The 144,179-nt window shown below is 34.8% G+C and overlaps 5 protein-coding genes and 2 non-coding genes across 8 annotated transcripts; 4 read left to right on the forward strand and 3 right to left on the reverse strand.

Annotated features, from left to right (window-relative positions):
- Positions 1-302: 302 nt before the first annotated feature.
- Positions 303-38,706, forward strand: LOC123534416 (carbonic anhydrase-like). Its single transcript, XM_053519964.1, has 8 exons — positions 303-962; positions 26,730-26,759; positions 27,038-27,211; positions 28,095-28,243; positions 28,828-28,920; positions 29,673-29,736; positions 32,765-32,922; positions 34,041-38,706. Exons 1-8 carry the CDS (start codon positions 893-895, stop codon positions 34,302-34,304), a joined length of 1,002 nt encoding a protein of 333 aa, XP_053375939.1. The 5' UTR covers positions 303-892; the 3' UTR covers positions 34,305-38,706.
- A 10,206-nt stretch (positions 38,707-48,912) lies between these two features.
- Positions 48,913-62,231, forward strand: LOC123533327 (carbonic anhydrase 2-like). Its single transcript, XM_053520560.1, has 8 exons — positions 48,913-48,982; positions 54,915-54,944; positions 55,715-55,888; positions 56,421-56,569; positions 57,076-57,168; positions 58,329-58,392; positions 59,999-60,156; positions 61,284-62,231. Exons 1-8 carry the CDS (start codon positions 48,913-48,915, stop codon positions 61,533-61,535), a joined length of 990 nt encoding a protein of 329 aa, XP_053376535.1. The 3' UTR covers positions 61,536-62,231.
- A 3,494-nt stretch (positions 62,232-65,725) lies between these two features.
- On the forward strand, positions 65,726-99,678 carry LOC123533577 (carbonic anhydrase-like). Its single transcript, XM_045315276.2, has 8 exons — positions 65,726-66,253; positions 86,824-86,853; positions 87,219-87,392; positions 91,986-92,134; positions 92,922-93,014; positions 95,033-95,096; positions 98,039-98,196; positions 99,251-99,678. The coding sequence occupies exons 1-8, from the start codon at positions 66,184-66,186 to the stop codon at positions 99,509-99,511; spliced, it is 999 nt and encodes a 332-aa protein (XP_045171211.2). The 5' UTR covers positions 65,726-66,183; the 3' UTR covers positions 99,512-99,678.
- On the reverse strand, positions 74,129-74,210 carry Trnas-gcu (transfer RNA serine (anticodon GCU)). The gene has a single exon. It is a non-coding gene; the product is annotated as a tRNA-Ser (tRNA).
- Positions 78,913-78,994, reverse strand: Trnas-gcu (transfer RNA serine (anticodon GCU)). Its single transcript has one exon. It is a non-coding gene; the product is annotated as a tRNA-Ser (tRNA).
- Positions 87,716-90,709, reverse strand: LOC123533578 (uncharacterized). Its single transcript, XM_045315277.2, has 4 exons — positions 90,567-90,709; positions 89,264-89,435; positions 88,471-88,632; positions 87,716-88,227 (listed from the first exon to the last, which is right to left on the reverse strand). Exons 2-4 carry the CDS (start codon positions 89,433-89,435, stop codon positions 88,034-88,036), a joined length of 528 nt encoding a protein of 175 aa, XP_045171212.1. The 5' UTR covers positions 90,567-90,709; the 3' UTR covers positions 87,716-88,033.
- A 9,747-nt stretch (positions 99,679-109,425) lies between the features above and the next one.
- LOC123534711 (uncharacterized) lies at positions 109,426-123,060 on the forward strand. Of its 2 annotated transcripts, XM_045317071.2 has the most exons (5): positions 109,426-109,605; positions 109,914-110,109; positions 111,480-111,626; positions 112,330-112,537; positions 121,266-123,060. In XM_045317071.2, the coding sequence occupies exons 2-4, from the start codon at positions 109,932-109,934 to the stop codon at positions 112,521-112,523; spliced, it is 519 nt and encodes a 172-aa protein (XP_045173006.2). In that variant the 5' UTR covers positions 109,426-109,605; positions 109,914-109,931; the 3' UTR covers positions 112,524-112,537; positions 121,266-123,060. The 2 variants fall into 2 exon arrangements, with proteins under 2 accessions (XP_045173006.2, XP_045173005.2); XM_045317070.2 differs by lacking the exon at positions 121,266-123,060 and having other exon boundaries at positions 112,330-113,362.
- The last annotated feature ends 21,119 nt before the right edge of the window (positions 123,061-144,179 follow it).

A 144,179-nucleotide genomic window follows, 5' to 3' on the forward strand; every position in this document is an offset into this window, starting at 1 on the left:
GGGAGGTAATGAAAACCAATAGATTCAATAATACATGTACTTTCTTTTAATTGAACTTTGACAAATATTTGAGAAAATACAATTATCGTGGATACGGTTTAACAAAAAATGTATTTCATGGTCGTAAGAAAATGCGACAGCCACATTATAAACAATATAAACAAAGGAACTACATCACTTTCTCAGTAATTGTTTAAGTTTTTTGAAGCACGCTCACGCGAGTCTGCTACGAAATATTATCTATCCAGACCCTATCAGAACTGGTACTTGTGATCTTGGAAATGAGAGGTCTCAGTTTCTATGTATACATCGCCGAACGCTTAATATTAGCTGCTTTAACCGCATGCGTAGTTACACACATTAAATATCTTCAAACGCTAAAGAAAAAAGTGCAGAAGTAAAGATCATTTGATCACGCGAATTCCCTGCTACAGGACTGCGCTTCATGTCGTTCGGGGACAAGATTCTACCGCTATTTACGTTTGCCTATATCACTCCATTTGTAATTCATTTTAACAATATAGGATCAGCAGCTGTACGCACTTCTCATTCTACTGGATATTTATCAACCACAACGATCGAGTAGTGTCACAGTGTGACATTGGACAGTTTTTAGTCTCTTTTTTTTTGCCTGAAATAAAAAGAAATAATAATAACAAAAAAAAAAAACAAAAAAAAAACGAAATAATTAGAGATAGGGAATACAATAAAACAAACCAACAATATTTCATTTAAAAAAAAAATACTGGAACTGTAAAATCAATAGAGAGAAAAGTGATTTTTAATGATCATTTAGTTATAAAACTATTTATATTTGAAGACTTTAAATAAAAATTTATTGACGTCTGCAAGCACGTTAAATTGACAGAAATCCTTTTTGAAAAAAGAAGAAATGGAACGCTTGGTTGCTGTCGTCTGTGTTTTGTTGGCTGCGTTTGTTTCAGAAGTATTCTCCAGTGCAGGTAAGAATTTTATGTGTGGTTTTAGGATATTATACAATTGTATATGAATATCATTGCACTGACACAATAATTGCTTCGCCTTATTATTTTTTTTCGCGAAAAAAAATCGAATGATCTTTTAGAACTTTAATAACCAGTTTGAAGGTGTGCACCCCGGAAGATCACCGGCGACTGTCTTTGTTTACATATCACTGGAAGTTTCTTTCAACGTTTAAAAGCCCGGGTTGTATGCTTATTTTAGGAAGGAATAACGCGGAGGGAAGGGGTATAGCTCGTTTTCACCTACTTTTTCACTGCGGATTTACATTTATCCACGACTAATTATATATTAAGTCGTTAATATACGTTTGTACATTTAACGCAACATACCTGACGATATATTGCAAAAAATTGGATGATAATATTTAACTTACTGTGCAGATACATCTTTTATTTCAAAATAAATGGGATTGATGTGCAGCGCAGATAAAATATACAATGTGTGTTAAGAATGGCGTTTAATTTCGCTTCGTTTACTGTATAAAAACACCTTAATTTCGTCATGAAATATGTATAATAAGACAGCAGACGTAGAGAGTTTATCTTGTCTGCTTTTTAAAGTTTTGCATTTCTGTGTGAAAGTTAAGTACATAATATATGAGCCGCGCCATGAGAAAACCAACATAGTGGCTTTGCGACCAGCATGGATCCAGACCAGCCTGCGCATCCCCGCAGTCTGGTCAGGATCCATGCTGTTCGCTTTCAAAGTCTTTTGTAATCAGAGAAACCGTTAGCGAACAGGATGGATCCTAACCAGACTGCGCGGATGCGCAGGCTGGTCTGGATCCATGCTGGTCGCTAAGCCGCTATGTAGGACCACATTTGTAATAGATCGCATTTGTAACAGGTGTTACAAATGCGATCGCATATGTAACAGGTGTTACAAATGAGATCGCATATGTAACAGAAATCAAGCACATTTGTAACAATTTTTGAGACAAATGTGATCGATGCCGATTTTTGATGTGACATCTGATAACATTTGTCACATGTCATTTTCAATCGGAAAAATGAACAAAAAAGTGCATTTTAACATCTGAAACTCATTTGTAACATGTTTTAGCTCACTTGTACGAAGTGACAAAGTGAGCAATTGTGATCATTCTTTGTACGTCGTCCGTCGTACGACCGTCCGTCCGTTCACATTTTTCTTGTGAATACGATAGAGACAACATTTATTATTTGATTTTGACAAAACTTGCACAGAACGTGTTTAGATCTATGATATCTCGATTCATTTCAAAAACCAGCCATATCACCTTATTCATCTTGCAGTTATTGCCCCAGAGATGGCAATAATTAGTGATTTTAGCCTTGTGAACGCGATAGAGACCACATTTTTTATTTATTTTTACTAAACTTGCACACAACTTATATATCTATAAGATCTCGGTTCCTTTCAAAAACAACCGTATTGCACCATTTTACCTGGAGTTACGGCCCCTGAATTGGCCAAAAAATGCTGATTTTATCATTGTCAACACAGTGGAGATTACATTTATTATTTGATTTTTATTAAACTTATAAAGGATCTCACTTCCTTTAAAAATAACCATATCGCGCCATTTGTCTCGGAGTAATGGCTGAAATGGCAAAATTTGCTTATTTTAGTCTTGTAGTCTTGTGAACACAATAGAGACAATATCTATTATTTCATTTTGACCAAACTTGTCTAGAAGTTATATATCTATAACATCTCGATCCCTTGCGAAAACCAGCTATATAGCACCATTTGTCCTGGAGTTATGGCCCCTAAAATGACAAAATTTGCTGACTTTAGCATTGTAAACATGACATAGATCACATTTATTATTTGATTTTGACCAAACTTGCATAGAAATTATATATCATTAAGATCTTGCTTTTTTCCTCGAAGAGTAGCCACATCACGCTATTTGTCTTAGAGTTATGGCCCTTGAAATGGCAACAATCACAGATTTAATAACATGTATAGTGTAGTATTACTCATGTTAGCGATAGTGGGCCATGACGACCATCTTGTTGATTAGAGGGATATTTCCGGTCAGGTTAATATCTTGGCACTGGTTTGTTATCTGGCAATTAAATTTGGAAAGAATACCGTTATCATGAATGGTCTGTTCATAGTAGCGTGGTACATGCGCGGATCCAGCCAAATTTGTCAGAGGGGGTCCGATCGAACTTTGAAAAAACATGTGTCTTTTTACACTAAATAATTTAATGTTCTCTGTGGATGCTAGCCATTTACAAGTACAGGGTTGTCAATAAGTTTTTGTTGAACAGGCTGAAATTGAAAATAAGCCGCCCTGGTAGGGAGGTCCGGGGGCATGCCCCCTGAAAAATTTTGAAATTCAGCGCTTAATTTCCTGCATTCTTGGCCATTTTTTTTTCCACTGCAATTTTACATACATTTTATACCCTTTATTTTCACATTTTTTTTAGCTTAGCTCTTAAATTTGGGGGAAAAAAAATGATAAAATTAAGTTTTCTTACAGGTAAAAATCTTAGTTTCTTTGAGATAATTAACACAAATATGGATTATGTCGGGGTCGTATGTATCAGCAGCCACATACACTTTCCTATAATGTTGCCTTTTCGAAAAAAACATTTTCTTTCATTTTTCTCTTCTTTGCTTTCTTTAGGATTTTCCAGAGGGTGTCTGGACCCCCGGACCCCCCTCTGGATCCGCGCATGTGGTACAACATGTACATGTCACTTATAAATTTCTCATATTATATCGGTTTTGGTTTGTAAGATTTCAATTTTACTGAATGCATGAATATATGAATATATATGATTAAAGGGGAAGATGTACACCACATGCAATCCCTTTCAATTTTTATAGGTTGTATCGCTTCAACACCAAATAAAATGCACTAAAAACAAGATCAATGCAGTCTCAACATAGAAAGTCTTGTAAAAGCTTGTTTTCTTAGAACACCGGGTATATATTCATTTATGTATACTTTTAAATAGTGACTAGCTTGACTATTCGAAGACTGCTCATGGCTATTGTTCTAATCCTAATGTGGTCGGCGTGCGCGGGTTCGCTGCAAGATAGGTTTTTCGTTTTCGTTTAGTTTATCTTTGGCAATTCGCATTGCTTTGAATTTAAACAAAAAAAAAAAAAAAAAAAAAAAAAAAAAATAAACAAAAAAAAAAAAAAAAAAAAAAAACAAAAAAAAACAAACTTATACTGACGTTTTGATATCCTATTCAAAACCCCGACGTGAACTTTATTGGGTTATATTTACTAAGAAAGTTTTCTTGCCTGGCCTGGTGTCTGCATTCGTATGGAAACACTTATTTTGTATCTCTATAGGAGCGGCACAAGTAACTCCATCGGTGAGGGTGGTGCAGTGGATAGTTTTGCAGATTACGAAACCGGCGGAGCCTGTTGAATTCCCAGTCAGGGCCGGAATTTCCAGAGATATTGTGTCTCTCATCCACCCAGTTAAGACTTTACGTGTATCGGTGCGTTTTACCAGACCCGTAAACGATTGAATGAGTGTAAACTCGTATATGAGCCAGGGTATAATTTCAATTAATATTTATGGGAGGAAATAACCATCGACTAGAGTGTCGAGGGATACACGTTCGAGACCGGGTGATAACTACTCGTATCTGTTGCGATTTTCGCCTATCGGTGCTATTTCAAGCTGGGAAGTTGTCAGTTACTTACATAAAGATATTGTTGTACTGATTTTTATATTTTTGACATTTTTATCATCATCATCATAATCATTATAATCTTGGGATGGTCCGTTGTAGGATCAATGGTACGATTAACTGCCCTAAACTGTATTACCTAAATACTGTTGAAAACAGGCGCTCTAAATCCAACAAACAAACATAATATTCATCAAAACCATTCTACAGAGTGCCAAAATTTGAGTCATTTGCAGTAATAGGTGTAATATGATCGATTGTCAATAAATGGTGGTTATTTGTACCAAGCTATTTGGATATCTCACTAAAGCGTGTTATGATCCGGACACAAACGTATATATTACAGCAAAATAACAAAACAAATCTAAGTTCAAAGCTGTGACCATGATCTTGGATATAGCAACATGGATCATAATCGAAACAAACTTTCTATCCGTGCTGATCATTTGTACCAAATAATTTGAAAATCTGACAATGCATGGGCACGTTATACCAAGGATAACTGACGCCGCTATTTCACGGCGGGATTATTATAAACGAAGGCCTATTTCCTTAGAAGCGAGTTCAGTGTGGTGACGGTAATTAAAAACTATGGTGTATTTTCTTAAAATCTCATAGACATTAGTTCGCAGCATGCACAAGGTCGGGCCTTCCTAGACTTAAGGCTAACGACTCCGTCCATGACAAATTGTATATAATTTGTCCCAGGACATAGCAACTTCCTGTTTGTCACCCAACTTGAGACAGCTCTGGATAACGAAAGAAGATATCTACAAACGTATGCCACCACCGGGTTCGAACTAGTGGCCTGAGCATGTGGGTCTACATTTCAGCTATTCGAGGTAACAGTAGAAGTAGCTGAAGTTGTAATCATATTATAGTGGTAGCGGCAGTGGATGCAGAAATGATAATAAAAATTGAGCCAAGTCACGGGAAAATTGGCATTCGGACATTTTTGTGAATTTCCGGAAACTCTATATTAAGGCTGACCTGGCATTTATGCATCTGATTTAGGTAGAATAAGTCTTCTTTGAAATAACAGAGAGCGGCGTGGGCTATGGTCTGACTGCGCGGATGCACAGGCTGATCTGGGCCCACACTGGTTGCAAAGGCTCGAAGATTCCCGAAGGCCCATTTTCTCGTGATGCGGCTCAAATAATTTTATGATGTTTTTGACGTCGACGACGGGGATGCTAACTTGTGATGGTGCTTATGGCAGTCATTTAATGATGTTGCGATGACAACCAACTGATTAAACATTTGCAGTATAAAACTCAACATGATACATATGTGCTTCTCATGTCAACCCCCATGTTGGACAAACACATTCGTAACACATTTTACCTGTTACGAATGCGATCGCATACGTACGAAATCTGTTACAAATGCGATCTGTTACGAATGTGGTCCTACACGCTATGTTGGTTTTCTCATGGCGTGGCTCATATATTGAAGTTAAGAATATTTTTTCTAAATGTAAATCAAACTTCATATCCTGTGTACGTAATTTCTCTCTTGAATTTAAAATTCTTTTATATTTTGAAGCTTTTATGATATCAATATGTTTTAGGTTCTATAATACGATACCCTATTATTCATACCTGTAAAATTTTAAAGGTAAGAAAATATTCTTTACAAATACAGATCCGTGTTTAAGACGCGCGTGACCGTCCATTCATTGTGCCCATAATGATAATAATAATAACAATAATAATAATAAAACAAGTAAAAAGGCTATTAACAACAAATATGAGTTCATAAATGAGTGCCCTTAAATAAAAAAAACACAAAAACACACTTCGAGGGGCTGAATGATTTTGATATAACAAGTGGGTGCATACACAGTGAACAATTTAGAGTTGAAAATACACCAAAACTACTTTTGGATCAACATTCTCATATTCTAATGGGGAAAAAAATTGAAAAGAACGTTTTTTCTTCTACATAAAATTGCAAATTTATCATTGCACATCAGTATATTCAGGGATCAGTTTCTTTTGCATTTGTTAGCACATATACTAGTATGTATATATATATGTTTCAGTACGAAACCAGTAAGTCGTGTAAGTTTAAATACATAAAAATATTTGATATATGTGAAAATTCGTCTTTATCGCCAGTTGCCTGCAACAGTACAAATGCTTACGTTAGAAGTACTCTTAAATGCCAAGATTTATTTGCTGTATGTATCTAATCTTACACAATATTTCATTTGAATGTGAATGTAAACTCTGGCAGTGCAATCTGTTCTGCAGTTTTAATAGCGTATCTGCATTTCAACAAGGTAACAGTAAATGAATGTTGACGCGAACAAAATTCTTGCATAAAAACTAATTTTTTTCTAACTGGAACCTCCCATGTTGATGAAACTGCTTCTCTGAGATAAGAATATTGAAGGAATGTGACAGTTACAGAACGGAAGATAATTTTTTTTTCTGGTCTGGTGCCATTGGCACAAACAAGGCATTTCACGTACTGTTAACACGAGATTTTCATTTTTGAAAAATGCTTTTTCCAGGGACGGACAAATATCCTTCTGCGGATGGTAATCTAATATCTGTGTCTTGTCTTTTTCTTTCATAATGTCTCTGTTTAAACCCTTTTAGCTCACTTGTCACGTAGTGACAAGGTGAGCTTTTGTGATTGTCCGTCGTCCGTTCACAATTTTTGTGAACACGATAGAGACCACATTTTGCAATCAATTTTAATCATACTTGCACACAACTTGTATTGGCATAAGAACTCGTTTCCTTTAGAAAACTGGACAGATTTCATCATGGGTTCCAGAGTTATGGCTCCTCAAAGGGTTAAAATTAAATATTTTGGCTTACGAACACGATAGAGACCACATTTTACACTCAAATTTAAGGTAACTTGCACATAACTTGTACTGGTTAAATATCTCGGTTCATCTTGAAAACTGGCCAGATCCATGATCAACAATTCGGTAAAATTTGCCAATCACGGGTTGTAGAGTTAGAGCCTCTTAAAGGGCCAAAAATTGCTACTTTGTCTTTTGCAGCCACGTAGAGACTTCGTTTATGGTTTGATTTGATACAAACTTGAAATATATCTTTATCAACAATAGTTCTTGGATTCCATGATGAATAGGTGAGCATGATCCAATCATAGGTTCCGTAATTACGGCCCCTGATTGACGTCAGAAAGAGTCAAAATTTGTTAATTTTGTTAGATATCCATAACCGGGGACCAGAAATCAACAACACAACCAAAAGCATGTGATGCAGATTTTTTAAACATCGGTTTTATTTCTCGTTAGTTTAAACATTACATTATACATAATTCTGCACATAACTTAAAAAATTGGTAAACAAGAACACAATTACCGCTGTTGTATAACGCAAGTCTACCACAGATACCTAAAACGTACCAAGAAAATGAGGGTCCTGATACTGCAGCATCGTACGCGCAGGACTACCAGGACTTGTTAAATTTTCTTGAATCTATAGTTTTTTAGCCCACCATCATCAGATGGTGGGCTATTCAAATCACTCTGCGTCCGTGGTCCGTCGTCCTTCCGTCCGTTAACAATTTCTCGTTATCGCATCTCCTCAGAAACTGCCAGGGGGATTTTGACCAAACTTTGTCAGAATGATGTATTGGTACCCTAGTTGTGTCCCCCTGAAAATCAGACTGGTTCAACAATTTTTTAGTGAGTTATGGCCCTTTGTTTATTTCTATAATTTACATAGATTTATATAGGGAAAAACTTTGAAAATCTTCTTGTCCAAAACCACAGAGCCTAGGGCTTTGATATTTGGTATGAAGCATCATCTAGTGGTCCTCTAGCAAGATGATTCAAATTATTTCCCTGGGGTCTAATATGGCCCCGCCCCGGGGGTCACATGGTTTATATAGACTTATATAGGGAAAAGCTTTGAAAAACTCCTTGTTCAAAACCACAGGGCCTAGCTAGGACTTTGATATTTAGTATGTGACATCATCTAGTGGTCTTCTACTAAGATTGTTCAAATTATCCCCCTAGGGTCAAATATGGCCCCGCCCCGGGGGTCACATGGTTTACATAGACTTATATAGGGAAAAACTTTGAAAATCTTCTTGTCCAAACCACAAAGCCTAGGGCTTTGGCATTTGTAATGTAGCATCATCTAGTGGTTCTTTACCAAGTTTGTTCAAATTATCCCCCTAGGGTCAAATATGGTCCCTCCCTGGGGGTCACATGGTTCATATAGACTTATATAGGGAAAAGCTTTTAAAATCTTCTTGTCAATAACCTACAACATTCAAATTTGGACCACATGTATGGTTTTGAGTGGCAAGATGAACCTTGACATGAGTTGGCCTTGATTTTGACCTAGTGACCTACTTTCACATTTTTGAAGGTACAGGCTTCAAATTTGGACCACATGCATAGTTCTGTGTTCCGAAATAAAATTTGACCTTGATTTTGACCTAGTGACCTACTTTCACATTTCTCGAGCTACAGCTTTCAAATTTGGACCACTTGCATAGTTTGTATACCGAAATGAACTTTGACCTTAAGATTGACCTAGTGACCTACTTTCACATTTCTGTAGCTACAGGCTTCAAATTTAGACCACATGCATAGGATTGTGTAGCGAAACAAACTTTGACCTTGACATTGATCTAGTGACCTACTTTCACAATTTTGAAGGTACAGGCTTTAAATTTGGACCACATGCATAGGATTGTGTACCGAAACAAACTTTGACCTTGACATTGACCTAGTGACCAACTTTCACATTTTTGAAGGTACAGGCTTTAAATTTGGACCACATGCATAGATTTGTGTTCTGAAGTGTAATTTGACCTTGATTTTGACCTAGTGACCTACTTTCACATTTCTCAAGCTGCAGTCTTCAAATTTGGACCACTTGCATAGTTCTGTGTACCGAAATAAACTTTGACCTTAAGATTGACCTAGTGACCTACTTTCAAATTTCTCAAACTACAGCCTTCAAACTTGATGCACATGCATAGTTTTATATACAAAGAACTTTGTCCTTGAAATTGATCTAGTGACCTACTTTCACATTTCTCAAGCTACAGCTTTCGAATTTGGACCACATGCACAGTGTTGTGTACGGAAATGAAATTTGACCTTGAGCTAGTCAATAAGTCTTGAAATTTGGAACACTCAAAAATGGCACATTGGTGGGCGCCAAGATCACTCTGTGATCTCTTGTTTTCTTAGTTTTTTTTTACAGGATTTAAACACATCAGGACCATTGAATTGATTTAAAATAAAGACAATTTTGTTTTTACATCCATAGCTACACGATCAAATAAGGACAAAAGAGTGTTACATTGTTTAATATGCAAGTATTTGCTGCCAAACTCTGTAGTGTGAATGGCTATTTGATAAAATGATGCTTACTAGATAAAGCTTTAAAACCAGTACAATTCAGAAAAAATCCCCCAAAAATGACAAGCATTTTTCATTCTCTCCGGTTGTCTTCATATGGATACTTTAAAGACATTGAACAAAATGCTTAAATTCAAAATACGTTGAAAAGATGAAAGTTGAAACTTTGATGCAGTTTCTTACCATTTGAAACGTTTTTATAGTATACATATATTATGCAACGATATAACAAATGCCTTTTTTATTTTTTCTGTCATGTAAGCAAAAAACAAAAAAAAAACAGAAACAAAAAAAAAAACCAGAAAAAAGAAGGTATTTTCCTAGAATATTTGCAGTGAACTGGAATTCGGTCTGTAAAAAACACCAGACAGCTTGTTACAGTTGGTTGCAGATGAATTATGTAATTACGATAAGATGAGGCTTGGAAGCATACGAAACGCGATAACAGCAGACCCTGTTTATGAGATGTAATGAAATGCGAAAAGCACCCGAGCAGGTGTTTTTTTTCGATTTTTTTGTTAGGTCATGACTTATATATTCGTTTCACTGGAGGAATTGAATGTAAACATTCCTTTATTATTTATAATTTTCCCCCATTCTTCCAACTTCCTATATGCTGTTAATATACCACAGTCACATATACGGCGCGGATAGCTACGTTTAGCTACGGATAGAAACGTAGTAATTCGTACCGATCCGTACCTGAGCCGTACGAATTGGTACGGATTGATACGGGTTACTACTTTGAGGTACGGCTCAGGTACGGATCGATACGGATCAGTACGGATTACTACGTTTCTATCCGTGGCTAGATGTATCTCTCCGCGCCGTATGTGTGACTGGGGTATATACCAAGTTGCATCAACTTATTATCATATCTTAATGCATGATCCATTATTATATTTTACATATTCTTTATACCGTAACAGCAGCCAGGCAAACGGATGACTGACAACACAAGATCCCCGCGCGTGCGTGAATGAGTATATGAGCCGTGCCATGAGAAAACCAACATAGTGGCTTTGCGACCGGCATGGATCCAGACCAGACTGTGCGGATGCGCAGGCTGGTATGGATCCATGCTGGTCGCAAACCCACTAAGTTGGTTTTCTCATGGCACGGCTCATATCTAGGTTTATTCACTGTCGCCACTTGTAACAATATTGACGACTACTCTTGAGAATTGTTTTTAATTATATAAGTTGGAGGACGGTACAAGATTCGAAAGGGGCACCAATTAACCCAACACTCTCCCTCTAACCCTCTACACACCACACACGAGACTCATCCGAAATTTTATTTCGTGGAGCGGGGACGATAACTCACGACACATGACTTCTTAGTCCGTCGTAAAGCGCCTGCTCTTCGAGCTAAACAGGTGTCTCAATGCTGGTGCAGAGGATAGAATGAAAAATGTCGAGGCAGTTATCCCCATTTAGTCATTTTCCCGCGCTCTTTGAGCGTCGACCACACATAAACGTTATTCAGCTTGAATTAGATTTGTTTCAATTTTGCTGGTCACGCCGACTAGTTCGTTATCTAATGTTATATAATGTAATTAATTGTGTTTGTTTTATAAAATGCACTAATAAGTTGCTAACGTAATAGAAACGCCGTTGAAACCTTCTTCCACTTTGTTGTAATATAAACAAGTATAGAAAGTGGCTCGCTTAGCTCTTGTTATGAGAGGGCAGGGATGGAGCTCAAAGTGATGCCGTTGAAAAAGAGTCTATGAACGTTTATTGTACTACCTCAATATTAGAGAAGCGTCCACATAGTCCCGATAAATTCTGTGGTCTGAATCATATTGGTCCCCCGTAATATTTCCAGTGTTAAAGTTTTAAGGCAGTGAATTACCGGCCGGCAGGCAATTAAGCATTTTAGGTATTAGGGGAGGAGCTTTACTACCTATGAGAGAATCAGCAGACGACTGTTATGTTTTCAGCTTTGTTTTTTTCTTGTACCAGAATGAAAATGCATTTTTTCTAAATAATGTTTTCTACATGTATAGTGTAGTTATTGCCTCATATTCTTTTGTTTCCTTGCTGTCACAAGTCCCATTTACATCATCAAGATACTGCAAAAACATTGCATTGTGTTATTTACCTAAGTGAATGTAAACTCCCCGTCTACAGAACTATGATAGACAGCAGAAAAGAATGTCCCTTAATTTTGAAAAAAATACCATTCAGCTGACAAATGGAGGGTAAGCAAAATGCTGTGCAAGTGATGGTGGAATAGGCTAAATTTATTAATTGTTTTCATGTTTAAATGTTTAAATTTATCTACAAAATAAAAATGACAAGTGCATTGTTGTTATGTGTATTGATATCAATAAATGAGAAAACAGCTGTTCAATTTAGTTCCATTTGTCAATTGAATGGCATTTATCAAAATTAAGGGACATTCTTTTCTGCAGTGTATCAGATTTAGAGTTACATTTACTTGAGTAAAGAACACAATGCAAGGTTTTGCAGTTACTTGGTAATGTAGGTGGGACTTATGACTGCAAGGAATGAAAGGAATATGAAGCAATAGCTACATTATACATGTAGAAAACCTTATTTGGAAAAAGACATATATTACATAAATCCAGTGTTTTATTCTGGTACAAGAAAAAACAAAACTGAAAATGTGAATGAATAAATGCTTTTAGATAATATCAAGCGGAGAAATTCAGATAACAGTCGTCTGCTTACTCTCTCATAGGTAGTAAAGCTCCCCCCTAATACCTAATATGTTTAATTGCCTGACTGAATCAACCCCCTGTTTACACTATCAGCGCTTGTTGATAGTGTTATATAAATACTCAAGTGCAGAAAGTTTATCAATCCGAAGCCAATGTCTGGGATATAGAGGCTTTAAAGATTTTACCCGGAATGTAAACATTCTAGATAAAATAATTTTTTTCGCCTTTGTGCTGATTATACATATCTTATATGTAGGATATAAAAACACCAGATGGTCTGACACAAATTGTTCAGTCTAGTGCAAAAAGGCGAACTGTTCTTATTTTATTCACATTGTTGACTTTTGTGAATTCTGTATGAAGTCATAACGAAAATGCAGTTGAAAAAGAAACAACAACGTTTTGCCATGTGGTAGTCGTGAAATGATATCTAAGCCTTAAAAGTTAATACCCGTAATGGCAATGTAATGACAATCGGCTATTTACGTTATTTTACGGAAGTGGCACTCGGAGAATACGGAATCCTACGGAAATTGCCGACTATCATTACAGGTACACTGCCTTAACAAAGCAAGACATTTCCCGATTCTGTATACCGTGCACGAGAGTTTTGGGGCGGTATTGGTATCATCTGATTCCATCTGCTTTTTTCTTCTCATATTACATAGAACTTAAACCGATCATTATTATGAGTTTTCAAAAGGAACTTCTCATGCCGCTTTAGATACATCACGCTACTCCACATGAATCACTCATGCCACTTTAGAATAAATATATCAAAGTTTTGATACTAGCTAGATCAATGTAATTTTATATGTGAATAGATGGCAATATTGAAATTATGCACAACACTTTGTTAAAATTCATGTTGTTATGGCATCAGAAATAGTCAAAATATAGTTTTCCCATATGGATCCTTTGACAAAAATTTATAGTGGCTAGATTAATGTAATTTGGTATGTGAATACATGGAAATATGGAGATTACTATAGGTTTACCCTCCATCTGTCTGTCTGTCCATCCGTCCGTGAGTCAGTTCTTCCGCATCTCCTCTGAAACTACTGAATGAATTTTGATGAAATTTTGCCACAACGATCTCCCAGTGCCTTAGTTGGCCCTAACTGAGAATGAGTTCACTAGGTCAAATGTCATGGTCACGGTGACCTTCAACTTAAATTTTTCTCACAATGTTTTTCTCGAAAATCACGATGTATATTTTTTTCAATTAAATATTTGTCGAAAATAGAAAAACATCGAGCATATTGAGAAAAGTTAAGTCGAAAAGTGAAAAACATCGAGCATATCGAGAAAAGTTAAGTTGAAAAGAGAAAAACATAGAGCATATCGAGAAAGGTTAAGTTGCATTACCTCAATACTTTAAATCTTTGTCAATAAATTTTATTGACATGTGTAAAACATCTTATCTAGGCGAGTAAAGACAAGTCGACTTAGCACAAAACATCTCACCAACTGTAGGCCCTAATAAGCTTCCGTAGTACACTATTCAAAATGAGTTGCTAAGGCGACGTTATATCTTTAGGTAAAGTACACTATATAAAATGAACTGCTAATGCAACATCTGATAAAGTAAATTTTCATTATTCACATTAGATAAAGTAGATTTACAGGTATACTATTCAAAATAAATTGCTCATGCCACGTTAGATTAAGTACGTGTGCACCGTTTTCAAAATGAATTGCTATTGCCACTTTAGATAAAGTACAATGTGCAGAACTAAAGTAAATGAAATTTAGAAAGGAGATCTGAGGTTACGGAGCCCGCATATCACAGAAACTGCCAAAAGACAAAATGAAATAGCAGGCACCATATCCACGGGGTAATTATACAGTACACAATGCTATGAAAGCAGGAGTATTGGAACCACCCATACCGAAAAGTTCAAGCTAAACTAAACTGTAGTCAATACCAGAAACACAACATAAAGTCGTGCTGAATGATCTGAAAAGAGCTTACCCTTACGCCACCGTGCCATTGTTCTTATATAGTACATGTAGATATTGTCAGGATACGGAAACGTCCGGAAATGTTGGCGAATATTGGTGACTGCAAGGTCAAAACTTACGGACAGTCTCGCATAAAAACTACTTTTTTTTTGCTGGATCTGCCTATGTATGAACGTAAGAACAATCTTTTGCAAACAAGATTCACGTGTTGTTATTACATGATTTTTATTTTGAAATGCTTTGCCAGGGATGTCTATGTATTTCTACCCATATGAACATCTGGTATCTGCATCTTGTATTTTTTCCATTATATAGCCTCTTTTTGTAGCTCAAAAGATGCAATCTAATCCATGGTAAGTTTTTCTGTATCCGCTACAAACCTTAAGCTGCCATTTCCCCTACAGTTAAAAATGTTTGTGAATAAACCTTATAAATCTATCAACAAACAATTATAAAATAGTCTGTAAAAGAAAATTGGCCATAAAACCAAACCGCCATATTTTATCTTTCCTATGTACTTCTTTGAATGTTGATAAAAAAAGTGAACTTGAAAAAATAGATAAATAAATACGCATGCAAAAAAGCAAATCGTGAAAAAGTTAGATAAGGAGAACAGATGTCATGATAATGGATTTCGAAGAATAGGTAAACATCATAAGAAATGGAATGATTTCTCTTATTTTCCGAAGGTAGATCTAAGGAGTAAAATGAGCTGCGCCATGAGAAAACCAACATATTGGCTTTGCGACCAGCATGGATCCGGACCAGCCTACGCATCCGCGCAGTCTGGTCAGGATCCATGCTGTTCGCTAACAGTTTCTCTAATTCCAATAGGCTTTGAAAGCGAACAGCATGGATCCTGACCAGACTGCTCGGATGCAGAGGCTGGTCTGGATCCATGCTGGTCGCAAAGCCACTGTGTTTGTTTTCTCATGACGCGGCTCAAATGTTATCCGACGAGGTATGGGATTCGAACCCTTGCGGGCAGAGCCCAATGGATTCACTCGGCCACCTCGTCTTAATTTTCTTCAGTTTCCTTATTTACTTATTTGAGCCGTGCCATGGGAAAACCAACATAGTGGCTTTGCGACCAGCATGGATCCAGACCAGCCTCTGCATCCGAGCAGTCTGGTCAGGATCCATGCTGTTCGCTTTCAAAGCCTATTGGAATTAGAGAAACTGTTAGCGAACAGCATGGATCCTGACCAGACTGCGCGGATGCAGTCCACTAACAGTTTCTCCAATTCCAATAGGCTTTAAAAGCGAACAGCATGGAGCCTGACCAGACTGCGCGGATGCGCAGGCTGGTCTGGATCCATGCTGGTCGCAAACCCACTATGTTGGTTTTCCCATGGCACGGCTCATTTATTTTCTAACACAATTTTCTTTAATAAAACAGGTGCACCACTTGTGCTTTATTCTGCAATATTCAAATGGCAATAATGTACACTTCAAAATGACACAAATTTAGATCTTTGTGATAACCTCCAGAAAAAATAGGCAATTAAACCTACACCCATCCCTCTTAAAATTAAGGGGATTTTGACAATATTTCCTTATATCAAACACATGCAATTGTGTACTTTAATTTATATAATTTGACCATGTTTCTATACAGATCTACCGTCGGGTGCAATGCCTTGTTTAGCAAATTGTTTTTCAAGAAATGAGCTTTAGGAGAAAAAACAGACCAAAGACGCTTACTTTCGTTTTGCTACACACTTGAACGACTAATTAATACGTATCAAACCTTGCTGCTACACACAACTGCTTCCTTTCCTCAAAATATGTCTTCTCACAAAATTTATGGATCTAGGTGCATCTGCTATTTATAGCTACATACTTATACACATTGACTTCTTTGTAATTAAAACCTTAATATTAATACACCTTGAACGAAGGTAACCCGACAATTAAAACAAAAGCCAACAACTGCTACCCCTGGCATTTTGCACAAACTATGATGCACTCCATATACATGTATATATTAAGATAATAATTGTCCATTTTAAGCCTACAACGCTTGTCGCCTTTGCATTGGTTGATAGTCAGGGGTCATGCGCAGGGGTCCTCCCATCAAAATGTATGCGGGTGGACTTTTTCTCTTTTTTTTTTTGCTAATGGGGAGTCATTTTTCAGCATTTTCTAACGATTTGAAAATACCGTGGCTTTAGCAAGGCATGTCAGCTTTTCATCAACGAAAACATAATTGAACTCGAAATGACACACCGTATTACCGGCGCCAGTGGTGGCAGATCATTGCCTTGATGACAGACATTAACTTCTGCGAGCGAGAAAAATTGCATATTTTATATTTTTTTTCTCTCAGGACAAGATATAGATTACCTATGCGAGCGTAGCGAGCGAGGAAAAAATGCATCTGGTATTATTGGATCTAACTCATTTTTTTCACAAAATTTTTAATATCGGACCAGAAAACAGATGATGAACATTCTACTTTTCTTTGCAACAACTTGACCTGCATTGCGACAAGATTTTCCTTTGAACAAACGATAACCAACCTCACAGAATCTTTTCGTTTCGGGTCTTTCGAAAAACACATTTCTGAAATGGTTGAATTTGAAAATTATCCAACTTTATCTAGGTAAAGAAAAAATGATTTAGTGTTTATTGGATATTTTCTACTATCAGGTTACCCTATTTCTGATGTATCTAAATCTAAATGACTACATTCCTTGATATGTGCTAAAAATGTGGATTTTTTTTCCAACAGATCAGTCGTCATTGCTTTCAACACTATCTTCACTATCTGTTACTGATAGAATGGTTCCAATATTTATATCCAATAACAGAGTAGAGAGATCATTACTTTAGATTGCGCATTCACCTATGTCTAATTCATAAGTATTTTCGGTTACACGTCATTCTTTTAATGGTGTGTCACATTTTCTTTGTTTGTTTGTTGTTGTATTATGGCCTGGTCATCACGATGTAATGCCCATTTGATCATCGGCAGTAACAAACACGTCGCCGTTCACAGGAACAATTTCGCATGCCTTTGTACGATATCCATGTCGCCCCATTTCCTCCCCTACATTTAAGATTGAATGTATTATGGCAGTCTGATAGGTGGTCAACAACATCTTTATTCAGATCGATGGCAGACTCAAAATAATAATAATAATAATAATAATAATAATAATAATAATAATAATAATAATACATATGTTCAGATATAGAGCATGCAATATTTGGAACAACGCTTGGGAATTAAAAAGCTGTTACTTCTAAATAGGAACCTCTAAGCTTTGAGGTCCTTGAATTAGAATTTACAACATATACCTTAAATATGTTGTTGTATGAACAAATGTCAAAGAAACACGTGTTCGGTTTGATACTTGTCTTTGTTTTTTTTAGGTGTAAATCATGCAGAAATATACTTTCAATCCAGAGTAAATGTAACAAATTAAAGTGACTACAAATCCATATAACAAGAATGTAGAAACAGAGAAATCAATGAAACAGCGATTTCGTATTTCTGTCAAATTGTTAGCCGTTCTGTAAGCGATTTTGTCATATAAGCACATTTCTGCCAATCAAGGCAGCAATTTGTATTTACCCGGACTAGTTTGGAAGCCAGGAACTTTTCAAAAAAAAAAAAAAAAAAAAAGACTTCTATAGTTTATATTTGGTGTTCATGCTCCTGAGGGATGAAAGTGTTCGTGTATAATCTAAACTTACTGGAGTTCGTTCACTCAAAAGATATTTTAAAGCGAAAACAAACATATTCATCTTCTGGATCAAAATTGTGTTATTTAACTCCTCATAATTATCTTAATAATTGGAAAATCGAGCCCAATACTACCTTATGATATTTCCAGTCAATGTACAACAGACTCATGAATACCAAAATGCCCTTGCATTTATTATACCATTATCACAACCAAATAACTAATCTACGTATTATTTTTCTATAAATTTTGGGGTCTATCACCCAGGCAGTGATCTGTCATCACTGGCGCCGGTAATACGGTGTGAATAAACACAAACCCCATAGGGGTCCGTAACGGAGCAAGGTACATAGAGATTTTCGGAACTTCATCAAGTCGCTCAAAAGGTCCTTTTTGATGTTGTCTTAAAGTGTCAGTATATGCCTCGGATGTAAGATATTTCCGTATTTGAGAGCTGCAGATCGTCTAATAAATGTTGATTCTACGGAAGCATGAAAAGGCCATCAGACGCTAATACGTTTTATTACGTTACAGGTGCGGAAAGGATATAGAACATATTGTAATTTATTTTTACCACTGTATACCCTTTATCAATACATGCTCATAAATAGTTAAGTTGTAACGCTAGATAAGTGTTTAGAAAATCGGGGTGGCGGAATGGATGGAGGCTAGCAGTTTATAAAATATCTAGACTAGCTGTATATTTATTTCGTAAGAAATTTTATATTCAGAAAAAATTCAAAACTCTTTTTTTTTGTTGCATTACTCATAAATAGCCAACGTCCGCGTGATGCAACGGATTATATGCAAATAATCTTGTGGTCAATACTGTAAATATGACTTAGAACAGCACAGACTATAGCATATACACAATTTCAAGACGTAGAAAATGATGAAGCTATTACATCAGATTCTCATTATCAAGTAAGAAGTAATAATAAAGCAAAGAATCATTCGAATATAAGTATTTACTACTTATATGAAGCAAAGTCTGACTGTTTTTATTGTAAATTCTTTCTTTTGAAAAACAAAACAAAAAAAAACAAACAAACAAAACAAAAAAAACAACAAAAAAAAACAAAAACAAAAAAAAAAAAACCAACAGAATTTACAGTCAAATGATTTAAACATTGTTTTGATTGCTTAAAGTTATTGTCTGCTATGTGCTTCATATTTGTACCTACGCAACCGTCTTTGACATTAACATTGCAACTTCCGTGAAATGTATGTTTACTAAATCATTTTTTCTTTATCTAGGTAAAGTTGGATAATTTTCACATTCAGCAATTTCAGAAATGTGTTTTTAGGAAACAATCGAGTTGATTATGATACACACACGCAGGTCTTGTGACAAATGTTTAGATTGAAATACAAATCTACTGATCTTTGTGAAGAATTGTTCATAATATATTTAACATAGAAAATGCATTAACAATGTAAATGACAATGCAGAAAACAAATCCGAAATGCTAATTTACGAACTTGTTCTTCTTTCTTCCCTCGATTTACTTTGATTCTGGGGGAAATAATTTATTTACGTTTCAGTATAGCGAACTAGGAAATGTAGCTCTATTGTTATAGAAATAATTGTTTATTCTTTCAAATTTTACTAGTTAAGGACTTTTCCCATAAAGTATTTTTGCAAAAAAAAAAAAAAAAACAGTATCAGCAATAGTGTACGTGTTTTTTAGAATTAGAGTAAAAATTAGGCCTATTATAATAGAAATTCAGCACTAGAATTATTACAAAGTGAAGAATGTACTAGGAAAATAGCATACTCATTTGGTATTGTCGCTACCCCCGTGCACATCAGTCTTTAATTGCTTCTCTCGACTCAACTTCTTTCAGGTTTGAAACAGCTGAATAATTGAGTATGCCACGCTAAGCGCCTGCGCACAATTATTTTCAACTTCCATTTTGTCCGTTTCAATTTACATGTTACATATATTGTCTTTTAATTGATGTTTCTTCCCTTCACCCATCCTTTCTATGCCTTTAATGTTTCCCGTGTTTACTTGCCATTCTTCCTTCCGCTCCATCTTGTATCCTAATATACCATTGTCCCGTCCCGAAAATACGTGCCTAAAATATCATTTCAAGTCAATCATTTATCTAAAAGTAAAACCCTGGATCTCTTGGAATTCGGGATTCCGAGTTTGTTTCAACTGTATATGAGCCGTGCCATGAGAAAACCAACATAGTGGGTTTGCGACCAGCATGGATCCAGACCAGCCTGCGCATCCGCGCAGTCTGGTCAGGATCCATGCTGTTCGCTAACGGTTTCTCTAATTGCTATAGGCTTTGAAAGCGGACAACATGGATCCTGACCAGGCTGCGCGGATGCGCAGGCTTGTCTGGATCCATGCTGGTCGCAAACCCACTATGTTGGTTTTCCCATGGCGCGGCTCATATCTTAATGGTTAGATAAAATAATTTCAAGTTAATGAATTTATAGTTGAAGGCGTGTACATATACATACAATAAAATTATCTTTATTGTACACCAGATGCACAAGCAGCATAGCGTTGCTGCTAGTATAGGGTAGGTGACTGAGAGAGAGAGAGAGAGAGACAGAGAGAGAGAGAGAGTTTCTGTCTTCCGACAGGTTTGGATTATGTAAAAGTATTCTAGTTTTTCTTGCTATCGTTTATGAAAGCATCGTTAATGTTTAATTTGAATGCATGACTTCCGCATCCGCATTTTGTCAGGTTTTTGCTAAATGCGTCTACCCACAATGTGCGAATGTGTCAGGTTTTATTAAATAATCACGAAAATAAACATTTTCCAGACAATATAAGCAACATATTATTTTAGCAGACGAAAATTCAAATTGCGTAAATTGCTTAAGTGTGTCGGTATCTGGATCTTGATACAGATTAAATTACACATCGGTATTCACGTTTAATGTACTATCAAGCGCAACATTTTTTTTACTCTGGATCCACCCAGGGAGAAAATCCGTGTGCAGATAAGGCAATTCACATGCTGTAAATACATGATTTTTATTTTTGAAATGCTTTCGCAGGGACGCATATGTATTTCTACGCAGATTGACATCTGGTATGTACGTCTTTTTTCTTCCAAAATAACATCTTCTTGTAGCATAAAAGATGCATATGTTTTGATGTATCAGTTACCAACGCAAAACGCACTGCCTCCACAATGTTCGTACTCGTTTCTTCCCTTGTTAGCTCACCTGAGCATGCTCAAGTGAGTTATTGTGATCATTCGATGTTCGGCGTCCGTCGTCTGTCGTCTGTGAACATTTAGCGTTTTTATGCGATACAGGCTGTATTTTTCAGCTGATCTTCATGAAATTTGGTCAGAATGATAACCTTGATAAAATCTAGGCCAAGTTCGAAAATGGGTCATCTGGGGTCAAAAACTAGGTCACTAGGTTAAATCAAAGAAAAACCTTGTGTATGCGATAAAGGCTTATTTTTCAACTGATCTTCATGAAATTTGGTCAGAATGATGACCTTGATAAAATCTAAATCAAGTTTGAAAATGGGTCATTTGGTTTCAAAAACTAGGTTAAAAAGTCAAATCAAAGAAAACCCTTGTGTATGCGATAGAGGCTGTATTTTGCAACTGATCTTCATGAAAATTTGACATAATAATTACCTTGATAAAATCTAGGCCAAGTTAGAAAATGGGTCATCTAGGGTCAAAAGCTAGGTCACTAGGTCAAATCAAAGAAAAACCTTGTGTATGCAATAGGGGCTGCATTTTACACCGGATCTTCATGAGAATGTTTGTCTGGATAAAGTCTAGGTCAAGTTTGAATATTGGTCATCTGGGGTAAAAAACTGGGTCACCCGGTCAAATTAAAGAAAAACCTTGTGTACGCTATAGGGGCTGCATTTTATACTGGATATTCATTAAATTTTGTCAGAATGATTGCCTTGGTGAAATCTATGTCAAATTAGAATATGTGTCATCTGTGGTCAAAAAGTAGGTCACTAGATCAAATAAAAAAAAAACCCTTGTGTATGCGATAGAGACTGTATTTTTCAATTGCTCTTCATGAAATTTGGTTAGAATGATAGCCTTGATGAAATTAAGGTCAAGTTTGAATATTGGTCGTCAGGAGTCCAAAACTAGGTCGCTAGGGCAAATCAAAGGAAAACGTTTTGTATGCAATAAAGGCTGTATTTTTCAATTGAGGTTCATGAACTTTGGTCAGATTGATTGCCTTGATCATATCTAGGTCAAGTTCGAATGTAGGTCAACTTGGCTCAAAAACTAGGTCACTAGGTTGAAGAAAATACAATTAGTGTTAACACTTAAGAGACCACATTTTTGGTCCAATCTTAATGGAAATTGGTCAGAATATTTGTTTCTATGAAAGCACTAGGTCAAACATACTTACACAGTTATGGCGTGTTTCTCAGGTGAGCGAAAACCGTGAATGTGTAAGAATCGCGCGTAAATCAGCGGAGACCGAAAATATCCATGCGTTATAATAATATTGGATGCGTTTGAAATAGGTGAAGGTCGGTAATATCCATGTGTTATGACAGCATTGAATGCGTCTGATATCGGTGGACGTCGAAGATATCCATGATGTAGAAGATATTCATGTATTATGCTAGCATTGGGTGTGTTTGAAATAAGTGAAGGTTTAAGATATGCATGCCGTCGATTAAAAAAGCAGACCCTGGTATCTGTCATTTTTTTCAGAACTCGAACACATTTTCAAATGTTGCAAAATGCTTATTTATAAAAAAATCTCAGTAAAATGATACACCGATGTACAGTTAATTGGAAGTATAATGTGTTAATTATTTTTTCTTAAAATGAGGACAGATAAGCCCAATTTTGCTTTGGCAGGATAAATTTGGTCAAATATCAGTATTTAGGTCTTCCGATGATAGGTTCTGGCTTGGGCAAAATGAAAATTGTTCTTCATCCCAGCCAACTATATCCTGGTGCACCAGTATATAGATGAATGAAGAGGGAAAATGTCGTACATACCAAAACAATATTTTGGTTTTAACAAAAGCAAAAATTGAGTACATTCGTATTCATTTTTTGTTTTGCTATGTATGAGTAAACATGGATACAATGGTACGGCAAATTGGCAATGCAGTTTGTTTATACAAATATAATACGATAACGACATACCAATGTAATTTGCCAGATGTTATTTGTTTGTAACAGAAGTCTAAAATAATCTGAAGATTTTAGACCAAAACATGTTATCCATTATCAGTTTAAAGTGATTATTACACTCAACCGGATATTTTTTTTCAAAAATCTTTTCGAATGATAAACATGAATTACCATTATATCTCATTTTTTGTGTCTGTTTCAATCTGCAGTCATAACAAATTATTGCAATCGGTAGTCATTATTATCCCTTAGCCTGCTGGCGGCAAGTGATTCTGCCTTTCCGACTAGTGCAGTCAAAGGTCAGTCTGCACTATTCGCCATCCAGTCAGTATCGTTTAGGTAAGCAATCCTTTTAACAGTTAATGGTATTGCCCAAATTGAAAGATGGACAAGTTCATTATAGAAATTTAGCAGGGTAGTTAAGTATTTCATATCAAACCTATTGCAATCAATAGATCTCATAGTCTATCACAATTACTTTTTCCTATACAACTTGGTCATTTCTAACTCCGAACATTTCATACAGTAACTATGATCTTTGTCACTACAAAGACACTTAGCTTGTTAATTTTAAGTACATGCAAAATGCACACTCAATTGAACGTTTTCTTGAAAACAATCAATTCTTAAAATATAATCATTTTCAAATAACAGAAGCAAATGTAAGCACATCTACAATGCTATTATTCAAATCCTTCTTTACGTTTCACTAACTTGCCTGCTTCAGTTACGTACATGAAAATTTGCTGTTACAAAGCACATGTTCAAATTTATTCGTTGTTTCTATCATTGTCACTTTTATGGAAGAATCCTTTTACATTCTGATTTGCTAGCAAACCTTTATAGTACTCATGGAATTTGGCAGGTTCAACACCTTGCATGCACAAAGCAATCAAGTCCTTATTCTTGGCGCTTGATATTGGCAATTTTGCTTTGTAAAAATATGATAGTTGTTTGTTTGACCGTTTAAAACTCATCAGCTTCACCCTCTAAAATCCCCCCGATTCGTAAATGTCATATTTAAAGTAGCACATCTCTAGTTCATCTTTAATGAATCGCATCCAGTTCATTCTGGTCCATTTTTTAAAGTTCTATGTGTCTTTGATTTGACTCTCTTGGAGTCTTTGAAATAATAATGCTTGTGTGTCACTACGTGGTAAGGTCGTGCCGTCGATATTACAGAGTCCCATTGGATTGGCAAGAAGATTTTTGTTTCCGGTTTTGCGAATTCAATAGCTGCATGCATGGAATCACACTCCAAATGCAAGGAAATTATGGTCAATTATTTTAAGTTAGGTATTGCTCTGACAGAATAGAGGAATCTGATTTCTGTTTTGTCATGTGCACGCATCTGAGTAAAGGATAAAATGTTCTGAATTTGAAAGATATAAATTCAATTCAAACATGTTGAATGTTTATTTTATCCACTTTTGACGTTGATTTCTGACCAAAGATAACACGTTTGCTTTTTTGGTCACCTGCACTATATATAGACCAGTTGTAACAACAAAGATATTCTACCTTGTAATGTTATTATCTTTGTGTTTTTGTTCTCTGGCGACTACCGTTATTCTTTCATGCTTTCATGTCTTCCCTGGATATTTCATCAAGTGTCTCATCTGCCTTTGCATTGTCATATTCATTACAAAAAAAAATACATTTGTCTTTGTTTATCACAGTAGCACATAAAACATCAGGCTTTTCTCTCAATGCTTTCTTGTCATCACATTCAGTTTCTTCTATCACGGTAGCACTTTCATAATCAGTCTCAATCAATGAAGGTTTGTAAACAGACTCAGTCAAACCGAGTTTACTATTATTTGGCTTGGTTGCATTCTATGCTTCCAAAGGATCTTCGTATAGGTAGGAGTATATTTTGAATATTCTTCGTAAATAAGAAAGCTGAAAGGAGGGAGTGTAGCGACCGACTGAAGCTTTCTTATTTACGAAGAATATTCAATAAGCTCTAACCGACTTAGTGCAGGCTCCGCCCATTTACAGTGACATAATTTTGCCAATGTTTTCTCCTTTCCTGTGCTATAACGTGTAAATTTAAGCTTCATTAAAAATTGCTCCACCTAATTGTTACATCATCTATTTTTCTACCTTTTGTCGCGGCTGTTGCAATGTGTTATGTCCGTACAGGGTGACGAGAACTCAGTTTCAAATAACGCACCGTATACCGCTCTCAAAGCTTTTCTGCCTACGTGCATTAAGAAAGTATTTATTGTTAAAGACGCAAAATTGCTATGGATATCCAACAATAGCTTTTGAAAGTGCATAACTTTTTGTACGATTTATGCGCGAATTCATTCATGCTTTATAAGGTAAACCTTTTCAGTTTCAGTGCATTTGATTTCTAAACGTATTGTTTACACGCTAATGAAAACAAGACATGAATATTATTTATATGGGCGGAGCGTAATGCGCTTGCGCAATGCAGTCATAATTCCTTGCCTTGAACCACGCTCTTCGCACCTGAAGAGGCTAATTGATTGTCTATATAAAAAAGGCAGCTGATTGGATACAAAAGTGGGACATGCACTACATACAGAGCATAGATGTTTTTGTGCCAACGGCAATCCAATTGAGATCTGATATACTAGGTTATCAAAACAAATTAGAACTGTCCTTGGTCATTTACCTCATTTTCAGAAATTTTGGCAGATACCAGATTCTGTTTTTTTATGTGGCGATGTGTTATGATAGCACTGAATGCGTTTAAAATCGGTCGAGGTCGAATATTTCCATGCGTTTTAAGTCCGCTGTTGCATGTTTTCCTTGAGAAAGATTTTGTATTTTTGTTTTTGCATGATAAATACTAATAAACTTTGATAATGTGGCAGTTGACCTCAATACAATCGACACTGTTTATTTTCCAATACAGGTAAATCCAATGATTGCTTTACAATAGATCTGTGATGGGTTATCTTTGAACACCCCTGGACTTACTAGACTCAACTGCCACATTATCAAAGCTTATTAGTATGATGTTGATAGATTCTCTCTGTCTAATTTTATTTTTGTATTTGAAAGCCATCGCCATTTTATTTCATGTGCTACATTACTCCAATATACCTGCGGCCTTAAGGCCGAAAAAAAAAATAGAGTTTTGCTTAAAGAGGTGATGGTGATGGGAAAGGTGATAGGTGTTGCACAAATCCCGATAATCTCTCATGAATAGATTCAAGGAAGCATGTATGTTATCATTTTGATTTGATATGTTATATACATTTATTTTTTCTTTTCAGGAAATGTCTGGACGTATAGAGGATCTCTAGGTAAGAAAGTATTTTCATACAGTAACGTATTTTTTCAAAGATAAAAGAATTCGACTAAAGATTCTTTTTTCAAGATTTTCAAGATTTTTTTTTCTCCAGAGTTTTCTCTTTAGATCATTTCTTTAACAAAATGTGGCTTTTAACACCATTTATATTTTAAATACAATGTTTACTTCTATTGTGCTTTTATGTTTAAAATCATATTGCTGTGTTTGACCCAACATGAAATATACGTTGCAAACAAGTCAACATTAATAGCCAACATATGTTTGCAACAGGTCCGGATCACTGGCATTTAGACTATCCACATTGCGGAGGAGTGAAACAGTCTCCAATCAGTGTCGTTACCAATGACGTCATCATCGATACGGACAGGCTAACTCCCATTGTGTTACGTGGTTATGAAACGGTATCGAATGTAACCTATACCTTGGAAAATAATGGTCATACAGGTAAAAAATACATACACTGTGTTACATATTATTGGCTTAGTACTAGCCTTGGCTATACAAGTTTAATACTTTTTATTTTGTAAAATTAAGTGACGTATCTTGGCGTTCCGTATATAGTGGCCCTTTAACACGACATGGAATATGACAACTATAAACGATTTTATGACAAATATTAAAATAATGAATAGCACATGTTTCAGCAAAGTTCGTGTGCATGACAAGTCGTTTCATTCTGGGAAACGTGCTAAAAATATTGCAATCCCTTGATGGCATTTATTGGTTGCACAGGAAAAACCCTATTGAGATTTGGTTTCCAGTTATGACCTTGACCTTTGTGTTAGAGATATGGGTGTTGTGCATGACACAACATCTCATTATGGGGAACATTTGTGTCCAGTAATATTAAAATCCTATAATGAATGACAGAGGTATGGACCGGATAGAAAAGAAAGAAACACACACACTACTGATGTTTTACCTCCAAGTGTGACCTTTACCTAAAAGCTAGGGTCTGGTAGTTGTGTATGAAAAGCAGTCTCATAATGGGATACATTTTGTGCCAATTAATTATAAAATCACTTCTAAAATGACAGAGTTATGGAGGGGACAGGAAAAATAATACTATTCCGTTTGACCTCTGAGTGTGGCCTTGACTTTTGGGCTATGGGTTCGGGTGTTTTGCATGTCACGTCATCTCATTATGAGATACGTTTGTGCCAAAAAATATCAAAATCTCTTCAAGGATGACAGTGTTATGAACCAGACAGGAAAAACATTATTGGCCTTTAACCTCTGAGAGTGACATTGACCTCAGGAGTGTATTTTACTGTTGAGGTTGATCTTAATGACAAGAATTCTCCAATTATTTGTATGTGTTTTACAGTTCTTGTAGATCTAAATGACAAGCACTCTGAAATGAGTGGCGGCGGTCTACCAGGAACCTTTGTGGCACAACAGTTTCACTTTCATTGGGGAGCTACCGACGAAAGAGGCTCAGAACATGATGTAAACGGGATCCACTTTCCGATGGAGGTAAACTGTCGCGCTGTTCTACCTTACAGAAAGAAAAATATCCATTACAATTTCCCGATAATTATTTTTGTTGTGTCTTACGTCCCGTTTAAATGGTAATTCAGTATATATATGGTGGTCTATGAATCCTTTTGTTCTCAAGAGACTGGCAACTTCCCGACAGTAGCGGTGAGGGACAAATGGTATCTGTCAAATTATCTTCAGTCAATCATTCCGGAACCTAAACATCTCATTTTAGACATTAACCGACAATAGCAGCAAAGAATGCCTACGCTCTGCCACTTTTAAGAATATAGGAAGATCATTGAAGTCACATAACGCAGCCAAGCAAAATCATAGAAAACTTTTTTTTGAATTGTGTCTGTCCATGAGAGGTAATGATGTGGACAACACCACTAATGTTAAGCGACAGTCTGCTATTGTAAATTTGAACGGACTGCATGATTCCAAAAGACGAGACTGATGTGTCAACATATACCTCCAGCGGATGACAAAGACATGCTATATCTTCTTCTCCTTAGGAAACCAAACAACTATTGCTTTGTTTTGGTTTTATACTTCATGTGATTTTTTTTTATTTCCAGATGCATCTCGTTCACTTTAACAAGAAGTACGGCACAATATCTACCGCTGTGGACAAGGAGGATGGCCTAGCTGTCCTAGGCTTCTTCTTTAAGGTGATTCTAATTTAACCGAGTTGTTAAATATTAAACAGTCGTCCGATTACATTAAAATAGAAAAAGTGGAAACTTCACAGGTCGCTCAACACGACAAAAACGAAAATAATGCAGGCTCGGTTTGATTGAGCCTGTTCATGGACGGTAGTGGAAATGCATGCTACCGTCCGCGCCCTCTAGCCCCGGGTTGAGCTGAACGTAACATTTACACATGCTAAAAGTACAAAAAGCAATTTAGAGACATCCGCAGATGTTTTCAAACGGCGATAGCCTGATCTGATGATGTGAGTATAAGACAACCAGCTGGCCAAACAGTAATAAACAGTTAGATCAGTTAGTGTAAAAGCCATCCAGCTGACCATAGGAATGACGGTGATTCTAACCATCCTATAATTATGCTCAGAGAGGTATACATTGGGTCTTCCTCTATTATGAAAAGTTGGAAAAACGCTGTCTGACTTATATGATTTTGTCAGTATGACATTATATTAACAAAACTAAAAAGCAGCTGATCTGCCACAAAACAATTTTGTTTTAATTTCCGTTGAGGCAGATGCTTTTATTTATATTTCAAAAATGAATTTAATTTCAGCTTTTCCAAACAAAACCATCAGTTTTTATTCTATTGTTTGATACTTTTTAAACATAATATTGAAATGCTTTTGCAGGTTGATATTTTTAATAAGTTTTCATTTGCTTGTCATACGCATATATTGTTGAAACCAGCAGTACTTTTACTTTCATCTGTCTAGATTGGAAGACACAACCCATACTTTGAAGAGATAATAGATCACTTTAATCAAATCAAGTATAAAAGTAAGTATTACAATATCACGTGATACTTGTAAAACTAACAAACCTTATTGAAGGGAGTTAACTCTACATGTATAAGGGACAGTTTGCGGTAGTAACAAAGTTGTAATTGTTGACATTGTTGAAGGGAGTTAACTCTGAATATCTAGAAGGACAAAAACGCTAAAGTTAATAACGTTTATTGGATGATAAACAGTCTAACCTATGCTGAGCAGCAAGCCAAGGGTGTGACTAATACAATCAAAGCTAGGGTAGATTTATGATGTATCCAAGATAAACTACAAAGGGGGAGGGGTCAGGGGTCCCAGTTAGGTGTCTGCGCAAAATGTTTATTTTTAATTTTATTTATATTTTATGGCAATATACCTACATGTATTAGGTTTCATTAACAAATGTTACTGTTACAAGTTTTGACTTACTTTTATAGATATTCACATTTAAAGTGGGTGTGGTAATCTGACATGTGACCAGCCAGGAACACAATTTCCTTTTTTAAAAATGGTTCAAACTTTTTACCTGAAACTTTCATAATAAATGGACATTCACACAACATGTTGCATTTCAAATTGTATTGAATATTTTTTTCATCACAGAGCCACAAATTGGACTGATTAAATTTACTGATTTTCAATGGACAAACTTCACCAAAAAGCTAAAATATGTTTTATTAGTTGAGATATTCAGGTGTTATTTTCAGCAGATATTGTAAACTAAATAAACATTAAAATGACAGTATATCAGTACACTCTGATTAATATTGGAATAACGGTTCATTCTCAAACTGGGAAAAAGTTGGTGGGGTAGATATACATTCGAAGCAACACTAAAAAAATTTGGCAGTTGTTAAGAAATGGCCTCAAATTGTCTACTACTGTCATAATGTTATTAAATACAGCCTTGGGTGAAAAACTTTAACAAAAATGTGTCCACTATATACATGTGTGCCAAGGAAAAAGCATGGACCTTGAACATGACATGTAGACAAACAAAATTAACCATGAAAGCTCAAAGTATTTAACAAAAGGTTTTGCCTGAGGCAGTATATTTTGAGGAAAGCTATTGTTAAATTAAGATTAAATTTTCTGCATTTGCAATTTCAATTTAGTTTAGAATATACATAAAAATAGGTCTTTTAATTGGTAGCTTTGACAGTCTCTTTCAGGTAGCCTTAGTGCAGGTAGTTTTAATATTCTGTCTGATTTTTCAGTAGCTGCATAAATATACAGTACAGGCACTGCTGTCAGTGGTCATTTACCTGCATGTACATAACACATTGGTAATTAATTCCTAGGCAGAAACATAAATCTGCACCAAGCATCAAGTGCTTGAACAAATACTTATACATGTACTTGCATTAAATTTTGTACTTTGACACTCAGTCTGTTAGTTCCACGAAGGAGCATATTTGTTAAAGTTTTTCACCCAAGGCTGTATTTAATAAAAGTATGATAGTAGTAGACAATCTGAGGCCATTTCTTAACAACTGCCCATTGTTTTAGTGTTGCTTCGAATGGAATGTTTACTTACCCCACCAATTTTTTTCCCAGTTTGTGAGTTTACCGTTCTTCCACTATTAACCAGAGTGTATTGATATATCGTCATTTAAATGTTTATTTAGTTTACAATATCTGCTGAAAATAACACTTGAATATCTCAACTAATAAAAATATTTTAGCTTTTTGGAGAAGTTCGTCCATTGAAAATCAGTAAATTTAATCATGCCAATTTGTGGCTCTGTGATGAAAAAAGTATTCAATACAATTTGAAATGCAACATGTTGTGTGAATGTAGTTATAGTTATTTTATCATGAAAGTTTCAGGTGAAAAGTTTGAACCGTTTTTTAAAAAATAACGGAAACTATGTTCCTGGCTGGTCACATGTCAAATTACCCCACCCACTTTAAATGTGAATATCTATCAAAGTAAGTCAAAACTAGTAACACTAACACTTGTTAATGACACTTAATACATGTAGGTATATTGCCATAAAATATAAATGAAATAAAAAAAAAACATTTTGCGCAGACACCTAACTGGGACCCCTACTCCTTTCAAATTGGTTTCAGATTTAATAGTTATGGGGTAGTAAAAAATACATAAATTAATTATTTTGACGATGTGAATAGACTATTCTTCTCAAAGGAGTTTTCAAAAGTCCAACGGGTGTTTTTTTTCTATTTCTAAATAACTATTATTTGACTGCCGTTTACAAAAAACATACACGTTATTTAGGAAATAATAAATTGTTATAATGTGTTACAAAATCGTAAACAATGAAATTAATTGGTCTTAAACAGCCTTGAAAATGGTTAATATGACTACGATTTCGTGAGATCACCTTACATTTTATCAGAGCTTTGTGAGTCTCAAAGAAGCAACACTATGTTTCTACATGTGCCAGTAGTAAAACTTTCATGCCCTTGTGGTTTATTCTATGTGGTGACATTCATCCATGTCCTGGGACTGGACCCAGTGCCGCTACAGATACCAGTGTTTTATTTACACAGTCTAATGCATCTTGTATTTGTTTATCTGAAGCATGGCTTGACGATACTGTTTCCGATTTTACCTAATAATGTCTCATTTTCAATAGTGTTTAAAAATAAAGTTCTAAAATAATTGAACTGTCTGAGTGCTAATAAAACAACTGGCTTAGATGGCTATCCATCCAAGTTTGTAAGAAATGGTGCTTCCATTATAACGTGTCCTCAGTTATTCAAGGTTCTGTCCCAGATGATTTAAAGATAGCTCGAGTTATCCCTTTAGGAATATGGAATATAATGTAATATTAGAAAAGAGTTTTATATAGGTCTGTATAATTATGCCTTGCTGTAATCCATGGTTAGATATGACATTGACATATTAGGGAATGAAATTGTAATAAAGGGAACTTCTGGTGACTATTAATCCATCAACTGGTTAATTACACAATTATTTGCTTGCATGTGATTGGCTTTTAACGTACAGATAAATATGGAATCTAATTTTATTCGTATGTTTGGTTTGACTGAGTAGTACTTTTTAATTACAGACAGTGAGGTCGAGATTAAGTCTATACCTCTGGTTGAGTTGATGCCGGAAAAGTTGACCAAATTCTACAGATACGAAGGCAGTCTGACCACGCCCCCATGTTACGAGAGTGTCACGTGGACATTATTCAATGAGACCATCGAAATTGCTGAAGAACAGGTGTGAAAGCTTTATCATTTATGTTAGCAAGAAATGTGCATGGCGAGAATTTACTTTATATATTATGTAGGTCATTAAATTAAATGTAGGGTAAATGTAAGGCTGGAATACCACCGGCCGCGTTAAACGTGAGCTTGGCCGAATGCCATTACTGTGAGGTTGGAATGCCATCATCGGGGTACAGGCCATACATAGCCTGCATCCTTATTTTCAACTTGCACTCTGTGTGTGTTGTGTGTTTGTTTGTTCTACGTTTGTATTGATCTCTTTCATACTGCCTTTTAGTGAGTTTTTTTTTCCTGAAAAGAAAAAAACATATTCATGGAATTTTCTAGAAATAATGCCCCTTAAAACGTTAAGAGTACTCGTTATTTTCGTAGAAATAGTTATATCTATTACTTCTGACGTAATTGAAGATTTTATATGGATTTTATATGGGTAATTCATTACCTCATCGGGTAGTTAAAGATACTATTGCAAAGCGGGAATATGAGTAACTTTGTGTGACTTCCATTGGTAAATCATAATCAAAGATATATGAGTATGGTGTTGTTAAATACAGGCCTGCTCGCTCCTATTTATATTGACTCTTGTCATACATATATGTTTTCTTTAAATGGAACACACGTGTAATGTAGGACGAACCATCAACATCAAACTTATTAGGTTTGTTTTACAAATGACATTTCTCAGATTTTATTAACATCTCTAATTAAAAAGATATATTTTATTATTTTGTCGACATTGAGCACAATATTATTGACTTGGCTAACCTGACCTACGTATTCCAGGTTTAGATATTTTAATCTTACTTGATTGTAGACATGCAAACTTCCCATTAGTACAAATAGTCAAAAATACAAAAACATTGCGTTCACTTGCCCACTTTTAGACATAATTGGTTCTGCCTTTGCGTCCAGTGTAGACCAAGATCAGCCTGCACATCCGTTCAGTTTGGCATGGTCTGCACTGTTCGCTAATCAGTCAGTAAATTTTCAGTAAACACCCCTTCTAATAATAAATGGTACTGTCCAAATTGAAAGATGGACGCACCTGTTCATTATAGAAATTTAGCAGGGTAAGGTTTAAATATTTATGAGACAATTGTTTCCTTTCAGCTTCAAGATTTCCGAACAACCTTATATGAAAACGAAGAGAACGGATCCGATTTATCTTATGACATTTCCGACGACTACCGACCCGTTCAGTGCTTGTTTCGTCGCCGTGTCTATGCGAGTCATCCCGCTCTGAAATTTAGTGCGGAGAGCGATGAAAGGGTCGAGGGCGTTCAGGGCAATGCAGGAAGAAGTTCCCCTCAATCACTGACAACTTTACTTTTCACTTGCATCGCTTTTTACATATGTGTCTTTTCCGTTTATTAATTACTATTTTGCATTATTTCTTATTCTTGATACATATACTTACTCTTTCTGTACAACTTAGGCTTACCATATTTGAGAGTGTTTTTTATTAGAAACAAAACGTGTTTCTTTTTGGAAACGTACTTTTTTATAACATAAACTTTTAAATTACTTTTGTCACTATTTCCTTTGATTTTTCATGTCTTAAAATAATTACGTTTTGGTTGCCATTTACGGTGTAATTTGTTCAGTAAATAAATGCTTGTAATTATTTCTTCAAAAGCAACTGATATATGATATGTTTTTTCCAATTAAAAAAATGTTTAAGGCCCGGCGACCAAAATGGTATTATGTGCGATATAATCTATCTATGCTAGTATGTTTACTTATTGATTTTAATATATTTGCAAAGCAATTGGCCTAAGTCGAGGTTTATGCTATCAATTTCTCGAATGAAAGAGGTCTACCAAAAGTTATTTCACTGGTAGTCTGACATACATATCGAGGCTTTACCTTGTACATAGCTATATACAAGAACTCTTATAACAGAAAACCCTTTAACGCAGAATCTTTGAATAATTTAGACATCAACTTAATGTTTATACAAATGTATATTTGTCATCTTCTACGTATGTTGGCTGGTATATAGCTACAAAAATGTATATACAAGAACTCTTATAACAGGAAATCATTTAAACCAGAATCTCTGAATAATTTAGACATCAACCTAATGTTTATACAAATGTATATTTGTCATCTTCTACGTATGTTGGCTGGTATATAGCTACAAAAATGTATATACAAGAACTCTTATAACAGGAAATCATTTAAACCAGAATCTCTGAATAATTTAGACATCAAATTAATGTTTACATATTTGTCTTCTTTACGTATTAAATAAACACTTTAAGACTGTCGAGTAACTTTTATCGAGATAAGGAGGCACATTTTACCTATGGGTTCTCTGACATTGATTACTTTGCGAGGTTTTTTTAGCCTCTTTTTCTATATGTTTATGTAGGGATAACGTATGTTTTTGCGTGTTATAACATTTTCAGAGTCCGTAGGGATTGGTTGGTGCCCGAACCCAGTAGTAGGACGAGGAAACCAACGTATCCCCATGGATTCTGTAGCTGTTATAACACGAGAAGAACATGCGCTAACGCTATTTTAGCATAAAACCAGTCCTGAACGAACGAATGAATACCTTGTCACTCAACGTAATTAAATTTCCATGAAATGCACTGGAAGGTCTGCGTTGTTTTTTTACGTTCATGTACCTGAATGATTTTAGAAAGTTTGGTAGTTTACATTACGTTGAGAGTGTTTGGGTTCGTTTTTATTACGTTTTATACTGTTTATGACAGTGTTTGTGATAAGAACTCTAGGTAATGCTTCCAAACAACGATACGTCACTAAAGATAAATGTCACTTTGTACTAATATGAACAGTTTATTCAGAGTTAAGAAAAAGGTACAGGATACCACGTTACTAATACAACCATAGAACTTCCAACACATCTAATCTGAAAATTTTAAATAGGTTGGCTATTTTTTGTAATAAATCGTTTAAAGTGAGAAAAGATAATTTAAATTATTTGTATGATTAAAAAAAAACCGATTTGTATTTAAACATATTTCACTGTAATGTTTTGTCTATGAAATATTTAGTATGAATGCATAAATGTGATAGCTTAGTCCATGTATATTTTAAATACTTTTATCACTGATGTGTGTACACATTTCATTCTCACTGTACGTGTATATGTAAATAGTTTATTGCTGCATGCTGTATGACGGGGAACTTCTAATGTTCAAGTCATATTTTCATGTTTTAAGTTTATGTTCTGTTCTGTTCTGTTCTGTTGTAAACAAATATCCCGAACATTTTATTGTATAAAAGAGCACAATTAAACTGCCATGTTATTTTAGAATGTCGGCTAAATATATATTGATACATATAATACATATACCTCATGAAAATTATTTTTTTGACCTTTGCTCAAAAGTAAAGATAGTAACTGTTGCCTTTTTCGATATATTAGAACGGCTTTTTTGGAATGACAGCACTGTTTATTTCCTCAGGAACCCAAAAATATATTACTCATTTTGAGTGTACTCTTTCACACTTCCCTCTGTTGTCACATGAACTGATGTATGGGTGACTGCGTTTCCTGAACAGGTCTTTTCCTGTTGGATTTTAATTCTAGTTTACAGTACCCTGACGGATGCTAAGATAACCTTATCTTTGGTATGATGCTCGAGGCTAGTACTAGTAACCGACAACTTACATGAATCAGAGGTGGAAGGAAATATACCGATTCTTTTTATTTTGATGAATTACAATTATTATGTCTCCCCCCTCTTGGGGAGACATATTGTTTTTGCCCTGTCCGTCCGTCCGTCCGTCCGTACGTCACATTTCATTTCCGAGCAATAATTGGAGAACCATTGACCTAGAACCTTCAAACTTCATAGGGTTGTAGGGCTGCTAGAGTAGACGACCCCTATTGTTTTAGGGGTCACTCCGTCAAAGGTCAAGGTCACAGGGGCATGAACATTGAAAAATATTTCCGATCAATAACTAGAGAACGACTTGACCCAGAATGTTGAAACTTCATAGGATGATTGGTCATGAAGAGTAGATGACCCCTATTGATTTTTGGGTCACTCTATCAAAGATCAAGGTCACAGGGGCCTGAACATTGAAACATATTTCCGATCAATAACTAGAGAACGACTTGACCCAGAATGTTGAAATTTCATAGGATGATTTGTCATGAAGAGTAGATGACCCCTATTGATTTTGGGGTCACTCCGTCAAAGGTCAAGGTCACAGGGGCCTGAACATTGAAAACCATTTCCGATCAATAACTAGAGAACCACTTGACCCATAATATTGAAACTTCATAGGAAGATTGGTCATGCAGAGTAGATGACCCCTATTGATTTTGGGGTCACTTCGTCAAAGGTCAAGGTCACAGGGGCCTGAACATTGAAAACCATTTCCGATCAATAACTAGAGAACCACTTGACCCAGAATGTTGAAACTTCATAGGATGATTGGCCATGAAGAGTAGATAACTCCTATTGATTTTGGGATCACTCTGTCAAAGGTCAAGGTCACAGGGGCCTGAACATTGAAAACCATTTCCGATCAATAACTAGAGAACCACTTGACCCAGAATGTTGAAACTTCATAGGATGATTGTACATGCAAAGTAGATGACTCCTATCGATTTTGGGGTCACTCAGTTAAAGGTCAAGGTCACAGGGGCCTGAAAATTGAAAACCATTTCCGGTCAGTAACTTGAGAACCACTTGACCCAGAATCTTGAAGCTTAATAGGATGATTGGTCATGCAGAGTAGATGACTCCTATTGTTTTTGGGGTCACTCCGTTAAAGGTCAAAGTCACAGGGGCCTGAACATTGAAAACCATTTCCTGTCAGTAACTTGAGAACCACTTGACCCAGAATGTTGAAACTTATAGGATGATTGGTCATGCAGAGTAGATGACCCCTAACGATTTTGGGGTCACTCCGTTAAAGGTCAAGGTCACAGGGGCCCGAACATTGAAAACCATTTCCGGTCAGTAACTTGAGAACCACTTGACCTAGAATGATGAAACTTCATGGGATGATTGGTCATGCAGAGTAAATGACCCCTAACGATTCTGGGTCACTCTGTTAAAGGTCAAGGTCACAGGGGCCTGAACATGGAAAACCATTTCCGATCAATAACTTGAGAACCTCTCGACCCAGAATGTTGAAACTTCATAGGATGATTGTTCATGACCCCTATTGTTTTTGGGGTCACTCCGTTAAAGGTCAAGGTCACAGGGGCCTGAACATTGATAACCAGTTCCGATCAATAACTTGAGAACCACTTGACCCAGAATGTTGAAACTTCTTAAGATGATTGAACATGCAGAGTAGATGACCCCTATTGATTTTTGGATCAGTCTATCAAAGGTCAAGGTCACAATGGCCTGTTCATGTTGGAAATAACTTGAGAACCACTTGACCTAGAATGTTGAAACTTAATAGGATGATTGAACATGCAGAGTAGATGACCCCTATTTATTTTGCGGTCACTTGATCAAAGGTCAAGGTCACAGGAGCCTGAACAGTGACTTGAGAACCACTAGGCCAAGAGTGTTGAAATTTAGCGGGATGACTGGACATGCCAAGTGGATGATCCCTATTGCAGCCAACCATCAGTGTCTCTTTGACTTTTGCTCCTGGCCCCTATTGACTTCTTTCCTATAGGACTTTGCATTGGAGGAGACATGCGCTTTTTTAAAAAAACGTTTTCTAGTTTTAATCTGTCTAGCCCGAAATTACTGTTGTTGATATTTTATGTATCATGACAAGATATGTAATATGTTGCATGAATAAACCAGAATAATAAAAAGAAATTCAGGCTTATCTTATTTCATTAGAATTCTCATTGATGAAAAGAAAAGAAAGAGAAAAGGTTTGTTAAATTCCAGATCTACTGAAACATTGTATTATATTTCCAGATCACACACTGTTATTTCGTAATTTTATTTTTAGCTCACCTGTCACATAGTGACAAGGTGAGCTTTTGTGATCACCCTTCGTCCGTCGTCCGTTGTCAGTCCGTGCGTCCGTGCGTGCGTCCGTCCGTCAACAATTTCTTGTTTGCACGATAGTGGTTTCATTTATGATTTTTTTAACCAAACTTGCACACAACTTGTATCACCATAAGATCTCGATTCCTTTCTTGAACTGGCCAGATCCCAATATGGGTTCCAGAGTTATGGCCCCTGAAAGGGCCAAAATTAGCTATTTTGACCTTGTCTGCACAATAGCAGCTTTATTTATGATTTGATTTTTACCAAACTGGCACACAACTTGTATCACCATAAGATCTTAGTTCCTTTTCTTGAACTGGCCAGATTCCAATATGGGTTCCAGAGTTATGGCCCCTGAAAGGGCCAGAATTAGCTATTTTGACCTTGTCTGCACAATAGCAGCTTCATTTATGATTTGATTTTAACCAAACATGCACACAACTTGTATCACTATAAGATCTTGGTTTCTTTCTTGAACTGGCGAGATCTCTTTATGGGTTCCAGAGTTATGGCCCCTGAAAGGGCCAAAATTACATATTTTGACCTTGTCTGCACAATAGCAGCTGCATTTATGATTTGAATTTAATCAAACTTGCACAAAACCTGTGTCGCCATAAGATCTCAGTTCCTTTGTTGAACCGACCAGATCCCATAATGGGTTTCAGAGTTATGGCCTTTGAAAGGGCCAAAATTAGCTATTTTGACCTTGTCTGCATAATAGCAGCTTCATTTATGATTTGATTTTAACCAAACTTGCACACAACTTGTATCACCACAAGATCTTGGTTCCTTTCTTGAACTGGCCAGATTCCATCATGGGTTCCAGAGTTATGGCCCCCTAAAGGTCCAAAATTGGCTATTTTGGCTTTTGCAGCCATATAGAGACTTCATTTATGGTTTGATTTGATACAAACTTCCAAAATATCTTTAACAACAATAAATCTTGGATTCCATGACAAATCAGATCCAATCGTAGGTTCCAGAGTTATTTTATATCTGATTACCTCCCCTGATTGTAATCAAAATGAATTTATATCAGTAAGTACTTATAGGATTTATTTGAAATTTCATTATTGTCATTAGTTGGACTGAGCCAATCAGGGTAGATAACTATGGACTGATTTTATGTCAAATTACCTCCCTTTATTTCAAATTAAAATGGGTATATCTCCATAACTAATGAAGATACTGATCTGTAATTTCATTAATGTCAACAGATTTATTTCGCAGATCTTTCTTTTGTTCACTTACAATAATTTTCTTTTTAATTACTTCCATTTTACGTTACTATAAATAGCTTATTTTTAGTAACTTTTTTATTACTGGCTGTAGGGAAAAACCGAGACCACTTTTCTGTAGTACAACATAGATGGTACCTTCAATTTTAGGTGTATTTTGACATATCTGTACCTTTTAATTTTTTTTTTCTTTTTGGTTAAATTTCTTCCCTTTGTTGTTCCAGTCCTTTGGACTTAGATATTTTTTTTTCTGAGGACCTTCTTGTCCTCAAGTGCAATGATAACTGGTGAGCGATTTAGGGCCATCATGGCCCTCTTGTTTAGCCTTTAGTCTGCTGGCGGCAAGTGATTCTGCCTTTGCAACCAGTGCAGACCAAGACCAGCCTGATCATAGTCTGCACTGTTCGCTATGCAGTCAGTTAATTTTCCGTGAACACTTCTTTGAATAATAAATGATATTGCTCAAATTGAATGATGGACTGGTCTGTTTTAGAAATTTAAAAGATTTAGCAGAATAAGATTTAGACATGCAGTGTAACACCATATTATCTCGTTCATTTGTGTTTGCCATTATTTTGCTTGGTTGCGTTCTATGCTTCAAAATGATCTTATAGATTTTATTTTCCAGAGCTTGTATCATTCATATGGTTAACCTTTACCCTGCTAAATTTCTAAAATGGACTGGTTCATCATTCAATTTGGGCAATACCATTTATTATTATAGGTGTTTACTGAAAATTTACTGTCTAAATAGCGAACAGTGCAGACCGTGATCAGTCTGCACGGATGCAGAGGCAAACCTACTTGCCGACAGCAGGCTAAAGGTTAGTCCTAATTCAGGATTGACCAGTATCATTGCAAAGCCAGTAGTTTCAACAGTGAACAAAGCGACTAATGATATTGAAAAGATTCAAATATTATCAAAATTCAAATGTACACAGTACTGCCTATTTCCTCACTTGCAGGTACCCGTGAGAAATGCATTCATTTTATGTAAAATGTATCATACCAGTGTTACCTTTTGTGTTCTTGATTTGAAGAAAATGAGGATGGGGTAAATAAAATCTGTAAATAGATCCTTTGGAAGCATAGAAAGCAGCCAAATAACCGGTTTGACTGAGTCTGTTCATGCGCATTCTAAAACTAAAAGATTACTTAAAGTAAATTGGAAACGTGTTTTATTTGCCAACAAAGCACGCAAAACTAAAATCAAGAAAGATACTAATCTGGAATAAAGTTCGGTTTTGAATACGAGGAAGTAATCTTCATATTGGTTGAATTTAGCATATTTCGTAAAATATGTTGTTTTCCGCTGTATGCCAAGAACAAGATGATCAATATCGAAACTTGAGAAAAGCTTCTTAATATTTTACCATCTAAACTGGATGCCATTTCTTTAAGTAAAAAAGATGAGAATGTATCTAATTCAGTTATACAGCAGGAAGATATCTACATGCAAAGATAATTAACTTTGAAATACCAAAATAAACAGATAGAAATAATTTGAATTGTGTTTAAAAATGAGCAAGAACAAGTAGGTTATTTTGTTACAGACCTATATATGACCAGAGAACAAAGTTGGTAGAATTAAAAAAAGTTAAATATAGCGAGTGCTAGAGAATTCCAGTGACAGAAGGAGTGGGGATGTTCTACATCTTATTACTTCTCATGAACAAACGTGTTTTCTTGTCTTTGAAATATCACAAGGTTTATGGAATTTATACAGATTCACTTATAAAAACAAGTCAAGATCTGGATAAAGTTAATTCTTACTTCTTGGGACAGATGTAGGCCTACAGTGTTCATTCCCACAAGCATGAAAATATACAAATTTACAAGGACAGAAAAAGAATTACAAAAATCATGACACATAAACACAAAAATACTAGTGTGAAAAATATGAAAAGAAAAAATATATGACAATTCACGCATGTACAAAATGCATATTAAGAAATCAGAGCAAGAAAAGAAATTACATTAGGGTGAGAAGAAAACCACGAAGTTTCTCAGTCGTTGTTCGACCTGAGAACTGCTTAGGAAAAGCTCAGCTAGAAAAACAAATCACACGGAAATGTTGAAAAAAGCTAGAACAATTCTAAGGTTACACACTGAGACTGATCTTGACTGCACACCAGACAATGATGAGATAGCTGACCTGACCATAGTGAAAAATACAGCTTATGAAGGAGCTCGACTGAATCTGTTTGATTAAAGAAACAAATGAAATAGAACGGCGATGAGATGGCGATGTGACGATAAGAAAAGCACTTAAACTGGCACAGTAGGTCAAAGGTCAAGGTCACAAATTTAGCTCAAGGTCAAAACTGTCCATCATATTTTGTGTCCGGAGCATAACCAAATAGCCATACAAGGTATTGACTTCAGTCTTGGCATGTGGGTAGGTTGCGATGAGACAATGTGCAGAGAACACAACCTGGGTTTATAGGTCAAAGGTTCAGGTCACAAACTGAGCTCAACGGTCAAATTTTCCGTCATATTTTATGTCCGGTGTAACGTTGTAAACTGACCCCCATAGAATAATGACGCCCCCGGCCATTATTTTATATAGAATAATGACCACTTTCTATAAAATACTGACATCCCCTATAAAATAATGACCCCCCCCCTCCCCCCGATTTTATCTATAAAATATTGACCCCCACCTAACCTATTACTAACATACTCTTTATCAATTTAAGCCACTGTCGCATTTCTATTGCTTATATTTGTTGTTGTTGTTGTTTCTGCTGCTGCTGCTGCGTCTACAGCAGACACAACAGCAGTATATCTTAGAGGCCCCGCTAAGAAATATACGTACATCTATTGAAAAATGAAATTTAAAAGGGTATTTATTTGAATTATCATTGTTGTACATAAAGAGAATATTACAATAATAGAAGATATACCTAAGTCGTTTTAAGGTTACTACAGAAATAGAGAGAACCGATATTTAGGCTGGAGGATAATTTGGTTTTGTTTACAAACAGTGTATTATCATCTTTTATTAGTCATCTGAAATGATTCTGGTCATGTTTTCTTGATAGCAATTGAGATCATCATTTAGAAATGAAGCAAAAACCTCACTATACAAACTTTGGTGGGAGATTTGGCCTACAGATAATGATTCAAACCACTTGTCACTTTCAGTAATTTTGCTTAAGTATTTGGTTGGAGTTGCCGAGTGGTTAAGGTCGTTGACTCCTAATCCGGCGGCCCGGGTTCGATTCCCGGGCGGGGAAGCTTGAAATTATGAAACACATGTTTCTCACTCAACTAGAGGAGTTCTGGTAAGCAACCCAGCGTTACTGGATTGAAACCCAGGCATCCTCGCCGCCTGAAAACTAGCCAATTCTGGCTATCTAAAAGAGGGCGTTAAACTGAATATGACTAATATGGATATGAACAAATTTATAAAATAGGAAATAGGGGTCTTACCGTGATTTTTTTCACAAAGAGCAATTACATTAAGATTTTGTAACATTGAAACTTATTCTGTTTCCCTTGTCAACAGCATCCGAATTTTGTTTTTGAAATTAATCCATGGAGAAAAATAAGCCATTTTTACTCCAGATACTTCAATTTTACATTAATTGTACGAAACAGCCATGCGCGGATTCAGGGGTGGGGGGGGGGGTGTCCGGGTCACCCCCCCCCCTGGAAAATCCAAGAAAAAAATAAACAGAAGAAGGAAAGAAAATGGTTTTTCGAAAAGGCAACATTAGGACCGCATTCAAAGTGTATGTGGCAGCTGCTACATACGACCTAGACATATTTCATATTTGTGTTAATTATCTCAAAGAAACAAAGAATTTTACCTTTTAGAAAACTTCATTTAGGTGAGCTCATAAAATCGTGAAAATAAGGTGTATATTGTATATAAAATTGCAGTGGAAAAGGTGTTCTTAAATGCTCCTAAAATGCCCCAGAATGCAGGAAATGAAGCGCTGAATTTCAAAATTTTCCAGGGGAGCATGCCCCCGGACCGCCTAGCTGGTCAGCTAGATCTACTTTTCTATTTCAGCCTGTTCAACAAAAACTTATTGGCAACCCTGTACTTGTAATCGGCTGGCATCCACAAAGAGCACCCATCAAATTATTTAGTGTATAAAAACACATGTTTGTCAGTCATAGTGATGGTTGGTCGGACCCCCTTTGAGAAAATTGGCTGGGTCCGCGCATGACAGCCCTTTGCTAAACAAAAGGAATATAAAAGATCTGAATCGTACAAAATGTAGGAGAGGTCCTTGTATATGAATACCAAATATCAGGGCAATACGGTATCTTTACTTTTCGACCATTATTATTAATTCACTCTATTCTTCGAATTGCGATGGCATAACAAGGCATCTTAAAACCAGCTATCCCAGTTGAGGCCGAATTACGCATCCCCTTTTAAATACTTTTACAAACCACTTTTGTGAGCATCGGTGGCGCAGTTGTAGCGCGCTTGCTTATTAAAGTGGATAGGTCTCCCATAAGGGATAATTTTTCGCCGTATCAAACCTTTGCCAATAGAAACAGATGACCTAATGGAAGGTGGATACATAAAGGAATCCTTTTGCAACTTGGAACCCCTGCAACTTTCAAGGTACACGGTAGAACATATACTTAGAACATAGATCACGAAACTCCTGCTTTAAAAGGTGCATGACTTTTTGTTTAGAACATGTTTTAGATCTAAATCTTTTTGTTCATGCCTGAAGTATTTCAATAGGCTTAAGTTTTATTTTTCCAAGATTTTTCCAAGATTCTTTAACAGTACCTTTAATTTAATACCTTTTACAGCCTCGTAACTTTGTGACATCGCATCATATGCAAGGTATAACGTATAATTATGTTACGCATACATGTGAATAATTATTAATTTACCTTCTGTACAATGTGGTGTAAGCCTTCTGGAACTTATAATAATGGTGATTTTGTCCGAAATTTTAGAGGAAACATCATTTTGTTATTGCATCCTACATGTTGCACTTATTTCGTAATAGCATGGGCTCGCGGGCTCATTACGAAAAAATGCTGTTGACGGTAAAATAGTTCATTTTCTGGAGTGCAAGATTGTAAAAAGGCAATTTATACTTGGAAAAGCACAATGTTTTATGCTACCCCTGAAAGTGATGTCAAACACCCTCAACCTTCATTATGTCACCTATATGTCACTCATATATACATTTACCTCCAAAAATAGGCGAAACTGGCATGAGGTAGCCCAATGGTTTTATTACCTATGACGTTCCTCGTCGTTAGAAATTATTCAAATTTCAGTATATTGTTGAAGTGACATCCTTCTTTGGATTTTGGGTATTTTTGTTATTTTTCAGGCGTTTTTAAGTAGAAAAAGTCAACAATTATATCAATATAAGGCATAAAATATGCAAATCGGTTGTTGACATTAAGATGTTGTTCAAAGTTCAGTATAATATTGAAATATAGTCATTCCCCCGGAGGTTTGGGTGATTTTTGTCACATTTCAAGAGCTTTTAAGTAACACGTATTGAGCAATTATACTAAGTTTTTGTTACGACACCCGTCACGATTTATATATAAAGTTGTAATTAATGTGTTTTTAAAGAGACCAGAGAAGCCTGACCACTTCTTGGAAAAAAACAACAAAGGCTGCAGTTGAATGACAGCTATATCTCCCGCCGATGTCATTTGAAAAAAGGGCCACAACTCCAGAACAGGTTGAGCAAATCCAAGATTTTTTTCTTCCTTCACAACTAAGCATTAATAGTAGTAATCCTTGAAAGTTTGAATCGATTCAATCATATAATGAATGAATAATGAATGACGAGTTGCGGTCAGAAAAAAATGCACTGTATTATATATATATGAAAGAAAAAAGTAACAAAGGGCCATCACTCCCGAACAAGTGGAGCAAATCCAAAATTATTTTCTTCCTGCACAGCTTAGCATCAGTAGTAGTAATCCCTGAAAGTTTGAATCAATTCAGTCCAATAATGAATGAGGGGTTGCGGTCACAAAAATGTTGCACGGACGCATGCACGGACGTACGCACGGACGGATGCCATTACCATGTTCTCCTCCGATGCCTATCGGTGGGGGATAATTATGTTGTAAGTGTACCTTAGATGGGTTAGGGTTAGAGTTTGGGTTAGGGGATCGTTATTCTATAGGGGTCACAATTCTATGTGAGGGTTATATCTCTACGTGTGGGGTAGTCATAATATTATGACCCTCGGTCATAATATTATGACCGGGGAGTCACTATTCTACATAAAATAATGACCGGGGGTCATTATTCTATGGGGGTCAGTTTACAAGGTTACACCGGATCATAACTTATTAACGATTTATGGTATTGACTTCAAACTTGGCATGTAGGTTGGTAGTGATAAAACAATATGCAGAGGTTATGAACCTGGTCTGTAGGTTTAAGGGTTTAAAGTTAAGGTGTCACAACTTGACCTCAAAGGTCAAATTTAGATCTGTCCGTCATATTTAGTGTTCGGAGCATTACTTATTAACCATTCAATGTATTGATTTCAAACTTGGGATGTAGGCATGAGTGCATGAACCAGGGTGGTAGGTCAAAGGTCAAGGTCACAGCAAGGTCAAATCTGTCCATCATATTTCGTGTGCAGAGCATAACTCAAAAAGTATCAAAGGTATTGACTTTAAAAACTGTCGCCACCACCGCACACACCCACACCCTGCACCCCTCACACCTCCCACCAAAACTATCTTTAAAGTTTGCTTAAAAAATTCGGCGTATATTGTCCCACTCGGAGGAGCTCTTGTTTTTAATGCAAATCATGCACAATTACCATCATGGAAATTCAGAAGAATACAGTAGTTCTGTGGCGCATATTCAAACATAAGGTCACGTCTTCATATCTTCACATATTATATGACCGCCATGTGTACGTCTGTTCGTCCACCGTCGATCGTCAACAACTTGCTTGTTAACACTCTAGAAGTCACAATTTTGACACATTCTTAATTATTTTTCTTCAATGCAATCTCAGTAGTAACTGATACTGGATCACTGGATTACGGTGTAAATAGTAGAAAGCCTTTGCCATTTTTCCCTAATAAATGGTTAGAATGCTGTTTTTTCCCCATAAAATCTCAGAGGAACGGTCTAATCTAATTAACAAAATCAGGCAAATGCGCTAGTCCATAGAAAACCCTGAGTTACATAAATGAAAACATGTCAGAATGTTTTTCTTTATCAAATCTAGCTATATAGACTAAAAAAGGTCACTCAAAAAATAATGTAAAATCTATACATTGTACAAAGACTCTTATCAGGTCTCGTGTGTGGCATAAAGAGTGTTAATAAGTATTTTCTAAGTAGTGATCCAGATTTTATAGATATAAGCATACATCTAGACAAAGTAGAAAATGTTGCTTCAAGAGTTTTAACAATGTTTCTCTAGAAGTTGACCTGTTGACCTATTTTTTTCACGCAATATAATTCAGTATCAAACTCGTCGACATCTTTTGGCAAACAGTCAGATTGAGTTTCACTTAGACTGCGCCAAAAATATGACCACTTCAGTGTAAATAGGCCAAATGTTGACGACGACAGACGGCGACAACGGATCCAAGGCGGTCACAATACCAAAGTGAACTAAAAGAACACTAAAAAGGAATCAGCAATGCGAAAAACATAATAAAGCGTTGAAGTTCGATTGTTTAAAGTCGACTTTGAGAAACTCCCCCATTTTTACCGCTTATCCACTGTCCATCTTCACATCGGTCTATCGCGTGTACATCTCTAATTGAAAATTTTCAAATTGAGAGGTTTTGTAATCACCCCTTCGTCAGCGTCGGCGTTAGCGTCACAAAAGGTTAAAGTTTTGCATGTAAGCAGTTTTCTCGGAAACTACTTGGCCAAATGTTTACATTTAAGAAATATGCTGCCCCTTTTTTCAACTTAGAAAATAATGCTAAAGCTTTTGTATATAAGTTGGTATTGTGTGGAAGGGCTTCAAATAGTTGAACGTGCTGTCATTAGACAGATCTTGTATTCATTTAATGACCACCGCCCACTTTTAACAGTTCGCAAAAATACAATTTAACATTCTGCTTTGTAGTACATGTACACATATCATTTAAAAGGATATTCAGTGGTTTAAAAAAATATGATCAAATACCAAGACACATTTAAAATTTTCTAAGATGACAGGATAAATGAGTCATTTTGCTTTTATCATTTTTCTGAAATATAACGAAATTTGTTCGTTATTTTTTTTTACATTTTTGTGACTTTTATAAAACTGTATTGAGGTTGCAAGATGAATGCCTTTTCTAATCTCGTCAAAATTTGAATATGTTCTTAAAATCATACTGTTCGATACGTGTGAGAAATTTCATAAACACATTATTTGCAATGTAAAATATGTTGCAAATTATATCGAGGGGGAGTTTCGTTGATAATATATCGTACATTTAGGGAACGGGTTTTTTTACCGTCTTTAAGACAGGCCCGTCTTTAACTTTAAAGAACATTTCAAACCTCGCGTTAATTACCTGTCCATTTTTAAATCGAGCGTAAACTGAAACCAGACATAGTTTTTGACCACGCTGCCCCAAAGGATAAAAGATCGTATCTTTTGATTTGATAATACATGTACCATATATAGGTTACCTAGGCAATATAAAATGCGGGTTTACGTGCAAAAAAGAGCCATAATCTACCGCGCACTCATTTCAAGAGGAACTTTTACAGAAGCAAGCATATATATATTTTTTTTTGCGCGAAATCGTCAGTTCATGAGACAGAGATAGACGTTTTGTTTAAGAACTCAGATCGTCTGCTTGGATATGAATCGTCTGCTTTTTGTCGTCTGCGTAGCGCTTTCTGCGTTCATTGGAGAAGTGAGCTGCAGTGCAGGTAAGAATTTGTTTTGCATAACGTAAATCAAATGGTGTCATCACGTTAAATGAGGTCATCTTGCCACATGCAAAAAAAAAAAACGTGAAAAATTCGTTCACATTGTGAGTTTTTTTTATCTCTATGCATTTCCGATGTACTGCCGAAAAATGGACAACATAATGTTTTCAGTATTTTCACAAATTAAACAAACGCGCGTGAAATAAGAATTTTTGAATATTTAACTATGTCATTCATTTTAACTTGTCGTCGCATAAACAAATTTACTGTATCAAATCAAATTCGATATTGAACAAGATAAACTGAAAGTCAGACGGCATGAAAATGATAAACTCTGATTTTTTTTTTCATTTTTCAATAAAAAGGAAAAAAAAAGCGAATGTTAGAAAATATATTTAGTATTTTCCAAACATTAACTTTTTCTGCGTGCACTGGGTACCTGGCTTTGTGCCACTATCAGCCGTTTATAATTTCATTAGTCGATCGTATAGTGATTTTAATTAGTACATAAAACATAATTTAAAGGTACATTGTTCTTTAAATTTAATCTATTCATTCCAAAGCCCGAATTATCCTGAGTTAGTTAATACATAAAATCTGTTTCTCTAGATGCACATTTAGAAAGAATAGTCCGTCTTTCATAAATTAATTTATCCATAGTTCAGAAATAGTCTTTCAAAAATAGAATAATATTAATGATAATAATTTAGAATCGTAAATGCCAAAATCGACAGACACCCATGATCTTACAGCTCTGTCCGGAAGCTAAGGCGCTCTGCAGTCTGTCGAAGAGACCATGCCATGGTTATATACCAAAGTCGTTAAGTATGATGTGTAAACTGCTGACCATTTCTCGTGTTAGTTTAGTGGAATTAGGTTATTATGATATATTCTAATAAGGTATATTTAAGGAAAAATTTCCAGTAACATTTTATAATTATGATAGATAGCACGCCGGATAGATACAGCTGTGGCATTTCTCATACTTTATCTTGCTGGGCTCACCTTTACTGTAGTCGAGCTACTTTTATAGAAAATGAACTTAATTTCAAGTTTTGAAAATAGATTAAATTAATCAAAACTCTCCCAAATAATTCCCAGAACGATACAGTCATAGTATTATAGCTTTCCGTACATTACCGGAGAATGCCGATATCACATACGGAGAATGTCGAAATCGCATACGGAGAATGCCGAAATCGCATACGGAGAATGTCGAAATCGCATACGGAGAATGCCGATATCGCGTACGGAGAATGTCGAAATCGCATACGGAGAATGCCAAAATCGCATACGGAAAATGTCGAAATCGCATACGGAGAATGCCGATATCGCATACGGAGAATGTCGAAATCGCATACGGAGAATGCCGATATCGCATACGGAGAATGTCAAAATCGCATACGGAGAATACGTAATCTGACGGAAATGTCAGATTATCATTGTGGGTTCACTACCCTACAGTAACAAACCTGGGTAGCACTGATCTTATTTGAGGCTCGTTACACAGGTTTGTCAGAAATTGCGAATAAAATGTCACATGCGTAAATTAACGTAACTTTTCTGATCTTTTTTTAAAGCTACTATTTCGAAAATAGAGTGGAAATTATATCAGTTTTCGGAGGTATAATGAAAAATATTTATCTGATATCAAAAAGTAAGAAATGAAGAGAAAATCGACTCTGAATTACACTTGAAACCCAGATAGAACTTTGATTTTTTTTTCAGTATTAATTTTTTTTATATGTATAATGTGTCTCGAGCATCTAATTACATTTTTTTCAAGCCCTCGGTTTTTAAAATACACTTATAATCTCTATTACTTTTGCTGATGCCAACGATGTTTTTTTTACTGACTAAATACCAATTTTCTCAAAACACAAGTTTTGAAAGATTTTGAGAAAAGTTTGTTAAAAAAAAAGAAAGAAACAAACAAACAAACAAAAAACAAAAAGAAAAAAAGAAACAAAAAAAAGAAACAAAACAAAAAAAACAAAAAAAAAAACACAACAACAACAGATACTAGCGAGTTGCAATATGTTTCAATTTTCAAACTTTCTTCATGAAACTGTTTTCATGTCTAAGCCCCGAGTCAGAGGATTTTTAACATCTTCTTTTACTATTTAAAGTGTTTTTAAATGAAATTACGGGCTACGTTACCATAATTTTGCTCTCGTGTTTGATGGGCAGTTTAAGTTTCTGATGTTTTTGTTTACCATTGCTTTAAAACAAACGCCTGAATTTGGAAGCTAAGAGACAATTATTTTTGCTCGTCCTATTCACGGAATATACAATGTGACCACAAAAATACCTGACTAAATAGCTCGAAAAGGCAACAACGACCATCAATATTGACCGGTCATGCAACAAAAATGACACTATATATAGAAGTTTTTCACGCGCCTTTTTCTATTTTTAATTTCATTGCAGTGATAGCTTTTGGCTCTGCGATGACCGTTTGATTATACAAATTATGCATGAAAAATTACTACAGGTGGCTGCACACAACGACAGTCACGTTGATCATCACGAGAATGGGTGAATGGTCTTTTTATGGCAATGTTAAGTACGAAAATCACGTTGCCAAACACGTGAGAATTGAAACTTTCAAACGCATGTCCTAGATCTCTGACTAAATGACGCACACTGGCTTTGATATCTAGCCCTGGGGTATCAGTCTTTCATGCTGATGAGCACACTGATGAAGTCTACTTTGTCACGTACGTGACTGCAAGTGCAAAAGTAAGACTGAATTGCGCAGGCATATATGCGCGCGCATATGATTTCTGATTAAGTTAAAATAGTTAGAAAATATCATGGTTTACGTATAGATCTAGGGAAACTGAGAAAAAAAAGTAATGAAAGACCTTTTTTTAGTTGAAACTTGGTAACAATCTAGATCGATCCGCATTGCCTCGTCACATTCCAAAATTATGACCAGGTATTTAACAATGTATTTGCTGCATATTTTAGGAGTAAAATGATGACTTTTTGTAGTCATTTTCTGAATGCATACTAAGACAAACCTAGTGACTTATCGCATGATAAGAAATGCTTTAACTTACTAGTGTTTAGACAATTTTAGAATTATCAACTTTAAAATTTAGAAAAATGGCTTGGCTACATTTCGCATATATTTAGCATTCTATGATATTTGGCATTGTACTAACGATTATTATTATTACCATTAAGTTTTCAGGTTTTTTTATTCTCACCAGGCTTATCATTATTCCGGTTCGTCTGCTTAAAAACAACGGAAACACGGCAAACGCTTTCGAATCCCTTTGAGGTTATGTTCATATAGCTTTCTATGGGAACAATTGCAAATGCATTAGCGAGCCGAGAGCCAGCTGTTGTATTACATAAACCCAACGAGATATAAGTTGTTTCCATTTTTGCGTAATTGGTCGGTGGTAAACCAGTATAAGCACTTTACTGATATTTCAGTGACATTAGCATAATAAACAGGCCGCTGACTTACATTTACAAAATACTAACTTTGCTTTATATTACAATGGGAAACCTTTCTACATAGGAGCCACAATATGAAACAGATATTACAAATTAAGACACCGGCAAAAAAGCCTAAACCACACCACTATAATATAGAATATCAAAAACCAGATGGAAAGATAGTAGGACAAGTTAGGTTTTACAGGTGCTTAGTCCCCTAGGGTAATAATGTCACGTCAAAGTCAGCACAAAGATACCAAGATAATGAAGTGTCAAATGTAACAAGTTACAGGCATGGAAAATTGTATTAAATTGCAATTAAAACAACAATAATATCGTTGTTTTGTCATTTTATTTTTTAATTAGCGAACCAATTCAGTTACAAATCAACATCTGTTATGCCTTTGGCCAACTATGTTAATGTGACCGAAACATACAAATGTATGCAGATATTTGACAATAATTACAATTTATCTTGTTTTTGTTCGAAAAAACAGCAAAATTAAATTCTTAAAAGCAGCTTCTGATAACGTCTCCAAGTTTTCTTGTACAACTATATTACGGTGGTCTTTTAGGACCAGCGCCTGTGCGAAGGGTACGGCGGTACGATGGCGAAGCGCGACAGCCGATAAATCATAAATTTTGGTAAAAGGGTATCATTCTGGATAGCAAAAAGTATGTGTCTATTTCATTTTCAACAGAATGTCCCCAAATAGACGAAATAAATTGCACGATACAAACAAAGACCTTGGAAAAAGATATTTTAGTGAGTTCAACGAGATGTGGGCCGGTGGGAAATGGGGTGGGGTTGCGTGGGGATGCTTGTACTCTTGACTGTCGGATAGGCAAGGCTCATCTTGCATAGTTATATCGATGCAAAACATCTAGCAAAGATGCAAACAAGAATGTCTGCAGCTTCTTTTCAGGTCATTTATTTAAACAAATGACAACTCTGGAAATGACTTTTGGTAAATTGGTAGGTTTGCGAGCGCCCTCTATTGTCAAAGTACGAACAAGTACTCCGTAATATCTGAACTAGAATATTCAATACAGATTGGTTCCTTTCTAAAAGAGTGAATTATTACATAACTCCTCATATAAATCGCCGGTACATAGTTTCTGCTATTGACCGGTCTCATGATAGTTCAACATTTACGTTTGCTGGGCTAAAGTCAAAACTTGAAGATATGGCTATAGCGACATCTCTTACCACCAGCTTAACAGAAATACATCAGAGAAAGGCTATAAGATTAACGCCAGTAACAAGTTAAACAAATCAAATTTAAGGAAATAAGATGAAATTTTGCCGATAAACAACATGGTGTCTTTATCGTTTATCATAAGTCATCAATTTAAAAGAAATTAACATGTGAACAATGACCTCATTGACTTCTCATAAAGAACACGTTCTTTTTTTTCTTCCGACTGAACTAACTACCGTCCTTTTTAGACAGACGATATGTCATGTTGACCCTGAACTTATGAAGTCCTTTCAAAGAGACCGTGAAGATCTATTTTTGACTTTCAAAACTGTCACTCATTCGTCCGACGATTTTTTTCAAGTGCGCAACCTTTTGTCTCTTTCAGTTTCCTTCCGCTGAACTAATGACCGTTCTGTTTAAGTTCGCATTGAAACTATGATATCCTGATGACGTCATTATGAGACTGATGACCAGACTGGTCTCATTTCTGACCCTCAAACACGCCACTTCTTTATCTAATGTTTTTCAAGTGTGTCACCATTTGTTTCTTTTTTCTTCTTCACAGCCGACTTGAAATTACCCTTCTGACCCTTTGAAGTTATGATTTCTTTATGACGTCAGTAAGAGAGCCAGATTTCTGACCCCACAAATTTCATCTGTACATGTTGATCCGTCTTTTTTCAACTGCGACAGCGTCGTATCTAGTTGATAAGCTTTCATTTAATACACTTTGACAACACAGGCTTATTATCTGTTTCGCATTTAATCTAATTGTTTATATAATAACTGAAAGTTTTGGTTGTGATGATGAAGATTAAGAGACTGACCAATTATTATGTAGTTGAAACTATTTCCACGTGAGATTGCATTTATGTGTCTGAAACCGGATATCCGGTTGAAAAAAAAATGGAGATCGTTTTCATTAACATTCAATACTTGTTACTCGTTATTAATACTCTGAAACGCGACCATAACTTGTGACTGTTTGGCCACTTATGTCATGTGCGTCTTAAATCATAGACATACATGTATTTCTCACATTTTGACACAACCCATTTTGTTTTCAATTTTTCACGAGCATTTATAAAGATCAATCAAGCCTCGTTACTGCCCAATGAGCAGGTGCCCTCCGGACGGATATTTCTTCCGATTCGTAAACACATGACAGATATTATTACTATTGACAGAACTTATATACGTGTTGCTGTTGAAATACCTACCACAATGTTCCATACAGAATCAGACAAATTATTAAGATGTTTATTTTCGTTTTCCAGGAAATATCTGGACATACAGGGGCTATCTTGGTAAGTTGTCTTGTTTTGAATTATATCTCTTCTCATTTATAAGGTACAAAGTCATCACCGGATCAAACCAGAACTTGGTACTGAGATTGAAAAGTTTAGAAGATCTCATTTACCGTATCTATTTCTATTATAAATCTTTATACTTCTGAAACTTTGCCGAAATGTCTGTAGCTGTAGAAGAAATATGTATGCGAAGTTTCATTAGACTTTCTGGTATTAAGAAAGACAGATCTGAAGCAATATTCGGAAGGGCAACAAGGGTCTTTTGTTCATTATCCCAACACAACCCGATTTATTTTTCATTTAAACAAAAAACAAAGGAGACTTACTTAAACTGTGCTTTATGCAACAAAATGACAGTTTTTACGTCACAGTTCTTACGTCAGAGTGTCATAAGTCAAGTGCCGTGCTTGAAAAGAAAAACGCACAAAACCGGCAAATATTTGGTAGATATCTTCAATGATGTAGATAATAATCTTTAAAATCGTGAGTTAGAATCGAAACAATGTATCTTAAACAGCTATTTTGTTGTTTTGGCTGCGCCCTCATGATATAATTCCGTCTCATCTGAACTTCAAACAATCACTTTATTCAACGATAAATCACTGTTAGGGATATAAGGTTAGAAAGTCTTTTTTTTGTTACTTCTTCAAGAATAAAAATGAATCTAGTATATTACGCAAACGAGACCCACGAAACTTCACTTCGGTTGTGTATTAGTTTCATTGTTTCTTTATTTTTTTTATTACACATGTACCATGTTTCAACAGGCCCTGACCACTGGCACTTGGACTACCCTCACTGTGGTGGTGTAAAACAGTCCCCAATCAGCATTGACACCAAGGACGCCATCGTGGATATGTATCGACTTACCCCAGTTGTGTTTAAAGGCTACAGTTCTGTTACAAATGTCACATACACGCTGGAAAACAACGGACACACAGGTATGAAGTCACATAAATTTAATGAAACAAAACGGCATGCCTATTTTTTTGTTTAATGTTGTTAGCATTAATGTAGTGAAAGCTTGTGTGTGATGCATTCTTTGCTCTGTTATTACAGTTTTTTTCTCAAAGAGCGGATAGATGTAACACAACGTGCTGTAAATGTTCCGTGTACTACCTTCTGTAGGCGTTTTGGCTCAGTTATAGACCCTTGACATGTTTCTTGTTTAACAGACATGTATTTAAAATATTTGGCCTTTAGGATATTCTCCTAAAACTTAATATTTATGTTATTACAAGACTCGAGTATATCGCCTGTCTTTAGTGCTATGTGTTCAGTCTACTTTCAAGACTTAACTTTTGCTGGACATATTCAGTTTCCATGAAAAAAGGTCACCAAAACTTTCTGATTAAAAAAAATATTGAATGCCTTACCGGTCAATAACTATATATTATATCGTTTCTTTCAGTATAAAAAGAAATTGATAATTTTATACGCACTAATTTTGTTTTATTTCATTGTCGTATTTAGTCAAGGTTAGCCTCAATGAGAACTACAATGAAATAACTGGGAGCGGTCTCCCGGGCACATTCGTGGCGAGTCAGTTCCATTTTCACTGGGGCGCTGTAGACGAAAGGGGCTCGGAGCATGACGTCAACGGAGTCCACTTTCCAATGGAGGTACTTTAATGTAGACTTGTTATTTCTCATGTTGATTTCATTTTCGCGAGATTAAGCAGCCATTTTCATTTCAGAATATTCACATCGTTGCTGATTTATTTTCTTTAAAATATGTTGATCAAGTCACGATTTTCGCGAATAGTAGTCGGGAAATAATACTACACATCTAACAACATTTGCAGTTCAAATTTTATGAAATCTTTTGACCAAATGGCTGAGCATCAAAGCGGTCACAGTGGTCAACTGACTACGATTATTGTACAAGGAATATCAGTCGCTTCATAAAAGAAATCCAATTTATTTAGTATGATAGACATTTATGCTGCGGTTAGAAGTATTTAGCATGTCCTTTTTGAAACATAACACATAGTACACCTAATACAAATGAATTTGTTTTTTCTTTATTTACCTATAAGTATAATATTCTGCATATTCAAAATATGAAATTTAGATTAGTACACACTTAAATTTATTTTGCCAAACTATTTCGTTTGAAATAATTTCAGATGCATCTAGTTCATTACAACAAGAAGTACGACAATATATCAACTGCAGTGGATAAAGATGATGGACTAGCGGTTCTGGGCTTCTTCTTCAGGGTATAAAACTTGTCTGAGAATCAGAATGTACAAATGTATCAGTACTTCTTTGTTCAATAAATTTGTACATTTGCAAACATTACAAAAGTTTTTTGCCGCCATTTAGACCAATTAAAACGAAAAATTGAAACTCTTGATAAAAAATCGAATAGATGATACTTACTAACAGTACACTTAGTAAATAAGTGTTTTTACCCCCACCTCCCTCTAATTTAAATTTGTTGTTTGGGAAAAGGGGTGGTGATACTTAGATTTACTCTTGTCCATACGTCCATCCCTATGGATGTACGTCCTCTAAATTTTACCCGTGCATATCTAACAGACATATGACCTTGTGTCATCAATCGTCATAGAGATGTTGTTCCGCATGTGAATTTTTGCACCTGGAAATTCGTTCGGGATATCATTCATTAAACCAGAGTTATGGCCCTTGACAGAAAAACAGAAAAAAATATATGAAGAAAAAACCTAAAAGTTTTTGATGCGTGTATCTCAAAAGGTATTTGACCTAGAGTCATAAAACATATGAAACATTACAGGATTGTTATTCAAGCATGTTAAGTTGTGCACCTGGGCTTTTGTCGGAATTTTTCCAAGTAAGAGTTATGACACTTGACTTAGTAAAACGTACGCACTTAGTGCCGAAAAGTTTGTGTCGGACGTATATCAAAGATTGACCTGAAATCATAAAACTTAATAGCTTGTGAAGTTATAAGTCTAGGTTTACATCTTTATTCACGTCCCTCTACCTTACAATCCCACAACCGTCTTACAAAAACACAAAAAAGAAGAAAATTGTTTCTTGATGATGTTCTCTTTTTACATATTCTTACCTCCTTTGATAACTCATACCCAAGCCAAAGACGTTAATATGAAAGCTGACTTTTTCTTGCATTGTCAACAAATAACATATTACCGTACATAGACAGGAAATCGGGATACCGGTCGGTGTCTTATGACGCAAATCTAGTTGGCCTTCAAATTAAAATTACATGTACAACAATCCTGAAAGTAATGCTGTTTCAATGACCAATCATACAGAATCTTAAGAAAGAAAACCGAAACTATTTCTCATGTATATCTTAATGAAGATTTAATCGAGAAGTGTATGTTTCCTCAGTTGTGTAATTTGATAATAACTTACATCTGTTTTCTTAAAGATTGGACGTCACAACAGGCATCTGGAAAACGTCATCCGTCATTTCAAACAAATCAAGTACAGAGGTAACTTTTTTAATTTGTTTTCTTCTCTAATGTTCTTGAAAATGAAGGCTTCAGCACAGGTACCCTGCAGCTGGACATATAGTTATAGCCATCGTGATTTGATCGTTATTTCTCATATTTGAAATTATTTACATTTATAGTTACCAAATATCCAACAGCTTGGCAATGATAACGCCTGTGCAAGCCGGGAATCTCGTTCTTTTTACATGTCCTTGCGGATCTTGTCGTTTTCATCGCCAAGCCAGGCTCAATCTACTTCCGTTCGTTGAAAAAATGGCGTCAGGTCTACCTTGTCTTTTTATTTATTTCATCGGCAAATTCTGAATATTTCAAAGAAGCATTTAAATCGAAAGCTGTGGGGTATTTGGTAACTATAAATGTAAATAATTTCAAATATGAGGAATAACAGTCAAATCATGGTAGAAACACGACGGCTATATGTCCAGCCACAAGGTACCTGTGGGCTTCAGTACAAAAATGAACACAGACAAACAATGTTTTGTGTATGCAAAGTGAACAGCAAATTTAGTATCCTTATACTATTTTATTGGCAGAATTCGGAAAAGGGCTCGAGGAAGGAGTCAAATAATTCAAAATTTTATATACGCTACTATAGTTTTAGAACAGTCAAATATAAATATCATTTATTTATGTATTTGCAATGAAGTCCGAGACCTAAAATGATAAATAAATAAGTTCTTCGTTGAATTAATAAGTTCATTTATTAGTCCGACATATGCAATTTTTGACAGATTGCCATTTGTAATTAAATCTAAGGGAAACAACGTAATATAATGACTCATCAAATCAACATGATTCATGCATAAAATTGAATATGAATAGTAAAATAATTGATAATTGTTGATAAACGATCAACATTTTTACCAACAATTTAACCGTCTAATACATGTTTCTATACTGTTCCATACTACTAGGTTCTGGGTACTTCAATTATTATCAAACAATTGTCCCTCCCTCTTTATAAAGTGCCATTTGAAGTGAAATAGAAATAAACATTTCTTTTTTTCAAAATTGCTGAAAATTAATGAACGTTCAACACTGGAAAATTATTGCAACTACATCCAAACCGACACGTGTAGCAGCTGCAGTCCCTTGAAAGTTGTGACTTTTTAAAGGTGTTGCACTATCAAGAAGTGTGACCCTTTCACTTTTGCAGTTCTTTTCCGAAATTCAAAGCATATATCAAGGCAGTGGTAATCATTTTTATAGAATGATAAACTTCTATATGCTGTTTTGATTTCACGTAAAACAAATATTGCATTCTATGACTTGGGGATGTTTGATTTTTTTAAGATTAAGAACTACTCGCTAAACACAGATATCGAGTCAAAATGATGCAACCATTGAATCCAGTAGGTTTCGCGCATGTCCGCAATAATCAGAAACTGTTGCTTTGAACTTTGATATATACTTGATAGTTTGTAATGAAATTATAATTATATTATATTTATTGTAAAGTTTAAATCAAAAGAATGATCATAATGATAACTTATCATATTATGTCGTATAATTTCGTGATGTCGACTCACTTGAAGAACTCCGAAGAGAAAATAAAGTTCTAAATGTTCTATATAATCAACTTTAGATTCACATATGGAGATAAAGCCAGTACCACTTGTCAGCCTTATACCACGTGACTTGTCAAAGTTCTACAGATATGAAGGCAGTCTGACCACGCCTCCATGTTACGAGAGTGTCACGTGGACATTGTTCAACGAGACCATCGAAATTGCTGAAGAACAGGTAAGAGAAACACACAGACGGACAAACGGGAAATCAATAAGGAATTTCACACCAGTGGTGTAATGGATTTAAATTAATTGCTATTACGGCATAGTCTTGAAAATAAACGTTGAAAGTAATGTAATACACTATCTGTCAGAAAATGATAAAGTTTCAACAGATCGAAATATTGTTAATACTTAAATGTTTATAAGAGATGCCTTAAAACTTAATACCGCCTAGTTCATGTGTCAAAAAGTGTAATATTTTCACTTTTATACTTGTGTATATTATCAATCATCCTATATGCATTACGCTTTACTTCAATCGTGCAAAGAATAACTTCCAATAAAATTGAGTGACTGGGCTGGGTATTAACCCTTACCCTGCTAAATTTCTCTAATAAACTTGTCCATCTTTCAATTTGGACAGTACCATTAACTGTTAAAAGGGATGCTTACCAAAAAGATACTGACTGAATAGCGAACAGTGCAGACCAGGATCAGCCTGCACGGATGTGCAGGCTGATCTTGGTCTGCAGTGGTCGCAAAGGCAGAATCACTTGCCGCCAGCAGGCGAAAGGTTAATCTGACCTAATTGTTTTATAAATATGTGCTGTGTCTGTTTCTTGTATACCCGCCACTGTGATAAATAATAAATTCTAACATGATCCGACTCATTTTCCTATTAAACAAAGAAGACTAGAAACAGTGAATTATTATACGACAATTCACTGTTCTGACGTCACAATATTACGTCATAGCGTTAAACGGCATATAGCGGCGCGCTGGAAAAGAAACCAATTGAAAACGGGCTAATAGTTAATAAATGCCGTCAAGGATGTACTTTAAAGTCCTTGGTAACGTGTTAGAATCGAAATAATATATCTCATTTAAACTAAGTAGGCCTATAAGTTTAAGATCATTTATCGACCTCAGTCTAATGAAATATTATGTTTTGCGTAACAGAATGCATTGAAGAGAACGCAACAACTTCATTCAAGTGATCTAAACAACACATTTATAGTTTAACAAGTAAAACCTGTAGTGATACACTTACCACAGCTATTGAAGTAGATCTATCAGAAGATAAAATCACACTAGATTCTAGATAATAAACTAGATTTTTCTTCTACTATTTCTTTTAAGCTTGAAGATTTCCGCACCACAATTTTGGAGAACATTAAAGGTGATGATGACGTTCCTATGGATATTTCTGATGACTTCCGTCCTGCGCAGTGCCTGTTCCGGCGTAGAGTATATGCCAGTCACCCGTCACTTAGATATCAGGTTCAATACGACATCGACATTGAGGACGATAATTCTTCGGAAACTGTTGTGGGGCAAATTACTATTTTGATTATCGGTTTTGCTACATTCTTTTTGTTTTCAACCTTGTGATAATAGTTTTTGAATATCATTTATTTTCATTTAATTTTTCACCCATTTACTTACTTCCTAGCTTTTTAGAATCTCAAATATTCCTTACCTAACATTTTTATACCCGATTTCTTACATGCAAATAACATTTACTGTACAAAGAGTCAATTTTAAACCTGTACATCATAGGTGTTAAAGGCTGTATATTTTATGTTAAAACAGATGAAATGGCTGTCCGAATAATTAGATGTTGTGCATGACTACATGGTCAGAAAGCAGAATTTTTAATTTTTTACATGCACTTTAACAGTTAGAGCCATAAAGGGAGGTAATTTAAAAATTCCTCTGTGGTAGCCACATTTTAAAGATTTTTCAAAATTCACATGTTCCGTTTTATTAGTATCTAATATTTATATATCTCTTACATTTCAAGATTTATATTGAAGAAGTAGACATAGTAGAAATCTTCAAGACAAACTTGTACTAGACAGTATTGAATTGCACCTTTGTCTTCATCTTAACGGAAGCATTGTACCTAAATATATATATATTTTATAACGGAAGAAAATAGATTTTAAAATATTTAAGGTCTTATGATTAAAAAAGCGTAAATGACGAATGTGAGGCACATTCTCTGCCGTAACGAAGTTTCTTAAATGTTGGGAGCCAAGGTACTATATATCAGTATACACAATGTAGCTATGAATTTTATGTACAAGTGTAAAAGTTTCACATCTTTTTTTCTTTTGTAAATGCTTCTTTCTCTCATATGTGAGTGCATTTCTATCTGAAGTGAGTTTGCTATGTCTCATTTGGTTGTAACTAGGGCATGTATCAGCTGGCATGTATTGATTCATGTATGACTGGTTGATATTTTCTGTCGAATAACGCTAAATCTGTTTGGAGCAGAAAATATACAAGAAATATAATCTGTGCATATATCTTTTTGTATGACTGATATACATGTAATTGACTGTCGGTACGAGTTTTCTTGGTACGAATGAGTCGAAGCAGTAACAGATCTGTAGACTACTACATTGCAATGATTCAAATTTTTTCATAGAGTTTAGCTATATCGAATTTTGTTTGTTTTGATTCTTCTTTAATCTACGGAGAAATAAACAAGAATGGAGATGTTCTCTTCAGTTGCTTATTTAAAATAGCGATCTATCGTCCTTAGTAATGAAGTCAGACATTTGCAAAAATACGTTAATCCGTATTTCTATCGGTCAGTATGGACAAAATGGTATCAGTATCGTCTTGGATAATTTTTCATTCATACGATTCAAGATTTACTATATATCGGTATTGTTGATAATCTTATATGAAATATGAAATGCATTTGATGTATACCTCGCTTCGACACTAATGTTCGTATGAATTTATACAATGAAGTTTTGCTCACTAGTGTAAGATCTTAACAACTCTGGGGATATTTCAGTCTACTATTTGAATTAAAGTTGTATGCCCTATCCAGGTTTGGTCATTAATAATTCCAAATGTGGTGGTTCTATTTCCAACCTGCGTTTATTTCCAGACGGTTGTATGCGCCAAATCTGTTGTTCGGTAAATTCACGGAGTTACAACCAAACGCCATTACACATTCTTTTCTGATAGGTTTTAGAATATCTGTTACATCTTTCCATCACCGGTAGCTCAATTTGCGGCACGTGTATCATGTGGAATGTATTTGATGTGTTCAATATTTCAAATGATTCTTATTTTACCTTTTTATTCTGAAATTTGCTTTAGATTTTTAGTAGTTTTTAACTTAAAATGCACTTCAGTCTAAAAAAATATAGCGTTTAAACATACATGCGGAACACGATGCGTGAGAAATGCTAAGGATCTTATGACTGAAGTAATGAAAATGATTGAAAGTGTAAATATTGTGATTTTCAGTACCTCAAATATTAAATATTTGCTATTCACGAGAGCGTTCACTACTGTGGCCACAAAGAAAAACATGCGCAGATTTTGTATAATAATTCGTGTGTACGAATGAAAAAATATATCGTGGTCACGTGAAACTGACAAAAGAAACCAGGACTTTTTTTCCCTTTTCATTTACGATGGACATTTGATGCCTATTTATTTTATTAAATCTCGTGATCATGAGTTAAGTATCATGTTCCCCCTGTGCTTCCGTACTTAAGTGAATACTAGATTATATCAACAGTGTGTCAAGAAGAAAATCCATCAACTGCAAATTCGCTAGGTAAATACGACTTTTTCATTGTAAGAGGCTTTGTAGTCTGCCGCACTGAAAACATGCCATAGGAAAGATTGATCGTTCTAACAAAGACACAGACACTTGGGAGTGGGTCAGTCAGAAGTTTCTTGGAAAACGCAAATGCTGATGAAAAAGATGAAGACGGAAGCAGACACAGTGAATTTCTCGTTCAAATGCAGCTATGCAGTGAATAAGTCAAAGACAAAAAATAAACATTTCAAGAGTTAATAAAAGCTTTTGAGGACAGGGTAAAAACTAAAAAGCTAAACACGTTTCGTGTTAGTAAAGGCATTTATGAAAAGAAGCAACAAAATTTATGAATATGACAAAGACAGAAGATGAAATTTTGACGGAGAAAAAAGAATGCTTTACTGAAATTTGCCAAAGACAAAACATATTTCATAAGTACATTAATAAATAAAATGAATAACAGGCCATCTGTCGGAGTAATCACAAAATGCTACACCACTTCTGTGGTAAGTGAAAGCTGGAATGAATAAGGCAATGGCAAAACTGGAAAATGAAGGCATTCATAAATAAGGTAAATGTAACAAATGGGAAACATTTATATGAAGTAGTTGCTAACTTTAAGAAATAATAGTCACTGGAAATGGATGTTATTTATTGTACAAAATCAGAAGATTTTAAATCCATATTACCTGATAAAACAATATGCTCAATTAACCGAAGTACAGAAAATTTAAATCGTATAAAAGTGGTATTTTTGACAAGTTTTAAAGGATTTTTACTTTCGTAAAAGTCTTAGTTTAAACACTAAAACACAAAATCAGTTACAATCTGATAGTTTGTAATGCACATGCAGTTGATAGGTCAAAGTTGACACGAAAAGATAACCAATATCCCGAAAACATACTTTTTGGATCAAAAAGTTTAAGATAAGCTATCATTTAAATACAGTGTATAGATGTCGCAACATGTAGGTTATAGTGACTAGTCAGACGCGACCGTAACCTATACATACAGACGGACTGGCGTATAATTTATGTTAATGATTATTTATTTTCACGAATACTAACATCTAGGGTACTTCAATCCTTGAAAAGATGAGATACACTTAATTAAGGACAATAAAACATCTTTAATACACTGACCTACAGAAGGACGGGCCCCAAAGTTCGAGGCCGCGAGTTCAATCTTACTTAGCGAGGCTTTTTACTATTTTAAGTGGGGGTAAAACATATCGCCAATATAGAATTATTTTCATGTGAACTTAACTTGTTACCAAGGTCATTGCAGCCCGTAATATGGAAACGCATGGAGACAAATAAATCCGGCATTAAAAATGTGTGTAAACGAGAAACCCGTAAGGCTTTTAATTTCATGTATCAAACAGATGGTGCAGCTGTCCAGACAGAGAGTATGCATAATGACGTTGTTAGAAAAGCACTACTTTCAATACGGCACATGCTCTTATACGATCAGCGCATTTAAAGGGAGGTAATCAAAACCCAACCTGATATTTAATCCTTTGACAAATATATCGTCAGTTAAAAGCCAGACGGGCTCATCAGCATATGAATAAAGAACGCTGATGTTCCCGTCTGGCTTTTAACTGACTATATGAGAAATCAATTATCGCAAGTTATATTCAGCAAAAAATAATGCATTTTACGTTTGTAACAAAAATTGCGACAGCCACATTATAAATAAAAATCACGATGAGCCTTTAAAGTCGCCCGCTGCTCGATTATATAATGGTTGAAATTTATTGAAGCATGCTCACGCGTGTCTGCTACGAACATATATGTATCCAGACCCTATCAGAGCTCGTACTTGTGATCTTGGAAATGAGAGGTCATAATTTCTATGTATACATCGCCGCACACTTAATATCAGCTGCTTTAATCACATGCACAGTTGCACACATTAAAGATCTTCAAACGCTTATGAAAAGAGTGCAGAAGTAAGCGTAACCGTTTGAAGATCATTTGATCACGCAATTTCATGCCGCAGGAGTGTACTGCTGGTTGTTCGGGGACAAGATTCTACCGCTGATAACGTTTGCCTATACCACTTCATTTGTAATTTATATTTATCTTTCACTTTAAACAATAACTGGAGTGTCGGTAGGATGTACTGATTTGTCGTCTGTACGCGCTCGGCACGGTACTGGATATTTACCTGTCGTAACGATTGGGTAGTGTGACAATTGGACAGGGTCTAAAATAGAAAGAAATAAAAAAATAATAATTAGAGACAGCATAGAATAATATATACCAACAAAATAAATATTATTCTTTTTTAATTTTTGCTGAAGCTGTAAGATCAATAATTTTCTGTGGGTTTAATGATCCGTTCGTTATAAAGCTATTTATATCTGGAGACTTGAATAAGAATTATTGACGTCTGCAAGCACGGAAAGCAGTTCAGAGAAATTGACAGAATTCTGATCTGAAAAAAAAAAACGGAGAAGAAATGGAACGCTTGATTGCTGTCGTCTGCGTTTTGTTAGCTGCGTTTGTTTCAGAAGTATTCTCAAGTGCAGGTAAGAATTTTTGTGGTTTTATGATATTTTACAATTGTATATGCATACTATTACAGTGACACAAAAAATGTTTCGCCTTTAATGATTTTTCGTGGAAAAAATATAATGAACTTTAATATCTTGTTGGATGATATACCCCCGGAAGATCGCCGGCCCCTGCATTTCTTTGCATATACCTGGAATTATCTTTCAGCGTATAAAGCCCGAAATGTATGCTCATTTTAGGAAGGAAGAACGCGAGGGGTGAGGGGACGGGGTATTCATACTCAAGGTATAATACATATTAAGTCGTTGATGTAACTTTTGTACATTAACGTTACATACATGACGATTGCATACGAGTGCAATACTGCATAAAATAGATGATAAAATTTAATTTACTCTACAGATGCATTTTGTATTTCAATATAAATAAGACTGATGTGCACGTTACAGATAAAATATGCTCTCTGTGTATTAAAGGTGACTTTGATTTTCGCTTCGTTAGCTGTGTGAAAACCTTAATATGGCCATGAAATATGCCTGATAAAAGATAAGGAAGCAGAAGTAAAGAGTTTAGCTTGTCTGCTTTTTATGTTTTGAATATGTGCATTTCTGTGTAAAGGGGAGTACATAATATATATTAAAGTTAGATATAATTTATCTTAATGTAAATCAAAATTCAGATCCGTCTATGTAACCTCTGTTTTGAACTATTTTATATTTTGAAGCTTTACTGACACATTCCTGTATGTTTAGGTTCTGATATGATACATCTTTGTCATACCTGTAAAATTTCAAATTTAAGAAAAGATATCCATTTCATAAAAAAAGATCCATGTTTCTACGGAATCGTGTTCGTGCCACTTTAATTCTCGCCTCACAAAAACACCCACATACATACATACGAGAATTAACAATGAGACAATGCGAGGTTTTACTAATTCTCGCAACTATGTATCATTATTTAAGCGAAATTTCAATTTCCCGATGCGAGAATTAAGAAAGACATGCGAAAATTAAAACAATAACTATCGCCCTAAAAACCTTGCGAGGATTTTTAGATCTCTCATATATATATATATTTATATATATATATATGTTTTGGGACAAGGCGACAATGCTATAATTATCGCATTGTCGCGTGTTGGTGAGGCGAGAATTAAAGTGGCACGAACAGGATTCCGTATGTTTCATTACACAAGTGATCGTCCATTGTACCCATTCTTAACTGCTTCCCTTCCACCTACACAGCCTGAACAGGAATTTAAAGAAAAAGGAAGTACATTGTAACAACTAATGTAGTTTTATTTATGAGTGGTTTCGAATGGAAAAATAGCACTGCAAAGGACTGATGCACGTTTATTTACATTACATGATTAGATTGTATTTCACTGTATATGCACACGTTTGAGCCGCACCATGAGAAAACCAACATAGTGCATTTTCGACCAGCATGGATCCAGACCAGTTAACAGTTTTTCATATTGCAATAGCCTTTGAAAGCGAACAGCATGGATCTGACCAGACTGCGCGGATACGCAGGCTGGTCTGGATCCATGATGGTCGCAAACGCACTATGTTGGTTTTCCCATGGCGCGGCTCAAACGTGTGCATATACAGTGAAATACAATCTAATCATGTAATGTAAATAAACGTGCATGCGGAATGTTTTATTAACCCTTACCCTGCTAAATTTCTATAATGAACTTGTCCATCTTTCAATTTGGACAGTACCATTAACTGTTAAAAGAGGTGTATACTGACTGAATGGCGAACAGTGCAGATCGTGATCAGACTGCACGGATGTGCAGATGTGCAGGCTGATCATGATCTACATTGGTCGCAATTGCAGAATCAGTCGTGTTTAGCATGATAAGGGTTAATATTAAAAAGAATATGAAGCATTTCGAAACATACAATATAAGAATCAAATATCCATTATGTTCGTAATCAAAAGTTTGGTGTGATAAAATACCGAATCCATATAATGATTCGAGCTTCATATATACTGATTTCCTTTCTTTAACTATTTTTATAGCAACATATTTTTGTGTGCATTTGTTGTTGTTTTTTTTTTTACTTAAATACCAAATGTTCAAGCTCAGATACCATGGATATTATTTTGCACGATGTTCTCGTGCAAAAACTAAATAGAAAATACAACAAAAATACTTGTTGCTCATTATTTTGTACGTTTATAGTAGAAAGACCAAATAGAATGTTCTTCTTCTGAACAGAACGCGCGAAAATTTTGTTTCATTGTCAGCTGCCGGCAACTGTAAGAATACATAATTATATACATTTACATTTTGAGTCTGTTGCTATTTAATGTATACTTCTATCACGTAATACTATATTTTAATGAAACTTTGCGTGAATATAAATGAGCCGCACAATTAGATAACCAACATAGTGCGTTTGCGACCAGCATGGATCCAGACCAGCCTGCGCATCCGCGCAGTCTGGTCAGGACACATGCTATTTGCTAACGGTTTCTCTAATTGCAATAGGCTTTGAAAGCGAACAGCATGGATTCTGACCAGACTGTGTGGATCCACGCTGGTCTGGATCCATGCTGGTCGCAAACGCACTATGTTGGTTTTCTCATGGCGCGGCTCAAATTAAGACTGTGCAATCTGTACTGTAAAGTTTTATGAGAGTAGTTAACGAATTAACAACAAATTGAAAATTGACACAAACAGACAGAATAGTGACCTTAGTATAGTCACTGATATACAATTTTTAATGTACTCTTGTATAAATGATGGAAATGTTATGTTTAACAGTTTTAATCGGTCATGATTTCTTATATGTTTTACAAGAAATCATGCGACAAAGTCATGAAAATTTATTGTAAGTCATTAATGAATTTACAATTAATAATTAACAGTACGAGTGGGCGAAGTATCTTACATGAAATGTTTGAAAACCTTCGTTATCTTTAATTGACATTTGTATCAGTAATTGAAGTAAGTGATGCGCACTTATATGAAATTGTTTCGGTCATCAGTATGATACTTTGCTCAAGTGTCAACTATTTCAGAGGTTTTATTATGTAAATATGTGCTATCTAATATTGAAAATCGCTCAGTATTTTTCCGGGAAGCCCAATTTAGTTACTTTATCTATTAATTATCAACGTAGGTGGTTTTCAGCATTGTTTAAAGACCCACAATCCTTCGTTTTTTAAAGGAGCAGCAAAAATGTTATATGCAAATAGATCAAATATCTGCAGACCGTTTTAACTTTTTAAGATTTCCTCAGTTAGCTGGATGTATATGGTATATAGTATTTGGTATGTGGCATTTAGCATCAAGTACTCTTTCAGAAAATATTGTTAGTTATATTAGTGGAAGGATAATAAAGATACGATAGACGCTCCGATTAGCACCCCCGTCATTCCGTCACTGCAAAGTGTAAAGTGGCATACTCCGAATTACACGGGCCTCTTATTCGAAATTTCAATTGGGGACGCAGAAGCGAGAACTCATGACACATGGTTTTGTGGTCCGATTAAAAAAACAAACAAACAAACAAACAACATTTGCTCTTCAATTCCATAAAACAGGTGTCTCAGTGCTGTTGCAGAGCATATTAAGACAGTTATCTCCCTTTATTATTACGACATTTTTCCCGCGCTCTTTGAGCGTCGAATTTTTAACAAGATTTGTATACAAAATACATTCAACTTTGAGTAAGTTTTGTTCACACTGTCTCGGTGAATTTTTACATCACGTCGACTAATTCGTATCTAATGTCAGAATGTTGTATCTATAAAACTGTAGTTTATAAAATGCATTATCAAATTACTACCGTAGTTGTGTTAAGTTACAACCGTCTTCCGGGTTGCTGTTTTATAAAATATGAAACACGAGATATGAATATAATTAAAAGAAAAAACTCGCGATACCTGTGTTGTTGTAATACGAGTATGAAAACAGCACAATTTACGTAAACAACATTTACGTAAACGGCAAGTTACGCAAAAAAGAAAAAGTCGCGACGCCCTAATAAACTGATAATTAGAAAACTTTTACATGTCTATAATATTTTCCTATCATAGTAATTATGCAGATAATTTAATCCAATAAGCGTAAATACTTCACTTATTTATGAGTAAATTAATAAAACTGATTGATTACTTTGCAGTAACCAAGTGTTAGATGTAGGCTATATTATTGCAATAACAAACACGACTTTTTGCATAAGATCTCTGTGTGGAATTCATTCGTACTAATACTTCAAAGCAAACCGTTTTATTCAGAAAACTGCAGTTTGTCTGCACGAGCGCAATTAGAAGCGCAAAATGCATGCTGACGAAATATAGACGTCTTTTGGCACTGTTCGTGCAGTCTAAACACTTAAGATTAACTTTAATGTCAAACGCATTCGAAAAATCAACATAACCGCAAAAGCAAGGTAATTTATCTTCCTCTGCATTCAGCCAGTTATCAGTCAAATATGACATAATAGTTTGTCTTTGCCTTAAAAGAGTCTTTTAAAATCCCGTGTTTGCGTTTTTCTCTACTTCTTTTGGCCAGTTATTAAAACTTGCCGCGAAGATCTTGAAGTGAAATAATCAATCTTAAATGTTGTTGTTAAGCACAACTCTCAGGCACAGTAATCATTTATAGCAGTCACTTTCAGAAAACGTGTAAAAAGGGCCGCTCTTTCAAAAGTGGTGTTTCATTTGATTTTACTTCACTAAAAATTGTAATTCAAAATGAAATTACAAATACACGAAGATATCATATGATCACGTGAAGGTATGATATATGTAAATGATGAGAAAACAAGCATCTGAATTATTCAATGACATAGGTTCTTTTACCATGACAAATCTAAAGATATGCATTGCCTCATGGGTGTGTGGTTTTGGGTGGGGGTGGGGGCTTTTACTTTTATTGTACTCAATTGTACTGTACTCAACATATAATGCTTAATGCAAACACACATTGCGACTCTCTCAAGAGTTATAAGAGACAATATCATATCGCTGACATATAGACATACAACTGACCCGAATACACGAATGCATTAAATGACACAAAACTAAAATACCCCAGTTTAATGATGGCCGAGGCACTTAGGTATGTCCTTTTAAAGCTCAGGTGTGACAGAGTTCGATTACAATCGTGATAATGGACACACATGGCAGAGACCTTCATTTCTTTTGATCATTATTATCTGATAACCTTACTTATGTTCATAACTTTGTCCCTTGGGCTACACTAGCTACAAATTGACACGTTGTCCAGCACGCGGGATGTATTTGAAGTGTATTATATACATCTAAGACATACAGCAAAAAACACCAGAAGCGGCAGTTAAAGAGGAATAATTAGAAAGACATACATTACACTTACAACTGGAAAATGTTCTTTCGTCTAGGTGCGTGAAGTTGGCAGCGGGATAGACATCAGACATTCAGATAGACATTCGAAACGAGATCAAAAAATTAAATTTCAAATAAAAAAAAAAATTTGAAAGAAATATCATCTTTAAAAACTAAAACCCGAGACGATGAATCCATATACTTTTAAAACACTTAAATCCATTGCACGCTGAGCATGCGCATTTAACCTGCTGGGTTTTGCACGCGGGGCATGCGCATTTAACCTTCTCGGTTTGGCACGTGGGCATGCGCATGAGAACATTTATTTGCGCGGCAGCGCACGCTGCACGCTGAGCATGCGCAATAACTATTTCTCGTTTATGCACGCGTTTCTAACCGTGCAACACGTTTCACTTTTCGCCTTCAACACGCGAGTTGCTCGCGTTATCCCGCAAATCGGGGAAAAAAACACGCAGGCGCCACTGGATATCACTAATAAACCAACCCAAATTTGTAAAGGGTTTTAATCTATTATTTAATAAGATAAATTGAAGAAACTTCATAAATTTTTTAAATTAATGCCGCAATTAAAAATAAAAGTCCATTTTGTATAAGATTTTGTATGAAAAGGGTCCATTTCGTAAGCCGCGGTCTTGTTTAAATCGTACAATTTCTTTTATTCACCCGGCCAGTTTACCAATAAAAAAATAATCATCATGTAGGTGAAACTATCCTCTATCAGATTCATTTAAGAAAATACAGATACATTTGAAATTTAAGCCGTATTTTAAAAATAAAAGTCCATTTTGTATAAGATTCTGTATGAAAATGTACATTTCGGGGCCCGCGGCCTTGATAAATCGTACATTTTTTTTATTCCCCCGGCCAATTTACCATAAAAAATAATCATCATGTAGGTGAAACTATCCTCTATCAGATGCTTTTAAGAAAATACAGATATATTTGAATTTAAGCCGTTTTTTAAAAAAAAATAAAAGTCCATTTTGTATAGATTCTGTATGAAAATGTCCATTTCGTAGGCCGCGGTCTTGTTAAATCGTACAATTTCTTTTATTTCCCCGGCCAATTTACCATCAAAAATAATCATCATGTAGGTGAAACTATCCTCTATCAGATGCATTTAAGAAAATACAGATATATTTGAAATTTAAGCCGTATTTTAAATAATAAAAGTCCATTTCGTAGACGTAAAGTCCATTTTGCGAAATGGAGTCCATTTCGCACTCTATCCCTACCGATACCGGGGTGACACCTAAATCTTATCAAAATTTTAATTTAGCCAAATTTTCCCCATAAAATCTTGTAACTTAGGGTTTTGCGAGAAAAGTTACACAAGACATTGTCATCGCAAAGAAAATTTTGTCCCGCAGAAACATTTCAAACATTAGACCTACTTTGCGGAGAAATTGGCTCGGAAACCGGGAAATTTTGAAGAAAAAAGGCACATTACAAAATTTGCCTTCCTTCTGAAAATTCAATCAGATTTTCATGAAATCAACTGTGATATCACTAGTTAATTTCTTTAGTATGTTTTATGTAACTTTAAGCTTATTTATTTGAAAAATGATGTATCAAAAATGAGTATTTACTTTAAAAATATTGCAATTTTTAAATAAAAAATGCATAATTTACCCACTACAATTGCAGAAAAGAAACTTTTAATGACTGAAAGACCAAAACCCACAAGCAAAGACCAATATACGATTATATTTATGACAATTACTGGAAGTAAAACAGATCAATACATCACAGCCTATCTTAAAATGAATTATTTCTTCGGCTAAGCCGAACAATGCCTGAAGCGCCAAATGCAAAGCCGATCCGCGCCATCTTGGAAGAGGGAAAATGCGGAAAATCAAGAATCCAACTGGGGCCAGGTGTGTCTGACTAACAGACTGAATGTTGTCCTTGATATACAAAAGGGTTTATCATCGTGTCACCCATTTTGAGTTATGAGACACCTTAACATTGAACCGAACTTATTAGACAAATCGGTAACTATTCTTTAATTGGCTGCCGACTCACCAACAGTCCCTGATGTATTGGGAATATCAAGTTGAAGAGTTTGAATGAACCCGCACGTGCAGTCCGTTTGTGATTTCGGTAGTCTTCGGTTTTTACGGAACGCCACTTGCGTCCAAAGAATCACACGGAAATTATCGATTATTATTACGGGTCAACAACTTTAATGAAAAAGAAAAATAAAATTGTCAGTGTTGCTATTAAATAGTGTTCTTTGAGATTAGGGAGTCCATTTAGTGTTTCTTGATATAACGGATCTGTAACATGAAAATATACCCGTGGTGTGGTCTCAAAAGCTTAATATGATCCTTATGTGCATATATAAAAATGAAGAAATCATGACATGAGACATTTGATAAAAGAGTTATGGTTACATGGCCGAAGTCTTTTCCTTCCTACTTCAACGTGTGTTGATTAAAAAAAGGAGGTAATGAGTAAAACACGAAAACTACATTTTCTTATTTGTTTTATGCAGGTGACAGTTGAGCGCGTTTTTCCCCAAGAAAAACAGATTTCGACGAGGATGGGATTCGAACCCACGCGGGCAGAGCCCAATGGATTAGCAGTCCATCGCCTTAACCACTCGGCCACCTCGTCTTAGTCGCATATAGTTATTCCTTTTAACACAATGTTAATAGCTTTTGGCTCGAGTGGATGATTTAATTATCAGAACTTTAATCTGCTTTTCACCTTTTATGAAACTTTCTGCTATCAATAGCTACTCATTGTACATAAATGTGATTGTCAAATCAAAATACTCAAAGAAAATTTTTAATATCCGAATAATAGTCTACTACTAATAAATTGAACGATAAAGTAGCACTTTGAATAGATCCGTACTTAGAATTTTAATATATATAATCTTATAACGGATATTAAATTCTTGTCATGAATATATAATTTTAATGATGTCAAATAGTTCACAAAATAGGTTGTTGATGTACTTTGCAAATTGCTGAATAAAACAAAATTAATATTGCAGTATGGACTTTGACCTTATTAAGTCACGTCACCGCCGTTGTGAAAGAGCATGCACTAATACTGAGATCTGGACAAACGTTCATTTTTGTTTGTGATCGCTCGATGTTCGGCGTCCGTCGTCTGTTTGTTAACATTCAGCTTGTGTATGCGATAGAGGCTGTATTTTTCAACTGATCTTCATGAAATTTTGTCAGAATGATAACCTTGACGAAATCTAGGTCAGTTTTGAAATTGGGTTGTCTGGGGTAAAAAACTAGGTCACTAGGTCAAATAAAAGGAAAACATTGTGTATGCGATAGAGGATGTATTTTTAACTGATCTTCATGAAATTTTGTCAGAATGATGACCTTGATGAAATTTAGGTCAACTTCGAAAATGGGTCATCTGGGATCAAAAACTAGGTCACTAGGTCAAATCAAAGAAAAAACTTGTGTATGGGATAGAAGCTGTATTTATTTTTCAGTTGATCTTCATGAATTTAGGTCAGAATAATTGCCTTGATAACATCTAGGTCGGGTTTGAATATGGGCCACCTTGGATCAAAAACTAGGTCACTAGGTTAAATCAAAGAAAAACCTTGTGTATGCGATTGAAGCTGTATTTTTTAATTGATCTTCATGAATTTTGGTCAGAATGATTGCCTTGATAAAATCTAGGCAAAATTCGAATATGGGTCATCTTGGGTCAAAAACTAGGTCACTAGGTCATATCAAAAACAAAGCTTGTGTATGCAATCGGGACTGCATTTTACACCGAATCTTCATGAAATTTGATCAGAATGTTTGTCTTGATGAAATCTAGGTAATATTTGTATGTGTGTCATGTGGTGTTAAAAACTAGGTCACCCGGTCAAATTAAAGAAAAAACCTTGTGTATGCAATAGGGGCTGCATTTTACATTGGATATTCATAAAATTTGGTCAGAACAATAGTCTTGATGAAATCTAGGTCATCTTTGAAAATGGGTAATCTTTAGTCAAATACCAGGTCACTAGGTCAAATCAAAGAAAATTCTTGTTTATACTCAAGATTTTTGCTCCAATGTTAATGAAACTTGGTCACTGACAGAATATTTGTTTCCATGAAATCACTAGGTCAAACATGTTTACACTGTTATGGTGTGTTTCTCAGGTGGGCGACCTAGGGCCATCTTGGCCCTCTTGTTTTAATTATTTATTATTATAAAAGACAACATGTGAATACTTTTTAGTGTATTGCAAACTTGTTAAACAAGTTCAATTTTTTTATATAAATATACATTAATTTACCACTACATACACATGTATTATTGAAAGTAAGAAATGAATTACTGTCTTTAAACTTTAACATATAGAATCCGTTCAAGGTGAAGTCCCATGATATTATCATGACGATAGAATACTTGATACCATCATACAATGTACGCTATACACAGCTATATACTGAAAATGTTTAAGAAACTAGGCCAACGACCTATTAGGCGAAGCATGACGCTGAATTCAAGATCATTTTAGGTCACATTTAAGGAAGTTCTGTTTGTTTGATAGACCGGAAATAATGCCGTAACGTAGAATAAAGTCTGGACTCGGCATACTGAAATAAAAATGAATTAATTGCACTTTGTGTGTAAATTTATTAAAACGACAACGTTATCATCTTCCTAAAGATAAAAACGAAATTAAAAAGTTTGACACTTCCAATTAATCTCTTAAAATCAGTTTGAAATGTGTAAATCTCTTTAATCGTGATACAAACATTAAGTTGAAGGTTGACGTTCTTTACGGATCTGCACATTAAGTTGAAAGTAAATGTCCTTAATGAACCTATACATCTACTGATATTCTATTTTGCTTTACTCTATACGTCCTATGATATTCTTGTAGAGGTTCACTGCTTATTGTTTATGCTACTGGTATTTGCAACATTGTTATGCAAAAGTATTGCCGTAACTTGACAGTTTATCGATTGATATAACAAATGTAACCACAACTGCTTTCAATTTCAATTCAGTTTGAAAATTTTCATAAGAAAATTTTTATCAAAATACATCTATCCGCTTAAAAATGAGCGAAATGCATGCCTGGCTGACGTACAAACATGTCTATAACTGCACTTACTAATATATATGATAAACCCGGAATTCCTCTTGAAGAAAGTTCATACGCCCAAAATGCGACCGTAATCTTCTCATTTATGTGATAAATTATGTTTTATCTCCAAGGGCATGGAAATAAGTACAGGTTATCTTGAAGGTTGTTAAACATTACTTTTTTTTAAAGTCAATATGTGTCATTCTACAGGCGACTGTGTCAACTAGGACATTACGGTCACATTTTTTTTCTGTCATTTTCTAATACATCGAACAAGGCTTCGGAAAATAATAATGATGATAATAATAAATAATATTTTCCAGTCAAATAAATAGACCGAACCCTTTTATTATAAGTTTCGCTATTTTAAAACTGAAACAAGGGCTAAATTTAAGTTCTTGACTAAGGTAGAAAATCCTAACCAAATACAATATATTTGTTCTATTCCTCCCTTTCATTTCTAAAATATTTAGAACGGTTGACAAGTATATGTCCTGGCGAAGATCATATTTTTTGTCGGTGTTAAATCCGTCATGAAAATGGGGATAATGTGGTAATGAATACATTTTAGATTTTATCAAAATGTTTCTTTTTACCCCAAGATATATGAATAATACATTAGTCGGCTCGCATTTTAGGTGAAAACGGGACATATTCGTAAGATGACTCAATGCGATATGATATGATCATCTATTTTTCCTTGACAAAAAAGTATTATTATAAAACACAAAATGGTCCCAACACTAGTATACACCAGTGCATTAACTTTAGAATTGTATCTATATAATTATGGTCAAGTATTTTGCGGACATTTTCGATTTGTTAAACCATTCAGTCAAGTTGGATCGAGTCGTACCAGGGCCAGGTCTATTTCTTTATCCACTTAATCCCTTTAGAATATTTATATCCATGCTTTTATTTAAGAGGACAACAAATGAGAACAGTTAATGTAGTAATTTATAAGTTCAACTGGTATCGAAATGTTAGGGTGAGCAATTGAGATTGGTGCGTCCTTCATCCTTTGCATTCGTCCACATTTCCTTCCAGTATTTTCCGGAACTGCTGGACGGAGAACAGACACCGTAAAAGCTGGAAAGACCATCCAGACCAAAGCAATCGCAGTTAATTAGAATAAAAAAATGCAACTGGACTGTTTTGACATTTCTCAGTATGTTTACAATTGCCTTCCTTAAAGTTCTATATAAAGAAAATGAATAGCTCCCAGTAAGCATGTATTGCTTATTTTATTATAAATTTCACATTGGAGAACTTTCTATTTGAAAGCATTTGACACCACTTGTTAAAATTACAAGTATTTGGAGATGAAGAAGATAAAAAATCTTTCATGTGACAATAGTTCATCTTAGATAATGACATTTAATGAATTTATAGTTGACGGCGCGTGCCTGCACTTCAGACAAAGTTATTTTCAGGGCAGAGGGGAACTTCTCAACACATATTTCGGTTAAATTAATTTTCAAATGTAATTCCAAGATTTTCTTTAAAGGTGGTCAATCAAACTTTTGCAAATCTTTATGACATTTTTTTTCAGTTTTGGTCTATTTTGTTAATTATTTGTTTTAGGAACGAAAAGACCAATTCACAGAGTTAGATCCCTATTAGAAATGTATACTTTATCATTTTTCATAAAATTTTGTGAAAACGTACTTTTAATGTGTACATTTACTTTTGATAGATATGTGGATAGTTCAACAATCTAAACCTTAGGGTTAGTTTTAAAGCGCCGTGAAGCTGCCGAACTCATTTATTTCTTATCTATCTGGCGTTTGAAGGGAGGTATTAATAAATGACAAGTTTGTTGCAATAATTCTTATATTCATTGTCGTTCCTTAGGCAAAGTTTTTTTTATGAAATTTATACACACTCTAAAATGACTCTATTTGGTTGGACAGTCAGGATAGGAAAATCATTTATTTAAATATCTCAAATGAATACCGAACACGTGCTTAGCACTCAGTAAACACAAATAAGTGCACGTGATCAGATGTTAAAGTTTCGAACAAATCCATTACGTGAACATAATCTAATTAACCATCTTTTAAGCGCAGATATACAGTTGACAAATCAGAATATAAACAATAAATTTGCAATCCTATTTTAAAGAAAATTGTTTTTATGGCCTATTTCTTTTCGTTCGTACATTAGCGTGATAATGAGTAAAACATAAAAAGTGAAACGTACAAATCAAATTTATTAAATGAAGGTGGTACGGAAAAGAAAAAAATAAATCGACGAGGATGGGATTCGAACCCACGCGGGCAGAGCCCAATGGATTAGCAGTCCATCGCCTTAACCACTCGGCCACCTCGTCTTACAGTTTCACTATCACCAGTACTTTTAGGCCTTTGATTAGAGATACTGATTTTATTTTAACAGACTTAATCTGCTATAATTCGCCATTTACTATAACTTTCTGTTATCAAAATGAATGATAAAGAGAGGTGTTATTGATTTCATCAAATTAATCGGATACATATATTTATAGCAGAGCTACCGGCGCCGCGAAGCGGCGCCGACAGCGTCGCATTACGGTTAGACGTGTGAAAAAGAAAATGAATAAAACTGTGTACAGACATGACTATCGAGTTGAAAATTCGTGGTAAGTTTTTGGAATCGGTGTTGTTCGGGTTTCTTCCAGTACGCAATGCTCATAGTAATTAATCAGTAAGACGTCAATAGACGCTTGCTGTTTACAGTTGACAAAAGCGTTTCGCTTACTGCTTTGAACGTTGAATAAAAATGTAAATGAGCGCCTGATAAGAAGAATTTAGTGCTAAATACATTTTCTACGAAGAAAGAAAGGTAAAATACAATATTTTCAAGTTAGCGTGCGCATGCGCAAAGTAATGGACGTTCAAATTTTTGTGGCAAAGAAAATTTTTATATTTTGGGAAATATAAGTGATTATAAATACATAAACAATGTGAAAATAAGTGGATTTTCAGGGGATATATATGCTTAAAGCATGCAAGTGATAAACTTTTGATATCTCGGATATCTCGGATCTAAATGGGAAAAAAGAGAAAAAAGAGTAAAAGTTCACCTCAGGACAAAGTCAGTAACAGTGAGAAAAGGTTAGCTATGGCACATAATATACAGCCAATAACTCAGTCTCAGCAGATACTTCAACAAAACAGTCAATATCAACCTAACACGACAGGATATGGAGGATATCAACAGGCAAGTCCAAACTTTGTAAATCAAAATCAACAAACATTCTCTCCACCTGTTTTTCAATATCAACCTGTCGGAAATTTGGGGTCACCAACTAGGCCACCCTATATTCAACAGTCACAAATACCGATGACCCCAGTGACTAACTTGAGCAGTGATCACTTTACCACGTTAATCCAACGGCTCGATCGTATAGAAATAAAACTGTCGCAACTAGACTCTATACAAACAACCGTTAGCGGTATTACAAGTCGTCTAGACAGTTTAGATCAAAAAGTCAACGGACTAGAAACTAAAATTTTTGAAATGGAGATCAGCCGTAACCATGACAGTAGCTGTATAGAAGATTTAAGTAAAAAACAAAGAGAGCTCGATTCAGTGATGTTGAAACTTAAGAAACTAGAAAAAGAGCAAAGTGAAAGGGAGCAGGAATTAAAAGCAGATATCACAGACTTAAAAGGGAGGAGTATGCGTGATAACCTGTTATTCTTTGGAATTGAAGAAGAAAAGGGAGAGAAGGACTCCGATTGTGTAAATAAGGTGCTGTCTTTTATAGAAGAAAAGTTAGGACATGAAAATGCAGCATCGGATGTTAAGCTTCACCGGGCTCACAGAATAGGAAAATACAAGCCTGCAAGTGTAAGGCCTATAGTTGCAAAGTTTGCATATTTTCCAGGTAGGGAAAAAGTGCGCATGGACGCCAAAAGTTAAGTAGGCCTTATGGTATTAGTCAGCAATTTCCGGTTGAAGTGATGGAACGCCGACGGAAAACTGATTCCGGTTATGCTCGATGCAAGGAAGTCTGGAAAAGAAGCTTATCTGGTAACGGACAAGCTCTACATCGATGGTCGTTTATACAGGGGTGAGACGGCTTCGGTTCTGGCTAGGAGAGATACAGGGCAGAAATCCGGTGTATAAGTTGGAATATTGAAGGACTCTCGCAGTTAAAAAGAACTAACACTGATTTCACAAACTTCATTGGAGAATACGATATTATATTTCTCAGTGAAACTTGGACCAATAAATCATCAAATATAGAGCTAAATGGATACAAACTTTTTCATTCGTATAGGAAATTTCAGAATAAAAGGGCTAAGCGGAGCAGTGGGGGCATTTTAGCCTATGTTAATAACTCTATTATTAAAGGTGTAAAATTAATAAAAAATGATGTTGATTGTATAATGTGGCTAAAATTGGATAAGCATTTCTTTCAAGTACAAGACGATATTTATATATGTTCTACATACATTGCCCCCGAAAATTCACCGATACACAGTCTGTATGAAACTGATTTATTTAGACAGTTAGAGAATGATATTATACTTTATCAAAATAAAGGAAAGGTATTTGTGTGTGGGGACACAAATTCAAGGATTGGGACTAAATCCGATTTTATAGACTACGATGTACCATTACGAGATTATGATTATTTTGATATTGATTCATTTTTACCGCGGACGACGACGGATCGTGGTACAAACCGCTTTGGGGAACAATTACTTGATCTTTGCAAATCAACGGGTATTCGCATTGTGAACGGGCGATTAGATATGGACGCTAATCACGGTAAACCGACATGTTATACGTATAACGGGAATAGCGTCGTTGACTATTTATTGACTAAAGCGTGCAATTTTGAAAATATTTCCAAGTTTTATGTTCATGATTTAACCGCCCACTCAAATCACGCTCCGATTTCATTCTCGTTGAAAGTAATGACAACGCCAATCAGCGCAAAACCTCGGAAAAGTACGATATATAAATGGAACCCCGATTACAGGGCGGATTTCATAAACGATATTTCGCGCGACATAGAAATGCTTTGTCGAGATTTAAATGAATGCAAACAAAATAATCATGATCCAGATATATTAGTTAATTTATTTACAAGGTTTTTATCCGAAAGAGGTAATGTGTATTTTGAAAACTGCCGTACGACGACAGTTCACACATATTTTAGCGATAACAATAGAAAAAACAAATGGTTTGATGATAGTTGTAAGCAAAAATATACTTTATTAAAAACGCCGTGTCAGAATTTAATGCTAACAAAACAATTGAAAATAGAGAAATATTGTATTTAAGAAAAAAGGATTACAAATATCACTGTAGGAAAGCAAGACGGAATTTTAATAGAAAACAAGCCTCAACTATGAATGAAATGAGAAATAAGAAACCTAAAGATTTTTGGAAGTTGTTCCGTCAAAGTAAATCTACAGGTTCTGGTGATAATATACAAATGGAAGAATTTTACAATCATTTCAAAAATTTAGCATCAGAATTGTCAGTAGAGCAAGATGATGAAATAGAGGAGCATTTGTATAATTTTGACAATAATGCAAACTTAAGTTCTGCATTTGAGGAGCTTGATTTACCTTTCACGATTGACGAAATAAGAAAGGCAGTTAAAAAATTAGGTACAAATAAAGCAAGCTCTTTTGATCATATTATGTACGAGTACTTTAAAGAAGGTATTGATATTCTAGACAAACCCTTAGAGATCTTATTTAATTACATTTTAGATAAAGGTTGTTTTCCGAAATCTTGGTCACAAGGTGTGATTATACCTGTTTTTAAAAAAGGTGATTCTAATGAACCGACAAACTATAGAGGGATAACATTAATAAGCTGTTTTGCTAAATTATTTACTGTTATTATAAATGAACGATTAAAAAAATGGGCCTATGTGAACGATATTCTAACCGACGCTCAGTTTGGTTTTAAATCTAATTACAGCACGGTAGATGCTATTTTTCTCCTTCAAGCTTTTATAGAAAGACAATTAAAACAGAAAAGAAATTGTATTGTTGCTTTGTGGATCTTATGAAATGTTTTGATTCTATTTATAGGAATGCATTATGGGTAAAATTATTAAAAAATGGTGTAAATGGTCGCTTATTTTGTATTATAAGATCTTTGTATGACGAAGTTAAATTATGTGTACGGCATATGGGTTCCTTGTCAGATTTTTTCAACTGTGATGTTGGATTATTACAAGGGGAGATAATTTCTCCGATACTATTTTCATTGTTTGTAAATGATATAGAGATGTTTTTACAAAGCGACAATAATTCTTGTTTAACATTAGATCAACTAACGATATATCTATTGCTTTTTGCTGATGATGCCGTAATTTTCTCAGAGACGGCGTCAGGACTACAAAATTCATTAAACAATTTAAACGATTATTGCAATAAATGGAAGCTAAAGGTAAATGTTAATAAAACAAAGGTCCTAGTCTTTAAAAAAGGTGGAAGGATAAATGAAAACGAACACATTTACTATGATGGCGAAGAATTAGAATTCGTTTCAAGTTTCAATTACTTGGGTATAGTGTTATCCAATGGCGGATCTTTTATGACCGCAACTAAAACGTTAGCAGGTAAAGCTCTTAAAGCTATGGGATCATTATTCTCCATTATAAAAGATTTAGAAGTTCCTGTAAAGATCATGTTAAATTTATTTGATTCATATGTAGCCTCTATATTAAATTATTCTTGTGAAGTATGGGGTTTTGATAGAGCTGAAAACATTGAACGAATACATAGAAAATTTATGAAATGGATACTAAATGTTAAAATGTCTACATCAAATTCTGCGTTGTATGGGGAAATGGGAAGATACCCACTATATATAGCAAGACAAGTTAGAATTGTCAAATATTTTTTAAAGTTATATGCTGAAAAGAATAATAACTGTATTTTATCAAGCACTTTAAACGTCTTAAGAAATGATGCTGAAAATAATAATGTTGTAAATTGGGCTTCAAAAGTAAGGGATTTATTACAAAGCGCAGGCTTTCATGAAGTATGGATATTTCCGTCTTCCATAGATATTAATATGTTTGTACCCGTCTTGCGCACTAGACTTATAGATATATATATAAATAATTGGAGACAAGATATATGTTCAAGATCTTCTTTGTTTTTATATAAAGAATTAAAACAAGATTTTGAAATGTCAGAATATATTAGTAAAATGAATTGTCATAGTTTAATAAATATTTTAGCTAAATTACGTTTATCTTCACATCAGCTTTCTATTGAAACTGGTAGACATAGAAATATAGATAGAAACGATAGAAAATGCATACTTTGTCAAAGTAACGACCTTGAAGATGAATATCATTTTGTTTTAATATGTCCAATGTATGCCTTATTAAGAGCACAATATATTCCTAGATATTACTATAAACACCCAAGTATGTTAAAATTTATTCAATTGTTAAATTCTACAAATGTTAAAGTGTTGAATAAATTGGCTCTGTTTTGTAAAAAAGCCTTTAAGCTAAGATCAAATCATGTGAATTCATTGCAATAGATTATAATTATATTCTTTTTACTTGCATTAGTTTATTGTCATTATTTGGTATTATTTATTACATTACTGCGTGCATGTATGATTTTATTTGTATATAACGATGAACTGTAAATGTTCAAGTTAGATATAATAAAATGTCTGTTCTGTTCTGTTCTGTGAAAAGCACAAAATGCTCTTCTCCCTGTTAACATATATTTCATCCACAAGCTTAAAAATCACTGACCAGAGTTTATTACTAGGAAAAAAACTATTGACTATGAATTATCAATAAACATCAAAAAGGCTCCTACTAGTATTTACCATTCCTAATCTGTATCAGTTGTGCTAAAAGATTAACCATAAAAATGTTAACTTCGCAGTTCAGTAAATAAAACAGAAGTTTTCGAGAATTTCGGCAAAAAAGTGATTTTCTCTGGGTAAAATTCTCATCATTTACATGTACAAAGCTAGACTTTTGGTTTTTAAACAAGCTTTGTACATGTAAATGATTTTCATTCTCCCATACCAGAGGTCTATCATAGCAGTATTTTGCCTTAAAGTTGGACACATTATTCCTTCTAAAAAGAACTGTAACTTTCTTTAGATTTAATCTTAATGCATTCTAGGACATTCATTCAGAAATCAGGAATTATCATTAATTCATGAAAATTTTAATAGATCTTAAAGAACATAAACTTCCTAAAACGGATCCATAATTCCAGGTCATTCCAGCAGCACTCCTTTAATTTTCAAGGGGCACTGGTGATTTTTCAAGGGAGCTCTGCCTTCTAGGTAGCACCTAAGTTCATATTAATATTAACGTAGTAATATCAAATTGAATGATTTTTTAAAGGTATCACATACAATTTTAATTTATCCAATCTAGTTACAAAGATTAACCTCTTTTCATCAAGATATTTTTCCGTGGTATATCAAATAATTCGCGAATTATGTTTTTATTTTGATATGCTTATGGCAAAATGTTGAATAGAACAAACTAAATCGCAATATAAAATCTAAGTCGCATAATCACGTGAGTGCTGCAGGTGTTAATTTGTTAATTTAAAGATACTTTTGTGTTTTGTCAGTGTTCACACAGACATTTTGGACAAATAAAATATGACTGTTTTCTTATTGTTTCATATATTTAGTAGGGTGAACAGATGCAAAAGAAAATGTTGTCATGCATGTACATATAAATCATTTTACTACTAGGTATACAAGACGAAATAGATATATTTATGTCTTAAAACTATTTAAATGTTACTGATTCATGATTTTGTCATGAATGTAAAGTGACGATTGACTGTCCAAGTAGCATGATAAAAACTGACTAAATTAACACCGAACACGGCGAAGATGACACCGTGTAGCAGTCCTACAACTTTGAATTTTAAATCTTTTGATTCCGGACAATTTTTGGTCGCTTACAACGGTTACCATTAAAACCCATAACCCTAAAAACAACAAGCTATAAGATTCAGGGAAAAACAACCAGTAACTCCGCAGGTCTAACAGAATAAGTTATAACATATGAAAAAAGCACTAAGTCTATGATATCAACTGCATACTTTTTGTCAGAAAGCAGCTTTATACTTCCTTCGCAATAAAATATGAGGCCGAAAATTTGGCTCTGACGCAAGTAAATAAGGCTGTTTTTTGCGCAATATATTTTCTGACAATATCCTTCCCCTGACGTTAGTCTATTACTTTAGCTCGTATCAATGTCAAAGAGAAATGCCAGTCTACTGGGACACAAGATGAATGTTATCCGAGATGAACATGCACAATGTGGAAGGTTCTGGATGTCATTAAGAAACAAGAAAAGAAAGTGTTCACATTCTTGAACATAGTGATCTAATTATACCTGCCTTTATAATGTAGTTCTACTTAATTAAATCGTTGCTAGAGTGCACATTTCTTTACCACTCGTATACAGATTTTGATGAACAGAGACTGTTAACAATATTTTTTCTTGGTTGCACTGGATGCTTCTTTAGAATCTTCATATAGATGTAATTTTGATGTTTTCCGTCCAGGGATCAAACCGACGTTTTTGTTTCTCATTGAGGTATGATATCATTGAGATCGGTTGAGGGTTAAATATTTCCATGTGTTTTAGTTCAATGTTACATGTCTTCCTTGGGAAAGGTACATCTTTTTTTGTGTGAAACATCATAGGGTATTTTTGTTTTTGCTTAATAAATTTGGAGCTGATAGGCTATATATGTGTCTAATTTGATGTTTTTTGAAAGCTATTGCCAATTTTGTTTCTTTTTTAAGCTAATGTTTACTTTAATGAATTCGTTTCCAATGTAGAACGGGAATGTGAACCATTTTCCTTCTTCCTGGTACTAGTATATCGAATTTCTCAAATGATGAATTTTCCATCTTATTCACAGATAAGCTATTTCTTTTTGAATGGCATATACTCAACAAAATAACAGACTGGCATCATCTGATACACTCAGCGTTGCAATGTGCTCCTTTGTGATGATGGAGCACGTTCACATATTTCATTGTAATTTAGTTAATGCTTAAGCCGGTGTTGGGAAACGTGAGGGTGTTGCTCATATTCATATGACCTCTCATGTAAAGAGTCAACAAAAACGTTTATGTTATGATTTTAAATTGATTAGTTCTATTGAATCTGATTTCTCTTTTCAGGAAATGTCTGGACGTATAGAGGATCTCTCGGTAGGAAAGTTTTTTTTTTTAAAGTTAGCAAATTCTTTAGTTTTTAAAGATAAAAGATCTTGACTACAGATTCCTTTTTAAAGATTTTTCAAGAAAATTTCCCATTTAAACACGACAAAAAAACAAAAAACAATTTTAGTTATGCGTGTGAATTTATATGCTTACAAATACGATAAAGCCTGCTACGTCTGTAAGAATCTTATGGATGATTTGTTTGATAAAAGGCGAGTTTCAATACCATTTTCTTCTTTTAAATTGTAATGCTATGCTTGACAAAACATTCAGAATAAGTTGCAAATATTTCATAAAACCAGTCAGCTCTAAAAGCCAACAGTGTATGAAGTTTTACCATATCTTTGCAACAGGTCCGGATCACTGGCATTTAGACTATCCACATTGCGGAGGAGTGAAACAGTCTCCAATCAGTGTCGTTACAAATGACGTCATCATCGATATGGAAAGGCTAACCCCCATTGTGTTCCGTGGCTATGATGTGGTATCGAATATAAATTATACCGTGGAAAATAACGGTCATACAGGTAAAAAGTTCTAAACATAGTTAGCTTTCCACGTTGTTAAAATCATAAAAGAATCATACACATACTATGGAACGCCAAAACTGTCTTAAGTTAGATGAATACGAGGTATCTTCTTTATTTAGGGTAAGATCTTCTCAAGATGCTGTTATGTCTTGCTAATTACTGTGTTATCATGTTGACTTGCAATGCTATCATGTCTAAGGTATGTACTATTTTGTCAGAGTGACGTACTATTTTGTTAATGGAAGTTATCCTTTCCCTCGTATTCATTTAACATAAGACAGCTCCGGTGTTCCATAATACACAAGGGCTTAGTACTAGGCTTGGCTATGTACCAGTTTAATACGTTTTGTCATATTAAGTATAATTCAGAACCGTATCTAAGCGTTCCGTATATAGTTGCTCTCTATGATATGACATAATATAAGATGACAAATACAAACGATTTTAAGACATAAAATTAAAATGATAAATAGCACATTTTCATGATTGCACGTTCGAGAATAATATATTTATATAATTAAGCGAGATAAATGTAAATAATTATATATGTCTTGGTCTGTTAAGAGGAATCTACATAAGTCACGTGTATCTTTAACCAATACAAAAATCACAATATGCATTTCTTTGAATGGTGATATTTAGTCATCAAAGTCTTCAAAAGACTTGACAGCTGATTTTGGTTTCGCCACAAGATACAAGATTCCAGCTATCAGTGTGAACAGTGTAGCAAATATGGCCAAATAGAAACTAGCATGTAGGTGTGATCCGTCCCATGCATTATCGTCTCCGAATTTGGCACCAAACACTACTATTGCGGCAGTTCCGGTCAAAGCTGTAAGAATAATATTCATTCGAGTTAAAAGATGTAAAATAAAATCAAGCATAATCAGATTATTTCAAGGCGTTTCATTTTTTCGTGTTAGATCTTAATCCAGTAAATTCTAAGTAAGATTTCCTTTTTGAATTCGGAAATTTGTGTGATAAACATCTTCTCTGATAATTAAAATTATAACTGATATATTCACGAAAGATATTAGTAATTGCTACGCAAAGGGAGATAACCAAGACTTTTTACCCGCAAATAAAGCCAAGATCGCTGCGATGACGTATAAAACAACGTCAGTTTTGACACAGCAAATTGCGCAGCAACCGGTAACCAAGGCGAAGAAAATAAGAGCCAGTGCTACAACCTCTAACCCAGCAGTTGCAGCGAGCCAGTCCGGTTGCGCAGTGCCACCTAAAGCAAAAGAAAACAAAAATAGTGGTGGTCACTTGAAATGGTCACAGGATGTGAAAAACTTTGAGCGGGTGTTTTTCCTTTTGCAAACATCATCAGAAGCATATTAAACATGTAGTAGAAATTAATGCATAACATATAGTAATAATAATAATATATTTTTTCTTGAAAATAGAATGTTAAATTTTTTAAACATGTGCACGTCTGAACTTCCATAGTACACTAATGCATATCAATTACATGTTTTATCATTCATAAGAGCCGTGCCATGGGAAAACCAACATAGTGGGTTTGCGACCAGCATGGATCCAGACCAGCCTGCGCATCCGCGCAGTCTTGTCAGGATCCATGCTGTTCGCTAACACTTTCTCTAATTGCAATAGGCTTTGAAAGCGAACAGCATGGATCCTGACCAGACTGCGCGGATGCGCAGGCTGGTCTGGATCCATGCTGGTCGCAAACCCACTATGTTTATTTTCTCATGGCACGGCTCAATTATTATAAATTGACAGAAATAGTTTCAACAAACAACAAAATATCAATAACATAGTAATTATACTAAATGTTACAATAATAATAAAAAAAATGATATTAAACGCATTGTTCTTTGCATAAGAAAGATAACTCTTACCTGCGCCATACGAACGACAAACATAGTAGTCGCCGTTGACACTAGCGCATGTTTCAAAAAGGCCGTAATACGTTGGCGACTGGCCATACCAGTAAGGAAGGCCAATACATATGATCTGTAGCAGCAATGCCAGTAACTCAAATATGTTTGCTGCAATCAGTTTTCCGTTCATCTGAAATAGCAAAGGAATACTATATAATTATGTCTCTGTCAATCCTACAATGCCGCAGTGCTGTACAATAAACTTTGTTTACCACTTCGTTTAAAAGAAGACCCCACACTTTTATTACAGGAAATACACTAGAATTTAAAATGTATATGAAATAATAGTAATGCTAAGAAAATGCTGTAGAGCAAATGGTACTGTGTCTAAGGGATTTTTTTTGAAAATCCTACTCGACAAAGGACATAAAATGAGAGTATGGGTGATAATGTCCGTAGTTACTAAGAAAGTCACAGGTAAAAGCAAACAGTATATCAGGGCATAAAGAACGTCTCTTAAATTGGTTAAAAGAATCTTTATTAGAAAAAAAAACCAAAAAAAAAAAAAAAAAAACAACAACAACAAAAAAACATCAATGTATATCAAATAAAAATATATATGTGTATTCATAACTTTAACAACACCTTCACATGGGGCCTCCTTTGTCGAGTGTTTTTTTGTTGGGTTTAACGTCGCACCGACACAATTATAGGTCATATGGCGACTTTTCAGCTTTGATGGTGGAGGAACACCCCAGGTGCCCCTCCGTGCATTATTTCATCACGAGCGGACACCTGGGTATAACCACCGACCTTCCGTAAGCTAACTGGATGGCTTCCTCACATGAAGAATTTAACGCCTCGAGTGAGGCTCGAGCCCACATCGATGATAAGCATGATTTGAAGTTAGCGACCGAGTGGTTAAAGTCGCAAATTTCGAATCACTTGCCCCTAACTGCAGTGTGTTTAGAATCTCGCTTGGGGATTGTATAATTCTTCCATGTGAGACAGATATCTAGGTGAATTATTGAAGGTCGTGGTTTCGCCCAGGTGCCAGCTTGTGCCTGTGTTACTAATCGAAGGCGCACCTGGAATCTTCTACCACCACGAATAGCTGGAAAGTCGCCACATGACATATTAAGGGGTCTCTGTGAGTTAAACCCAACAAAACAATACTACATTAAAACACTGAAGAAGTTAAGATAAAGAAGTGACGTTTAAAACACATATGATAAACTGATATACGTTGAAACAGTTATAACTGACGAAGATATTCAGTTAAAAATTTATATCATAGAATAATAAATGTTACATTACCAACCTTTTGTTACATGAACGCTAATCCATTAGTTTTAAGAAAATAACTTTCCAAAATAAATAACATAAAAATTTAACAAGATGATATGTCTATGTTAATAACTTGGAGACCACGTAAACAAAAACAAATTTTTGATTCCTCATATAAAACCACCCACTACATTAGCGGGCAGGGACATAGATTTATTGGGGAGCATTTTGTAGGATTGTCGTTATTCGTTTAAAATCAGTATAACTTACTGCGAATGTATTCATTGAAAGTCTGTAAATGAGAAAACTGTAAAACTATCTAGGTCCACCCGTGCATTTCATTCATTACGTATTCAGACCACGCCATAATTCAAATTTTAAATAGTTTCGCTTCATCAGTCTTACAAAATGTGCATTCAATTTTTCCGCTTCAATACTTGGCCTGGAGTGACGCGACATTCAAAATAACTCACTGATTTACAAATGAATTTAATATGTAAATACTTCGCTATTTTCGTAAACGCCCGTCCCATATTGAATATTATATACTAAGCAGGGTTTCTTAATTTACATGTATACCCTTCTAAACTTTTTTTTACATGATCAATGAATGTCAATATTATTAATAATAATTTTGCAAATATTTTATTTCTGCCAGTATGACTCAACCATTACACCTTTACTATATGGTTTTTGTTCTTTATATACAGTCAAACCTGTCTATACAGACCACCCTTGGGAGAGCCAAAATGTGGTCTTTATTGGGAGGTGGTCTTTATTCACAGGTTAAAATACACTGTAAATGTTAAATGGGACATAAACCATGTGGTCTTTAGAGGCAGGTGGTCTCTGTTCAGAGGTGGTCTTTAACACAGGTTTGACTGTATAGAGGATATTTGTTTGTTTTAGTGTACGATTGAAATATCTTAATAATGTTTTACGAGTGAACACCAGAAGCAAAAGTGTCACAAGTAGCATAGCGTAAAATATGGTGTTCTGGAGGAGTGAAAGATATTTTGATCTTGCATGTAAAACAAACAAATGTCTTTTTACATGTATTTCACGTTTTGACTAAATTTACCCACCCAATAAAAACTATATTTGATTTTTTTTTCACTGCAAAAATACCAGATATATTTCAGTCTAATATTTCGATAATTCACGGAAGAACATGTATAAAATAGTGTCCTTTCATTTTGTAATCATTTTCATTTGGTCCGACTTGTGTTCAAGGTAATGAAATTGGGCGACTTGGGTCAAACGAAATTGAGCTATCGCAGTAGTGTTGCATCTGATTAGCATATTAGAATTAGAACCAAGGCAATGTCATGGTCGAATTCTTCCTTGGATGAGTCGTCAGAATTTGATATTGATACAAGCTTGCAGAAGCACCCGTTTTCAATGAAGTGTGTCTGAACGACAAGAACTGTTATTTTAATTGTGTGTTTTACAGTTCAAGTGGATCTGAATGAAAAGAACTCTGAGATTAGTGGTGGCGGTCTACCAGGAACCTTTGTGGCGGAACAGTTCCACTTTCACTGGGGTGCTACAGACGAAAGAGGTTCTGAACATGATGTTAATGGGGTCCACTTTCCGATGGAGGTAAGCTGTTGGTTTACCCTACGGTAAAGTTGTTACAGATTCTAAAATATATATATATTTTTAGGGAGTGGGGAAGGATGAGGACATCCCGTTTTAACGGCATTTCAGTTATATACGTTGATCTATGAAATCTTTTCTTAGCAAGTTAATGACAGCTTTCCATGATAATATGAAGGACCAGTGATATCAGTCAGGTTCTCCAGTCAATCATTTCGGAACCGGATTTGAACTTGCCTTCATGACTTTTGTGGCCAAATTCTAAAGAAAATATAATTTTAAAAGTTACATTTCAATTTGCTATGTGAGGAACTAATCCGCTTCTCTACAGGCATAGAACAGAAGTATAATATTTATACAGCTATTATGAGGATTGTACAAAAAATAGTGATATTCCTGAAATATGTTACCTGATATTTTAACATTTGTGGACGTTTACAGAAAAGAAGTTGATTCGACTTTCTGCCACTGTGACGAAATCTATAAATTGATCATTTGTATAACAAAACACAACCAAGTAAAATGATAGCAGACTCGGTTTGATTGAGTCTGTTCTACATGAGAAGTAATGGTATGTGCAACACCACTTAATGCTCGAGTGAAAAAAAAACGAATGTACTGTATGAGGCTGTAAGCTTCGGATGTTCCAAATTTTACCTCTTATTGTGTCTTGTGTATGACCTTCCGGATGACAAAGACGGGTCATAGATAAACAGGTAAACTTAAAGTTGGTTTTTATACTATACTTAACTAACGAGAAACCGAGAAACTGTGTTTTGTTTATTACTAGATGCACCTTGTTCACTTCAACAAGAAGTACGGCAACATGTCTAACGCTATGGACAAGGATGATGGTCTAGCGGTACTGGGCTTCTTCTTCAAGGTAAACTTAATTCAACCATGTTGTTTTACACGAGTCGATAGCCAGAAATACATTATTCTTATTTTGGTATATGATAACACTGTGTCCTAACAGTAATAGGCAGTCAGATCAGTCAGTGTGGAAGCTATCAAGCTGACTTAATGAATGACGATTGTTCTACCAGGAGCCCGGTCATTTAATAAAATAATGCCCCGTGAAAAGTTTTGAGTGCGGTGTTAAACCAACAAAAAAAAAAAAAAAAAAAAAAAAAAAACAAGAGCTGTCGGATGACAGCGCGCTCGACTATTCGAAGAATTGATTGAAGAATGGGGTCAAAATATTTCCATAGATTTTCAGACTAAACAAAAAAATGGATTAAACAAAAAATGTTCCTGTATTTGTGGATTTCGATTAGTCTTGCACTAAATGGCAATGTGTGACCATGATGGCAAATATGTTAAGTTATATGTTAGGCAAAACATGGACTTATATGAAAAATTTAACTTATCTCCAAGTCCAAAAGGGGCCATAATTCAGTCAAAATAGTTGACAGAGTTATGTACTCTTGCCTACAGATGGAAATCATGTTGATAAACTAGTGTTAAAAGTTTCAAAGCCACAGTTCAAATAGTTTTGACAAAACGCTGACTTGTAAGAAAAACTGAACAAATTTGAAAGTCCAAAAAGGGCCATAATTCAGTCAAAATAGTTGTCAGAGTTATGTACTCTTGCCTAGAGATGGAAATCATAATGATAAACAAGTGTTTAAAGTTTAAAAGACATATGTCAAATAGTCTTGACAAAACATGGACATATACAAAACAGAACCAGTTTCCAAGTTCAAAAAGGGCCATAATTCAGCCAAAAAAGAGGAGAGAGTTACGTACTCTTGCCTATTGATAGAGACTATTATACTGAACAAGATATAAAAGTTTCAAAGCCATATGTCAAACACTTTACACAAAATATAAACTGGTACAAAAATCTTAACCAAGATTTCTAAGTCAAAAGGGGCCATAATTCAGTCAAAATGCTTGATGGAGTTATGTACTCTTGCCTACAACTGGATATTGTGATGGTAAACAAGTGTTGAAAGTTTCAAAGCTTTATCTCAAAAGACTTTGTCAAAATGTGGACTGGTACGAAAAACTTAACCAAGATTTCTAAGTCAAAAAGGGGCCATAATTCAGTCAAAATGCTTGATGGAGTTATGTACTCTTGCCTACAACTGGACATGGTGATGGTAAACAAGTGTTGAAAGTTTCAAAGCTTTATTTCAAAAGACTTTGTCAAAATATGAACTGGTACGAAAAACTTAACCAAGATTTCTAAGTCAAAAGGGGCCATAATTCAGTCAAAATGCTTGACAGAGTTATGTACTCTTGCCTATAACTGGACATGGTGATGGTAAACAAGTGTTGAAAGTTTCAAAGCTTTATCTCAAAAGACTTTGTCAAAATATGAACTGGTACGAAAAACTTAACCAAGATTTCTAAGTCAAAAGGGGCCATAATTCAGTCAAAATGCTTGACAGAGTTATGTACTCTTGCCTATAACTGGACATGGTGATGGTAAACAAGTGTTGAAAGTTTTAAAGCTTTATCTCAAAAGACTTTGTCAAAATGTGGACTGGTACGAAAAACTTAACCAGGGTGTGACGCCGACGCCGACGCCGACGCCGACGCCGTGGTGAGTAGGATAGCTCTACTTATTCTTCGAATAGTCGAGCTAAAAAAACTGACCAGTTTCATTTGTTATATGATAAATTCAGCTTTAATGCGGTGGTTGCAAAAGCATTTGATTTAACAAACGTGGAGACCGTTAATTTTGTTTACTCTTCAAAATTTGTAATTCATTTAAACCTTTTGAAACAAAACAATCCATTATTTCTACTCTGTTATATCTTGTTTTTACAAAAAAAGGAAATATTGCCAACTGTTTTAAATAATGAATTGTCAGTTGCTTGTGTTACGCATGTATTGTTGAAACTAGCAGTACCAAAGTCTTGTATTTTCAACTTGTACTTCTATTATCTGTAGATTGGACGACATAACCGACACTTTGAGGAGATTATAGACCATTTTAATCAAATCAAGTACAAAAGTAAGTATAACTATATCACGTGCTAAATACAAAACTAACACAATTGTAATGGTTAACATGTTTGAAGCCAGTTAACTCTGAATATCTAAGGGAAACTTTATTACGATTATTTGAATTATGGACATTTAGTATTTAATACAGGCGAATGCTAGGGCAGATTTAACTTTATTATGTTCCTAGGATAAACTACACGTTTTGAATAGTAGTTTTGGGAGTAGTGCACAATATATGAATTTATTTATTTTGAGTTTTAATGTAAAAAATGTGAATGGACTATTTTCCCGTTGAAAAGTCCATCGTTTTTTTTCCATTTCTGAGTCACTGTTATTTCACTGCCGTTTACAGTGAGTCTACACTACTAAATTTTAAACATTGAAGACAAAATAGATCGTTATCATGTGTTACAAAATCGCCAACAATGAAAGTAATTTGTCTTCAACAAAAGTGATATTTTACCCATTGTTAAGATAGTTTTCTAACTTTATAAAAATTGGGCCTTTTTTTCTCATCTAGATTGTTTCCATATCTAAATTATAGATGTATGCATATTAAATTGCATACTTTTAAGCAAGAATGGTACTGTGCCTTATCTTTCATTGGAATTAAAGAATGTTTTCTTCTGTTAAATTACTTTTGCACTTCATGGATCTGTCGTTCATTTCGCATAAATTCAGAAAAAGTGAATTCATTTCTAAACACAACGAATGAGATAAAATGAGCCGTGCCATGGGAAAATCAGCATAGCGGGTTTGCGACCAGCATGGATCCAGACCAGCCTGCGCATCCGCGCAGTCTGGTCAGGATCCCTGCTGTTCGCTAACGGTTTCCCTAATTGCAATAGGCTTTGAAAGCGAACAGCATGTATCCTGACCAGACTGCGCGGATGCGCAGGCTGGTCTGGATCCATGCTGGTCGCAAACCCACTATGTTGGTTTTCTCATGGCACGGCTCAAATGTTGATTACAACACAACATAAAAACAAGTATTTAAACTGTGAAATCTTGTGACCCGGGATGACCTATCAGATTAACAATGCATTTATTTAATATAGTCTGGTATTATATATCATGTCAATGACATTACTAACAAACCTTATTTCTATTTTTATTAAAGACATTAAAACAGGTTGGTTATGAACAGATACAAACTATGTATGTTCTGTGTATTCTTGATAGTATGAGCAAACATTTGATTCTCCAGTTGCACGTTCTTCTCGTGTGTAAAATATTTGCGCGCCTTGAAAATACAATTATGGCATTAAGAAGTAAAATTTTCAGTCATTTTTATGAATCTATTTAAAACTGTGTGTATATTTTTTTCAGTGAATACATAGAAAATGAAATGTTTGCTCAACGTAGGAAATATATATTACTATGTATAAGAAATGTCGAGTTAAGAGTACAGTTTTAGTAAAGTTGGAAAAAGTAACATTTAAAGATGTAATACACACTGTTTTCTGAAATCTTTATTTTACAGTTTTGTGGATTAATGTATTATTTGGTTCTTCAAGGATAACTGTCTAACCAAGTTAATGCAGCATGGTGTTTTGAAGCCTTGCATGTCAACACGTAATATTATGATTTATTGGCTGAGTAAAAACATTACACATGTAAATATCTACGACAGAAAATTTATCATTGGCTAAAATTTATGTTCATCCATATTTGAATTAAGATAGATAGTATGAGAAAATGTTTTCACCGTTTTACACACAATTTAAATAACATTTGGATACGCAAATGATTTTTAATAATGAACCATCTAATATATTGTGTAAATGATGTATGGGAATTTTGCCCTATTTACATTGAATATATGTCAGCTAGACAATCACAGTATATTCACAAATTTTAAGGTGCTAGTAATAAGTATATTAGTTTGAGGAGTATTTTGCCAGTTGATTAGATTATAAGGTGAAAGATGTTTAACAGTAGAAGCTAGAGTTTGAATTTATATAAATTTTAGATTGTTCGTCAGTATTTCTTGAAAGTAATGGACCCGAATTGTTCATCATTAGATTCATTACTTTTTGAAAGTGATGGTCCTGAATTGTTCATCATTACTTCTTGAAAGTAATGGACCCGAATTGTTCATCATTACTTTTTGAAAGTAATGGACCCGAATAGTTCTCATTAGATTCATTACCTTTTAAAAGAGATGGACCCGAATTGTTCATCATTACTTCTTGAAAGTAATGGACCCGAATTGTTCATCATTACTTCTTGAAAGTAATGGACCCGAATTGTTCATCATTACCTCTTGAAAGTAATGGACCCGAATCGTTCATCATTACTTCTTGAAAGTAATGGACCCGATTTGACTATCGGTAATTTCCCTGCGATGTCGTATTTTCTAGTGATATTTTTGCTCTATTCTGCCCGTAAATATAACTCGTACCAAGGATCCCGTGACTCTCGGACAATGTCGAGATCGGACACAGAGAACATGTAATCAAACGGAAAATTCAGTCTCGTATTGCGTCCTTAAACTCTTACAATTGGTTAATAAATACGATTTAGTATGCTAGAAATATATGTAATTAATGACTGTCGAGGGTTTATCGAGTCATGTATCTTCAAAATGTTCAGAAATTAGAAGTCAGTAATCATGTAGGGAATGGCTTTTTATACATCTACATTTTGTAAAGTGACAAACTATTTCACATACACTGATTACATTGAAAAAGTTTTTGACATAATAAACACCATGACTGTAATTATGCCTTGCTGCAACAAGATCGTTGTAACCAATGGTTAGATATACCATTGAAACATTAGGGAATGAAATTGCAATAAGCAGAGGAAATGCACTTTCTACAACTTCTGATGAATGTTTATTAAGTTATTTGTTGCTCGCATTTTGTTGATCTTTTAATATACAGATAAATATCTTATATATGTATAATTTGTATGGTTTGATTGAGTAATACTTTTTGATTACAGACAGTGAGGTGGAGATTCAGTCAATACCACTGGTTCAGTTGATGCCGGCTCAATTGTCAAGGTTCTACAGATACGAAGGCAGTCTGACCACGCCCCCATGTTACGAGAGTGTCACGTGGACATTATTCAATGAGACCATCGAAATTGCCGAAGAACAGGTGCGAAAGCTTTGGCATTTATATTAGCAAGAAATGAGATTGACGATAAGATGCTTTATATATATTATACGTCATTAAATCAAAAGAAGGGTAAATGTGAGGCTGGAATAACACCACCACCAGAGTTAAACCCGAGGCTGGAATGCCATCACTGGGATAAATGTGAGGCATACAATGCCATTATCTGGGTTGAACGTGAGGCGTGGATGCTGTAAACTGTACCAAGGCTGCATTCAAATTTTCAGCTTGCTCTCTCTTTGCATTAGGCTGTGTGTGTTTGTTTGTTTTACGTTTGTGGTGATCTCTTTCATGTTGCCGTTTGGTGATGTATCTTTTTTTCTGATATAATAACGTTTAAATATCCATTAAATTGTATATGGTATTTTCGTAGCAATGATTACATCTTTTACTCATGACATAGAAGCTTTACACGAGTAATTACCTCATTGAGTTGGTTATGGACACAATTACAGAGCGGAAATATGAATAACATGGGATGACTTTTCAACTTTCAATGACAAATCATAGTCAAAAATAAATGTAAAATAATCTGGTATATATATATATATATATATATATATATATATATATATATATATATATATATATATATATATATATATATATATAAAAGAAAACCATCCAATGGGTTTCCTCTATCTGTATTTCTGTCTACCATGGTATATAACCGTGGTTGATAATTACATACCTGCTCCTATCTACATTGACATGCCATACAATTTTGATTTTTCTTTAATAATAACGGATGAAAAGTTGAACCCCTTTCATTTATTGTACAAGCGATATTTCTCAGACTTTATTAAAATCCCTAATTAAAAAGACATATAATACTATTTTGGCGACATGAGTGCACATTTTGGAAGAGTTTGTTAACCTGACCTACGCATTCCAGATTAAGATATTTTTATGATACTTGATTGTAGATATGGATATGGACACATCACATATCATACAAGCATTCTAACAAACAAACAATAACGTTGTGTTGCATTACCCAGTTTTAAACTTTTATGGGACCTTTCTTCTCTTTCAGCTTCAAGATTTCCGAACAACTATATTCGAAAACGAAGAAAGCGAAGCTGATTTATCTATTGACATATCCGACGACTACCGACCTGTTCAGTGCATGTTTCGGCGCCGTGTCTATGCAAGTCATCCATCTCTGAAGTTCAATTTGGAGTACGATATTAGGGCCGAGGAAGTAAAGGACAATGCAGGAAGCTACGCACAACCATTGACAACTTTAGTTCTATATTGCATTGCTTTGTTGATATGTTTCTTCTCTGTTAATTAATTACTTTATTTGTATTACTTTTGCATTATTTTTTAGTCTGGATACATATACTAACTATTCATATACAACTCGAGCTCACCATGTGTTAAGTGTTTTTTTTTATTATTTGCAAAATGTGTCTTTTCAAAAACATACATTTTATGATATAAACTTACATATTACTTTTACCATCATTCTTTTGATTTTTTATGTCCTAAAGTTATGTTTTGGTTACCATTTACAGTGTAATTTCTTTTGTTATGTTTTTAGTGAATGCTTATAATTACTTCACCATAAGCAACTGATATATGATAGTGTAACGATTACTGAATGCATAAAGGGAAGTAATTCCATTAATATGCAAATTTGTAAACCTGTCGATTGTCATTGGAGTAAAATGACAGTATATAAGCACATCAAATCACCTTTGGTGATGAGCTAGCTTTTCACCGACGGGATTTGTGTGGCACTGAAACGTTACAAATGGTGGCAGCGGTGGGATGAAGTCAACTGCCGGACTGGAGTTGCCTTACCCATGTATTTCCTAGGCCAAATCTCGGGACGAGATTTCTCGGAGGGGAAAGTAATGTAACGATTACTGAATGCATAAAGGGAAGTAATTCCATTAATATGCAAATTTGTAAACCTGTCGATTGTCATTGGAGTAAAATGACAGTATATAAGCACATCAAATCACCTTTGGTGATGAGCTAGCTTTTCACCGACGGGATTTGTAACGTTTCAGTGCCACACAAATCCCGTCAGTGAAAAGCTAGCTCATCACCAAAGGTGATTTAATGTGCATATATACTGTCATTTTACTCCAATGACAATTGACAGGTTTACAAATTTGCATATTAATGCAATTACTTCCCTTTATGCATTCAGTAATCGTTACATTACTTTCCCCTCCGAGAAATCTCGTCCCGAGATTTGGCCTAGGAAATACATGGGTAAGGCAACTCCAGTCCGGCAGTTGACTTCATCCCACCGCTGCCACCATTTGTAACGTTTCAGTGCCACACAAATCCCGTCGGTGAAAAGCTAGCTCATCACCAAAGGTGATTTGATGTGCTTATATACTGTCATTTTACTCCAATGACAATCGACAGGTTTACAAATTTGCATATTAATGGAATTACTTCCCTTTATGCATTCAGTAATCGTTACATTACTTTCCCCTCCGAGTAATCTCGTCCCGAGATTTGGCCTGGGAAATACATAGGTAAGGCAACTCCAGTCCGGCAGTTGATTTCATCCCACCGCTGCCACCATTTGTAACGTTTCAGTGCCACACAAATCCCGTCAGTGAAAAGCTAGCTCATCACCAAAGGTGATTTAATGTGCATATATACTGTCATTTTACTCCAATGACAATTGACAGGTTTACAAATTTGCATATTAATGCAATTACTTCCCTTTATGCATTCAGTAATCGTTACATTACTTTCCCCTCCGAGAAATCTCGTCCCGAGATTTGGCCTAGGAAATACATGGGTAAGGCAACTCCAGTCCGGCAGTTGACTTCATCCCACCGCTGCCACCATTTGTAACGTTTCAGTGCCACACAAATCCCGTCGGTGAAAAGCTAGCTCATCACCAAAGGTGATTTGATGTGCTTATATACTGTCATTTTACTCCAATGACAATCGACAGGTTTACAAATTTGCATATTAATGGAATTACTTCCCTTTATGCATTCAGTAATCGTTACAATAGTTTCTCCGATTAAGAAGAAATTTAAGGCCCTGAGGTAATATGGTATTATGTTCAACAAATCATGTGCTTTATTATCTATGTATGCTTATATATTTACTTAGTGACTATTATATTGTTATAAGGCCATTAGCTTAAGTCTATGTTATGTAGTCCACAAATGAAAGAGGTCTTCCGTATTTCACTAGTAGAACGTTTGTATGTTTAAGATCTCTTTCGAACTTCTAAGCATATTACATACATATCGAAGCTTTACCATGTACATAGCTGTATACAATAACTCCTAGTGTACCAGGAAACCTTTAACGCAGAATCTCTGAATAATAGATATAAACGTACTGTTTACATGTTTTGCCCATTATTAGTATTACGTGTGTAAGCTGAAGACGTTGTGCTGTCAAGTAGTTTTGATCAAGAGTGCAGAGCTTATTTAACCTGTTCGAATTCCTCAATGGTGTTTTTGCCACTGATCGTTGCAAGGAGGTGCTGCACTGTAATGTTTTATGAGTTAGTTTTGCCGTCTTTGTCTGTATGTTTTACTTCGTCAAGTCCTATGGTCTTTGTGTATTTTTCCGTTATGAAACACACCCAAACTAAACATACATTTCTGAAGGATATTGCGGTAAGAGACAATAGTGTTGTAAGGCTGCGACCCCATTTTGAACGCTGTCTTTGTTTTGTAATTGAATGAACAACATGTACATTAGTGATTTTAGGAAGTGTGGTAATTTACATTATGCTACAGTTATTCTAACAGAGTGTTTGTGTTCGTTTTTATGAAGTTTTATATTGTTATAGAAACTGTTTGTAAAAAATTCTTATGATAAGAACTGTAAGTAATGATCTGCTACCAAATGACCATACTTAATTTACAGTTAAGATGGTCTATATATGTTAACTAGATGCACTGTAGATTCATTTCCTGTGTTTGACATGACCATGACTGTAAATCATCATTAACAACAAAGTGAATGTGAAATGAGAATTGTGTCGTAGCTACATTAGTCGTGAGCGTAAGTTTAAATTTGTATGTTAGTAATACGGTAGTTAGCTGTTTTATCTCATATAACTGACATGGACTTTACATAAAAGTTACCTTGTTTTTTTGTGATCACGAATTTATAAGTTTTAAACAATATCTGAAACACTTAGTTTGTATAAAAGCAACACAGTTGAACTTTGGAAAGGTAGTTACTACTGCTTTTCCCAATATACGAATACGGTTTGCTGGCATTGAAGCATTGTTTATTTACTGTGGAACCCGCAAAGATAAGATAACTCTCAGTTTTTCAGAGGTAGTACTCATTCAACCTTCTCCTGTTGTCACGTGTCTCTAAACAGTTAAATTCTTGTTGGATTTTAGTTATTGGTCTTTTCAGTAATCCAACGGTGTGCTTAGCCCTTATCATGCCAGACACCACTTATTCTACCTTTGCGGCCAGGGTAGATCATGATCGGCATACACGTTCGCGCTGTCTGATCATTCAGTCAGTATATCTTTTGGTAAACACCCATTTTAACAGCTAATGGTACTATCAAAATTGAAAGATGGACAAATTCATTATAGAAGTTTAGCAGGATACGGGTCAGATAACCTAACCAGTGTTCTGATGTTTGGTGCCAGTACTAGCCTGGTTTTCATAAATACCTGACAACTAACATGAATCAGAGGCTGAAGGAAATACACCATTACTTTCTACTACGACAGTGCCTTTTATTTTACTCTGTCTAATTCGAAATAATCTTTGGTGACATTTTATGTGTCATGATATGACAGTGATATGATAACTTGGTAAACGATATCAATAAAGAATAGTAAAAATCACGATTTTCTTGTTTGTTTTGGATTTTTCAACAGTATTTCAGTCATGTAACGGCGGGAAGTTAACCTAATTAGTGTTCCTGGATTATGTATCAGTACAAACCTGTTCTTCGCAATTAACTGCCATTTTCCCCACATGAATTATCAGAGGTGGAGGACTAATGATTACAGACTCAATGTATTTTATCAAATCGTCACGGAGAACATACGCACCGCCCGGGGATCGAACTGGCGACCCCGCGATCCGTAGACCAACGCTGTCCCTACTGAGCTAAGCGGACGGGCGATTGCCTTGTTTCATTAAAGTTCTCAATGGTGAAAACAGAAAGAGAAATGGGTTGTTAGAGTTCTAAACCTACTACAATACTCGTAAATTAGTTTATATTATTTCTTCAAATCAGACCCTTTTATTTCCAGATTTTGTATTTTAGACAAACATTCTAGTTTTTCGGAAGCTTAATACATATATCAATAACATTGTTATTTTGTAAATATTCGAAATATCGCAATAGGAGAGGAATTCAAAAAGTGTTTTAGACTGTCTATATAGAATAAGGAAAATCCTGTATTTAAGCATATGGTTTAACCACTCCATCAAAATATTTACGCACTTTTCTGTCCGGGCTTTCCATGTTGGTATATTAGGCAGACACTGAAACATTTCGCAACAAAGAGCGCTTCTGGACCTATAGTGACGCCAAGCTAGCACTTTTTCGGCAAAAGAAAAAATCACAGGGTCTTAGATCATGCGAATACGGAGGGAAGGAGTAGCAATTGCTTGCCCGACTGGTTTTGTAAATACTGCAATACAATATTGCTTTTATTGTCATTAATAAGTCAGATGTCTTGTCAACAATTTGTGGGCGACGTCTAATTGATTTTAGAACTTTGCCACCGTGAAACTTTTCAGTAATAGATCCGCCCGGTGCACTGGGTATTTACACAACAGTGTACAAAACCCGTTTGCAACTTTGAGTTCTTTCAGTGATAACTGTGCGTTCTTGTCCTTTCCCAATCCACTGTTTGCTGTTAATTCGCATTTTAGGCTCGAAATAACATATCCATGTCTCATCCCCTGTGAGAAGTTCATTAAACCTTCAATTTGCATTTCTAGAAGCTTTTTGGGCTTTTTGCTCTTTGGTAAAAAAGTTGATATACACACTTTGCACAAACCGTAAACGATAATGTTAAGCATTTTGTCAGAATTCCATGATGAAATGCCCACTAATGCAGCTATTTTACAAACTGTACATTCCGAGTCCTCCGCTATAATGTCTGCTACAGCAGCAATTTTATGAGAGGATGCTGACGTTTAAGGGTATCCTAAAGGAAGTAGTACTTAGATTGTAGATTCTCCCTTATTAACAATGGCTTTGGTTAGGGCAGAATCACCTTAAAACATGTAAATCTGCACAGCTGTTTTATTCAGAGAACAAAACATCTTAATGTATTTATTTTGTTGGGTTTAACGTCCACCTTTTATGGTGGTGCCCCTCCGTGCATCATTTCATTACGAGCGGGCACTTGGGTAGAACCACCGACCTTCCGTAAGCCAACTGTATGGCTTCCTCACATGAAGAATTCAACGCCCCGAGTGGTGCGCGAACCCACATCGATGAGGAGCAAGCGATTTGAAGTCAGCGACCTGAAACACTCGGCAACGGAGGCCCCCATCTTTATATAAGACCTAATTTCTCCTTCCTACCCGGAGCCTCTCTGCTTAAGACAAAATAACACCAGTGTATACATGTGGTGTATTAAAAAGTTTGTAGTTTAGCTGTATCAAAAATACCTGAGCTGAAATTTTCTATGTGCATAGCAATTAAAACCCATAGAAGTCCATGCAAAAATCATGCTTTTACCTGTAACAGTTTCTACGGAATTCACCTTGTATGTTCGGGGCCGACATAAGGGTGTCCTAGCAAAAAAGAAGGTCAACTTAGCATAAGTATGACATTCCGTGTACACTTAATCTGTAATCAGTGTGGCATAAAGAACCCTCTACATCAAGATTATAGGACCCTTTAATCCGTTTAATTTTCAATGGTACATTGAACTTTCAATCAGCATTCCATGTATCAATATCTTTCAAATACACCAATCGATGAAATGTTGTCAGACCTTTAAGCCATTTGCCAACGGTGAGGGTATATTATAGTACACCGCCTAGGGACTGCCGGCTGCAAAAGCATAAAGATAGTAGATTAATTTCAGAAAACGTCACACATGATTCATATAACCAGTTTGCTGTACTGGTAATCTCCCTTGGATAGAGGATGAAATCAGTTATCAAAAGTAAAATGAAATCGACATTGATTCAATTTATATAAAATGAAAATTCTAATAAAACATCAATGTTTTGAAGCAGACTTCTGTCTGAATATACAATACCATTAAAATGTGACTTTTAGATAAAGAGTCACTGTCCAAAAAGTAAGATACAAAGATTATTTTCGCCGCCAACGACAAAAACTCCTATGTTTCCACAGTAGTTATGTAAATTGATGGTGAAAGCACTGACACATCTTACACAAGGAAAATTTTGAGAAGTCTGTTTATCTGCATACATTCTTGGAGGCTGACGCTTTACATTAATACTATTATGACCTATTTTGTACTGGCTCCTCTAGAATTCGATGAATAGAAGATTGACGCAACTCGTATGGTGACCCTGTCAAAATGAAAAAATGTTACGAACTTAAGTGTAACTGAAGTGTGGAGATTTGGTGTAAATTTTAGAACCTTGTCCTCGTGAAACTTTCCAGTAATAGACCTACCCGTTGCACTGGGTATTTGCACAACAGAGTCTTTTGAATTGAAGAAAGGGGGGGGGTCCCAGTTAGGTGTCTGCGCAAAATGTTTTTTGATTTTATTTATACTTTCTGATAATTTACCTACATGTATTAAGTTTCATTAACAAGTATTGTTGTTACTAGTTTTGACTTACTTTTATAGATATTCACATTTAAAGTGGGTGGGGTAATCTGACATGTGACCAGCCAGGAACACAATTTTTGTTATTTTTTTAAAAATGGTTCTAACTTTTTACCTGAAACTTTCATGATAAAATAACTATGCAATGGACATTCACACAACATGTTGCATTTTAAATTGTACTGAATACTTTTTTCATTACAGAGCCATAAAGTGGTCTAATCAAATTTACTGATTTTCAATGGACGAACTTTACCAAAAAGCTAAAACATTTTTCATTAGTTGAGATATTAAGGTGTTATTTTCAGCAGATATTGTAAACTAAATAAACATTAAAATGACAGTATATCAGTATACTCTGATTAATATTGGAAGAGTGGTACACTCTCAAACTGGGAAAAAGTGGGTGGGGTAAATAAATATTCGAAGCAACACTACAAAAATTGTGCAGTTGTTAAGAAATGGCCTCAGATTGTCTATGACTATCTTAATTTTATTAAATACAGCATTGATTGATAAATTTTAACAAAAAATTCCCATTTTATACATGTGTGTCACGGAAAAAGCATGGACCTTGAACATGACATGTAGACAAACCAAATTAACCCTGAAAGCTCAAAGTTTTTAACAAAATGTTTTGCCTGAGGCAGTATATTTTGAGGAAAGCTATTGTTTAAATTAACATTAAATTTTCTGCATTGATTTTTCCATGGCACACATGTATAAAGTCTTATTAAAGTGAAAAAAAATTGTTAAAATTTATCAACCAAGTCTGTATTTAATAAAACTAGAATGTGTCTGTAGGACACAGGGTGTGTCCCCCTCCCCACCCCCCTACCCCTCGCATGGTACATCTGTCACAAATAAGGCGAAATAATTCAAATGTTTGCAGTCTTAATGGGGTATAGCCTCAAAAAACTATGAAAAGGATTCATTATTCTATACCATATACTTTACGAGCATCACAAACATAAAATCCACTATTTTAGCTATTTCAAGGGCCATAACTCTGTAATAAATGCTAAAATTCTCAAGAAGTGCCATGTGTGCAAAGGTCACATTATGATAAAGACTCAAGCAAGGTTTCATGAATTTACATTTAAATACTTCTGAGTAAGGCACCGAGAATACTTCTGAGTAAGGCACATAATTAGGTAAAGATGTGCATTTATCAGTTACTATTTCAGGGGCCATAACTCTGGAAATAGGGGGCAAACCCAGATAAAAATAGTATATGCGCAAGTTCATATCATGATAAACACTCATCAATTTATATCAAATACTTTTTGAGCTAGGCATGCCACAAGGTGAAAATGTGCATTTTTGACTATTTCAGGGACCATAACTCTAGAAATAGGGCGCGGACCCAGATTAAAAATAGGAGATGCGCAAGTTCATATCATGATTAAGACTAATGCAAGGTTTCATGAATCTATATCAAATACTTTTTGAGCTAGGCGTGTCACTATGTGAAAATGTGCAAATTTTACTATTTCAGGGGCCATAACTCTAGAAATAGTGGCGGGGCCAGACGAAAAATAGAAAATGTCCAAGTTCATATTATTATAAAGACTCATGCAAGATTTCATCAATTTATATCAAATACTTTTGAAGCCAGGCATGTCACAAGGTGAAAATGTGCATTTTTTACTATTCCAGGGGCAGTAACTCTAAAATTAGGGGGCGGAGCCAGACAAAAAAATAGAAGGTGTGCAAGTTCATATCATGATAAAGACTCTTGCAAGGTTTCATCAATTTATATCAAATACTTTTTGATCTAAGCGCGTCACGAACTTCGGACGGACGCACAGACTGATTGACGGACGGACGCACGGACAAATGCAAATCTATATGCCCCCACCACTCATGGTGGCACAATTAAGAAAGTAATAGACAATCTGAGGCCATTTCGTAACAACTGCACAATTTTTGTTGTGTTGCTTCAAATATTTATTTACCCCACCCATTTTTTCCCAGTTTGAGAGTGTACCAATCTACCAATATTAATCAGAATACACTGATATACTGTCATTTTAATGTTTATATTTCATATTTAGTTTACAATATCTGCTGAAAATAACACCTTAATATCTCAACTAATGAAAAATGTTTTAGCTTTTTGGTAAAGTTCGTCCATTGAAAATCAGTAAATTTGATTAGACCACTTTGTGGCTCTGTGATTAAAAAAGTATTCAGTACAATTTAAAATGCAACATGTTGTGTGAATGTCCATTGCATAGTTATTTTATCATGAAAGTTTCAGGTAAAAAGTTAGAACTATTTTTAAAAGAATAGCAGAAATTGTGTTCCTGGCTGGTCACATATCAGATTACCCCACCCACTTTAAATGTTAATATCTAAAGAAGTAAGTAAAAACTGGTAACAATAACACTTGTTAATGAAACTTAATACATGTAGGTATATTACCACAAAATATTAATAAAATCAAAAAACATTTTGCACAGACACCTAACTGGGACCCCCCCATTATGTAAAGAACCAGTTTGCAACTTTGAGTTCTTGTCCTTTCCTAAGGCACTGTGTGTTGTTTATCCGCATTGAGGCTCGAAATAATATACCCATGTCTCATCCCCTGTGAGAAGTTCATTGAATCTCCTTCAATCGGCGTTTTTATAGATATTTAGAAGAACATTGCATCCTTTGGGCTTTTTACTCTTTGATCAAACGTTAAAGTTCCTACCTTTCACACACCTTAAGCGTTTTGTCAGAATTTCATGACGAAATGCCCACTGATGTTACAGTAGCTCTTTTGCAAGCTGTATATCTCGTGTCTTTCGCTACAATGGCTGCTACAGCAACAAAGAGACGATGCTGACGATTTAGGGTACCATAAACGAAGTTTTTCTTAGACTCTAGATTATCCACTTATTAACAATATCCTTTGATGGGGAAGAATCACCTTAAAAAGTGTAAATCTGTTTTACCGGTTTATCCAGAGAACAGCGCATCTATATGTAAGACCTAATTTCCTTCCTACCTAGAGCCTCCCTGCTTCTGATGAAATAACACCAGTGTATGCGTGTGTGGTGCGTTAAAAAGTTTGTAGTTCAGCTATATCAAAAATATTTGTGCTAAAATTTGCAATAAACATAGCTATTAAAACGCAAAAAGTCGTGTTTGTACCTGTAATAGATTCTACGGAAGCGCGTTTGCCTCAAAATATTCCGAATTCTCCTTGTATGTACGGGGTCGATAATTAGGGTGTCCTAGCAAAAATGAAGACCACCTTTGCATAAGTATGACATTTCGTTTAAACTTACCTGTAATCAATGTGGCATAAAGAACCATTTTACATCAAGGTTATAGAAACTTTTAATCCGCTTATTTTTCATTGGTACATTGAACTTTCAATCAGCATTCTATGTATCAATATCTTACAAATACAGCCAGAAGAATCTGTATGTACGTTTTATGATGCTTCGCTGAAGCCAAAGTTAGTTTTGAACTACCATTTCGATCTTTTCATAAATTGATATAAATGTAAATTAGGCTGCGAAAAGTGATGTAAACAGCAACAAAAAAATTATAAATATTTTGTTCATAAAACATATTGTATATAATTAGAAGAATCTACAATTTTGAAACTTTCGGCAACAACATTTAAGGAACTACACTGTCAAAGGTAAATATTATTGTTTAATTAATACTTCGAATAAATAAACTCAATAATTCAGTAGGCAGATAGTTTTAGTCTTCTAAGTTTCTGAAAACAATTGTAGAGATAAAAATTCATTTCCGAAATATAATGATATGGTAGCATAAATGTGTTTTTTCTTCTATAATGTGATTCATTTCAGAAGCAAAGACCCAGTTTGAAAAATAATGTTTATAATGATTCGAGGCTCGAACCAACATCGATCAGCGTAAAATGATTTGATATCAGTCACATTTAAAGAAACAAATTCTACATTTAACTTTCTTATATTTCAGTTCTTTTAGATAATCAAGATGGAGACGAAAACCATACTCGCTGTTTTTGCTGTTGTCTTTACCCTGGTGGCTTTAGGATTAACTATTGCCGCAGTGGCTATCCCGATCTGGTGGGACTTTTCGTCGACCATCACAATTGGACTGTTTCGATCTTGTGTTAAGTATGGAACTCTAAACATATGTCTGGATAATACAGGTTTGATACAACTTTATTTAGTAGTAGTTTGCTATAGATGCATCACATGATTGCTATATTTTCAGTTACATTACATAAATAACTTTATTTAAAAGGTTTACAATTTCTTAAAAAGACTCTGCTATCATTTTGCTTCGTTATGTTCAGTTCCAAGTGATCTTCAACTTCTTTACTATTATCGTTCTTTGCTCTTATTTCTATTATTTTTACTTGTAGAAAGACATTTCAAATTGTTATAAGATCTGTCAGTCACCAGACCAGCTCTTCTTATCCATTGAAAAGCATTTTGACAGATATCGCAAACTGTACTATGTAGTAAATGCGTGCGTTATATATCACACATATATCATACATATTCTTTAAAATACAAATCTGCTACTACATGAATGTCCAATATTACATATTCCGCATGCATCCTTCTGAAGTCCAATGTATCACACATTTCACGAGCTTCCTTATGATTATAGTACTACTACATGCAAGTCCTATGTATCGCAAATTGCAAATTCATTCTTCTAAAGTCCAAGTATCACATATTTCACATGCATCCTTCTAAAATATAGATCTACTTAGGTCTATGTCCAATATGTATCATTCATTCCACATATGCTTCTAAATAAAGATCTGTCCAATGTGTCATTCATTTCACATATTTATCACATGTTTGACGTCGCGGGAGTGTAATAAAGCCATTAAATAATAACGATAATACAGTAGTATAATAAAGCTTTGACGTCGACGTCGTTTATAGTATTGGAAACGTTGGTCAAATTGACTGTTTATATAGTAAATGAAAGTAGAATTTTTGAAGTTTCGACAGGAAAGACTAACATGTGATAAAAAGAATATAACATTTGTGATTTCCATATTGAATTTATTAAACTCGTTGAATAAAATTGATAAAATGCTCGGCAGAGCCTCGCATTTTATCATTTTATTCAACTCGTTGAATAAATTCAATATGAAAAGACACTCATGTAATATCCTCTATATATTTTTTGATATATATCAACTTGTATATACATGTTCCACGTTTCTGTATCATTCTGAATATAGATAAACTACTACATGCATTTCCTTTCCTAATACACATAATGTGCACACGTAGTCATGAATGATATAATTTAAGATCGTGAATTTGTAGATTTATTAGAGAAGAAAAACAAATGGAAGCTGCAAATATGATATCCATTTAAATACAAAAAATGTGTCATTTATGACATCTTTTCTGCACATATAGTTGTTACCCCCTTTATCCGGTTGATTCTTGAATTGCCTGTAGATATATCCGTTTGTAAATTTGCTGTGTATTCATTTACGTAAATCTACATGCCGTCATGTACATAATTATAATATTCTTGTTTATTCAGATGTATCTGATAGATTACAGGCGACTAGATGGCTTGTCGTTGCAGCTTGCTCGCTTCTAGGATTCGCTTTGTTGTTTGGATTTTTGCTTCTCTGCCTTAAAAACAAGTGTCTCGCAGTCAGCGCATGCGTACTCGATGTAGTAGCTGGTAAGTACATTTTTAAACAGAAATTAATTTACGATTTCATTTTTTATCTTACAAAATAAAAACATTAATTACCTTAAACGTTGTTCAGGAATTACCGTATAGGTAAAAGCCTGCCCGCTTAGATTAGTAGGGAGAGCGTTGGTTTATGGATCGCGGGGTCGCGAGTTCGATTCCCGGGCAGAGCGTATGCTCTCCGTGACGATTTGATAAAAGACATTGTGTCTGAAATCATTCGTCCTCCTCCTCTGATGTTGGGTAGTTAGCAGTTACTTGCGGAGAACAGTTTTGTACTTGTACAGAATCCAGGAACGCTGGTTAGGTTAACTGCCCGTCGTAACATGACTGAATACTGATGAAAAACGGCGTTAAACCCAAAACAAACAAACAAACCGTATAGGTAAATGCAAATTCAGTTATATGTTATGTGTGAACTAGTGTCAAATGTAGTTCTACATCAAAATAATTCATTTTAAATGGGTTTTTGCTTCATTTTTGTTATGAGCATCCTTAAAGAAAGAAAATCTGTTTGCAGATGTTAATGTTTTGTATTCATCTAGAATTGAATATGAACAATATGATACAGAAAAACCTTCAAATGTTAATATTTCGACTAAACGAGTTTTGAAATTTACCATAAAAAGATTTTTTTCTGAAATTCCAATCAAGTCACAACACAACCTTAGAAATATTCTTTTCTTTACAGGGGCCTGTATCCTGGCTGCAGTTGCTATCACTGCTGAAGACACACTTAATTCACCCGTTTCGACTTTAGACTACGGTATTGCCTTTATTCTAGCTTGTGTGGCTCTTGCTCTGGCCATTATTGCTGGAGTGATCTTCGCATTTGCCACACCGAAAAAGAGCGGAACTAAGGGACACGTTATCAGCCCAATGTAAAACAAAATTGATATGTATGTTGTGCTATGACTGTATCGTCTTCTTTCTTACATATTCCCGCTTTGGTAATACGTAGAGTATGGAAACACGAGCATATCTGTTTTATCCGAGCGGACGTAATCCGTAGTAACTCTGTCTGTTTGTATAATTGTCAGTTGATAAATACCAATGGCAAGAAGAATCGTGTAAATTTGTTATTGACAGCACGATCTAAAATTAAACCCGTCAATTAAACAGCGGAATTGTAACACCCGGGTTTCTAATCAGAGAACTCGAGCTCATCCAATACCTTTCTTAGTTTTTAAGCAAAATGGGTAATTGTCGTGTAAACAATTTATCTAAGGTACATTTTTATTTTTAAAAAAGCGTGTAGCATCGTGGGTATTTTTACATAACTTATAATGCGTTATTTTCCAAATTCTTCAAGTCCTAGTACTCTCTACTTTGTCTCTTTCGTAAATAAAACATAATCCGTACTCACAAACGATCGAAAATTATATCTAACAACGGCCCACATGTATATTCAATTTACTGTTACTTCCTATACAATTAAATTATTCTAATATTTACAGCAAAATGCACTTTGTTATTACATTTTATGCTTATGACTTAACAATAACAGAGAAATATTTTGGCTTTCGAATTAAAATGTATAGATTTTAAATGTTGATCAATACGCGCCCAAGAAATCCTGAACTGTGATTGGTGTATGTCAGCTTATATTGTAGATAGAGATTTGTTCAATGTTTTCTTTTATAATTGCTCTTTTTGATTATTTCAGTAACTTTAATAATTTTCTTTAAATTTCATGTATATCTTTGCTTTGTAATAAATAATAAAAAAACCCGTCAATTTAGCATTGGGTTTCAATATTTCTTGCAAGAACTCGCACGTAAGTATAATTTTTGCAACTGATTTTTAGCTGGGCATGAACATACTGTGTTCGGTGTTTTCTCGATGTAATATTGTAAGATGTTTCAGCCGCTTGCCAATGGCTGGCGTAAATTTTGTCCTCAAAGGGGCTGGCTCAGAATGTATATAAAGGTACTGAATAATAATGAAGTGAGTGAAAATAATTGTTAGATATTTGTCAGAAGAGTTTTGAATATCACCAACAATTTTAAAAGTGTTAGATCGTTTAGCCCTCTAGTGCACAATAGATTTGCTTACTTTTTATGACACCATGTAAAAATATCATTTCAATAAGTTTGTACCACTGGTCACTCTCACGGAACCTGCAACAACATTTTTATTAAACAATATGCATGAGCAAACACCCACACACCCGCTCACACGCACACATACACACACAGAGCATAAAGACAAGTAGGAAAAACAACACAGTGGGACACCGCCCAGGGCTAGCCGGCTGCAAAAGCATATAAGTAGTATTTTTATTTCAAAACCGTCACACATGATTCATATAACCAGTTTGCTTTACTTGTAATCTCCCTTTGACAGAACAAATGAAATCAGCTACCAATCAACAGTGATTCAATTTATATAAAATGAAAATTCTAATAAATCTTTTAGGGTTCGAAGCTGACTTTTGGATCTGTATATACAGTACCATTAAAATATGACTTTTAGATAAAGAGTCACTTTCCAAAACAAAGTAAGAAAACAAAGAATATTTTCGCCGCCAACAACAAAAATTCCTACGTTCCCACAGTAGTTACTTTGTTAATTGATAGTGCAAGACCTGACATATCTTACACTGAGGAAAACTTTGATGATAAAATCTGGAAAGTACATGTAGATCCCTTCGAAGCACCGAGAACAAGGCAAAAAAGTGAAAATTGCAGACTCGGTTTGATTGAATCTGTTCACGAGCAGTAATGGAAAATGCAACACTGCCCACGCCCCCTAGCACCGGCTTAAGCAGTATTCAGTCTTCAAATCTAAATAAGTTGAAATGAATGATCCCGAAGGACCAGAAAATATAAAAGCACTGAGACGAAGTCTGGGCGACTTTTTTATAGCCGCCTCACAGCACTTAACATCTGTTGTAAAGTAAATAAAATCTAGAAAGTAGATCCCTCGGAAGCAATAAGAACAAGGCAAAAAGTGAAAATTGCAGACTCGGTTTGATTGAATCTGTTCATGAGCAGTAATGGAAACTGCAACACTACCCACGCCCCCTAGCACCGGCTTAAGCAGTACTCAATCTTCAAATCTAAATGAGTAGAAATCAATGATCCCGAAGGACCAGAAAATATAACAACACTGAGATGAAGTCGGGGCGACTTTTTACGGTCGCCACACAGCACTTAATACCCTAGTCACACATACGTGGCGGAAAGCTACGTCTAGCCACGGATAGAAACGTAGTAATCCGTATCGATCCGTACCTGAGCCGTACCTCAAAGTAGTAATCCGTATCAATCCGTATCAACACTTGGTCAAAACGTATTCAAGACTTATTCCAAACTTGCAAGTTTCTCCAATTTTTGAACATGCACAAAAGTTTGAGCGATCCATAGCCATTTGAGCGTGAGTTTAGTCCAACTTGGTTGAAACTTATTCATCCGTAGTTCAACGTACTAAAACGAAGTTATCCGTACTGAAACGTACTTTGCCGTATTGATCCGCAGCTAAACGTAGTTATCCTAGGCTGCCCGTACTTAAGCGTAGTTCAACGTAGTTCACAACAGACCCGTCCACGCGCTGGGCAAGTTGCCAGGCGCAGTAAAACATAGTTCAACGTAGTACTTATTCGCGTTCTGTATTTTTTGTCCCCCGTTTCTCGTCATTTTTTTCCCGTACTAAGACGTACTGCTCCGTTCTTATCCCTGTTCACATCTCCACAGACAAATCCCATCCGCACCGTACCTCAACGCACGGACACCTGCTGTTGTGAAGTAAATAAAATCTGCAAAGTAGATCCCTTGGAAGCACCGGGAACAAGGCAAAAAGTCAAAATTGCAGACTCGGTTTGATTGAGTCTGTTCATGAGCAGTAATGGAAAATGCAACACTGCTCACGTCTGTTTATCTGCCTAAATTCTTGGAGTCTTATACCCCAGTCACACATACGGCGCGGATACCTACGGCTAGCTACGAACAGAAACGTAGTAATCCGTATCGATCCGTACCTGTCCCGTACCCCAGAGTAGTCATTCGTCTTAATCCGTACCAAAACGTGGTCAGAACGTATTCAAAACTTATTCCAAACTTGCAAGTTTCTCCAACTTTTGAACATGCACAAAAGTTTGAGCGAACCGTAGCCAATTGAGCGTGATTTTAGTCCAACTTGGCTGAAACTTATTCATCCGTAGTTAAACTAAACGTAGTTTTCCGTGCTGTTACGTACCTCGCCGTAGCCGAACGTAGTTATCCGAGGCTGCTCGTAATTAAGCATAGTTCAACGTAGTTTACCGCAGACCCGTCCGTGCGCTGGGCAAGTTGCAAGGCGCATTAAAACGTAATTCAACGTATTACCTCGTACCTATCCGTACTTATTCGCGTCCTGTATTGTATTGTTTGTTTCCTGTTTCTCACCATTTTTCCCGTACTAAGACGTACTGCTCCGTAGTTATACACCCACAGACTAATCCTATCCGCACCGTACCTCAACGCACGGACATATCCGTATGTGTGACTGTAGCTAATACCATCACGTCCTCTTTCTTTCCCTAGAATTCGATAAATAGAAGATTAATGCAACTCATATGGTGACCTAGTCAAAATAAAAAAATGTTACGAACTTTTTTGAGATTGTTCTTTTCGATACAAGTCTATGTGGCCTGTTCTTTGGGATATTTACCCTAATAATAGAAATTTCTGTTAAGTTTGCTTTAGTTGAAGGGGTTATTTAGGTTAGCTGCAGGTTACTGGTCATTTAGCGCTATTGTAATGAAAGCTGTTCAGGCTTTTTAACCACTCTCGAGACTGCTTCCTTAAAAAATACTGGTTTTATATGAAAAGGTGTGGTTGTCTCAACATTGAGTTTGAAAATCATGATCCCTGGGTTAAGTGACCGACATCTTAACCACTAGCTACCACTCCCCGTAGGCAAATGCAGTTTAAAACAAGGTATGTTAAAGAGTTGGCTTTGAACCATGTAAATTTCTTATGATTAAAATGTACTTGAGAACTTTTACACAGGAGTAATCTTCCTAATTTTAAGTTCCTGTATTAGCATCCAGTATAAAATGTAAGCGTTTACGAAAACTGGGAATTAAACATCTTATGATAAGAACATGTAAAAAATGCCATTTCTCATCATGGTGTCTAGAAGGCAAGTACACTTCAGCGTACTTGTCTGCTTTTTCTACTTTATTCACTAAAAACAATCAATTTAAAGTATGTTTCCTCTACATTCGCCTTGTTTTCTTAATTGTAAGCATTTGTCTGAGACAGTTTGGATGATTTTCTCTGTATTATCGGAAGTAAATGTTGATTTATAGAATATGCGTGTCATTTATCTGCAGACGAAAATAATCAGACAATTGGAACAGCAATTTAATTCCGTTCCTTTCTTGGGAAGTCGCTAAAACAAGTTCTTGGTGAATCTGGGTGTTTGTGGACGTGGCATATGCTGTTCGGACTTTGTTTTATCATAATCAAAGCTTTCTAGACCTTAAATATAGTTTGCTGAAACAAAAGGAAACACATATCATGTCACCTATATACTCCTTAAATGATGTGTTGGGTTGATGATGGGATTGAAGGGGGTGGGGTAATAACATTTGTTTTTTAAAATATCAGCAAGTAATACTGTTCTAGTTGCAATCTGACACTTTATAACTAGTCATACCGTTTGTTAAATAAATCTTCAACTGGGATTTTAAAACGTTTATATTACAAAAAATAAATGTTTATTAAAACATTTCATAATGATAATGGTTTAATTGAACAAAAGCGTATTGTTGTCACTTATGAAAATATATCATATTTGTTTACTGTCATACTGAACACTTGTAAAACATCCTGATTTTTAAAATAACCTTGACTGATATAACTTTTCTCTAGTTCACAATATTCGTTATCACTCTCCAGAACATACAAATATTTATAGAATGCGACTTTTGATGGTGCACTTAAAGCAATATCTTTGCTTATTTATGGAAAATGCAAAAACATAGAAAGGACAAACTGAGGTAAAGAGTGAATGAAAATGAAATTTGATGGAACCTAATTTAGCAGAACTATTCATAATTACAGATTCCATTATTCTAAAGTCTGGCATGTATTTGAACGCCTCCCTAAATTACTTACACTTGTATAGTAAAGAAAGAGTCGGGGAGAGTTTCTGCATATACCCGTGATCGAACGTAATTTGGTTTCTACTGATGTGGAGCGTACTATTCTCTATTGCCGGGGGTGAAGACATAGTACCCCTTTCACGCTACCTTTACGATTGAACAGGTCATATTATCAGGCATACACACGCCTCTGCCGTCCGTTTGTTATAGCTACCTTTTCGTAGCAATGAATAACAATAAATTCAAATAAAACACTAAAAATGCTGTAACTCCACAGCAACGCCACTTTTCCCAAACTCTTTTCCGCCATTTTGAAACCAGGGGAATTACGCTCGCCCGTTCGTTGATTTAAAGTTAAAACAAAACGCCATTTCCGTTTATTAGAGGTAGTTCGATGCCACAATAGTTAAGCTATAGCTCAAATCGTAGGTAAATAGACAAATTCGTATTTGGAATGTTCTTTTTTTACTTCATGAACCTTTTTTTCATCTCTTTACCAAACAACGTGCCCATGTACCGCCATCCTTTTGAGCCTGAAGCAATTTTCTGCTGCTTAATATTATTACTATGCATTGTATACAAGGACTTCAAATGTATTACAGAAACAAGATCTTTTATTTCCCTCTCGCCTCAATCTATGTACAAACTACATTTTTGTTACTGATTTCATTCATTCTGAAAATCGTCTCTGTTTGATTTGAATCGCACATGACTTGTCGGCAAACATCCATTTTATGTCTACAAATAATGGCAAACTACTTCTGGAAGATTTTTTAATATTTATTTTCGCAGTATTATCATGAAACGCTCTTAAGCCGATGTTGTAAGTGTCAGTTGTTTGTCGTATTCTTCTAAGATATTGTACCTCAAATTAGACATCAAACAGATATAACATGTATCTGACAGCACGTACACTGAAAACGTTTTCGATCTTTGTAACTGTGGGGTACAGTTCGTGCTTTATTACCTCCTTTAATTGCGTATTTGTTAAGCTAATGTTACCGTTCTTGTTTTTGTGTTTAGTTTAATGCTTTCTGTCTGGTTTCTTCTATTAACAGAGTTAGAATAACCAATTTGTTTCATTTCTGTATATTGATCTTGTTGGTTTATCTTTATAATTAAGCTTACCAGGTAAGAGTCCTTACTTAGAATAGATGGAACAAATTTCAAGCCGAATGCACAACAGATATAATATTCACCTCCGAAGCATACACTCCACTAACGTATTGTCAAAACTACATATTGATAATTATGTAAAATGTATAGGATGACCAAGCAAAGTAATGATAGGTGCTGGACTGTACAAAATCCTGCACTTCCCATAACACCCGTTTGTGCGGAAACATTGACTTGTTTCCATGGTAACAAAGAATAAGAAAATCTTACAAAATTGAAACCATTATCCGTTATGTTGTCTTTTTTTAAAATTTGCTTTATTTTTAAATTTTACGTCACTTTTCCTTAAAGGCCAAATATATTTTGAAAGAAATCTCTGTGTGAAATGCTTCCTGAAAAGTTTGAAAAAATGTACGAATTTTTAAATATGTGTTAATTTAATTCTAATTTAAATACTCTGAAAGAAAGATTCATGACTCTGACAACTAATGTATTTGAAATTGAAAGAAATGTTTGATATAAAACGATAAAAAATCAGCAAAACTAGAAAGGTAATTTACTGAAAGAATGGATAAATCCAGCAAGTACAGTAGTAAATAAGTTTTTTATATGTTTTATGTAATATAAACAATCTTCTGAGAGCTGTTATACATAGCAAGGTCGAATTACCAGTTTACCTATAAGACACAAAAGAATCAGCACGAAAAGTAGGGATTATGTATCATGTAAGACATTCTTTATTGTCTGATAGGTCAACCCTGTGGCTCATCTTCGAAAGAAACTACTACATTGTGGGTATAATTACATGTGTTATAAGATTTGTTTACATTTTTATACATGCAAAAGATCTCCTTGAAAATGGTACCAAAATGCTACCATTATTGTAACAGAGATATATTTCTTGTAGAAGTTTTCGTGCTAAATATTTTCCTCATTTCCTTTCCAATCATTTCATGTATGTAATCTTATCTGTTTTGCACGAGAAACTTCATATAACAAAGAAGTAAGTTTCCTAGCGTTACAGAATTATTTAACTTTGAATAAAAGAACTACGTGTGTAATTATACAACTCAATTTGTTATTTTCCCTCTCTTTTCTCGATTTAACCAATAACCTGTTTCCGTTTGAATCGTTCAGGAACTGTTAGCGGGATACTGAGTTTATTCAACAAAAATGCTAGATACATAGTTCTTGGGAAAATGTTTTATTTGTACATTATTATCAAAGAAGCCCCAAAGCTAATTAACGAAGGAATAGACTTTCAGAAATAACGATTAAAGTTTAGATATAATTAATATAGTGTAAAATAGAGAACGCCTACACGAAATTCGTCTTCTCGGTTGCTACAAGGTAATATTTGCATGACTGCGTTTTATTAATTGCTTATTGATAGAAGTAGCCGTGCTGCTTCTAAATGAAGTGTTTTTATTCATACTCGCTGCCTGAATGTGAAAGTTTTATGGTTGCTAGTCTTTCCAAAATAGCAACATTAAGTCCATGCAAAAAAGATACAAATGTTGAAATTATGGTTTCTGTTTATTGACTACTACATTTAATATATAAATGGAAATAATTTGATATAAATTAAGAGGGTAATATGTACTATATTTGAGCGCCGCATTGCAAAACCAACGTCAGGGCTGGCTTTGCGAAGAGTATGTATCCAGATTAGCTTTCATATTCATGCAGTAACATCTGGATATGTACCGTTTGCTTACCAGTTGCAACTGCTGAAATTGAGAAACGAACAATATAGATGTGCACTGATCTGGACCTTGCTGATCACTAAGATGGTTTTCGCACAGCGGAGCTCATTTGTTTTATTAAAGCGTCATCGCACAGCGGCGCTCATTTCTTTTATCAAAGCGTCATCGCACAGCAGTGCTCATTTCTTTTATCAAAGCGTCATCGCACAATGGCGCTCATTTCTTTTATCAAAGCGTCATCGCACAGTGGCGCTAATTTGTTTTATTAAAGCGTCATCGCACAACGGAGCTCATTTGTTTAATTAAAGCGTCATCGCACAGCGGCTCTCATTTTTTTTTTATTAAAGCGTCATACAGCTGTGCTCATTTTTTTTTATTAAAGCGCCATCTCTCATGATATTGCTATTATGATAATGGTATCAATAAACACTAATGGAGTGTAATGATGATATATCCAAAATTGCGAAAACTGCTAGAAATATTATTTATTTATAAGCGTTTGTGACCACTTTTGACATAGGGAAGAAAGACAATAGTTACACGAAACGTTTTCTGTTACCGTTTAGAACACTTTTCACCATATTAAAAATGTAAAATTTGTGTTTACAATTTATTTTTATTTTTACAAGTAACAATATGAACAAATTTTATAGTGATGTTTGTTTTCCATATAACATATTTTTCTATCTTTCACTGCCGGATGTTTTTTTTCAGATTCTTGACGTAGTTTTTGCGGTTGGGGTTTCTTCACTCCTTTTGGATCTACAGCTGAGCTTGTATAGTTTGACCACGTGACATAATGTTTATACAGCACTTTGTATTGAAAAAATAGTGAATTTGTCTTGGACAAATACATGATATGCAAACATTAAAACATATTTCTCTGTCATGGATTAAATCACATACAAATATCTGTTTTCTCCTTTTAGCGGCGCAGTCTGAAGGAAATAACCAACGTTGCACAGAAACATAATACGGTTGACATTGAATATGATCAATTGACAAAGGGGAGAGAGAGGAGGGTAGGGTGTGCAAACTCATCTCTTTGTTTGTTAAAAAGTATAATCTCAATCTTCAAATAGATATGCTTAGAAATGGATGACATTCAACTTAAACAAGTATCTATCTAATTTTTATAGATATTTTTTATCAAAACAAAATAAGGTAAAATGGATCATTTTATCCACTTTTTCAGAATTGAGCAACGTTGCGGGCTGGAGGATTAAGGATATATTCCTACCTGTAATCAATGAATGTGTTAGGTATTTGAGCAATATTTATGTAAACGAAAGTCCTGCAAGTTTAAGCAATGTGATGAAGTACATTTTGACAAACATTTAAACGCTTGCAAACATTTTTTTTTATAAGTTATATGTGCATGAAAGCAAACTTCTCTGCGTTCTTTTTTTCAGTTGAGAGCAATGATTTTCCTCTAAATTTGTCATTTTCCTTCTAAACAAGTCAGTTGTTTAAGGCATTCGGAAATATATGGTTTGATTTACTCTGTATTGTCGGATATGGTTGTTGACATATGGTGTTTTTGGCATTCGTCAACAGCCTAAGGAGACAGATAGTTGAAAACACATTTAGTTCGCTCTATTGACGTCTTTAAGATATAATATCTAACGTATATGTTTGAATAAATTAGGGAAGGAGGAACTAGATATTTTAGACTGAATAAAGTGGACATCACAAATATTTTTCTGAATGAAATAGGACATATCCGATAAATAAAATTCACAATTTGTTTTTAGTTTCAACTGAATGTCAAAATTTAAGAAACCTCCATCTACATTAAATAGAGAGCATATCTTGATGTAATGGCATCAGATAGAAGAAAAAAGACAAAAAATCTTACTTTTCACAGTAAAAGAATCGTTTCTTCTGTATATTATGGTCGAACGTCACAGCGAAACTTCTAACAACATTTTTTTTCGGACAGTTGATGTAAGGTACGAGGAATTCCGACTGTTCCAAACAGTTCCAGATAGATCTATTTGAAAAAATGGTTAAACCGATCTTACTATACGGCTGTGAAATTTGGGGCTACGGTAACATGGAGGTCTTAGAAAGAATTCAATTAAAATTTTATAAATACATATTTAATTTTAAAAAATCAACGCCATCGTATATGATATACGGAGAACTGGGAATTACTCCTGTTTTGGTTAGAATAAAAATTCGATTAATAGCTTATTGGTCACGACTTATTGAAAATATTGAATGCAACAATACTACAAAACTATCATCAAAAATTTATACTTTGGTTTACGAATTGTATTCACAAAATAAGATAAAATCTCAATAGTTAGATAATGTAAAACAAAATTTGTGTAACCTAGGTTATTCTGGAATCTGGTACAGCCAGAGCTTATCTAGTAGTAAATGGATTATAGAATCATCGCGTCAAAAACTTAAGGACATATTCATTCAAGAGTGGCACTCAGAGATAAACAACACATCATCTAGTAATATATACAAATTCTATAAAACAACTTTTTCACGAAGTGAATTTATAAACAAATTACCATCTCAGTTTTGCAAAAATCTTTTATGTTTTATTACTAGGAACCATCACTTACCAATTGAAACTGGAAGATGGAGAAATATCCCTCATAGTGAAAGAATTTGCACTATTTGTAATGATATAGGAGACGAATACCATTATATCTTATGTTGTCCATTATTTAATGACGACAGAATTCGATATATAGATAGATATACAAGAATAAGACCAAGTATGTTCAAGTTTATCAATTTAATCACATCTAGCAATTTTAAAGTACTGAAAAATTTAAGTATATTTTGTAAAAGGATTATGAACCATTTTAGATCATAACTGGCATCATAAAATAGTCAAAATAAAATAGTTTAATCTGCCATGTATATTTTATCCTTATATCGGAAACGTAAAGTACCTTTGTACAACCTGTATATTCTAATCACTATATTTTATTGACCTACAAAATATTAATATTGACTACTATAAACACACGTTCGAAAACAGTATAATTAATTGCTATCTTTGAAGATGAATATCAATTGAGTATTAGTCTTACGAAGTTACAGACTTTGAGTTTCTACATTCTGTCCTGCCTAGAAATGTAATATCAACCTATAAGAAATCGCATTTATGTTTTTGATTCCGAATGACATGCTTCGTTAATCCAAGTACTGTTCATTATATATAATTTAGAAAATACAATTCTCTTTTACTATCACATTACCAGTAAAATATTTTTCTCTTTTTAATTTTATATTCCCCTTTTTTTACAGATACTGAAGGTAGTCGTTTTCCCATTTATTACTGTGTTTAAACTGTTTTCTGCATGTATACTTATGAAATATATGTTATATATGTATGTATGTATGTATGTTTGTATGGAAGTATGTATGTATGTATGTATTGCTGATGCTGCCCACGCATTGTGGGACTCATGTTAATCTGTAAATAAACGAATTGGAATTGGAATTGGTGTTTTTTAATTAGAAATATGCTTATTACAAAAGCAATATTAAATACAATAAAAATGAAATGAAGCTTGGAAAAACTCCCTGTGGCTACATTGAAAGGTTTCTGGTGAGAAAAATAAGATGCCTAACAATTTTCATTTAAATATATAGACTTTCCATTAACAGTAAACTAAGCCATGAATTAAATATATATAAGCCGGTTCTAGGTGCACTTTCCAGTGTCTCTCACGAGTAAACCCAATCACACCAAGTTTGCTATTATTCTGCTTGTATGCTGTAAATGCTTCCAAAAGAATCTTCTTACAGATTTTATTATGGCCGTTGAAGAACCCTATCTCTGTCATATGTAAAGAGAAAGTGTTTTTTTCGCGACGCCGTCTAAATTCGTTTTCGTTACCTATGCCACGTGACTTCAGTTTGCAAATCAAACTACTTGATAACGCATTATAGATAATTTATCAAAATGGAAGATTTATGCAACACTCTGCCTGATTGGACGAGAGTGTCAATTTCTTTCACTCTGTTGATTGTGCTACGCCGAGTGAAATGTAGACAAAGCGTTTTCCTAAACGACGCTGTTCACAGTTTTAAAGCTAACTTTGGCTCAGTATATTTAGCAAGAATATTGATATATCTCAAAATGATAAGTAAGTTTAATAAATATGATAAAAACCCGTTCAAATACCAACATATATCAAATTAAAGAAAGAGCTGAATACGGTCTGCGTATCACATGAATAAGGGTGTGATAAGAGTCTTTTATGTAGAGAAGTGCTTTTTAAAAGATTTTCTTTGTCACAATTGTCGTCTGTATATGAAAAGGTTTCTTGCTTTTGTGACTTATTCAGATTGCATATTAAAATGAGTACTTGTTTGCTTTGATATATTTGTTATAAATTATTTAACAGATTTATTATATATGAATATTTTTCTTTATTATGATATGCAAATATTGAACTCAGTTGAAACCTGTTTTATTATATATATGCTATATAATGACTGATTCTCGTTGCACTGAAATGAAGGTACGCTGCATACAGTTTATCTATGTGATATGACTACGGTCAAACTTTGCTTATGAAACAGAAATATTGAAAAAATTACAATTGTATGATTTGCTTGACCATCTCTTTTTTATAGGTGTGACGTCATTGTCCAAGGATTCATGAATAGCGAATATGCTATTTGTTAAAGCGGGATCAGTTGGCCTATTTTAGAAATAGATAAAAATAATAAATAAAAAAATCCTTTAATTGATTTTTTCTCATGTATTCTAATCAAACTTGATTTGTAGCATCTTTATTAGGCCCGCAGCCAACTTTGTTCAGCTGGGACATTTGATCCCTTTTAGGGGCTGCTAGAGCTAAAACTAGAAATGCCTTTATACAGCGTCTCATGAACAGCTTGGTGGATCTTTGTCATACTTGGTCTGGAGCATCATTATAAGGTCCTCTTCCAAATTTATTTATATAGGAACTTGGGCCCTATTAGGGACCACTATAGCTACAAGTAGATATGCCTTTCTTCGCCTTAACCACTAAAATGAAATGGATTTTTATCAAACTCGATGTGTAACAATATCGTAAGGTGTCCTGCTATTTTGTTACAAATGGGGATAGAGACCAGTTTAGCTAAAAATATAAACACGTTTAATGACCTCTTCTCATGAACCGCTTCATGAATCTTCATCAAACTGCTGCTGTAATTTTTCGTCTAAGGATAAACGAAACAAAATTGCAACCCTACGAAACCTTTGCGAAAAATTAAAAGAGAACCATTTAAATTGTTAAAGTGCGGTGTTTAGTTTTGCAATTTGAAAAATGTTAGATGAAAGATGAATGTTAGATGAAAAATTCATAAACTTCTTCTTTATTACAATTCGCCGACCATCATTTTTAAAGATATTTCTTCTTTAATTATTAGAAGAAAGTATTAAATAGACATTATTACAGACACGCATCTTTTTGAAATAATAAACAATCAAAGTGTATTTTGGGCAAAACATTTAAAATCTCTTATAGTGAGTCATGGATAAAGTAACATAATTGTAATGCAACATATTACATTTGATATATTAAAATCAGTCAAGGAAAGAGTGGAAAGTGTTGTTCATTTGTTTGTTTTGGGTTTAACATCGTTTATCAGCAGTATTTCATTTTTTTAACGACGGGCAGTTAACCTAACCAGTGTTCCTGCATTCTGTACCAGTACAACCTGTTCTCCGCAAGTAATTGCCAGCTTCTCCAAATGAATCAGCGGTGGGGGAAGAATGATTTCAGACCCCGCGATCCGTTATCTGCGCTCTCCCTACTGAGCTAAGCAGGCGGATAGCGTTTCGATAGTACGTTCAAGGTTGATTACTATGTAAAGATAATCAAAGCACTAAAAGTGCTAAATGCGGCGGGCTTAAATAGAAGACATGAAATATAACGGAAGATTATATTTTAAAATTTCTCTTTCTCAGAACAGTGAGATTTTGAATTTAAATTATAAATTTGCATTTAGAATATACACATATAATTGAATACATATTTTTCTCAGCGAATCACATTTGTACCACGTGACTGTCCAATATATTACTGTATTGGATCCATTATATATTCCATATTTGACTGCATGTTAGCAAAACGATAAAAGCCATATACCGATGAAAGTATCCACATGAATATCAACTTAATGCAATGTTACATACGTCTAAAAGATGAGTTCATGTCTGTTTGATTGTCTTTTTCCTTTTTTACCGAGAATAAAAGGCATAGAATAACAAGAAAATAATAATAAACCCAATGGATGCTCACCAAAATAAGATTATTGCATATTAAAAGAAACAAGAGGACCATGGTGGCCCTATATCACTCACCAGAGTTGATCTGACCTATGACCTAGTTTTTGACCTCACATGACCCGGATTCACACTTGACCTAGAGATCATCAAGACAAACATTTTGACCAAGTTTCATGATGATTGGGTTACAACTGTGGCCTCTAGAGTATTAACAAGAAAAACGTTCTGACCAAGTTTCATAAAGATCGGGTTACAACTGTGGCCTCTAGAGTTTTAACAAGCTTTTCCTTTGATTTGACCGGGTGACCTAGTTTTTACACCTACATGACCCAGATTCGAACTTGACATATAGGTCATCAAGACAAACATGCTGACCAATTCTTATAAGTTTCAAACTTAAACTATGGAGGTTAACAAGATTTTCCTTTGATCTGGTCTGCTGACCTGTTTTTTGATCCTAACTGACACAGTTTCAAACTTGACCTAGAGATCATCTATACAAACATTCTGACCAAGATTCATAAAGGTTGGGTAACAACTGTGGCCTCTAGAGTGTTAACAAGCTTTTCCTTTGATTTGACCGGGTGACCTAGTTTTTGATCCCACATGACCCATATTCGAACTTGATCTAGAGGACATCAAGACAAACACTTTAAACAATTCTAACGAATTTCCAACTTAAACTGTGGACTCTTGAGAGTTTACAAGATTTTCCTTTGATCTGGCCTACTGACCTAGTTTTTGACCATACATGACCCAATTTCGAACCTGTCCAAGAGATCTTCAAGACAAACTTTCTGACAAAGTTTCATAAGATTGGGTCACAGATGTGTCCTCTAGAGTGTTAACAAGGTAAATGTTGACGGATGAAGCATGTCGCATGACGAACGCAGCCGGACAATGACTGGTCACAGTAGCTTACCTTGAGCACTTCGTGCTCTGGTGAGCTAAAAAGTGAAATTCGCTGACTGGGCACATATAGTTTTAAAAAATACTCGTGTTGAATTAATAAAATATTAGAACCTCACTGGAATATTATCCCATCATAAGATGAAGATACATGAGGGCCATGAAGGCCCTGTATCGCTCACCTGACCTATTGACCTAAAGATCATCAAGATTAACATTCTGACCAAGTTTTCATTAAGATATGGTCATAAATGTTGTCTCTAAAGTGTTAACTAGCTTTTCCTTTGATTTGACCCGGTGATCTAGTTTTTGACCCCACATGACCAAGATTCGAACTAGACCTAAAGATCATCAAGATTATCATTCTGACTAAGTTTCATGAAGATACAGTCATAAATGTGGCATCTAGAGTGTTAACAAGTTTTTCCTTTGATTTGACCTAGTTTTTGACCCTACCTGACCCAGATTTGAACTTGACCAATAGATCATCAAGATCAACATTCTGACTTAGTTTCATTAAGATATGGTCATGAATGTGGCCTCTACAGTGTTAACAAGCTTTTCCTTTGATTTGACCTGGTGACCTGGTTTTTGGCCCCAGATGACCCAATATCGAACTCGTCCAAAATTTATTGAGGGTATCATTCTGACTAAGTTTCATTAAGATTGGACCAAAATTGTGACCTCTAGAGTGTTAACATGCTTTTCCTTTGATTTGACCTGGTGACATAGTTTTTGGCCCCAGATGACCCAATATCGAATTCTTCCAATATTATTTTGAGGGTAACATTCTGACTAAGTTTCATTAAGATTGGGCCAAAATTGTGACCTCTAGAGTGTTAAAAATGTTTTCCTTTGATCTGACCTAGTGACCTAGTTTTTGACCCCAGATAATCCAATATTGAAATCGTCCAAGATTTTATTGAGAGTAACATTCTGACCAAGTTTCACTAAGATTGGGCTAAAATTGTGACCTCTAGAGTGTTAACAAGCTTTATCTTAGATTTGACCTGATGACCTAGTTTTTGATCCCATATGACCCAATATCAAACTCGTCCAAGATTTTATTGAGGGTAACATTCTGATCAAATTTCATTTAGATTAGGCCAAAATTGTGACCTCTAGTGTGTTAACAGTCAAACTGTTGACAACCTACGACTGACAGACAGACGGACGACGACGACGGACACAGGGCGATCACAAAAGCTCACCTTTTAGCACTTCGTGCTCAGATGAGCTAAAAATGCGCACCACCTTTTGTTGCCAAGAAATATCCTAACTAGAATGGCGCTATAGTTCATTAAAGTTGAACAATCAAAGGGCAGTAACTAAGTGATAATCATTCGACCAAAACATGAAGATAATATGCAACTTCCGATGAAGTTTCTATGGATTCCAGTCCAGGACAAAAAAATGGTACTATAGTGTACTAAAGTTGAATTATCAAAGGGCAGTAACTCAGTGAATCATCTGACTGGAACGCGCATTTCCTCTTGGCAGTGAAGCTTCCTATGAAGCTACTATAAATTCCAGCCAGTGGTTGCTGAGGAATACTCTGGACAAGAAATGGTACTATAGTAAACTAAGTTGAATTACCAAAGGGCAATAAGTCAGTGAAAATTCATCTGGCTGGAAGTTGGAACATCAAGAAATATGCACTTTCCTCTTCGGAGTAAATCTTCGATAAAAGATTGATGAATTCCAGGAAATGGAACTTTTGTATACTATGTTATGTAATCAAAGGACAATAACTTTGAAAAATCATCCGACCAGAATATAAAGATAATATTATGTGCATCTGATACAGCAGTAATATCAAACAAGAGATTTAAAGAAACAAAACTTTTTAGTTGATGAAAAATGCCTGAAATAAAACACTTGAGACACCAGGTCTGTATGAACAAGTGACCAAGTATAGCCGTGGCAATACATAAGTCCCATACCCGTGAAATTTCTTTTACCTGACTTTCAATAATGACTTTGACCTATGGCCGACAACAATGGGTCATGTGCGCGACATATAGCATAATCATGGGGAACATTTCTGTGTAGTACTAAAAATATCCTTTGATGCAATTAATGTAGCAGAAACAAATTTTTACTTGATCTTGAACAGTGACCTTGACCTTCAACCGACAAGCATAGATCAATCATTGACACACTGTTTCATCATAGGGAACATTTTTGTGTAGCACTAGATAATCCATCAGCAGAAACAATTTTTTCTTGACCTTCAATAGTGACACTGACCTTTGACCTATAAGCATAAGTCAAGTACATGCATATCTACTTATTGCGCTCTAATAGGCTCTATTTACATACCAAGTTTTATGAACCTAGCTTGAATACTTTTTGAGTTATTGCAGGAGCAAGATTTGCAGACGGACAGACAGATGGGTTGACGTAATTCCTATAATCCACTCCGGTGTTCCACCTGTAGGGGACTATAAAAACCTACTGTTCTATTTATCGTCTGATTTTATATCATTTTTTAAAATAAAATTTCCCACCAACTAGAGTAACTAGCAGCTGGTATCCAGGTATGTGTTACTCCTATAGGTAAGCTTAGTATAACATGCTCAATATTACCTTTAAACTACATTCTTACGATATTTTAAGTTTTTTTTTTGTTTTTCATCACGTTATGTCTTATGGATCATAGTACATGTTCATTTAGCAAAACGGAAATGCACAACTTCACACAATAAATACATAATAAGGTCTAGAGGTCCGGGCTAAGGGTGTAACGGCATAATGGCGATAAGAGTATCGTATCATAGGTCTGTTTTATGATACAGTGAAAAGTAGAGACCGACACTGAATGAAAACTTCCATACAATCACTGTTGAAGATAGCAACTAAACAAATGTATCATTCATTACAGTTTCTTTAACTTTAAAGCAAAATTTCAAGTACTTTCCAAGAGAAGGAACATTATTTTGTTTGTTTTAATTTTGTCACATGATAGTATGGTATTGTGAGACTAAGCATATCGCTACACCCCTAGTCCGGGCATCAATATACAACATGTACATGTACTAATGTGTATAAGGTAATTGCTGGTAAAAGTTCTGATTTCTTGTCATAAAGCAGAACGTTTTGGGACAGCGTGATAACATAAATCTGACTGTCGCTGTCCCGTCACGTCCAAACTTAAGAAATCCCCAATATGAATGTTTTCTGGTACATGTACAATGTATTTGTAATGATTACATCTCTGATAATGAATTTATGTCGACATTAAAGCATAAAATTGCATCACTGACATTTTTTTAATGTATATGTGTTTTCTTTCTGCAAGTTAGTGTCGTTCGCGTCCGCTGCGTATTGAAACAGGTGTCGGGGTAAATATCTCCTCACACCTGTTTACATTATATTATATAGATTTATGTCTGTTATTTAAAATTATTGGTTAAATTCAACATGAATATATTAATGTTTAATGTATTGGAGCAATAAGTCTGACCAGTATATATGACATTTTTTTATTTTTAATGTCTTCGTTTTCCTAACATTAAAATGCTGATACGGGTAAAGCTTAGAGGGATAAAAAATATCATATCATAAAATAAGTCATCCCAATAAACCAAATGAGTATATTAAGCCTAGCCTAAAGTTGCCTTCATTTAATTTTTGTATTTATCTTTTAATCATAATTACATGCATGTTGCTCTCACTCGAATGTGAGGAATATTGAATAGAAAATTTTAACAGCAATTAACGACTGTCACCATTACTTAAACAAATTCAACAGTTCATGAGCACAATCCATGTCTTAAATACTAAAGAAAACATTGTTTATTATTTTATTTTTAATATATCTGTCCAGAGATAAATGGAACTTGTCTAGATGTCTGGTACTGGAGTCTTGACCCCTAATCATTGCCTAAAAACAAAGCGCTAAGCCTATAAGAATAAACAGACCCGCAACTTGAAAGGCACATAGAGCAAATCTCGCAAACATCACGTGGTAACTGAATGAGATCTCGTTTTACCGATGTATGAATTTTTTTTACCATACAACAGAAGGAGAAAAATTTGTCATGAAAAACTTTCTATTAGATTGTCATAATTGTTTGTTTATAATGATAATGGTGTTTTTAATGTTGACTATATATATATTGTTGTTAGTATTTTTACACAGGGAAGGAAGGAATAAATTATGATTGGAAGTCTGGAAATTCAGAAGTGGTCTTTTGAAAATTGGGCCCGATCCGGTCAGCCGTTACCAGTGTATGAAACAGAAAGCAGGATAAAAAATTGTGTCGTGAAAAACTTTCTATTTTAAGATCGTTTGTTTATAATGTTAATGGTGTTTTTTTAATGTTGTTAGTATTTTCTACAAGATCACAGGGAAGAAATGAATTTATGATTGGAAGTCTGAGAAATCAACAGTGCTCGTTTGAAAATTGGACCCGATTCGGTTTATTACGTGACGGCCGTACATGTATCACCAGTTTTAAATTAATAAGCGTCTATCGATTTGATCAGGAGTGATCAAGTCAGCATTAACCCTTCAAGAAGATAACACCAGTTATCGCGGGGATACGTGCCTGCGGGAGATGATCTCCAGTTGCGATTCTGTATATTTATAGTTATACTTCTTTGCTAAAAATCAATACACCCTACAAATTATTAACCTTCATAAAATAGCTCTGACAAAAAATCCCAAACATCATGAAAAAAAAGCAGAAAAATCAATGGCTAACTTTGTGTTTTGTACCCGCCTTCTGTCAATCTGTGTCCTGCTGAACATGAATGACGTAGAAATCTTCTTTTAATTTGATGCCATATGTGAAGTATCCGAAGTTCTGCTAGTTAGTAGTACTAGTTGCAATTTGGAATACCCATTCTTACCAAGCAAACGTTAGGCCCGATTTAACGCTGCTTGATAGAAAAATAGATACCTTTTTCCTCAATAACATTCCATTCTAAATGCAATATTCCTTGATTTGAGACTTTTTGAAACTGTTAAAGTGCAGAAATCTATAAAGCTATCGATGAGTCATTTTCCGCTTCTTCGAACGTTTCCATTATAAAAACTATTTTGTGGTAATTGCAAATACGGCAGGCATACGCTATACATTAGTGACACTTGACACGGTCTACTTCCTATTAAAAGGCTCGTTTTTTAAAAAAAAAATCACGCATAAACAGATATGTCCTTTAGAAGTTTTATTTTCATTCACAAAAACAAGATGCGTCATAAAACAACAATAATTGAGCCGCGCCAGAAAAACCAACAATAGTGTTGTTTGCGACCACATGGATCCAGACAGCCTGCGCATTCCGCGCAGTCTGGTCAGGCTCCATGCTGTTCGCTAACAGTTTCTCCACTTCCAATAGGCTTTAAAAGCGAACAGCATGGAGCCTGACCAGACTGCGCGGATGCGTAAGCTGGTCTGATCCATGCTGGTCGCACACCCACTATGTTGGTTTTCCCATGGCAACGGCTCAATTAAAGAAGTCGGTAATACCTATTTAAAAAAAAAATATCTTTGTCTAGATTTCTTCTTTATTCTTTATTAAAATGCACAAAGTAGGTAATATTACAAACTTCATCAAATGCATTTTTACGGTGTAAAATACAATGAAAAAATGATGTTGACTATTTGTCACAGTGTGTTGTTATGGTTTTGTCATGACATTCCGCGAAGTCAAAATTTCTTTATTGAACTAGTTTGACGGGTTTATTACTGTATAAACAAGGTTTACCATTACAAGATTAAAATACTTATAAATACATCACGCAGTTAACACTAACCCTTCTTCTCATTAAACTATCCGTTTTACAAGAATTATTACGCTTCAATTTGATGTGTTATTCGGATTGTCTCCAATTTTCGATCTTCCGCGCGATGACACACTTTGAAACTGTGAGTGTTAACTAAGCGGCAGAGGCCGCAAGCGGCCCGCCGCAAAAACAGAAACTATGATTATCGGCAAATTTACTAACTATCGAAACTGGAAGATATGCAGGAAAGGGTAGAATAAAATAAATAAATAAGTAAATGAATAAATAGGGATTGTCAAAGTACGAGAGTCGGAATATCATTTTAAGGCGTCAAAAATATTCTAATTTATGCCACGCATTATAATCATTTCATGTGTCCCCCACAAGAAAAAGAACATTATTTTGAATATTTGTTCATGCATTGAAGAGACTGCAGAACTATAACGGTCTGTTTAACAATTATAAAAGTTGTTTTAGTCGTATATATGTGTCCTGTTAAAATTACCATAAATTACCATCTTAGATACATGTATGTATAATTATACAGCTACAGCAGATATTCTATACATACAAAATATGTTACATAGGTTCATATCATATATCGTTATTGTTTATATGTTTTTCTGTTCATTAGCCGAAGGCAAGCTGCTTTCAACATTTGCTATGCAGCTTTTATGGCTGTTGTTTTCAAAACCTTTTAAGAAAGTGTGACTTACGAAGTAAAACTATAAAAAGGTTAAAGCTATCAAAAGTAAGAAAAACTTGAATAGTCACTGACTTTTTAAGTAAAAGGTTTAAAGTACTGTCCAAATTGCTTTTAATTTAGAAGGCAGTCTCGCCTAATTTCAACATAGATTTGTCAAATGTCAAAAACGCTTATGAACTTTTTGATTTTAAACAACTAAACCGCTTAAAACAGATTACCAGAAACAAAATATAAGACATGTTTACTATGTTTCAAAGTGGACTTTAACAATGAACAGCCACTTTAAGTTTCAAGTCAACAGCCTCGATAGTAACCGGGACATTTGACTTTACCATAGACTTTAACCAACGGCAATAGTGATGCCAGGGCGAGTGCAATAGCTATACTTTCTCTTCGAAAGGTCGAGCTAAACAGGAAAGTGAGTTGCTGGTACCTTATTTACAATGCATTGAAGATAACAAACTAACAGCTGAATTACAATAAGAGACTGGATTAGCAGTAACCTCTTGTAATATACAAATTATCATAATTGTTAAAATACCAAGTTGTATGGACATTATTTACAAAGATAAAACATTCTTCTATTTAAAATATTATAACAGGTTTTGGCACTTAATCTATTTAACCTGGAATCACTGAGGAAAAATTTCAACTTATCCCTATCAGAAAATGTTAAAAAAATCTGGTCGACTTCTGTTGCTTTTTGCGTCAACTGGAAACGTTTATCATCATACAAACTACAACTTAATAGTACATGGCTTTCTGTTTCTATGCTATTATAAAACGGACATTTACGCTGTTCAACTGCAAGGTTCTCATACCTCCCCGTCTCTTTTCGTAATGGGGCTACGCCACAACGGAACTTACTTAAGGCTGACCTGTGACTGGGGGGAAGAATTACATTACAATAGTGCTCTGTAGCAAATTCTGTTTTATATGTACAATACGTTCTTAACTTATTTAGACCTCTACCGTTAGAACTATCTGGCCTATTTATTGCCATTTTCCATTTTGTTACACAAACTTCCATCAATTTACTAACAGCACTATTTATAATTGTATGTTTTGATACAGGATCTTTTATATCAACAAAATTTGCTAAATCTAAATTACACAATTGTTTCTTCACAATGTAATACCAGTTTTTACAAGATCTATTTGACTTTTCATAAGCCCACAGTGCTATTCTTTTGTTTAATCGAGAAGAAGAAGTATTACATAGACGAGCCCAAAAATTACAGATACCTTTCCACTGCAAAATCTGAGGCGGTTTCCAGGCCATTTCCCCCATCAATGCGACATTAGGTGTGTATTTTTTACTAACACCTAGAAAGAATCTCATTGCATGGTTTTGTACCGCATTGATACAGGAAAATGAACTGCAACCCCAAATAAAGGCCCAATAACTTATTACAGACCATACAAGAGTATCATACAATTTTGTGAATGAAATGAACATATACAAAATGTAGCTCTGTTCTACCCAAATCAAGTACTGATAAAATAAACACTATGATTAATTAACTGAAAACTGACCCGCAAGCTGTCAGTGTGTTACAATAATGTGAAATATAAATGTTATAACCCAATTCTATTTGGCATAAAAATGTCTTCCATATACATTTACTTTCAACCCGAATAAATATATAAATGCCTCTTGCTGAAACAGATTTATTTGCATACTCGTTGGTCCTTCAAGACAGCTCTTGCCTGACCTCCATGACTACCACGGGTAGTTATATATTTCATGAACGGGAAGCGCTTTGTAGAATCACAGACATTTCGTCAGCAAGCTGGATGGCTTGTTGTTACAAATCTGGTCCTTTCATTCAATTTTAAAACTACAAAATAATTCTACTAAAGTCAATGTAAATGGACGTGAAGTGTGTTGCACATTTCATTACATCTCATGAATAGACTCCCTCAGATCAAGTCCAAAAGTCTACACAACAGAAAACAAAAGTTTAAGCGAAAGTATTTAAATACATTCAAGATGTTAAATTTGCTTTAGTTACATGTAGACAAGGTTAAATATTAACTTCGTTGGTTGAACCAGTGATATTTGATAACAAAACCTTATAAATTTTCTAGATTAAATCTAGTTAAATGTTGCTTTTAACGTGTGACTAGAACATGGTGTGGGAATAATGGACACTTAAGGGGGAGTAAGATATAAAATAAGGGAGAAATAGTTGTCAGATTATGATTATCGTAATTAAAGAATTTCATTTTACTTTTTTTCTTTGTTTAATCGCTGTTGCCACGCTTATTACATGTATATGCAACGATTTCATTGCCACAGACGCCTAGCGGAATTCATAATTTACATGGAAATAGCCACATACATTCCAGTAAGGTTTCTTGTATTTCACCTCATTACTTAACTAAACGATTTTCCTTTGTAATCTTGTATTACTTTCGTTGGAATCCTCATATAACATAAAAGCAATTTCTCCCAGCGTTAAACAATTACAGCGTATTCAATTTAGTAATTTTAGGAATCAATCTGTGATTTTCACTTCCCCTCTCTAAAATAACACAAACTTATCTCGTTCGTCGCGAGAACTGCTGCTGTTTGATTTGAATCGTTCTTTTTAACATCTCGTTTATGTCTTAAAATAATTATGTACTTCTTCCATGAGAAAATGTATTATTTATGCGATCTTACCATATAAAGCTCTTATGTCCATTTAAAAGTAACTTTAGTTTGTCGCATTGTTTTTCGAATAACGCCATTATTAAAGGCTACACCGAATTCCTTTAGATTCTCGTCTGATTCGCGGAGGAGTTTGTGAAATATTGCCCTTTGCTAATTGCTGCATTGTAAAAAGGCACGATCCAACTTCACAAACAAGGCGTTTTATTTCAACATTATTATCTGCATGTGTGTATAATGGTATTTTCAAGGTCACAACAGGAACTGAATAATAGATTTTAATGTTCTCACAAAATATGGATGGAACGTTATGAAATGGTGGATTGTCTATCTTCGCGAATAATGTAACTTTTATTGTAGACTGACATCTGTCGTGTCCGTACATAAATAACTGTCTATTAAATTTAAAAATAACAAGAATGTAATTAGTGGCCATATTGTTTATAAGATTCTTTCACTGGTTGTAGGTGCAGATGGGAATATCCGGCCTCGAGGGTAACTGTTTAGGCGGTAACGAGGCTCCATGCCGAGTTACCGCCTAAACAGTTACCCGAGAGCCGTATATTCTTATCTGCACCTATAACCAGTGACAGAATCTTTTTCTTTCATACCGATTTCAAGAGTTAATAATAAAAATATAATTAATCGAATGGCTTTCTTTTTAGAACTATTTCTTATAGCAGTGTATTTAAACAAAGCACGGGAAACCAACGCCCGTAAACAGAAAAGACGTCATGACGTTTCAAAACAAATAACAATGTTTAGTTCCGGTTTTGTTTTATCAGTTGCAGCGTAACGTTATGAATTTTTGATAAAATAACGTGATTTGAATCGAGAAATATACTATCAGGAACCAATAGGAACTGTCAAGGTATTGAATTTTTATTTCGTTTTTTTTTATAAATAAAATATAAATTACTATATAAATCTTCTACATATATGTAGTAGGTAATACGTCATTTACAGCACGAGAGTCATCTTACACGGATTTTTCAACACCGGTAAAAATACCGGAAATCCCCGTCTGGTATGCAAGAATACCTGATCTGTATCTAATTGCATATTTCAGGTTGCAACGCAATTGTACTATAACGGATGTCGCAAAATACACAAGCCTAAATTGAAATCTTTCAAGTAGAAAACAATCGTGCGAGCTGAGTGTTGCATTTACAATATCATGGAAACATTTATACAACACTAAATATGTACTAGCATGGACACAAGTATGCAACGTTGAATATACATTAACACTGATACAGTTTTACAATATTGCATATATATTAGCATGGATACAATTATACAATGCCGCATATATTTTAGCAAGGACACAATTATGCAACATTGCATATACAGTGGGATGAATGCACTTATACAACATTACGTATATGCTAACATACATAAAATTTACAACATAACATACATATAAGCATGCGTGAATTTATGTAATATTGCATATACACTAGCACTCTCACACTTATGCAACATTGCATACACATTAGCATGGATACAATTGCACGATATTGCGAATATGCTAGCATGGATACAATATACAATATTGCATATTCATCATTCTCATCCATCAGATGTTCGTCAAAATCCCGAGGGGGGGGGGGGGGGGGGGGGAACCACGGTAGACCTCTGGTATGCGAGAATGATATTCATTAGCATGCATACAATTAATCATTAGCATGAACATACAAGTATATAATGTTGCGTATACATTTGCATTGAAATAGCCATATAGTATTTATATATAAATAAGCATGTATAAAAGTATACACAATTGCATATACATTAGCAATTAGCATGAACACTATTCTACAGTGGTGCATATGCATTAGCACGGATACTGTTATACAAATTGCATAAACATTAGCATGGATACAAATGTTCAACATTGCATACACATGAGCACGGGATGCATAATTCATCAGAGAAAAGAGCACTGTCGTTCAAAATATTATTTAAATATGTACACGTATAACAGTCTGTTTCAATTTAACAAGATTAAACATTTTATATAAGATTGTTTATCAATACGAAAACCGACACATGATGACAATGTGTTAAATGTACATAATTCGACGTCACAGTTCCTGAAGGAAACTGATCATTGAGGTAAGTTATGTTGTATTGTATTGCGTTAGCATATGATAAGACTGAGATGGAACTAACGTTATGATTAAATACCTTTTTGATTACCAGCATGTACTCCGTTCTAAGAAATGTTGTCGATTTATCAAAGAAGTTTTATGAACTGTTCAGTCATAATTTTAATTTCAAGTGTGTTCTAATGTTGTCATTTGTTCCTCACTATTTTCAAAACAGTTTTTGCCGTCAGGGTGGAGCATTAGCCTGTTGCATTTGGACTGATTGGAATATCGCGAATTAGTAAATAATTACCTACTTCATCAAAAGGTAATAGAACACCTTTTCCCATAATGTAATATTTCTATTGTAATAATACACAAAATGCGTCAGTTATTGTACAGACCATATCTAATTTTGTCAAATCGTTATCTTGTTTATCAGGTATGTCCTTTTTCGATAAGGGACACAATGTGATTTATTCGCAAATTAACGATATCCTATGTTACATATTAACAAATGAACCTATAGGGTGAGATAATGTCCATGATATAGTACAGTAATTTGATATGTTGTACTGCGGAAGGACTGACGAATCAGCCGATATTTAGTAGGTATTTTGTTCTTATTAGTAAGGCCAAAAAGTATTATAGTATGGTCCTGAAAATATTGTGTTTTGGAATATTTTTAGAAATTCGCATCATTCCTTTATATATGCTTTATCAGGCATTTGGTTTTTGTTTGTCTATGTAAGTATAGGTTAAATATAAGTATATAATTTTTACACACTTGCCAATATTAATACAATTATTGTATTTTAATAGATCCATACAATTCTTACAAGGATGGCCGTTTACGTGTATTTTAAAAATAAATTTGTTGATTTTTATGTTTTGTAAATGGGTGGGACTCGCAAAAGTAATTATGTATTTGTAAAGTACCAACCCATACAGGTGACATAAAGGCGGCATTTGACAATATATTTCATACGTCTTTCGTACGAGTATCACGGTGGTGTTTCGATGGCACGTCTCAGCCTTCTCGAAAATTTTTCTTCACATTTATCTAACTGTCTCTGTATGCTGCCCAGGTAGGGCTAAAAGAATGGCGGATAGTTAGTATAAAAAGAAAATTATAAAGAGTGAGAGTAATTAAAGAGAACCAGGCAACGAACAATGTCAGGTAGAGTGAGGACTGAATGAAAGTATTAAAGCCTACTCAGTTGTTAAAATAAATGAGAACAGAGCAAAGCATAATAGGCAAAAACATCGAACATCGATCTAATGTTTTATCTTTACCAAAGTCTGCTTTAATTATTCGTTGTCAGGTAGGGTTGCAATGTTAGTATAAAGTTGTTACGAAGGCGTGATTCTGTTTAAGCTTCCATAAACATGTTTGTCGCTCTAGCTTTTATCCTTATATGTATGCTCCTGTAATATGAAAACATTTACCACACTATAGCACTTGCGTTAGACTTTTAAGTAACCGATTCAGCATGCATTAACATTAATGACAACATGGTCGGTGGACTAAGGCCAAAACAAAGATGAAAGTTGTAACTCAGAAATTAAGTAAAGGTTGAGCTATACCACGATGTTATACTATTATTCAGGAAACGTTTAAGGGTGGATGTTGGTCTGAGCAACATGAGACGATTTTAAAAAACGATACAATTTAGCATTGCATTGGGGTAACGCTGATTTGGATGGTGAAAAAAAAAAGAAATTTATGTGACATTTCTTATAATAATAAATCTTATATCTTTTAATGCCTGAAACAGTTTAAATCCATGTTCGACAATCATAAAAGAATTGTCTGGGTCTTAATTATTTCCCTTCATAACTTTATATACACAGATATCTTTTTTATTTTCAGAAGCTTTCTACTATATTAATAAGTCATTAACCTCTTCACAAACATTAAATTATTTGAACACCCGACCAGATTTTCATCTTATTATGTTTAGATATCTAAATTTTTGAGTTACAAAAATAGCGACCAGCTAAGCATGCACATTTTGGAACAAATGAATAAACAACAAAGGTAGTTAAAAGGTTTAACTGTCCCTCCAATCAATCAGTGGACTGTTAAGATTAAAGTAGTGGGCCAAAACGAACATAAACATGCTAATTTATGTAGCTACAAGAACCCATTCAGACAGAAATTTGTGTTTTAAAATTTACAGCTTTCAAACCTTAAGAGGTTATTAAGTACCTGGTAAAATATTGTTTCTGTCAATTAATGACTCCCGGACTGCATGGTTATTTTGTTTTAAATACTCCAAACCTTTTATAAGAGAATTTTAAGCCTCTAAAATAACGCATTTTATTTGATGCCTAAACCTTACACATAATTTCGGAGTGAGGAGCAATAAAAATGTCAATATAGAAACAATCTCCATTGTTAATGAGAAATATGACAGAAGAAACATTGTCTAGTGCATATAAACTTGTCGTAATTTTGAATGATTTGAACGATGAAAGAGAATCCTAAATATTCGGGTTAGATATGTACAAACAAATATGCAAACACACAGTAAAATAACCTCAATTCCATTAGGCTGTTATTATTTACATGGTTTGTTTTATCAACAGGATTTAGCATATCAATTTGCTAATCAACGGTAGGGTAGAATATCAATTTTTCTTTTTAACTTTTCTATAACAAGGACACATTTCAGGTATTTATGGAACGGCAAATTGATTTTATCCCAGCTAAACTTTCATTTCCTCTGATCGATAATCTACTATCGCACGTAAAACGATATAAATTAATCTGAATAAATAAAGTGAACTGCCGGCAGGTTTAACTTTCTTTTTGTTTTCTCGTGCGATAAATTGGCGGAAAAATGATAATTAGAAATAATTAGTTTGTTTCAATCATTATAGAAGTAAGTTCTTAAGAAATGCTTTGTCATGCTCTGAGAGATGAAAATTGGTGATGGTTGTAGAGAGTAGTGTTTGGTCATGGTATTGTAAATAAAATCTGTAAAAAGATATTAAGCCGTGGACCTAAAGGGTTCAGAGTTGACCCATACGATTTCTTGTCCCCCGGTCATACGGCGATTGAACTGTCCGTTTTTCCGTCCACACAATATAAAAATGACCCTGACACTCATGACTTTCCCCTTCAAACGTAAAATCTTACTAAGAACAGTTTTGGTCATTCAGCCCACATAAATGACAATTTAGTTCATACTCACACTCAACAAGCCTTGTGGCAAGACCTACATACTGACCTATATATAGATGACCTTGACTTTCATACGATCTTCACCTTTAAACGTTAAACCTCAAAAAGCAGCATCTTTCGTCATACACCCAGGGACATGGTTTTGCGTTTTGAAACCGTAGTTCTTTGTTCTCGATGGAATACAAATGTTTGGTTTGCCTTCTTGGTTGGCCGTTTAAAGTTCTCGTCCCAAGATAATTTATTTGATATGTCCACGTCTGGGTATCTAGCTGTTGTGACCTGTATCAAAAGGGAAGATTTGCTGGTATATGATGTTTCTTTAGTCCGACGTGAATATTTTGTATATTTGGATTGGTTACATTGCATGTAGCAATCAAAGAATATTCAGTCCTTTTGTTATAAGCCGGTTGCACGGTAGCATTGGTGTTTAGAATATTTTTTGCAAGAAAATACGAACTTCTTGGAATATAATAAATCGTAAATATAGTATTTTTCAAACAAAGAAAACAATCATAAAACCATTTGAAATAAATTTCTAAGTTATTTGTATTACAAACAAATATTGTACACATTTGTATATTGAGCAACTTTTGTTTTATGTCAATAAAATACATTTTGAGAAAGGACAAAGTTCACTTAAGCCTATGCAATTTTGAAAATTTTCAAATTGGCTAAAATTTGAAAAACTATATATTATTTGCTACCAGAATGTTAAACTACTGTAAGAAATTAACTTTTTTTATAAACAGATTTAAAATTTTGTTTAGCAAATATCACTGAATATTGGTGAAATCGCAGATTTTCAAGAAAATGGGCATTTTTTTGCCATATTAAGGTCACAAAGGAATATTTTCAGTAGTGAGGACCAAAAAAATATTTTGACCATAGGTCCAGTTTCTTTCACAGAATTTATGGTCAATTTTTGGTTGTGGTCGACACCTGTGCTCGTAGTGAAAATTTCAGATTTGTTTAAAAATTCTTTTAAAAACTGAAGGTTTCCCATTCCCATAATGGTAAACGTATTTTCAGTTATGTCAAATATGTTCTTCTATAATGAATATATTGTAAATTGTATCGTGCAAATTGATAAAAGAATACTTCTTGATGAAAGAAAACATGTTTTTTACCCCATTTAAAAACTTTCAGTTTTTAGGCCATTTTGAGGTAAAAGTGAACCTTCTCCTTTGTTGTTGTACATGTGTTTGCAAAGAATGACAATTTTTGTCTCATGTAGATACATCGTATGTACTTTTCAAGTACAAAAATGCATCTATTTCAAGTTTATCGTACATGTGGGTTATGAGAGAATATGAAAAATGTTTTAATATTATTTTGTTTCACAATGACATACCATTGCATTGCTAAGATAGATGATGTAATAGTTTTGATAATATGAGCCGTGCCATGAGAAAACCAACATAGTGGGTTTGCGACCAGCATGGATCCAGACCAGCCTGCGTATCCGCGCAGTCTGGTCAGGATCCATGCTGTTCGCTAACAGTTTCTCTAATTCCAGTAGGCTTTGAAAGCGAACAGCATGGATCCTGACCAAACAAATATTGTACACATTTGTATATTGAGCAATTTTTGTTTTATGTCAATAAAATACATTTTGAGAAAGGACAAAGTTCACTTAAGCCTATGCAATTTTGAAAATTTTCAAATTGGCTAAAATTTGAAAAACTATATATTATTTGCTACCAGAATGTTAAACTACTGTAAGAAATTAACTTTTTTTATAAACAGATTTAAAATTTTGTTTAGCAAATATCACTGAATATTGGTGAAATCGCAGATTTTCAAGAAAATGGGCATTTTTTTGCCATATTAAGGTCACAAAGGAATATTTTCAGTAGTGAGGACCAAAAAAATATTTTGACCATAGGTCCAGTTTCTTTCACAGAATTTATGGTCAATTTTTGGTTGTGGTCGACACCTGTGCTCGTAGTGAAATTTCAGATTTGTTTAAAAATTCTTTTAAAAACTGAAGGTTTCCATTCCCATAATGGTAAACGTATTTTCAGTTATGTCAAATATGTTCTTCTATAATGAATATATTGTAAATTGTATCGTGCAAATTGATA

This window comes from Mercenaria mercenaria, chromosome 12, assembly GCF_021730395.1.
Source record: "Mercenaria mercenaria strain notata chromosome 12, MADL_Memer_1, whole genome shotgun sequence".
NCBI lineage: Eukaryota > Metazoa > Mollusca > Bivalvia > Venerida > Veneridae > Mercenaria > Mercenaria mercenaria.

What these genes read in the sequence shown, in the direction of transcription:
- LOC123534711 (XM_045317071.2), top strand. Translation starts at nt 109,932, where the DNA reads ATGGAGACGAAAACCATACTCGCTGTTTTTGCTGTTGTCTTTACCCTG. An exon ending in CATATGTCTGGATAATACAG is followed by an intron (nt 110,110 to 111,479) that starts GTTTGATACAAC and finishes TTGTTTATTCAG; the next exon opens with ATGTATCTGATAGATTACAG. An exon ending in CGTACTCGATGTAGTAGCTG is followed by an intron (nt 111,627 to 112,329) that starts GTAAGTACATTT and finishes TTTTCTTTACAG; the next exon opens with GGGCCTGTATCCTGGCTGCA.
- LOC123533327 (XM_053520560.1), top strand. Translation starts at nt 48,913, where the DNA reads ATGAATCGTCTGCTTTTTGTCGTCTGCGTAGCGCTTTCTGCGTTCATT. An exon ending in GACATACAGGGGCTATCTTG is followed by an intron (nt 54,945 to 55,714) that starts GTAAGTTGTCTT and finishes ATGTTTCAACAG; the next exon opens with GCCCTGACCACTGGCACTTG. An exon ending in GGAAAACAACGGACACACAG is followed by an intron (nt 55,889 to 56,420) that starts GTATGAAGTCAC and finishes TGTCGTATTTAG; the next exon opens with TCAAGGTTAGCCTCAATGAG.
- LOC123534416 (XM_053519964.1), top strand. Translation starts at nt 893, where the DNA reads ATGGAACGCTTGGTTGCTGTCGTCTGTGTTTTGTTGGCTGCGTTTGTT. An exon ending in GGATCCACTTTCCGATGGAG is followed by an intron (nt 28,244 to 28,827) that starts GTAAACTGTCGC and finishes TTTTATTTCCAG; the next exon opens with ATGCATCTCGTTCACTTTAA. An exon ending in TCCTAGGCTTCTTCTTTAAG is followed by an intron (nt 28,921 to 29,672) that starts GTGATTCTAATT and finishes TCATCTGTCTAG; the next exon opens with ATTGGAAGACACAACCCATA.
- LOC123533577 (XM_045315276.2), top strand. Translation starts at nt 66,184, where the DNA reads ATGGAACGCTTGATTGCTGTCGTCTGCGTTTTGTTAGCTGCGTTTGTT. An exon ending in TACTGGGCTTCTTCTTCAAG is followed by an intron (nt 93,015 to 95,032) that starts GTAAACTTAATT and finishes TATTATCTGTAG; the next exon opens with ATTGGACGACATAACCGACA. An exon ending in TAATCAAATCAAGTACAAAA is followed by an intron (nt 95,097 to 98,038) that starts GTAAGTATAACT and finishes TTTTGATTACAG; the next exon opens with ACAGTGAGGTGGAGATTCAG.
- LOC123533578 (XM_045315277.2), bottom strand. Translation starts at nt 89,435, where the DNA reads ATGAACGGAAAACTGATTGCAGCAAACATATTTGAGTTACTGGCATTG. An exon ending in TTGTCGTTCGTATGGCGCAG is followed by an intron (nt 88,633 to 89,263) that starts GTAAGAGTTATC and finishes CTTTTGCTTTAG; the next exon opens with GTGGCACTGCGCAACCGGAC. An exon ending in GATCTTGGCTTTATTTGCGG is followed by an intron (nt 88,228 to 88,470) that starts GTAAAAAGTCTT and finishes TTATTCTTACAG; the next exon opens with CTTTGACCGGAACTGCCGCA.